This window comes from Patiria miniata, unplaced genomic scaffold, assembly GCF_015706575.1.
Source record: "Patiria miniata isolate m_02_andy unplaced genomic scaffold, ASM1570657v1 HiC_scaffold_10, whole genome shotgun sequence".
NCBI lineage: Eukaryota > Metazoa > Echinodermata > Asteroidea > Valvatida > Asterinidae > Patiria > Patiria miniata.
Genome location: NW_024037048.1, coordinates 4,053,593 through 4,197,771, shown reverse-complemented (window position 1 = coordinate 4,197,771; position 144,179 = coordinate 4,053,593). Strand labels below are relative to the sequence as shown.

At 41.0% G+C, this 144,179-nt stretch overlaps 6 protein-coding genes across 6 annotated transcripts; 5 read left to right on the top strand and 1 right to left on the bottom strand.

Annotated features, from left to right (window-relative positions):
* Positions 1 to 2,240: 2,240 nt before the first annotated feature.
* On the bottom strand, positions 2,241 to 8,881 carry LOC119735820 (mannosyl-oligosaccharide glucosidase-like). The gene is made up of 4 exons (XM_038209760.1): positions 8,166 to 8,881; positions 7,318 to 7,435; positions 5,203 to 5,347; positions 2,241 to 4,580 (listed from the first exon to the last, which is right to left on the bottom strand). Exons 1-4 carry the CDS (start codon positions 8,851 to 8,853, stop codon positions 2,661 to 2,663), a joined length of 2,871 nt encoding a protein of 956 aa, XP_038065688.1. The 5' UTR covers positions 8,854 to 8,881; the 3' UTR covers positions 2,241 to 2,660.
* A 1,690-nt stretch (positions 8,882 to 10,571) lies between these two features.
* On the top strand, positions 10,572 to 20,044 carry LOC119735809. Its single transcript, XM_038209752.1, has 10 exons — positions 10,572 to 10,720; positions 11,740 to 12,018; positions 13,900 to 14,178; positions 14,331 to 14,639; positions 14,997 to 15,313; positions 15,576 to 16,171; positions 16,403 to 16,528; positions 16,703 to 16,861; positions 17,028 to 18,488; positions 18,824 to 20,044. Exons 1-10 carry the CDS (start codon positions 10,671 to 10,673, stop codon positions 19,217 to 19,219), a joined length of 3,972 nt encoding a protein of 1,323 aa, XP_038065680.1. The 5' UTR covers positions 10,572 to 10,670; the 3' UTR covers positions 19,220 to 20,044.
* Positions 20,045 to 28,123: 8,079 nt separating this feature from the next.
* Positions 28,124 to 31,807, top strand: LOC119735799. The gene is made up of 2 exons (XM_038209741.1): positions 28,124 to 29,238; positions 29,570 to 31,807. The coding sequence occupies exons 1-2, from the start codon at positions 28,171 to 28,173 to the stop codon at positions 29,963 to 29,965; spliced, it is 1,464 nt and encodes a 487-aa protein (XP_038065669.1). The 5' UTR covers positions 28,124 to 28,170; the 3' UTR covers positions 29,966 to 31,807.
* An 8,285-nt stretch (positions 31,808 to 40,092) lies between these two features.
* LOC119735790 (monocarboxylate transporter 11-like) lies at positions 40,093 to 55,037 on the top strand. The gene is made up of 5 exons (XM_038209728.1): positions 40,093 to 40,177; positions 41,991 to 42,171; positions 51,767 to 51,907; positions 52,331 to 53,170; positions 53,535 to 55,037. The coding sequence occupies exons 1-5, from the start codon at positions 40,157 to 40,159 to the stop codon at positions 53,654 to 53,656; spliced, it is 1,305 nt and encodes a 434-aa protein (XP_038065656.1). The 5' UTR covers positions 40,093 to 40,156; the 3' UTR covers positions 53,657 to 55,037.
* Positions 55,038 to 57,160: 2,123 nt separating this feature from the next.
* On the top strand, positions 57,161 to 68,173 carry LOC119735784. The gene is made up of 3 exons (XM_038209715.1): positions 57,161 to 57,572; positions 60,929 to 61,031; positions 61,155 to 68,173. Exon 3 carries the CDS (start codon positions 61,216 to 61,218, stop codon positions 64,969 to 64,971), a length of 3,756 nt encoding a protein of 1,251 aa, XP_038065643.1. The 5' UTR covers positions 57,161 to 57,572; positions 60,929 to 61,031; positions 61,155 to 61,215; the 3' UTR covers positions 64,972 to 68,173.
* An 11,664-nt stretch (positions 68,174 to 79,837) lies between these two features.
* LOC119735776 (adhesion G protein-coupled receptor L1-like) lies at positions 79,838 to 142,878 on the top strand. Its single transcript, XM_038209704.1, has 28 exons — positions 79,838 to 80,223; positions 95,257 to 95,293; positions 96,672 to 96,838; positions 97,346 to 97,465; positions 99,709 to 99,877; positions 102,164 to 102,301; positions 103,891 to 104,072; positions 105,116 to 105,253; positions 107,472 to 107,616; positions 108,685 to 108,759; positions 111,032 to 111,366; positions 112,179 to 112,451; positions 112,885 to 112,953; positions 114,144 to 114,261; positions 114,641 to 114,787; positions 115,899 to 116,089; positions 119,642 to 119,688; positions 121,075 to 121,195; positions 122,552 to 122,652; positions 123,437 to 123,542; positions 126,845 to 126,998; positions 127,631 to 127,697; positions 129,964 to 130,030; positions 131,801 to 131,889; positions 132,901 to 133,021; positions 134,392 to 134,433; positions 136,024 to 136,098; positions 142,183 to 142,878. Exons 1-28 carry the CDS (start codon positions 80,161 to 80,163, stop codon positions 142,264 to 142,266), a joined length of 3,441 nt encoding a protein of 1,146 aa, XP_038065632.1. The 5' UTR covers positions 79,838 to 80,160; the 3' UTR covers positions 142,267 to 142,878.
* Positions 142,879 to 144,179: the final 1,301 nt, after the last annotated feature.

The following is a 144,179-nucleotide window of genomic DNA, read 5'->3' as shown; positions in this document are numbered from 1 at the left end:
GGGGAGACTTATCCCCCATCGATTGACGCCCACAATGGCAACCGATGAAAACTGGTGTGCAAATGAATAGATGTTTTCATTGGATGACGTCAGCCCGCCCGCACCTATGCACTAAAAATTTGGCAAGTAACACAATTGAAAGAAAAAAACCAACACATGTACAATACACACACTCACACTTTTCTTTACCTTTAGGGAAACATGATTCAATTGCCGTATTTTATTTCAATACATGCATTTTAGCCCAGTGAAATATTAACCAATTCAGATTTATTAGAGAATTTGCATGGCACACTAGAACACACTAGACGACGATCTTTGCATCTTGTACAATGTATAGTGACTTTTACCACTGGTTCTTCTCAGCATCAAACTTCTCCAAACTCCTCACAATCAAGTCACATTGCTAGCGGTACAGACATACATTAGATAATTACACAATTTTCTTTGTTGTAACTTTACATTGTAAGACATGATGTCGCGCTTTGTTTACATGTGCACTTTGCTATGGACGAGAGCCAGTCGTTCCCACTTGCCTCCCATACTAGGAAAGCGCACTTGTAAACAAAGCGTGACGTCGTGCATTATGTCTTAGGTCAATTGAGCCATTGAATGCAATCTTCGTCAATTTATAATTTATTGTTAACGTTTATACAAACTGAATGATGACATGCTGTATATAATGAGAAAAAGTTTTAAGAAAACCTAAATGCCCTTTTATTTCTGGTCTAATAAGCAAAAAACCCACAGTACACCAAATTATTAATTAAACCACGAAAGAAAGAAAAGATGATGTGTTTACTACATACCTGAATGTATTTAATAACTGACCTAGATATAAATTAGGATATGTTACATTACTGGGCATACATGTATGTATTGCAGCTGAACCCAAGACATGAAAAGAAATTGACAACTTTCTCGGTTGCAAATACGAACTTCTGAGTATTACACGGTATTCACAAATAACTAAGACAGTTTACCCATTCCTATTAGTCAAGAGCAACGGTTGATAAAAAAACTGACCTGTTTTAAACCCTTTTTTCCGGTGTCGAATGAAATTTGGACCCATATGAAATAGTCCTTTTACTCTTATTGGTTGAACCCTCAAAACATGACCAGTCACTCTCCTAATTACCTTCACTTTGGCATGTGCCATACTGCCATTAAGTCCGAATTTCATAGTCCTAAATTCACACTAAACCGGAACAGCTGCATTCTGCGCCACATCATGCAGTATGAGCGCGCCAATCTCCATATAAGGAGATTTTTTAGTACTACTTGCGCGAGGCACATACCATAAACATAGCTAGAGGGGCGTTTAAAAAACATAAAGTAAAACTGTTGAACAAAATCGTTTGAAATTTATTAAACTTGACTTCTTTTGACTTTTTGACCAAAAGGTATTTATGAATGGGAATAAATATGTGCTTGGCTGGTATTAAACAAGTACGTTTAAAACCGGCTTGGGTGTGTCCAGGCTCCTAGCCGGTTTTAAAAGTACTTGTTTAAAACCGGCCAAGCACATACTCATTCCCTTATGCAAACTGTGTTTTGTTAATTCGTAAACAAATCATGTGTAATATCTGGAAAGTTTGATGATCAAAACTACTGAAACAGGACCTGGTGAAAAAACAAACATACGAAAAACAACCTGACACCACTTCAGTGGTTGTGTACCGTGTACCAAGTCTATGGAGAGTCAAGAAAATTTTGGAAGTTAGAAATGTTTCTCAGCCCCAGTTTCATGTCTTATCATCATTTTTTGCAATGACTGACCTTCATCGAGATGAAACATAAAGAAAAAAAGTGGCGTCAGGTTGCAACATTCTTTCCTAAACATACTGTCGTTTTTCCACACTCGTAACTCCAACATAGTTGCCACTGTATATTTACAATGTGCATACATGTATGACATAAATAACAAAACCAAAAATATCCCAAATTGTCATTTTTCTTAACCAACAACTCAAAGACAACAAGAGCAATATGTACACCTCTTTTCCCGTAAATCACACCTTTTACTTTTCAATACAGGGCGAGTCAAAAAAAGCGAAACCTAAATGTTGGGACTATTGGTTTAGTGAAGTGTCTGCATGTAGCACTTTCAAAATCTAGGATATGGAAGCCCAATTCATAAGCTTTCTTTTAGTACAAGAATCATTCAAATCACTCATGTACTTTTAAAGTTAAGGAGTTTTAAACATACATGTAACCACCGTTTTAAAGTTCTGTCCACCGATCACAAAAAAGGTGTGCGTTCTTTCAGCAAAACGAAAACAATTCACACACATCCCTATAAGATTTGTTTTCGTTTTGCTGAAAGAACACTTCACTACACCGAAAGCTCGGGAGTAATTTTCCGGTGAGCACTGTAATAATTTTATACTTCTTGTCAGACATACAGACATACACACAGAAGGAATACGCTATCGCAATATTCCCCTCTGGCTTACAGCCAGGGGATAAAAAGTGACACAAAATGACTCTCCCTCCATAAGTCTTAAGGCCAGTTCATACTTGGCATCTAAAAACATTCATAACGAAATTTGACAGAGATAAAGTACATGTACATGTTTTTGTATGTTCAACTAAATTGCAAATCTGCGGTGCGAATGCTTGCCAGAATGTCACGAAAAGAATGAACTGGCCGCCATTGCCTAGTATTTTTCTGACATCATGAGCACCACTAGAGCAGACCATCCAGTGAACGGATGAGACCCCTGGCCTTTGCCAGTGCTGTCGTTATAGTTCTCCCAGATGTAGCCAGACCTTTCGTACTCCTTGATGATGTTACTGACCAGATTCTGTCTCAGTTCTGTGTACAGCTCTTCGGCTGTGTCTTGATAGGGGCCAGGCGTGTTAGAGTAATGATGCAGGGAGCGCACGGCCAGGAAATTCATGTTTATCCATATGGCGCCACGCCAATATGGCGGATCATGCTCCGTCTTGTACTTCATATAAATAGGGTCCGATTTTGAAAGTGAGCGCAGACCATACTTGGTCCACAGCAGTTTGGGGTCTTTCAGGTCTGTCAGTATGTTACCCAGTTTGCTGGAATCCGGCTCAAGAATCTGAAGCAGGAAGGGGAAGAGGCTGATGTAGCCGAAGGCATCAACGTATTGCTCTTTAGGCCCACTCTGCCCTGTGATGACCCGTACCATTGGCAGTTTGGGAGGGGGCGGGAGTCTCCTTTGACCTGGCTTAGGAGTGGGAGGGGGTGGGACTGGGGGACGTTTCAACATGACAGCAGAAGTGTGGCTTCCATAGTCGCTGTACATTTTCCCCTTTGGGGACCAGTGAAGCTTGTCCAGCATTCGGTTGTCCTTGAGGAGTCTGTAAGTGGCTTCGTAGGCTTGGGATGGGACCTTGATTGCATGGGCAATGTCCACCATGACACCAGAGGCAAGGGTCATCCAGCAACGCAAGTCCACGTGGAATTCAGAGTCAGTGGGGTGCGAGGCCCTGGGGTAGTCGTCCAGTCCTGATGTCAGTGTCTTGGGGTTCAGTTCTTTGTCAGTCATTGCATCACGGCCTCGCCATCGATACGTTGAAGGCCTTGGACCCGACTGTGTGGTGTTGAACCAGTGGTACCAAGCTTCCAGCCGGGGAAACACATGCTGCAGGTACTCCAAGAAGTCGCCGTTCTTGCTGGAGGTCGTATCCCTCAAGATAGACTGAAGTGGCAGGAACAATGTCGGCGGGTTGGCGTTCTCATTATTCTGGACGACAAACTCTTCCGGCACTTTGCTGCGGGCTTCGCTGCCCAGGATCTGCTCGCGGGGAATCCAGCCCTCTGTATTCATCAGGTCCAGCCAATGGCCAATTATTTCTTTACTCAAGGTCGGGTCCCATTTACTGATGAGAAGGTTGTGGAATCCCTCGTCCCAGAGGAATCCACGCGGGAAGAAAGAGCGGGAAGGCACTGCCGTCAGGAGTGGGGCATTCCAGTACTGGACAGGTTCCGGTGTGTGTTTGGATCTCACGGTACTCTGCCCGTAGAAGTAGCCGATTCCGCCAAGCATGTTACTCAGAGCAGCTTTGGAAAAACTGATCTCCTTCTTCTTGTATCCTTTCTCCTTCAGTCCAAACTTGTCTTCAAAGGCTTGGCCAAATGCATCTTTGTGCTGTCTCAGCTGCTGTGTGAATACGTCCCCAGACAGTGGCTCGCTGCGCTGGGTGTGGCTGGCCGACTCAAAAATGACCTCCATCTCAAACGGCAGGGAGAGAGTCACCTGGTGGGCCATGAAGTTTGGCTGGTAGTCCGTGATCCCCCTGAGCGCCAGGATGTTCCCGGCCAGGCCGGCCATGAACTTGTTGCCTGGGTATGGGTACCGTTTGAGACTCTGCATAACCACTTCCTTGCTGAGGTGGATACTTGGGCTGTAGGTGCTGACGTAGTGGAAGGCCGTGACGTTGGGCAGTGGAGGAAACCTGAGGGAGAAGCTGCCCAGTTCCTCTGTTGCGCCGCGGATTTCTAAGAGTTGGTTCCCCTTGACCACAGGCTGCAGCACGCCATTATTGTGATCCAGAGCCGTATAGAAAATGAGACTGACAATGGTCTTGTTGGAAGCTTTGTTCTGTGTAGTAAACACAAAATTGAGATTGATAGTTTCAACATCCTTATGAATAAATAAAACATTATTTAAGCAATCACTTGTAACATTTTTTTTTTTACTTAAAGCCACTACTGAATACTTCTGAATTTCACTTACTTCTGAATTTCATACACGAGGCATGCTGGCAAAATGAGACGGAAGTGGGCAAAGGTCAAAATGAAGGTTTGCAAGTATTAGGAAAGAGAATAAAATTCTCCTAATACAATTCTGTTTGTTGCACTTCAATCAATCTGGAAAACAGGTTTAGAGGCATTTTTGGGTTGGGTTTATCCGTGGCAAATTGAAGAGAAACACTCAAGGGAATCATAGAAAAGAAATTGGGTTGAAAGAGTTTTCTCAGTGTGAGTAAAATGTTTTTTTCCCCCCAGGTTTTTCTTAACTACACAAAAACAAATGTCCACACTAGGTATATAACGTAAATGTGCATCATATGATGCGTGCGTCTAGAATACGCAGTGTCCCATTAAAGATGCACGTGTTGTTTGCAACGTATGCAACTTTGGGCTTGTGTCAGCCTCTGACATGAGCACAAGCCTGATCACTTCAAAAGAATGAGAGATCTGTTTGTTATTGCAGAGCGTACCCTTGCTTTCCCGCTGATGCGCGCCGTCCAGTCCCCACCGTGGCTCCCTCCAGGCTGCTTGACAAACTCCGTCTTCAGGGTGAAATTCTTGTCCACCATCTCTTGAACTCCAAAGTTGACTCCGTCATGCTCCAGCCATCCATACCTGCAGCAAAAAGCCAATCATCAGAAGAATTATTGAGTTGATCCTCCGTCAAACGAGTGAGCCATGGATGCACTTGGTGTTCACATTAGCGGATCCGGGGGGGGGGGGGGGGGGGGGGGGGGACATAAATAAATTAAAACATTGCATACATGTATCTCCCTCGCAAGCCATCAACTACACATACCTTTTAGTTTTAATATTACAATGTGGAAATAGTGCACGATACTATATAAATACTCAACTTAATTATGACCTTCCTCCATGATTCAAACCGTTTGTAATTTTATGGTAACACTCAACATTTTCATTTCAAATGACACCTTCACGTTTTATTGCATTATGATTTAAACCAGCCTTCGCCTGTGTACTACAGTAACCTTTTCACTACGTTTTCCAAATGCGACTGCCTCACAAAAAGCCAATTTAACAGACCAATGGCAACATTTACAGACAGTTTCCACGGTACATAATTATCATGTGCGTAAATCGATGGGGGACAGGGGACCCCCCCCCCACACACACACACATTTTGAGGCGGGGGGCATTGTTTGGTCCCCCCCCGACGTTTTCTTCCCCGAATAAAAATATTGTAGCCTACAATAATGATTCTATTGCTCAGAATACATGTAGCTGATTCAATTACTCCAAACTCAAAACTTTACAAGATGATCTTTTGCTCAAATTGGTTTTAGTGGTCAGAAATTGCCTCAGATCACACCACAGAAATTGCTTTTCTATAACTGCATGTCTCCCCAACTATATCCCCCATTTACATTTAACTCCCCACATTTTCATCCCCAACACTACGCCCTACCCGATCTATGATCGGGTAAATCAGCTTGTATACTATAATCCCCTTCCCCTTTTTGAGAAAAAAAAATTTCTCGAGCCTACCACCCCCCCATCCCCTCCCCGGCAAAGGTAAACTCTCGTGTCTGTCAGCAAATATGCCACAAGGAATAGTGCCACCTACTGTCCGCCACCTAAAGCCAGATGATGTCCTGCTCCACCCCCCTCCCCTTTTTATTTTCAACACAATTTACAGTCAACACAATTCTGGCTACCTTCCAGCATGAAGGTCTGTAGGCAAATTGATTGTCACACACCTCATTCAAAAGAAACATGATTAACTGCAGAAAGTATACAACGGTTTTAGGAAACAGGGGGTTGATCAGGAAGTTAAAAGGCAAGTGACATCTTCATGGCAGTGCTTAGTTGTGGACTGTGATTTGACTTGCTACTGTACTTTTCTAGTCGATGTTTTTAGCGTTCCTGCAGCCTCCAAAGAAATGGCACTGTGCTGAAAACCAATGGCACATTCGTGAAAGTGTTCAAACTTTCAGAATTCAAGGGGCCTCAAGTCCCTTTCAACTGGGTTCTTCTCTCTGCAACCCCAGAAAAAGTGGGGGAAAAAATCCTCCCAAAGACCCTGGTGGACTTGGAAGTATCTGTGACAGTATTTTCGATTTTCAAAACAAGCAAAATATAGCAGCTAACTTCTGATATACAGCCAAACTGATTCGCAAGAGTCATTTCAACAGTATTTATCAAGTACGATAGCCTATTTCTTGCCGAAACCTCATATTTGTCAACACTCCGGGATGTGCAACGGAGTGTATTGTAGAACAACAGGCTGTGCACAGCGGCCAATTCAAGATCAACACACGGTCTGCCTCCACAGACTTCACAGACTTTGTGTGTGTGTACAAATGACATGAGTCGAGGCACGCTTGACGTTTTAACCTCGCAGCCGTGCCTGTGTATATAAACAGCCAGTGCATGTTAACACGGCCTCTGACGTGAACTTGTTAATAAGGGCTGTTATGCCCCAACTAGAACTATGGTCCCAACTTAAACTGGAACTATTCCGACTTCAGTAGGGACAGACCCAATTAAAGTTGGGACTGTCCCAAGTAAAGTTGGGACCTATGGTCTAGTTGGGGTGTAACAAGGCTAAGTTAGTCCCCCACCTTGCCAACTGATCTCCTTGTTCGCATGTGTGGCGAACCGGTAACTGCCTCTCTTTGCCAAACTGGGTGAACCACATCAAGCCAGTCACCAGGGAATGTGGACTCCTCGTTTTCATTCCTGTGATGGTAAAAAATGAAGGATTAATTTCATCAAAAAAAAAAAGAAACACAAAATGTAGAGGGCTGAAGCTCTGGAAACACTACACTAGTTAATAATGCTATGGAGTATATCTATGTGATTCCTTATCATTGTGGTAAAAATATAGTTTAGGACCCCAGTGTCTCTTCAGTTCTAAAAGGGTTTTTCGTTGTTCCAAAATGAATTGTGCAACTCTGAAGCAAATCGTCTTTAGCCCTAGGTAGTTTTCAAGACTATTGGGATGCCGCAGCAGTTTCAAATACTATCGTTGCGGCATTGTAAAAACACAATGCGAATGTATGTCAGATTTACGACTGCCCATCCCATCAGATCGCTTCGGTAGCTCGTTGGTAAAGTGCTTTGAGACCATTTGTATAAAGCGCTATATAAGCACATTATTATTTACTAGTTACTAATTAAGTCACTGTGACAAGGTACACATATTTAGATTTTTCGATTTCGCCCAAAATAAAACCCAATGGCAAAAATAAATAAACTCCTTTAACTAAAGCCAGGAAAACCCAAATACAGCCTTAAACTTAAAAAAAGAAGAAGATGATTTTTAACAATTTTTTTCGACTCTTTTGTTCAGAATCCTGCTCTTTCTGAAGTTGAGCATGTCACCATATTAAATCGAACAAAAAAAATTTGCCTTCCAAATAAGTATAAAAATAAAAGCTCATCAACTGATCTGTGATAATGATCGTACCGAAATACACTCCCGGCCGATAGGTTCCCCAAAACCTCCGCGGTGACTTCACAGCGCTGCCGGCATCATCTTCAATCACTCGCGGCGCATCCAACTTGGTGGACACCTGCTTAGCCAAGACATCCTTGTACCACAGGTAACCGATGGGTAGGAAACACAGTACAACGAGCAAAGCGAATGTCTTGAAGCCGACGGGGAATGTTCTCTTGGTTGTCGAGGTGCGTACTCTTTCGCCACGTACACCATTCTGCATGGTACCGTCACAGTCATCGCAATCCCCGTTGCCGTTTTTGCTGCTCGCGCCGTTGTTGTCCACCGAGTTGTTCCGTCTTGCTTTGGAACTCCTCTGTTTCAGCGAAGACTTGGCCATGACGTCGAGTGGTTGGTGGGAGGACGAACCGTCACCTTGGACGGGTTCTACCCCACCATGTTGCTGCCCATCGCCGCCATCATCGCCGCCATCATCCCCATCAACGACCGCCGGCTCATTTCCTGAAACAGCACCGACGACAAATTCATCGTCATTATGCGCATCATCGACCGTAGAACGTGGTGACCTGTACCTCCCGAGGTCACTTTCACCGGCTCCGACGTCATCGTTTGCCTCCGTCTCCTCTTGGTTTGATTGGACGCTCTCAACCGGAGGAGCGGTTTCATTTTCATTCATTAATTCCGCCATTATTATCATGCTGATGCTCTGATACAGAATGTGCACGCTTGCAAATATGCGGGTACGAGTCAACTCGTACCTTGGGCAACTCGTACCTTGGACAACTCGTACCTTGGACAACTCGTACCTTGGACATCTCGTACCTTGGACAACTCGTACCTTGGACGACTCGTACCTTCAATTAAGACGACTCGTACCATCAGAATAAAAAGTAGAGTACGTGCGTGACATGACTCCGAAACGATTCGATTCTTTTCAAGTCAAAGTTAATTTTTATCCCACAGAACCACATTCAATATCTAATGGCTTTGCCAGGCAGCGTGATTTTCCGCGTTGGGCCTGCCGCAGGCATGGCAGGGCAACGAAATTGACTGCCGGGCCGGCCTCCGAGGGCGCGAGCAGCGGTCGGTCGTGCGCGGTACCGATACCGGTGACTCGGAAGCAGCCGGCCTGCGCGGCGCGCGCGGCATTGCCATTCTGTTTTTAATGGAATTACATGTACATGGCGCAAGAACCGTGTAACTTTGCACGGATGGCTACCGTAGGTTGACCGCAAACGACCGCGTGGGCCTGTGCATGCCGCGCACACAGTGCGTGTAACCTGCCGCGGCCGGCTTCGCGCTAAATAAATTCCTCTTTTGGGGGGAAAGAGAGCCCATACCAAAAAGAGATTCGCCTTTATTTTAATAAGCAGTCCACTTTCAATGAGTTACGGTCCACTTTATTCAGCCTCGGATCATTATCCTGACTGACGGTACGACTTGACTTACGCGTGATGGTACGAGTCGTCTTAACTGAAGGTACGACTTGCCGAAGGTACGAGTTGTCCAAGGTACGACTCGGTATAATGACGTCGAGTTGAAGGTACGAGTTGTCCAAGGTACGAGTTGCCCAAGGTACGAGATGACCTGTTACCGGTATTTGCAACGTGTCGTATATATACCGTGCGATGAAATATGGAACGCGACAAATACAAAAATGGACAGGGATTCAGAAATCGAATATTAAACAACTTTTCGAGACCCAACCAGTTTTACTAGTAAAATATTCGCACTACAACCCTTGAATTTTTGTGCATGATTAAGTTTTGAAGAATAAATACCATATTAATTTAAAACTGTAGGACAAAAAAACAGGAAACGAAGTCATTTATAAAGAGAAATACGTCGTTTTGAAGACACCGTACTAAAGGTTTAGCTCATATCTGCGAGAAACTATAGAGGGCGCTGTGGAAACTTGTGGAAGTTCAAAAGTGGGTTCATTTCTGCACTGAAATTACGCTTTGTTATTTTATAAAATGAATTTTTTTTGCCAGAGTAGTGTTCCATGTTTCTAAATTGCTAGGTTTAATCTCAATCGACTAAAGAAGGGATTGTATGTCAGTGGTGTTAATTCAACGCTTCTAATTTCCCGTGTGAAAAGGCATCAACAATTGGCAAACTTTTATATTTGCGTGGGGGAACGGATTTTTTTCTGAAGAAAAAGTTATCAAAAAGAAATCAGTCTGAAAAGGCTAGAGTAGGCGCGGCTATACTAACGTGGGAGGGGGGGGGGGAGGGGTATGTGAGGGTGATTCTACCCCGCGGGACCCTGTTGGCACTTGGCCAAAAAAATCCGAAGCGTTGCACACGCTTCAGATCGAAATCCCGGATTTGTTTTTATGACGTCACAATGACGTGCGCGCAAACTTGTAACTGTATCGGCAACTTCTGCCGCGCCTTGGTAACATTACGTTAGTTGGTGTTTGTGTTTCGATCAGTGAACACGGTTTTTTGCTTTGGTGCGTTTTCGGATGCTCGAAAGTGACGATTTGACGGAGAATATAGCGATTCAGGATGTACAACTACGCAAGCGCGTACGCAGCAGCCTTTTCGGAAAGTTACAAGTAAGTAACTTTTAATTAAAAACATACCATCGGACATTTTCTGTTAAAATTATTTTCAACTTGCTCCCAGGTGACCCTGTAGTCAAGGCTATTGTAGCAGCGTTTCTTTAGAAGAAATGGAATCCAGAAAGTCCTTCAATTTCATATTTCATCCTCAACAATTTCTTTATTTTATTATTTGGAAAAAGAAATTCTAAATCACGTTATCGTCAATGTTATTGACCATATCCTCCTTTATTTTGGTATTTTTGTTTTTTCTATTACATCTTGTATCACTTTGTATATTTATGTTCAAAAGATAGTACAATAAATCAGACAGTAAGAGTTTAACCTATTTGCCATTGATGAGATTTTGTATTTTTCTGTTGAGGCAGAATATTGTTAGCACCTAGATTGCCTCATTCCCCTTTTCCAATGTTTGAAGACAATTTTTTGTATTGATGGAATCCAACACAAAGGAACCAAAAACCATACAACGTGATACTAACTCCTGAAAAAGTGGAATATTCCTACGGAATACAAACCGAGCAGTAATATACTGATAAAGGTCGCTTTTTAATTCAAACTAAGCCATCATTGTGGTGGCTCCGAATCTGGAAAACACTAATAATCTATATAATTATGTCTTTGTGAAGTTTCCTGCTTTTGTAACAAGTGGGAAAAACCATTTTCACTGCTGGCACGACAAGTCCCGCCCCTTTTTTTAAATGGATGCCACGCCCCTAAAAGGGTAAATTTGCGATGGCTCCACATCTAAAACATTTTCTCGCATGAATATAAACATCTGTGCCAAGTTTCACGCTTTTATGCAAAAGTGCACAATTCATCGATATTTTGTCACATATCCGCTGGACTATCATAAACCTACCTGTCCCCTTAATTCCAACAAAGTTCATGTTTGAAGCAGGATAAACCTGAATGCATTTCAATAAAAATGTTTCTTGAAAGTGACACAAGGCGACAGACCTTTTGCTGATTATTGCGATGTTTTTATTTTGTTGTTTAATTTGATCATTCAGAAAGGCGTGTGACTCGGATCCCTCGACGGCAGACGGCAAACAGCGCTTCGGCACCTGCGGTCCCTACGGTTCTGCCACCGTCCGAGGACGGTGTTCGCACTCGGCTCATGTCGGGAGCGAGAATCCACGGGGAGGTGACACCCGCCCAAGATCACGGAATGCCGGTCAGCCCATGACTGGCTCCCGGTTGGTGTCCCCAAGTGGATATGTCCATCGCCAGATTGATTCCGCTAAGGATGAGCGGAATCTCAAGCCACCCTTACAAGGCCCCCAAGCTAGGTGAGTCTTATTCAAATCTGAACACCCTTCATTTCCCAATGTGAAAAATAAAAAGAGAACTGTATTACGACCCCCTATTCCAACCAATATTGAAGGAACTAGTGCAGTGCCCGTCTAAAATGTGCATGTTCGGGAAACGCAAATTGCTTTGCCGCTGGTATAGGTTGCATACTCTTGCAGAGTTTTTGAGAACTGCTCGTGCAAACAACGCATGCTATTCAATGGTGTTGTTTTCACAGGTTGAAGGCACACTTACGTCAAAGTTTGTGCCAAGTTTGAAGTTCGACCACCTACAATGGTCGCTCTGTCGACTGCAAAAATAATGTGCCCGTGTAGATTCGGAAACATGGTATGCAGTGCTATTCACCCATCGCCCTGCAATGCACGTGCGTGTGCCCGTCCCTTTTGCATTGTTTGCGTCATATTGAGCACGCGCGCTTTAGCTTAAACATGACGTAAACAATTGAAAAGAACGGCAGTGCGTGCGGGTGTTATGTTCTAAGCTATATACTGCCACGTTTGCCTCAGAAAATACTGCTTTTTGCAGCTTTTTCGAGAACCGCTGGTCCAAACAACTTCAAACTTTGCACTGCACATTCTGTTGTCCCGAAAAATATACCCGCCGATTTTCAACTGCATACGGTGCCCGGTTCTGGAGATAATCGACGGACAGACAGACAGACAGAGATTCCTGGAATTATAGTAAGACTAGTGCAGTGCCCGTCTAAAATGTGCATGTTCGGGAAACGCAAATTGCTTTGCCGCTGGTATAGGTTGCATACTTGCAGAGTTTTTGAGAACTGCTCGTGCAAACAACGCACGCGATTCAATGGTGTTGTTTTCAAAGGTTGAACGCACACTTTTGCGTCAAAGTTTTTGCCAAGTTTGAAGTTCGACCACCTACAATGGTCGCTCAGTCGACTGCAAAAATAATGTGCCCGTGTACATACGAAAACATGGTATGCAGTGCTATTCACCCATTGCCATTAGTATTCACCCGTACTGGACAATGTATCGCCCTGCAATGCACGTGCGCGTGCCCGTCCTTTTTGCATTGTTTGCGTCATATTGAGCACGCGCGCTTTAGCTTAAACATGACGTAAACAATTGAAAAGAACGGCAGTGCGTGCGGGTGTTATGTTCTAAGCTATATACTGCCACGTCCTCAGAAAATACTGCTTTTTTGCAGCTTTTTTGAGAACCGCTGGTCCAAACAACTTCAAACTTTGCACTGCACATTCTGTTGTCCCGAAAAATATACCCACCGATTTTCAACCGCATACGGTGCCCGGTTCTGGAGATAATCGACGGACAGACAGACAGACAGAGATTCCTTGAATTATAGTAAGATACAGAATTACCTCCGCCAAGGAGCTTGTTTTCATCGGCGTTGGTTAGTTTGTTCAGTGGTTGGTTGGCTGGTTAGTTTTTCTGTTATCAAGATAACTCAAATAGTTCTGGACGGATTTTAATGCTTTTTTTTTTAGGGGTGGTCATTGGTACAAGTACAAATCGATTAGATTTTGGAAGTGATGCGGATCTGGTTTTGGATCCAGGAATTTTTTTTTAAGGATTCTTTACCATTGCTGAGATTTATTTTTCTTAGGGGGAGGAAAATATTTAATCTCATACGGACGGAATACAAACCCATCAGTAATATACCGATAAAACCCATCGGTAATATACTGATAAATGTCGCTTTTTAATTTAAACTAACAGTTTTGTCTACTTAATACCACTTGGCTCAAACAAAGTTTATAAAGCAGGATAAATCTGAATGCTTTTCAGTGAAAACATTCCTTCAAAGTGACAGAAACCGACCAACCTTTTGCTGAAAAATTGCGATGTAATTTTTTTGATGTTGTGTAATTGATCATTCAGAAAGGTGTGTGACTCGGATCCCTCGGCGGGAGGCAGCGGGCAGCGCTACGGCAACTGCGGTCCCCGTTCTGCCACCGTCCGAGGACGGTGTCCGCACTCGGCAGGTGTCGAGAGCGGGAATCCACGGGGAGGTGACACCCGCCCAAGATCACGGAATGCCGGTCAGCCCGTCATGACTGGCTCCCAGCGGGTGTCCCCAAGTGGATATGTCCATCGCCAGATTGATTCCGCTAAGGATGAGCGGAATCTCAAGCCACCCTTACAAGGCCCTCAAGCCAGGTGAGTCTTAATCAAATCTGAACCCTCCTCCCCCCTAAAAAAATAATAATACAAGAATAACCAAAGCAGAACGAGAAGCACACCTCATTTCCCAATGTGTTGAACACTGAAGTTTTGCAGGAAACAAACACATATTTATCTCCCGGACGCAGGAGGCTTTCTCCCCTTCGGCGTCTTCGTCAACACAACAAGGTTCGACCTCTGAACATCAACGGTCCCTCGTTGACGTCAGAAGCACGCCCAACCTGCCCCAGTGACTCGGCCCGCAGCTACGCCATGTTCAATGCCTCATCGCAAATCTCCAATACCACCCAGAGATCAGGCGACTCGGTCGTAGCCGGGCAGTCCCGTAAGCTGGCGAACATCACCAGCGACAGGACGAGCTCGAGTCCCCCAGAAGACGACATTGACAGGCCACCGTCTGTCGTCGTAGGACAGGCATTTGTCCCGACAAAATCAAGGTGAATGTCATCATTTTCTATGGGGAAAGTGGCACACGTTTAATGCATGTCAGAATGCATGTCGATGGGCCGAAATCGGACCAGTCATTCAGTGAGGTGGTTCTTGGTTAGATAACTAGTCTTGTCAGCCTCTTTTCGTTTTCATGGAAACTGCTTCTCATTAGACTTGAAGCCTCTCAATAGGAAGGGACAGGAAAACAGGGAAACAAACAGACAGAGGGGTTGGTTGGGTCGTGTCTTATCGATATAAACAACCAACTCAAAGAGCATAGACAGTACAAAGGAATGATTGCCTGTGGGTACCATCCATTACCGGTATACAACATGACCGCCACCTATATAACTTTCTTTCCTAAGGCCCAAGCGAACGTGGAAAACGAGACTTCGATCTCTTTTTGCTCCTCGGAGTCGCGGGACCAAGACCACCGTTCAGCCTTTCGTTACATCACAAGGGCAATCGGAAGGTCAAGTCAGTCGACCTAGATCACTCAAAGAAGACCACAGTGACCCAGGTCAAGTCAACCGACCCAGGTCACTCAAAGAAGACCACAGTGACCCAGGTCAAGTCAGTCGACCTAGGTCACTGAAAGAAGACCGCAGTGACCTAGGTCACCAGAGCCGGCACACCAGCGCTCTGCTGAAGAATGGAGAAGCGAAGGGATTTGGAGGAAATGGTAAGTTATATCTATCTGGCAAAATTTATGGTTTGTCTGTAATAACATCATCATCTGGATCATTAACTGTCCAGTTGATTTATGGCAGGTGCATTGCTTGTAATTCATGTCCTTGGACCTGTGAATTTCAAAATGAAAATTAGCCATTGTGAATATGACATCACCCTGAACAATTCTTTGAAATGTTTACAATTAGAAAAAGAAAACATTCCTTTTTAGATAAAAAATGTGTCCTATTGGCCAATTGCTTTATTCTTCCCAGCATTAACTATAAAGATGCATCGTCGGCAATGCAGCACTGCCATGGCAACAAGACCAGCCTCGTACAGCAACCAGCCCCTCCCGATCCCAGGAACACCTCAATTTGACTGGGACCGTCTCCAGTCAAGCTCCCACCCTGCTTCAAGAAGTGACAATCCGATCACATCACAGAAGCAGAAGGAGGTTCCGAGCCTCGTCGCCAACTACGGTGACGGGTCACTCCCAGCTTCAACTCCAAGGGAGTCCTTTCGCAATTCCTCGGTTTGCGACTTGCCTTCATTTCCAATTCAGAAGAAAGGAACAAAGATGCGGGATAAGATATCATCGGATGAGGAAGTAGCAATCCCTAATGCAGATCCTCTGACGTCGATCTCAAGTGGCGATGGCAAGCCTCACGAAGAGGGAAGAGAGAGTGGAGACCATGGTAGTGGTTGGGAATCGATCTCAATTCCAGTGACTCCATCTCCATCTAGTCAATCTGTCTCCTTCACATCCAACATTTCTTCTTCGTCTCAGAATCTTGGATCAGAGACGGATGTTGAAGACTTTATCTACGATGATGATTTTGAAAGCTCATCAGCATCATCTATTAGCAATGTAAGCATTGGCAATGTGGACAAATAGGATGCCTGTCCCATCACAGTATTAACTCGCTACATCTTCATGCAAGTTAAGAATTAAATAGAATAGATATTTTCACGTTGTCTTCTAATTAAGTCATCTCTCTATGTTAAATTTGTAGCCAAACTGATAGTAAGGAAATGTTTTATTGTTCTACAGCGAACATTTAGAAATATTTATAGTATCCCACCTCCCCTTTATCCACAGTCTTCATGGGCAATATCAAGTTCAGAAGCTGATGTGGATGTTGACTCTTTTGATGAGAAGACAATGGCAGATGAAAACAGACAAAGGTCTACAAAATTACCATCGCTTCGTCAGCAGCGACTCGCTGTGAGTATAATAAATATTGTACATCATCCATACTTTGAAAGATCTTCAGAGTTGAGTTTGACCTCTTAATCTTTCATGTTGCTTAACTAACTTCATATAAATCATACGTTGTCTCCATGGTGCATGTTTGAAGCAACCGTTTCAGTTTTAGATTTTTTTGGGTTGGTTTTGCAGCTCAAGATGGCCCCGGCATTTGCTTTTAAAAGTTGTTATCTGGATGACTTAGACGATTGGCTGACGGTTGTGCTGAGTTGTATTGAGCGAAGGGATGCGATGCGACGAATGCAACTTGCTTCCAAATACAAGACACCTCACACAAGAGAGGAGGCTTGGGTGAGTCGATACTCATTACTTTTGCAAAGGGATTTTAAATCTCATGATTTCTTGAAAACTGAGGAAGAGCCGGGTCTGAGTTTATGTCATGAATGGTCAGAATAAACTATTACAAACATTTTGAAATTTTGAAATTTTTAAATGTTCTGTATGTTTTTGCCGACAGGAAATTCAAGCCAACGCCGCAAAAGCCGAAGACATAATGCGTCAATTGAGCCAAATGATCTCATTATCGACGGACGAAGAGGACGAAGAGTGGAGTACTGAAAGTTTGCAATCAGTCTCTCCAGCAAATCCTGTCAAGAAAGACCCAGAAATCGAGGGGGACAGAGGAACATCAAGTACAACATTACAGGCCCTGGAAGACGCTTTGAGTCATAGACAGGTAGCATCTCCAAAAGATTTCGAATCGTCTGCATCCATAACTGCAAAGAAAAATTCCGAAACGACTTTCGAGGAACACAAGGAAGTCGAAAAAGTTGGAAAGAGCGACTCGGATCAAGAAGCGGCAACGCCAGCTAGATGTCCAGAGTCTTCAATTTCAAAGCTCTCTGAGAAGATGTCTACTGAAAGTAAACCATGGGATGTTGTCAACAAGGCATCCCCATGTGCACATCTACCCACAATCTCGAAGAAGTCATCTTCGACTGACGCATCAAGAGCAGCGTCCCATGATCAGAAGGACATCTTAAGTCTCGCAGAGGCCGCTTCTGAAAAAGGCGCAGAATATACTTCACCCATAAATGCAAAAAAATACATAGTGTGTGCCCAAAAAGAAATGGAAGAAACTCCAAGAAAACCCCAGAAGACTGAGAATAGCGACTCAGATCGATCATCTGAAAGTCCAGTGTCTTTACTGTCTAAACTTTCTGATAAGACTCCCACTTCAGCTTCATTAGGAGAAGTTGTCAACAAGGCATCACTTGAAGAAAATTACCATTCGCCACAACTGAAAATCACGAAGAATTCTGATAACACATCAAGCACAGCTAATGCTTCTTCTAAGAACCCTCAAGCAACACAAGGTCCTCAGGAAGGACTACCAGAACTCACAGCCTATCCCACAATCGATTCTAGCGAGTTGGAGTTCATTATGTCTGACAACGGAAAAGAAGTGGCGCTTGGGTCGGGTTCTTGTGGTGGAGTCCTACTGATGCGTCATAAAAGAGACAATACTCTCCTTGCTGTCAAGGTGCTGGTTAAAAACTTCTCTTTCTTGCAGCACGAAGTGGCAGCCATGCATGCGGTGATGAACTGCCCCTACTTTCCCAAATTTGTAGGAGTCATCGACTTCTGCTCTTACGCCCAAGAGCTCGTAGGCGGTGTTGGCAGAAACACGGCTTACGACTTCCGCAAGGCGCTGCACGACGATCTCTTGAACGCGTTAGAGTGGCTACACGTCTGTCGTGATGTCACGAAGGGACTCAAGGCTTTACACGCTGCTGGCTGGCTTCACTGCGACCTACACTGCGGCAATGCTATGGTGTGTCCCAATCCACCAAGCTCTAAGGTGGCTTGGTGTGGCAAGATCATCGACCTGGGAAGCGCCCTGCAGATTTCGAATCCAGGCCCAGTCACGATCCTTGATGATAAGCAACAGAAGAAGCTCTATAAACTTGCCAAGCAGGTACGAACGAAACCAAGAAAATTAACACGCCATCATCTTTCAAACCCAGTCCATTTCTTTTTGACTTGAGTTCGTTGTTGCATCTTTAGTGCTTTCTCCGTACTTTCCAAACTTTTATTACTCGCTGAGATTAAAATTGTCTTAACTTCAATTTTAAAGCCAAAATAATAATTGTGTGCAGCTGACAATGTCCATGCAGCTTCAGCCAATAAAATGTAAAGTGCAAAGAACAAAGATTTATTTAAGTCTGCATTCTAATCAATTGAGCAATGTACTCCTTGCTCAATATAAACGCCTATATGCTAAAGTTTACTTTCTCACACATTCAATTCCAGTGTGCCCCCGAGATTCTTGAAAGCAGAGACACATTCACCGAGAAGTCCGACATCTACAGTCTCGGCAATCTCTTCGTGGATGTAGCCAGTGACGCAAACATCCCCCACGGTCTCCGTCTGCTAGGCGAGTTCTGTATGAGACGAAATTCCGATGCTCGCCCAACACTGGAGGCCATCTCGGGGAAACTAGACGATTTCATCTCGGAGATGGTGCAGGCTGAACAACAGCCTTCCAACCCATCTCCCATTGCTCCTTCCTCATCATCTCCTTCTCCTAATCTTCGTTGCCATCTCATCGCAGAGATGGTGCAGGCTGAGCAGCAGCCTTCTAGCCCGCCTCCTATTCCTCCTTCCCCATCATCGCCTTCTCCTAAAATGCGTTGCCGTCTTTGTTAGTTTATCAAATCCAAAATCGCACAGAAAGAGTAGAGAAGACCGGTCGCGTCCTAATCGGATGTTTTTGACTACGATTACAAAGCAGTACATGGGTAGTGGAAGGCTGGAAGCATTCAAACCGTAGTCTAAAACAACCGATTTGGACGTGGCGTGAGGTCCTTGTGTCACACCAAGGAATTCACAGGCAAATTGTGCCAGGCAAGACAAGGACATAAACAATTGCATTCCCATGAATACTCTGAGGTATCTCTATAAACTGTTTGACAGTTACCGTTCTCCATTCCTCCTAGTGTTACCTTTATCTTACCGTGCATTTAGTTGCCTCTCAGTTACCGATAAGAATTGCTTTGTCTGGCTTGGCCCTAACAGACCAGAGAACTTTATCACGATGCAGCCACTTTGTCTGGTTTCCAGAAGCAAGGCATTGAGAAATCACTGCGGCCACTTGCGTACAAAATAGTCACCAGACAGTGATTTTTTTTCTGCAGATCTGTTTGTTCATTTGGATCAGTTGTAAAGAACATTGAGATAGCTACAACATGATTCAGACAAATAATCACTGCTAATGTTCCAATACGTTCCATTATTGAACCACAGGGTTTGTTGTTCGACTGATCCGAAGCTAGTACTGCCAAAGCTTGCTTTTTCTGTGCGATTTTGGATAACTGTTTATTTTGTTTACTGATATCTGTGAAATGTGGCTTATTCTATGGTCTTAAAAAAACCAAATTTAAAAATCTTGAAAAACAAACCATCAATTCCACATTTGCTTCACGAGCACCGATATTATTATGCAAAATTTTATTTTCGTATCAAAGATTGAAGAAAACAAAACATAAATGCAAATTACTTTTTAATTGTATTTGCAAAAAAAGGAAGAAGTTAACTTTAATTTAAATTTCCTTTTTGCAAGTCCATGGGAATGCAAGAAAATAAGAAAAAGGAATATTAACGTCAAATCGAAACCCATACACACGAACAAACACATTTTATACAGTCCTAAATCCTCCAACTTTAATTTGATTTTTTTTTCACACACCATTATAGGGGGTTGGAGTTAAGACCAGTACTCCGTGTGTTCAAGCGTTAGTTTTTGTGGGTGTCCTAACAACCTCGTTAACATAGCTTTCGAGCTCAAATACGAGGTTGACTTTTGACACCTGCAATTACGTCACGTCTTTCAAGACCGGAGTTCTGGTCTTATTTCCAGTCCAAAAATGACACGTACTGATTTTGTTGCTTCCTTCGATTTCATTTTAATGAATCTTTTCCTATTTGTTTTACTCGTTTCACTTGGAAAACAATACATTTATAGGGATCCCATAATTGTTTTTTACGAGTGAAAGTACAATCTTGATATAACAGTTTGAATAGTTGTAGTAACATCAGTTATTAATACAACCTTTGACCTGAAGTATACATGTAGTCAGTTTGAAGACAAATAATGGAAATACATACACATTGTCATTCATAATTATTACACAAGTTCAAACCTAAATGTAGCTATGATGCAGGTCTTTTTTTTTCACAGCCAAAAAAAAAAAAAAAAAAGTCCTCTGCATTCTTCTTTCCAGCATATGTATTTTGGTTTTATAATAAATGGTGTTGGTCAGTACTATCAGAATATTACTGTTTCCTATCTATATTGGTACTTCCGGGTATTTATTACATTCTTTTATATGACACTATGAAACTCTAGAACGCTGATACCTAGCACAGAATGAAACAATACTATGTGACATGAAGCTGGTTTATTCTGTAAATCAATGGCAAATGAGAATTGACAAATAAATCATGCCAGAACAAAAAATCGTGTTTTCTTGTCTTTTTTTTGAAATTTACTTCAAAAATATAATGTCCTCCATTACCTTACAGCCAAACCACCCTGTCGGGGGGTGGGGGGGGGGGGGGTCTTTGAATATTTTTAAAGCGCGACGTAGACAAATTTGTCCTCTCTTAAATATAAAAATCTTTAAAAAATTATCAACATGTCTGCGTTGTAACTCAATAATTATTATATAATTTGTTATATCGTGTGCTTGGATAATGTAATTTCATTGGTCTATGGCGGCCACGTGTCTGGACAATAAACATGCACGTTAAAGGTTACATCACAGTGATTTAATTTATTTCTCACACAGTAAGTCACAATTATTTATCTTTTTGAGTTATTGGCACGATATAACAAAACCATTGTTGACTGGTGTGATGTGGGATATGCCGTTTTTAATCCCCGGGGTGCATAATTATTGTCATCCTCAGCTTCGCCTCGGGTGCTATGCGCTCCTCGTATCGACGATAAGCGTACGCAGACTGCGCAGACAGTGTGCGGAACCGTCGACAACTTTGCCGATCGTCTGCGAGGTAGTTTACGTCTGTCTCAGTGAGTTGTCGACAACACTTTCGGATGAAATGTTTCCAGATGCTTGCGTTGCGGTTTGAGTCCTGTTTGCGGCGTTTCAACTACTGTTAGGCTTTAAAAACATCATATCCCACATCACACCAGTCAACAAATAATGGATACTTCGATCTTCATCATGAAATAGGCCTAATTTGGTGGACACCTAAGACATCCTTGTACCGCAGGTAACCAATGGGTAGGAAACTCAGTACAACGAGCAAAGCGAGATCTTAAAGCCGACAGGGAATGTTCTCTTGGTTGCTGAGGTGCGTACTCTTTCGCCACGTACACCATTCTGCATGGTACCGTCACAGTCATCGCAATCCCCGTTGCCGTTTTTGCCGCTCGCGCCGTTGTTGTCCGGCCAGTTGTTCCGTCTTGCTTTGGAACTCCTCTGTTTCAGTGAAGTCTTGGCCATGTCGTCGAGTAGAGTTTCATGTTTCTAAATTGTTAGGTTTAATCTCAATCGACTAAAGAATTAGTGTTTGTATGTCAGTGGTGTTTAATTCCACGCTTTTCATTTCCCGTGTGTAAAGGCATCAACAATTGGCAAACTTTTATATTTGCGTTGGGGAACCGATTTTTTTCTGAAAAAAAGAAGAAAAGAAATCGGTCTGAAAAGGCGAAAGTAGGCGCGGCTATACTTACGTGGGAAGGTGGGGGGGGGACCGGGTATGAGAGGGTGATTCTACCCCGCGGGTACCTGTTGGCACTTGGCCAAAAAATCAAGCGCTGCACACGCTTCAGATCGAAATCCCGGATTTGTATTTGTGACGTCACAATGACGTGCGCGCAAACTTTGAACTGTATCGGCAACATCTGCCGCGCCTTGGTAACTTTACGTTAGTTTGTGTTTGTGTTTCGATCAGTGAACACGGTTTTTTGCTTTGGTGCGTTTTCGGATGCTCAATAGTGACGATTTGACGGAGAATATAGCGATTCAGGATGTACAACTACGCAAGCGCGTACGCAGCAGCCTTTTCGGAAAGTTACAAGTAAGTAATTTTTAATTTAAAACATAAAATCGGACATTTTCTGTTAAAATTATTTTCAACTTGCTCCCAGGTGACCCTGTAGTACAGTCAAGGCTATTGTAGCGACGTTTCTTTAGAAGAAATGGAATCCAGAAATTCCTTCAATTTCATATTTCATCCTCAACAATTTCTTTATTTTTTTTGTATTTGGAAAAAAAAATCCAAATCACGTTGTCGTCAATATTATTGACCCATGTCCTCCTTTATTTTGGTATTTTTGTTTTTTTCTATTACATCTTGTATCACTTTGTATATTTTATGTTCAAAAGATCGTACAATAAATCAGGTAGTAAGAGTTTAATCTATTTGCCATTGATGCGGATTTTGTATTTTTCTGTTGAGGCAGAATATTGTAAGCACCTAGATTGACTCATTCCCCTTGCCCTATGTTTGAAGACAATTTTTTGTATTGATGGAATCCAACACAAATGAACAAAAACCTGTACAACGTTATATCAACTCCTGAAAAAGTGGGCATATTCCTACGGAATAATACAAACCCAGCAGTAATTATACTGATAAAGGTCGCTTTTTAATTCAAACTAAGCCATCATATAAACCTACCTGTCCCCTTCATTCCAACAAAGTTCATGTTTGAAGCAGGATAAACCTGAATGCATTTCAATAAAAATGTTTCTTGAAAGTGACACAGACCTTTTGCTGCGACAGACCTTTTGCTGATTATTGCGATGTTATTATTTTGTTGTGAAATTTGATCATTCAGAAAGGCGTGTGACTCGAATCCCATGACGGCAGACGGCAAACAGCGCTACGGCACCTGCGGTCCCTACGGTTCTGCCACCGTCCGAGGACGGTGTCCGCACTCGGCTCGTGTCGGGAGCGGGAATCCACATGGAGGTGACACCCGCCCAAGATCACGGCATGCTGGGCAGCCCATGACTGGCTCCCGGTTGGTGTCCCCAAGTGGATATGTCCATCGCCAGATTGATTCCGCTAAGGATGAGCGGAATCTCAAGCCACCCTTACAAGGCCCTCAAGCTAGGTGAGTCTTATTCAAATCTGAACCCCTTTAAAAAAAGCAGAAAGAGAATCACCCCTCATTTCCCAATGTGAAAAATAAAAAGAGAACTGTATAACGACCCCCCATTCCAATCAATATTGAAGGAATACAGAATTACCTCCGCCGAGGAGCTTGTTTTCATCGGCGTTGGTTAGTTTGTTCAGTGGTTGGTTGGTTGGTTAGTTTTTCTGTTATCAAGATAACTCAAATAGTTCTGGACGGATTTTAATGTTTTTTTGGGGGGGGGGGTGGTCATTGGTACAAGTACAAATCGATTAGATTTTGGAAGTGATCCGGATCTGGTTTTGGATCCAGGAATTTTTTTTTTTAAGGATTCTTTACCATTGCTGAGATTTATTTTTCTTAGGGGGAGGAAAATATTTAATCTCATACGGACGGAATACAAATCCATCAGTAATATACTGATAAAACCCATCGGTAATATACTGATCAATGTCGCTTTTTAATTTAAACTAACAGTTTTGTCTACTTAATACCACTTAGCTCAAACAAAGTTTATGAAGCAGGATAAATCTGAATGCTTTTCAGTGAAAACATTTTTCTTCAAAGTGACAAAAACCGACCAACCTTTTGCTGAAAAATTGCGATGTAATTTTTTGGATGTTGTGTAATTGATCATTCAGAAAGGCGTGTGACTCGGATCCCTCGGCGGGAGGCAGCGGGCAGCGCTACGGCAACTGCGGTCCCCGTTCTGCCACCGTCCGAGGACGGTGTCCGCACTCGGCTGGTGTCGGGAGCGAGAATCCACGGGGAGGTGACACCCGCCCAAGATCACGGAATGCCGGTCAGCCCATGACTGGCTCCCAGCGGGTGTCCCCAAGTGGATATGTCCATCGCCAGATTGATTCCGCTAAGGATGAGCGGAATCTCAAGCCACCCTTACAAGGCCCTCAAGCCAGGTGAGTCTTAATCAAATCTGAACCCCTCCTCCCCCCCCTAAAAAAATACAAGAATAACCAAAGCAGAACGAGAAGCACCCCTCATTTCCCAATGTGTTGAACACTGAAGTTTTGCAGGAAACAAACACATATTTATCTCCCGGACGCAGGAGGCTTTCTCCCCTTCGGCGTCTTCGTCAACACAACAAGGTTCGACCTCTGAACATCAACGGTCCCTCGTTGACGTCAGAAGCACGCCCAACCTGCCCCAGTGACTCGGCCCGCAGCTACGCCATGTTCAATGCCTCATCGCAAATCTCCAATACCACCCAGAGATCAGGCGACTCGGTCGTAGCCGGGCAGTCCCGTAAGCTGGCGAACATCACCAGCGACACGACGAGCTCGAGTCCCCCAGAAGACGACATTGACAGGCCACCGTCTGTCGTCGTAGGACAGGCATTTGTCCCGACAAAATCAAGGTGAATGTCATCATTTTCTATGGGGAAAGTGGCACACGTTTAATGCATGTCAGAATGCATGTCGATGGGCCGAAATCGGACCAGTCATTCAGTGAGGTGGTTCTTGGTTAGATAACTAGTCTTGTCAGCCTCTTTTCGTTTTCATGGAAACTGCTTCTCATTAGACTTGAAGCCTCTCAATAGGAAGGGACAGGAAAACAGGGAAACAAACAGACAGAGGGGTTGGTTGGGTCGTGTCTTATCGATATAAACAACCAACTCAAAGAGCATAGACAGTACAAAGGAATGATTACCTGTGGGTACCATCCATTACCGGTATACAACATGACCGCCACCTATATAACTTTCTTTCCTAAGGCCCAAGCGAACGTGGAAAACGAGACTTCGATCTCTTTTTGCTCCTCGGAGTCGCGGGACCAAGACCACCGTTCAGCCTTTCGTTACATCACAAGGGCAATCGGAAGGTCAAGTCAGTCGACCTAGATCACTCAAAGAAGACCACAGTGACCCAGGTCAAGTCAACCGACCCAGGTCACTCAAAGAAGACCACAGTGACCCAGGTCAGGTCAGTCGACCGAGGTCACTCAAAGAAGACCACAGTGACCCAGGTCAAGTCAACCGACCGAGGTCACTCAAAGAAGACCACAGTGACCCAGGTCAAGTCAGTCGACCTATGCCACTCAAAGAAGACCACAGTGACCCAGGTCAAGTCAACCGACCCAGGTCACTCAAAGAAGACCACAGTGACCCAGGTCAAGTCAACCGACCCAGGTCACTCAAAGAAGACCACAGTGACCCAGGTCAAGTCAGTCGACCGAGGTCACTCAAAGAAGACCACAGTGACCCAGGTCAAGTCAGTCGACCTATGCCACTCAAAGAAGACCACAGTGACCCAGGTCAAGTCAGTCGACCTAGGTCACTGAAAGAAGACCGCAGTGACCTAGGTCACCAGAGCCGGCACACCAGCGCTCTGCTGAAGAATGGAGAAGCGAAGGGATTTGGAGGAAATGGTAAGTTATATCTATCTGGCGAAATTTATGGTTGTTCTGTAATAACTTCATCATCTGGATCATTAACTGTCCAGTTGATTTATGGCAGGTGCATTGCTTGTAATTCATGTCCTTGGACCTGTGAATTTCAAAATGAAAATTAGCCATTGTGAATATGACATCACCCTGAACAATTCTTTGAAATGTTTACAATTAGAAAAAGAAAACATTCCTTTTTAGATAAAACATGTGTCCTATTGGCCAATTGCTTTATTCTTCCCAGCATTAACTATAAAGATGCATCGTCGGCAATGCAGCACTGCCATGGCAACAAGACCAGCCTCGTACAGCAACCAGCCCCTCCCGATCCCAGGAACACCTCAATTTGACTGGGACCGTCTCCAGTCAAGCTCCCACCCTGCTTCAAGAAGTGACAATCCGATCACATCACAGAAGCAGAAGGAGGTTCCGAGCCTCGTCGCCAACTACGGTGACGGGTCACTCCCAGCTTCAACTCCAAGGGAGTCCTTTCGCAATTCCTCGGTTTGCGACTTGCCTTCATTTCCAATTCAGAAGAAAGGAACAAAGATGCGGGATAAGATATCATCGGATGAGGAAGTAGCAATCCCTAATGCAGATCCTCTGACGTCGATCTCAAGTGGCGATGGCAAGCCTCACGAAGAGGGAAGAGAGAGTGGAGACCATGGTAGTGGTTGGGAATCGATCTCAATTCCAGTGACTCCATCTCCATCTAGTCAATCTGTCTCCTTCACATCCAACATTTCTTCTTCGTCTCAGAATCTGGGATCAGAGACGGATGTTGAAGACTTTATCTACGATGATGATTTTGAAAGCTCATCAGCATCATCTATTAGCAATGTAAGCATTGGCAATGTGGACAAATAGGATGCCTGTCCCATCACAGTATTAACTCGCTACATCTTCATGCAAGTTAAGAATTTAATAGAATAGATATTTTCACGTTGTCTTCTAATTAAGTCATCTCTCTATGTTAAATTTGTAGCCAAACTGATAGTAAGGAAATGTTTTATTGTTCTACAGCGAACATTTAGAAATATTTATAGTATCCCACCTCCCCTTTATCCACAGTCTTCATGGGCAATATCAAGTTCAGAAGCTGATGTGGATGTTGACTCTTTTGATGAGGAGACAATGGCAGACGAAAACAGACAAAGGTCTACAAAATTACCATCGCTTCGTCAGCAGCGACTCGCTGTGAGTATAATAAATATTGTACATCATCCATACTTTGAAAGATCTTCAGAGTTGAGTTTGACCTCTTAATCTTTCATGATGCTTAACTAACTTCATATAAATCATACGTTGTCTCCATGGTGCATGTTTGAAGCAACCGTTTCAGTTTTAGATTTTTTTGGGTTGGTTTTGCAGCTCAAGATGGCCCCGGCATTTGCTTTTAAAAGTTCTTATCTGGATGACTTAGACGATTGGCTGACGGTTGTGCTGAGTTGTATTGAGCGAAGGGATGCGATGCGACGAATGCAACTTGCTTCCAACTACAAGACACCTCACACAAGAGAGGAGGCTTGGGTGAGTCGATACTCATTACTTTTGCAAAGGGATTTTAAATCTCATGATTTCTTGAAAACTGAGGAAGAGCCGGGTCTGAGTTTATGTCATGAATGGTCAGAATAAACTATTACAAACATTTTGAAATTTTGAAATTTTTAAATGTTCTGTATGTTTTTCCCGACAGGAAATTCAAGCCAACGCCGCAAAAGCCGAAGACATAATGTGTCAATTGAGCCAAATGATCTCATTATCGACGGACGAAGAGGACGAAGAGTGGAGTACTGAAAGTTTGCAATCAGTCTCTCCAGCAAATCCTGTCAAGAAAGACCCAGGAATCAAGGGGGACAGAGGAACATCAAGTACAACATTACAGGCCCTGGAAGACGCTTTGAGTCCTAGACAGGTAGCATCTCCAAAAGATTTCGAATCGTCTGCATCCATAACTGCAAAGAAAAATTCCGAAACGACTTTCGAGGAACACAAGGAAGTCGAAAAAGTTGGAAAGAGCGACTCGGATCAAAATGCGGCAACGCCAGCTAGATGTCCAGAGTCTTCAATTTCAAAGCTCTGTGAGAAGATGTCTACTGAAAGTAAACCATGGGATGTTGTCAACAAGGCACCCCCATGTGCACATCTACCCACAATCTTGAAGAAGTCATCTTCGACTGACGCATCAAGAGCAGCGTCCCATGATCAGAAGGACATCTTAAGTCTCGCAGAGGCCGCTTCTGAAAAAGGCGCAGAATATACTTCACCCATAAATGCAAAGAAATACATAGTGTGTGCCCAAAAAGAAATGGAAGAAACTCCAAGAAAACCCCAGAAGACTGAGAATAGCGACTCAGATCGATCATCTGAAAGTCCAGTGTCTTTACTGTCTAAACTTTCTGATAAGACTCCCACTTCAGCTTCATTAGGAGAAGTTGTCAACAAGGCATCACTTGAAGAAAATTACCATTCGCCACAACTGAAAATCACGAAGAATTCTGCTAACACATCAAGCACAGCTAATGCTTCTTCTAAGAACCCTCAAGCAACACAAGGTCCTCAGGAAGGACTACCAGAACTCACAGCCTATCCCACAATCGATTCTAGCGAGTTGGAGTTCATTATGTCTGACAACGGAAAAGAAGTGGCGCTTGGGTCGGGTTCTTGTGGTGGAGTCCTACTGATGCGTCGTAAAGCAGAAAATACTCTCCTTGCTGTCAAGGTGCTGGTTAAAAACTTCTCTTTCTTGCAGCACGAAGTGGCAGCCATGCATGCGGTGATGAACTGCCCCTACTTTCCCAAATTTGTAGGAGTCATCGACTTCTGCTCTTACGCCCAAGAGCTCGTAGGCGGTGTTGGCAGAAACACGGCTTACGACTTCCGCAAGGCGCTGCACGACGATCTCTTGAACGCGTTAGAGTGGCTACACGTCTGCCGTGATGTCACGAAGGGACTCAAGGCTTTACACGCTGCTGGCTGGCTTCACTGCGACCTACACTGCGGCAATGCTATGGTGTGTCCCAATCCACCAAGCTCTAAGGTGGCTTGGTGTGGCAAGATCATCGACCTGGGAAGCGCCCTGCAGATTTCGAATCCAGGCCCAGTCACGATCCTTGATGATAAGCAACAGAAGAAGCTCTATAAACTTGCCAAGCAGGTACGAACGAAACCAAGAAAATTAACACGCCATTATCTTTCAAACCCAGTCCATTTCTTTTTGACTTGAGTTCCTTGTTGCATCTTTAGTGCTTTCTCCGTTCTTTCCAAACTTTTATTACTCGCTGAGATTAAAATTGTCTTAACTTCAATTTTAAAGCCAAAATAATAATTGTGTGCAGCTGACAATGTCCAGCTTCAGCCAATAAAATGTAGAGTGCAAAGAACAACGATTTATTTAAGTCCGCATTCTAATCAAATGAGCAATGTAATCCTTGCTCAATGTAAACGCCTATAGGCTAAAGTTTACTTTCTCACACATTCAATTCCAGTGTGCCCCCGAGATTCTTGAAAGCAGAGACACATTCACCGAGAAGTCCGATATCTACAGTCTCGGCAATCTCTTCGTGGATGTAGCCAGTGACGCAAACATCCCCCACGGTCTCCGTCTGCTTGGCGAGTTCTGCATGAGACGAAGTTCCGATGCTCGCCCAACACTGGAGGCCATCTCGGGGAAACTAGACGATTTCATCTCGGAGATGATGCAGGCTGAGCAGCAGCCTTCCAGCCCGTCTCCTATTCCCCCTTCCTCATCCTCTCCTTCTCCTAATCTTCGTTGTCATCTCATCGCGGAAATGGTGCAGGCTGAGCAGCAGCTTTCTAGCCCGTCTCCTATTCCTCCTTCCTCATCATCTCCTTCTCCTAAAATGTGTTGTCGTCTTTGTTAGTTTATCAAATCCAAAATCGCACAGAGAGAGTAGAGAAGACCGGCCGCGTCCTAATCGGATGTTTTGACTACGATTACAGAGCAGTACATGAGTAGTGGAAGGCTGGAAGCATGCAAACCGTAGTCTAAAACAACCGATTTGGACGCGGCGTTAGGGCCGTGTGTTACACGAAGGAATTCACAGGCAAATTGTTCCAGGCAAGAAAAGGACAGAAAAAAAATAGCATTCCCATGAATACTCTGAGGTATCTCTATAAACTGTTTGACAGTTAATGTTCTCCATTCCTCCTAGTGTTACATTTATCTTACCATGCATTTATAGTTGCCTCTGAGTTGCCGATGAGAATTGCTTTGTCTGGCTTGGCCCTTACAGACCAGTGAACTTTATCACGGTGCAGCCACTTTGTCTGGTTTCCAGAACAAGACATTGAGAAATCACTGAGGCAACCGTGCGTACAAAAAAGTCACCAGACAGTGATTTTTTTCTGCAGATCTTTGGTCGTTTAGATCAGTTGTAAAGAACATTGAGATAGCTACAAGATGATAAAGACTAATTATCACTGCTATATAAACGCTCCAATACGATGCCGTTTTGTAAAGTAAGTAAGCTTTTAAAATGAATGAAAACATCTGTTTATTGAACTAAAGGTTTGTTGTTCAAGTGATCCGAAGAGAGTACTGCCAAAGTTTACTTTTTCTGTGCGATTTTGGACAACTATTTATTATGTTAACTGATATCTGTGAAATGTAGCTTATTCAAATAATGGTCTTAAAAATACTCATCTAAAAATCTTGAAAAACAAACCATCAATTCAATTTTTGCTTTACGAGCACCGATATAATTATGCGAAATTGTATTTTTGTATCAAAGATGATTGAAAACAAAAGATAAATTCAACTTACTATAAAACAGGTTTTGCAAAAAAAGTTAACAAATTTTAGTTAAATTTCCTTTTCCATGGGAATGCAAGAAAATATGAAAAAGGAATGGTAACGCCAAATCAAAGCAAACCATATAACGAACAAACAAATTTAATTAAATCATATGCTGTCCTGAATCCTCCGATTTAATATGATTTTTCACACACCATTATAGGGGCAAGGGTTAAGACCAGTACTCCGTGTGTTCAATCGTTAGTTTTTGTGGGTGTCCCAACAACCTCGTTAACATAGCTTTCGAGCTCCAATACGAGGTTGACCTTTGACACCCGCAATGACGTCACGTCTTTCAAGTCCGGAGTGCTGGTCTTTTTTCTTCCTTCAATTCTAATTGAATGAGTCTTTTCCTAATTGTTCTCGTTTCACTTGGAACAAAATACAATAGGGATCCCATATTTTTACGAGTGAAAGTACAATCTTGATAAAACAAGATTATAGTTTAATTGTAGATTAATTGCAGTAACATCAATTATTAATACAACTTTCGACCTCAGGTATACAGTCATGTAGTCAGTTTGAAGACAAATAATAGAAATACATACACATTGTCATTCATAATTATGACACAAGTTTAAACCTAAATGTATGATGCAGATCTGTTTTTTTTTTCACAGCAAAAAAAAAAAAAAAAAAAATCTTCTACATTCTTCTTTCCAGCATAGGCCTAATGTATTTTGGTTTTATCATAAATTGTGATGGTCAGTACTATCAGAATAGCACTGATGCCTATAGATATTGGTACTCCCGGGAATTCATCACATTCTTTTATGACAGTATGAGGCTCTAAAACGCTGATACCTAGCACAGAATGAAACAATGCTATGACGCCAAGCTGGTTTATTCTGTAAATCAATGGCACATGAAAATTGACAAATAAAGCATGCCAGAACGAAAAATCGTGTTTTCTTGTCTCTTTTTTTTCAAGTCGTGAAATTAACTTAAAAAAATATGTCCTCCATTACCCTTCACCCAAACCACCCACCCATGCAAACGATGTGGAGGTGGGGGGGGGGGTTTCGAAAAATTTGTCCTCTGTTAAAAAAAATCTTAATAAATTACCAACATGTCTGCGTTGTAACTCGATAATCCCCTATAATGGGTACTTCATTACTTCATCATGAAATATAAATTTATGCTATACATGTATACGCTAGTATACAGAAAAACTGCTTAATTTAGGTTAAAAAAACCTACTGAACAAAAAAAAAAAAAACCGCACTCGTTGTGCGGACGATAGGATAAACCCCTGAAGTATATACCGGTATTGCATATTGCAGGGAAAACCCGCGAAATCAGGTAAGGATTGAAAAACCCATTCCACGTGTTGGCCTAAACTATAGAGTCGAACCAGGTTAAAGAGGTCAAAGACTAGGAAACTGTCGCGGCACCAACTTGACTCAACTCAACCCCCCCCCCCCCCCAAAAAAAAGAAGAAGAAAGAAACAAACCCCACAAAACGCTCATTTCTTCCGTCCGAGATTTACCCGAAGCTATACGCGAAGCGGGTGACAGGGTGGAGCCGCCTTTCCGTTCGCATGTTTTTTGCAGTAATTTCATTTCTTGTCTTTCAATATCGCTATTCCGTGGTCCACTACTACAAAGATAAAAGCAAAAAATTGTACACCTGCCATCAGGATGAATGTTGCCTTGAAGTTTCCAGTCAAATCATAGAGCCAGCCTATATAGTAAAAAGCACAGTATAAGAAAAAGAATAATAGACATCTTGATAGTTATCTTTTATGAACATGTGAAACAGACACGAACCACCTATCACCGTACAGACGGTCAAATAGGAAAAATTATAATACGGGTGCAAATTTCAACTACTGTTATTAAAATGAAGTCTGGAAACAAATTTATAGATTCAATTTAGAATAAATTATTGGGATAAAATCCTTCTACTTTTTATGCATTTGAAACAAGTAGCTCATGCACTAAATATTAATCAATCGTTTCACAATGCAGTGCGCCACCAAGAGTTTGCCACGGAGAGTCCATTTTTCAAGTTTACCGTCGGTCGTCAAAACACGACCCACTTTTGAGGACATGTAATAGGAATCTTACCCGAAACGGAACCACTCATGACATCGCTCGGTATGATTGAAATGTTACATTCTAACTGAAGAAGAAATTCTAAACTTCATATCAGTGAAAAAAATCGCCGTCCGATGCCGAAACCTCAGTACTGGTTACTGTCAAAGCTGACCTTCAAGTCTGGAAGAAATCGTTCGAAAACTTCCCCAAATTTATGTATTTATCCCAATTTCTAGGAATTTATCCCAGTTGTTATTTCACGAGTAGTTGAAACACTTTATATCATCTCAGTATATTCCGAATTTCAGCTTAATCTGTTGTTGCGGACGCTAGTGTGGCAACGTGAACCATCTCCATGGAAAATTTCGAAGACGATCAAAAAAATAATTTGCCGAACCCATTGTTATTTCAGCAAAGAGCCGTAGGCGCTACGGCTGACCGATTTCGGCCAAGCACACAATGATGACGGTCTTATTAGCATATTCATTAGCGTCACTCGGCGTGACATAGCGTGGGTCTCGGTATCGACCGATGGAAGCCGGCAAAAAGGGTGATATTTGTTAATTAACAACTCGTGGAGGAGGCTTTTATCCAATTGTTTACTGCACACCGTAATGGATAGGAACCCCATTAATATTCGCGAGGCTTGAAAAGATTGATAGATATTGCGCACGCCAGTGTTACAATTTTCAAAATTGCACGAAGCGAGGCCTATTTTTCCAATTCCAACGAAAAGTAATGAACATATCACAACGACTTTTAGCACAAACTTGGATCATTATAGGGGAAACTAGAAGAGACTATGTCCTCATTTCATTACACATTTATTTAAATGTAGTCACTTTGTTTTGCATGTGAAAGGTGTTCGTGTGTAATAAAATTGGTCTCCCTCTCCCCACTAATTTACCAGCACAAGATAATGCCGCCAAAAAATGCAAGTTTCGATTTTATGGAGCTCGTACGTTTATAGTCATGGCTTTGAAAGTTTTCAATCAATTCAATTTTTTACAGGTAATAAATCAACAGCTTGACAAAACAGATAAAAAAAATATTCCCACATAAATATTTGCTTAAATATGGTCGCTGATTTGTCCGGGCGTGCTTTTTCTGGGACACACTGCGCGCTGCCTAATTATATCAGGCAAAACAGGTGCTCGCGCAAAACCGCTACACTACAAAACCTGTTTGAAGCAATTAAACACTTTTCTAAACAGTACTTTCTTGCTATCAGTTTGTTATCATGTTTAAATGTTAACAGTGTTTAGAGTATTCATGAATAGCGATTAGCATTTTAACACATTGGCGTAACATCGTTGGCAGGGGTAAGAGGGTATTCACCCCAATATTCTCACTTGTGCTCGTAGGTGTGCCTTTTGAACGTCCAGCGGGCATCGGCAATGAAGAGCGCCACTTATTTGTCAGATAGTGCCCATAATCGTCTGCTTTGAACAGCGCCCCCGTAGAAAGATGGTGTCAAGCCCCCACCCAGCAACCAGCCCTCCCCTTTCCCCCAGCCCTCCAAGGCCCTCAGCCCCCCACCCCCGCCACCGCTCACATCTCCAAGCTTCACCCCACCCCCACCCAGCCCCTTTAACCCCCACCACCCTCACCCACCCCAATCAAAATGACTTTGCTACGCAAATGGAACATCGATGTTTATAGGAAACATGTTTACAGAGTGATTCCGAGATTGTGTTTAAATTAGCACATTCTTTTTAGTGTACTAGATTCCCAAGACGTTGTGATTGCGGTTTGTGAGTAAAGGTGATTAGTTGTGATAACGCCCTCTTGCGGCTGGTAATGGCGTAATAATTATTATGTAGCCCTAAACAATCCCATGTCCAACAACAACGCGCACGGATCCCAGAGAGAAGGATGGACGACTGTTCTGAGCTCTAGTACAAAATGCACCGAACGGATTTACTTAATTGGTTGGATGCGTGATATGGGCCGTGATACCCCTTGGCATGTTAATCGCCAACACCTGGCGCCCTACATGAAATCTCGTTAAAACCCGTCAGATCTCGCGACGGTTTTTCGAGCTCTTTGCGTAAGAAAGGTCACTTTACAAAAGCCACAATTTTGATTTGGGAACGGCACATAATTTCAATTCAGTGATTATAGTTGACCTAAGGCTGTAAGAAGGCGAACATACGTAATTTTCAAGATAGGAATATATATTTCATCATTTCGAAAGACTTTTATTTCGACACTTGGACATCGCAAATGCTCCCTGTGCGCCATTTTGAACAGAAATAGAGAGAAGCAAACGCCATCTGAAACGGAAAAATTTAGAAAACTTTAAGCAAAACTACTCCTTGGAAAAGATATACTTGAAACACAAGTGTTAAAAAAACCCAAATACTACAGGATATAACAGATGGTATTGTATATTTTTGTCGTCATAGATGAAGTATTTACCCGTAGGAAAAAGTCAAATGTGACACCTTTTGCGATGAATTGTTTTTTTTTCACATCGCATTTGTCTTTATTGATTCAAAATGCCGTTTTTCCCAGTTGGTGAAGCTGTTTTTAAAATTTTTATTTAGATTTTGTGTGTGTACGAAAACAAGTGTTTGTTGGAGTTCAGCGCTTTGAAGTTTCTTGTGTGGTTATTCATATATGTTTTCATAAATATTTTTATTCCCCGCTTATTTTTTTACTAAGATTCACACTGAGAACATCGTTTACCCAAATCTCGTTTTAATTAGGCTTTCATCAAAATGTTTTCGCTTGATGTGGTCCAGAACCGAAAAAACCCCAAATGCGACATTTCATAGTTCATTTTAAAGCTAAAGATATGAACATTTAAAAGCCGCCGCGCGCAGTGAAGCTGAGCTGGCTGGGTCTTTGTTGACACTTTTCCCACCTGTACGGGCCGTTATCACGGATCTTAACCAAGAGTTTGGCATCCTTCTTTCTAGTATAAGATCCGTGTTTAAAGGCTGTCAATTATATCACGGATCCTACTCACAAGGATTAACGACTCGGCCCAACTCCTGGTTAGACGCGTGATAACGGCCTGTACTGGTGGCAAATACCATGAATACTTTCCAACAAAGACCAGTCCAGCGGATATGTGAAAAAATTGTGCACTTTTGCATAAAAGCATGAAACTTGGCACAGATGTTTATATTCATGCAAGAAAATGTTTTAGATGTGGAGCCATCGCAAAGTTACCCTTTTAGGGGCGTGGCATCCATTGAAAAAAGGGGGCGGGACTTGTCGTGCCTGCAGTGAAAACGGTTGTTCCCACTTGTCACAAAAGCAGGAAACTTCACAAAGACAAAATTATATAGATTATAAGTGTTTTCCAGATTCGGACCCGCCACAAAAGTACCTTTTGGGGGGCGTGGCAGCCATTAAAAAAAAAAAGGGGGGGGGTAATTATTATGCCCACATTGGAAAAAATTGTGCCCATATTTCATGAAAAATTAAACGTCCCACAGACAATTATATTCATTAAAGCAAAAAAAATCCACGTGGAGCCATCTCGAACACACTCTTTTAGGGTCGTGGCAACCATATTAGAAAACAAAGGGGGGGGGGCGGGGTTTTCGTTATGCCCACCATGGTAATATTGTTCCCACATTCATAGAGAAATGGAACTTTGCACAGACATTGACATTCATGAGGAAAACAATTCAAGACGTGAAGCCATCCCGAACACATCCTTTTAGGGGCGTGGCAGCCATATTTAAAAAAGGGGGCGGGGTTTTCATTATGCCCACCATAGGAAAAAAATGTGCCCACATCTCATAAACGAATGAAGCTAATTCCCACAGACATTAATATTCACGAGAAAAAAAATCAGACGTGGAGCCATCGCAAACACACCCTTTTAGGGGCGTGGCTGCCAAAGTAGAATGGGGGGGGGTAGTCATAATGCCCCTATAAAAAAAGTTGTGCCTACCTTTCATAAACGGATGAAACTCCACACGGACAATACATTCATGAAAATCTTTCTTATTTCGAATGTGAAGCCATCACAAACTTACCCTTTTAGAGGCGCGGCATCCACTTTCAAAATGGGGGGGGGGGTACTCAATATGCTCACCGTGGAAAATTTTGACCGCTTTTCATATGATAAAATCCACCTCAGATAGCTCTTCTAATGTGTTGGAGTCGGGCCGCCTTTATAATTGGAAGTGACTGTTGGCAAACCCTTTTTTTTCTTACGCTATGCATTCTTGCCTCATCTATATTAACCCAGTTACTGGTTCTGTCGTCTAGAATTATTGTTAACCTCTCAACTGCAGCAATTTCTGAATTGGGGTATAAACTGGGGGGGGGGGGGGGGGGGGTACCTCAGTTAGTCTTGGAAAGACTAGTGTTACTTCTTCAAATACATTGTGTTTCCCATGCCTTTTTTTGTGACAGACCCAAAGGCATATGCAGTGTCGCGCCTGTATAAAGTATAAAATGTAGTCAGGGCTACTGATTTTTGTAATGGATTTGGTTGGGGTAAAAAAAAACCCACACTCATCAGAGCTTGATATACCATTTCTAAGTGAACGGAGGGGTTGTATGGTGGGGGTGCACAGATTCATTGAATGTGAAGTCATAGTGGACGTGACCACCACGGTGAGGAGAGTACATCGTGTTGTGACCCAACCTGCTGTCAATGCGGCACAACGGGTAGGGGGTAGGCGGATTTTGCAACACCCCCCCCCCCACACCCCCCCCCCCCCACACACACAGTTGTGTTTTACTATACTCTCGAGGACAATGCTTTGTCTTTTCCTTTGTCCCAGTAATATAACACTCTCCCATAGACTAAGCACACAAACGCACGACCGAGGACCGATTTCAACAAAAGATGAACTCTCGAGGACAACAAAGAATCTGTTGTTGTCCCTTTGTCTGTCTGTCCTCGGGGTGTATATAGTGCACGTACACCCACACCAGGAGAAAAAGAGAACAGATAACGAAAAAAAAAGAAGAATGGAATGAAAGTCAATATTTTACTTCACATTTAACGTATACCGGTACATGTATTGAAGACTATTGAAATGGCCAGGAAATGTGATTGTTTTAAACAGCGTCCCAAGCGTCATATGACACCCCACCCCCTCCCCCCACCCCAATAAAAAAGGATTTCCTTGGCCCTTAAATGTTAAATGTTATAGTTTAGGGCTGCCATTGTGTGCTGTGTATTTATAATTATGAAATCACTCTGGAATTTAGATGTGCATGATAATATAGGTGCATGTACACACGTTGAACCCTATAACTGGTTAGCCTACCGGTAATTACCCATGCTCTTTGGTGTAAGTCATTGTATGACCAAATAATGTCATATAGGTTATGGGTCAATCAACATTATAAGAAATCAACAACCAAATATAAAAATTGCAATTGTGGGCACAGTGAGTAGGCCCCTCACGCCTCTAAAAGGATGAGTTTGCTGTGGCTCCACATCTGAATTTATTTTCTTTCACCATTGAAGTTTTGTGAAGTTTACTCATTTATGAAAGGTAGGCACAAATTTCAATGGTGGGCAAATGATTAGTAGCACCCCCAATTTTTTTAATATATGCCCCGCCTCTAAAAGGGTAAGTTTGTGATGGCTTCACATTCGAAAAAAGAAAGATTCTCATAAATATATTGTCTGTGTGGAGTTTAATCCGTTTATGAAAGGTAGGTTCAACTTTTTTATAGGGGCATCATGACTATACCCCCACATTTTACTGTGGCTGCAACGCCCCTAAAAGGGTGTGTTTGCGATGGCTCCACGTCTGAATTTTTTTCTCGTGAATATTAATGTCAGTGGGAATTAGCTTCATTTGGTTATGAGATGTGGGCAAATTTTTCCCATGGTGGGCATAATGAAAACCCCGCCCCTTTTTTAAATATGGCTGCCACGCCCCTAAAACGGTGTGTTCGTGTTGGCTCCACATCTTGATTTTTTTTCTCATGAATGTCAATGTCTGTGGAAAGTTCCATTTCTCTGTGAAAGTGGGAACAATATTTCCATGGTGGGCATAATGAAAACCCCGCCCCCCCCTTTTTTCCTATTATGGTTGCCACGACCCTAAAAGGGTACGTTCGAGATGGCTCCACATCTGGATTTTTTTTCTTCTCATGAATATAAACGTCTGTGGGACGTTTTATTCGTTCATGAAATATGGACACAAATTTTCCCAAGTTGGCATCGTAATTATCCCCCCCCCCTTATTTTTAAATGGCTGACACGCCCCCTAAAAAGGTACTTTTGTGGCGGCTCCGAATCTGGAAAACACTTATTATCTATACAATTATGTCTTTGTGACGTTTCCTGCTTTTGTGACAAATGGGAACAACCGTTTTCACTGAGGGCACGACAAGTCCCGCCCCTTTTTTAAATGGATGCCACGCCCCCTAAAAGGTAAATTTGCGATGGCACCACATCTAAAACATTTTCTTGCATGAAATTGAACATCTGTGCAAAGTTTCACGCTTTCATGCACAATTCATCGATATTTTGTCACATATCCGCGCGGTATCTTTCAGATTTGCAAGGCTCTGCGCCCGATCTGGCATCAAAGTCTGTCAAGCCAGCGAATTATATTTTTGAATATTCATGAGTCAACGTTTGTGGTCTTTATTATTGAATTCTGATAGGTGATAACTACATAACCATGGTAATGCCGAGCACAATATCTTTAGCTTTAAGATGAACAATGAAATGTCACTTTTGTTTCATCGGTTCGGCATCACATCTCTCTAAAACTTCTTAATAAAAGCCTAATTAAAACGAAATTTGGGTAAACAGTGTTCTCCTCGAAATTTGACGTGTATTTCCAGGGTTAATACTTCATCTATGACGACAAACACTGCACAATTCCATCTGTTATATCCTGAAGTATTTATTTTTAAAATAATTTTGGAACAATTATATCTTAAATAAGGAGTAGTTTTGCTTACAGTTTTATGAATATTTCCGTTTCAGATGTCGTGCGAAAACCCAACACAATGGCACACCTGGAAAATTCGCGATTACAAGCCACCTTGTATTAATGCCCGTTTTTACGCGACTAGACAAGTCCGCTCAGTGCATTTTGTACTAGAGCTCAGACAGTCGTTTATCCTGGTGTCTAGGATCCGTAATTATATCGAACGTTTGGCACGCTAATAAAACGTAGTAATTTCCAGGTAAAAGCCTCGCTCCAACGGTGGGTTGTCGTATCGGCTTGCAGACCGCCACATCGCTGTTCTTACACAGAAACAAGGACGCTCAATGAAGATGCCATGTACTGGGGTAAGTTGTGTAAAATGGGACCAAGTTTTCAATTTTAGGCATTGGGACAAAGGTAGCCTAATTGCCTCCGTGTGTATATTTGCCTGGCCTACAAAAATGTGTTTAGCGAGTTAACACAATTCTAAACAATTTCTCGCTATCACCTCATGCTAACAATGTTTAGCATGTAAACGTGGTTACAAACTGATAGCAAGAAAGTGTTTAGAAATGTGTTTACTCGCTAAACTGATTTTTTTTGGTAGGCCAGGCAATTATCGACACTAAGGCAATTAGGCTACCTTCATCCCCATGCCTAAAATCGAAACTTGGTCCCATGGTCAATTTGAACTCTCTTGGAAAATTATTCATAACTCTGTCAAAAATATTGGACGTTTGATGTCTCGTTTAAAAGTGGAAAGGCGTATCTTTCAAACGGTACCTTAATTATTTATGTTAATTGGCTACACATTCTTTGTCTGGCATTCCCTTATGTTTTGTTTGCATTTTTTATGCAAGCTGTAGAGTGAATTCCCTCCTTTTCCTTTTAACGGTCCTAAGTATGCGACCAGTATTTTACATATCTGAATTCAAATTCGTTTCTGTGGTATGCATATTTAGATTCGTATTTACCTGTTTAAAGGAAGCAAAGGCACAATTTGTTTTTGATATTATTTTGTTTTTCATGTTATAACGTTGATCCTACCTTTGTTTCTACAAACGTTTGTTAAATTTTTATTTGGAAATGGTTGAAATATCTCAAACAGAAATAGAGAGAAACAAACAGCTCAAGATTGTTCAACCCACGCACTCACGATGAAGATGCAAGTACAACAAAAACATATTGTGGGTTAATATTTTTGGGGCCTTTGATTGTGTGGGTTACACAATTACCAAGATGTTGCATGGTTTCGTAACTGGGGGTATTTAAGTGATGCAGTATGCGTAGCGGACGAGGCGAAGCCCCGTTTACCATAATTACTCATAATTACTCTACTATGTCAAGTAGACCTTGACATATGTCACTAGGACCAGATGTCGTACCACTCTGTGTGTATAGTTTGCCCATGGATCCCCATGGCAGAAGTATATTTAAAATGGATGATATGTAACCATAAACCGTGAGGCTATTAGGTGTTAATATTATCATATTTAAAAAATTGAGGTTATTTTCACCATTTTATGATAAAGCAATTGAAGACTCGATGTCGAAGGTATAATTCATGTCAGGCCTAAACAAAAACCCTGTAATATTACATGAAACTACGAAGTTGGTCCGATCTGGAGATACAGCTGAATAACAAAAATAAAACATGGTAAGGCAAAAAAAAAAAAATAAGTCGGTCTCTGGTCAGCGCGCGCGTCGATTTTAATCATGCGCGTCAGTCTTTTTTCTTCTTCTAAAATGTTCCGCGGTAGCTCTAACAGCGCCCTCTATTGCCGCACCTCCTCAAATTTGTTTACCAAAGAGCACCAAGGAATGGGAAATTGCACCAAGGCAAATGATCGAAAGCACCAAGGCAAATTATGGAGGACAACAATGTACATGAGGACACCAAAAAACCCCAAAATAGTACCCCAACTTGTCTGTACAATCCAAGCTTGAAGAAAAAAAAAAAGCCAAAAAAAAAAAAAAAACCGCGTCCCTGCGTCAATTCCAGAACTTTGGTCTGACCAGAGACCGAATTTTTTTTTTTTTGGTTTAACAGAAAAATTATATTTGCTCCAAAGAATTTTTGAAAGCTTCCAAATAGTTTCCTTGATGTTTTTAAAATTAATATCAGCGTAATATTGCTTGGAACACTAAAGTATTTTTTCCACATTTGTTTTTCTCCAGAAAATAGGTCGTGGCTACGGATGGGTTGTAACCGTCTTAGGTTTTCTAATCGGCGCTATTGAGCTTGGAACTTTCAAAAGTTTCGGCGTCTTTATTTTGCCGATTCGCGAATCGTTGGATTGCTCAATTTCCTCCTTGGGGACTGCAATGGCTGCGTCGCACACGACGTGCTATGTTCTAGGTAAGTGACACTTGTCATGCAATAGGTATCAGTTACTTATACTCAAACTCCAATAAACATTTAATTTAGAGACACACTCTTGGAAAAAAATGGTCCGGTTAACTTATTCTTTATGATGGGACTTGCGGTTTTGCCTAAGTCAATTGAGCGTGATCGGCTGACTGATAAGGTTTACGCACAAAACCCTCGGCCAGTGAGGAGTTGCATAAAAACTGGCCAAACCACTTTTTGCGAAAGTGTGCCGGTAATGGAGCCTGCCGGTAATGCTGAGCCTGCATACTGCCAAATTTACCAATGGCATCCCTACATTTTCTCGTGCAAATAGGACCCATTTTTGGACCCTAATTTTATAAAATCTGCTCTTAGATAATAGCCCAAAAGCTAGGGAGATGATCCTCTGCTATATTCGCACGATTCCACCGATTTTGAAACTAGACGGTCTCGTTTTTTACAAAAAAATTGTGGGGTCACTTTCTATGCAAATGACTCGCGTAGAAATCTTTGAAACCCTAATCAAAATTATTGCTCCCGCTGTCGGTCTTATTGCGCCATTCTGATATATCGTCTGTCTAGCCCCCCCCCCCACCTGCCCCCCCCCCACCGCACCGAAAAATAATAGTAACTAAATACTGTTTAAAAATGTGCTCGTTTATTTAGAAATTCATGAAGCATAATATCCAAACTGATTGGATGTTTCCAAAGTGTCTTTCCCATTTGCAAAACTTCTTTTTAAAAGCCCATTCATTAGAGACACACTCTTGGAAAAATGGTCCGGTTAACTTATTCTTTATGATGGGACTTGCAGTTTTGCCTAAGTCAATTGAGCGTGTCGGCTGACTGATAAGGTTTACGCACAAAACCCTCGCCCAGTGAGGAGTTGCATAGAAAGCTGGCCGAACCACTTTTTTGCGAAAGTGTGCCGGTAATGAAGTAGTCAGACACCCAAATTGTGTGTAAGTAATGTGCCACAGCTTCAAGTTTAATTTAAGAAAATTCAGCGGAATACCAAAACGTAGGGCAAACCGGAAGCATTAGGCGGTACTCCTGACCACCGTAATCATCAATTATTCTCAGACAACACACAAAACCACACAGTGAGAGTTGATTTGACTTTTCTGGCATAGATTTTTTGAGCCGCTAATTTATTTCTCCTCGGTCAATGTTTAACTGTATTAAATGTCCGTAAATACGTTAACAAGCTATAACCTAACAATAATTACCTATTTGCTAAAAGATATTTGCCTTAGAAACATTTTAAACAAGCTAAAAACGGGGCACGCTTGCCCCAAATCCTTGCCATGCTTGGCATCACTGGGCCCAAAACCTTGGCACGCTTGCCAACCATTCACTAGCCCCACCAGAACAAGTGGATGCTAGCCAAAGTGTTTTGTCACATGACTTAAGTATTTGTCACGTGTCTTTAGTATTTATATGCCTTTATTACTCAAGAAGTTATTTGTAGTTAAAGCACACCGATTTGGTCCACCGCTCGTAGATACGGTTGGCATGCCCCATCAGTACAAATGGGTGCTTGGCGTACTTTTTTACAAAGATTAAACACAACTTGTTAAATGTTTAACGTCCAAATTCAAAGGTTTTACTTAAGAACTATTCACCCAACCTGTTTATTTTAGTTTGAATTGAGGCACTGCCCGTCGCTCCCAGCCAACTTCGCCAAACGCGCAACGCGCGCCCCATAGGACGACAGGCAGTACCCTCACACCCTTACCCCGAAGAGTAGAACCCCAAAAGAGAAGGAGTGAATGAAACAAATACTAGCGCCAGGGTAATACTGGAGTTGTGTATAACTATTACCAACTGAGGATAGAGTGCGAACTGCTACCATTTTTTTTTTAAAGAGTTAATGTTGCAAAAATCATTAAGGCTGTAACCTCATCGGCATGCTTGCCACAAATCTTTGGCACTCTTCCTTAACCACACAAGCTGCCTCTTTGAAATTGCTGTAAAATGCAAACTAAACATGCATAATAATAATACACATTACAAAGTTCGGTATTATAATCATTTCGCCACAACTTGCTCATTGGATAACGTTGTCAAAAGAGGTAAAACTAATCACAAATATTGATTAGATACTTTTTATATACATATATATTCCTCCAACCAATCCTGACCGATATAGATTCAATTGATACAGGGGGGGGGGGGGGGTGTTAGTGGCTACCTTCTAAGCTGGCCTACAAAGTGGCAAAACCCTTCGTGGACAAAAAGAGGACGAATGTACAGTTTTCCCGTGGGTAGATCTAATCTAAATCAGTAAGGGAAAATATCCCCAACATATCAACCTCCTATTGTGAGTATCACCAACGTGAACTAAACAAATGAGCTATTATTGCTCCTAAAAAAAGGCGAAAAGCCAGTACGAAACCCATCCTGGTGGAAAGGATCGAAAAATTCCCTTCCGGCCCCCAAATAGGCGACCAAGTTTTCTTTAAAGATTTTTTTTTTTTTTTTAAACTTTTTAATTGTTTATGTTATCTTCCAAAAGTACAGTTATAACTTAAAATCCCCTTAAAACAATGAACTTGTTGAAGTAGCTGTTATTATTAAATGTAAACAGTCAATGTATAGCTATATAGTTAATCATTTAAACTGTTACCTGAAGATGAGTATTCCGTGTTTAATTTAAAAGAAAATACAGTTCAAAATAGCCAGGACTATGTACAACCTACAACCCAATGACATCAAGAGCATGAATGCAATTTAGAAAATTCCAAGTTGTAATTTACTAAGCAATATTCATTTCATGTCAAGAAATGTTTCTAACCAGCTTTATCTGTTCCTTGTTTTTGAAGCCGATTTTTAAAAATATTTGTTGTGTGTGTGAAAAATCAGAACCAGTAGGAGGCTTAAGTACGGTGCATCCACGTTAACATGACAATGGGAAATATTATTACACTTACATGTACATATGAATAGTACAATTAGGCTACAAAAGATCTGGGTCAAGCACGTAAATGCGCAACGTGCGGTTAAATGTATGTGTCTACAGATCATAATTTAGCGTACACTTTATGTTGTGTTATCCTCCTCAATGCCATTATGCTTTTATATCGCGTCAACTTAATTGAAATGGATGACCATAGAATTTAATAGGTCATGGTCAAAAAAAGATTCTTATTAAAGTGTGCCGCTTTCTGTTGACAGCTATTTTCCTGTTGACAGTTATTTTCCTGATATTTGCCTTTAGGCAACAGTTTATAATCTGGACGCCAAACTGGCCGAATTGCTGGACGATCAGTACCCACCGAACTTGTCCAACCGACAAGATGTCCAACCTTGGAAGACCTCTATGTTGCAAATCTGAAGAGCATTCGATGGTACGAGTCCCGGTCCCAAACCAATTTGTAGCGTGTGCTGTCCTCTGGCATCCTGCAACAGAAAATACTCGAAGCAGCAGCTATCCATTGCAAACATATCTATCTTTTAAATGTATTCATTTATTTTTTTGTTTATTTGTTCATTAAGGTTGTTTGTTTGTTGGGATGTTGGGGTGTTTGTTTTATTTGTTTTGTCAGGGTGTTTGTTATCATTATTATCAATATAATCTACAGGATCCCGCAAATGGGCGACAGGTTTTTTTATATTTTTTTTAAATTTATTTATTTGGCAAGTCACATCTGGATTTTGGCAACACGCCCTGTTGGGGTGACAAATTGGTGTCACCCTATTGTTAGAACGACCCTTAGAACAAGGAATTTTCGTGTTGCAAACCATCTAGCTCGAGAAATTCACCAAATTTCGTGAAGAAAAGATAAGAGGTAAACTTGGGTTAGGTGATATTTTATGTTTGTGCACAAGTCTATGGGAAAGTTTCGCTATTATAACATTACATTAGTAGAAATTATAACTATTTAATTATTAACGTTTGTAGTATTTCATTATAATTTTTAAATGTTTGTAATCCCTATGGCTTCACAAGTTGGCCTAGGTGACAGAAAAGGATGTCAAGCTCAAACAGGAGAGAAACTATACCTCGAATGGTCCCCCGGACCAGATGTGATAATGAGCGTCGAGAATAATTGTCCGGTCTAGGGAACCAGACTACACGCTGCACCGTACAGACGTACATGATGTACGACTAGAATAGACTCGGCGGTGAGAAACTGATGAAAAGAGACTAAACACGTACAAGTTTAACGATGCTTTCGAGTTTATTTTCCTGATTGACGTCAGTCAGCATCGCATATGGAATTCCTGAACCCAGCGTGCTAACAGATAAGGACACATAGAATACTACGACGTAAAAATTAGCTTCTCCAACAAGTTAAAACTATTGAAATTATTGGTCAGAAATGTTTTCGTTCGGTTGTGAGCACATGTGTACTCAGGACTCCCTCCGTAACGTAGGGAGGAAAGGGAGTTCACCAGGGCTAGCTTAGGGCCCTACCGCTGGCTGCGCTGAATTGCGTTAAAATTAAAATCATGGAAACGGTGAACAAAATCTTCACACGATATTGCACAGACACAGTACAACAAACAAACGGGCCCAAAACAAATGCTGTTTGATTGGAAAATTCTCACCTTGAATTCCATCATGCATGGCATGTTTGAGCATGATGTCCAAGCCAGTGTATCACGCGGGAAACCTCGAGAGAGGGTCGTGAAGAACACAGATCCAGCATTCACACTGCAGGCCGACACGTTGCCGCGTCCAAGCATGCCGAGAACACCAGACACCAGCACCGGGGCGGATTGAAAGCTGGGCGGGGATGCGCCGCCCGGACTCGGCAGGAACGCACCGTCATGACCGTTGATTTGGCGCCTGGACTTCGGTGTCCGTAAACTTATTACGGGCCAAGATTCAAGTAGGACTACACAAGCTTCAATCATGGACGGCTGACATAATCCAGTGGTGATTCAGCATTTCAAAAAGTACAAGTAGGCCTAGGCCTAAAACGCTGTTAGAATTCATGTTCTGGAAACCTTGGACGGCTGTGAAAAATCACATGAAATGTCCACAAACGGGCGGATCGCTTGGGCTGACGGTTTGACGAGGCAGCTTGTAAAAACTGTATGGTCGTACTCGTAGGATGTACGTAAACGCCGTCTCCAAAACCTTAAACGATCACTAAAGTCAGCTGCATAACATTTGCAAATAATAAGTTCACCAACTGAAGTTCAAATGTGAACAAAAAATCTATGGAATGTAAGCGAACAAACGCATATTCCAGGAGAAATTTATTTTTGATGTAGCGGTCTCAAAAAGCTACGCCGAACTGGCCTTTCATTCACGGCGTGCACGTAGTGCGTCTGTGCGCGCGCGTGGACTTATCACATTTGTATCAATATTTATATCTCCCTTGGAAGTTACATCAACTTCTGCCTATGAACAGCGTTTTTGGCTTCATGCCAGCAATGGATGGCCAGCTGCAATTTGGGCAATCGATGTGTTTAATAATTCCACACCATAGCAACCATCCGCTGATTAACAGAGAGTTTGAAACTCAGCCGGCCGTGTGTTCGTGGAGAATAATGTATTTTATCTTTCAGTGATAAAATGAATGAATAATGCTATCTCCAGGCTATACGTGTTCCGATAGTGATACCAAGATTACCGGAATACCAAAAAAGGTAGGGCAAACCGGAAACATAGACATAACCCAAACTCAAAAAGGAATCAGTGATAACAATAACCACTACATGTATATGGATAAGTGATACACAAGACCATTATCCACATAAACCAACAACAAAGAACGCAACACTGACGCAACAATGACTCAGTGATAGCAATAACAACAATACAGATAGTGATACCTTTGACCTATCCACACAAAATGCATCAATGTTCTCTACTCAATAGGAATCGCTCCAGTAAAACCATAGACCATAAAGGTGAACAAATTAGTTGAAGTTATTCCAGAAAACATTCTATTTGTTACACATTTATGTTTACAATAAGGATAAACTCCAAAGGTATGGAATGGAATGGGCCGTGTGGCACATCACGGCGCTATATTGTTACAATACAAAATTGCATCTAGCCCATAAAACTTAAGAGGTATATTTACAAGCGAAATGTCCCATTTAATATGGAAGTTAGCTAATCCCATATCTAAACAAGATTGGGTGTTCGACTTCCTATTTGGCACGAAAAAAAAACACCTTCTGAGGAGGAGGGAAATTATTTTCAAACTAACCTTGCATGTTTGTCTTTTGAAGCCGCGACATAAAATTTGACAAACACAGCTATTAATACGTATTCCTGCCTACGGATTGGCCTAGCATTTTGGCGGCAGCCCACTAACGATGATTGGCTGCCTACAATCCCAACGCTGATTGGCTGCCTAGAATCCCAACTGCTGCTGTATTAGTCTGGTTCCCAGAGCTGACAATTATTCCAGACGCTCACGTCTAAATTGTAGGTCAGGCAGCCTCCGTGGCTAGGCTTAAGATAATACATGACGACATTGACGGCCCTCTTTCAAAACTCGGCTTCGCTTCCGAACTCGCTTTATCGTTTGTAGCTTTTAATGTTCCGATCAAATTTTTAAATAAATCACTTGCTTCAACAAATCATACAGTTATGATAATACAGTTTGATATTTCTGTAAGAAAACATTGACTAATGTTGACCTGGAATCTTCAGTTAGGCACCCAATTAATAACACTGTTAGCAGGTGGAGCCGAATGGAGACTACGCCGAGTTCTGGAAAATCCCGGTAACGGCAGCAAAAAAATCGCCCCTCGTTTACGATCCGAGTATACTTGATGTACAAAATCGTCGTTGAATTTCAAGTTTTCTAAATGAAAGCAATGAATTTTAATTATCAACTATTTTTTTAAAAAGTTTTTGATAAGAAATTAGTATTAATAAAACCTATATTGACTCGGAAATACTCGGGCGCTATCCGATTGTCGACAAAACGAATTTGGCAAACTTGGGACATTTTCGGAAAAAGGAGGAATGCCTCCCGTTTTAGTCACGTGACGTATAAGTTGTAATACAATGTATTACCGAAGGCTACTTGACCTAAGATTCATCAGGAATAGCATTGTCTGCGAACCAGACTACTGCTGTGTAACTTGGCGAGATATTCATATTACGTCCGCAATCTTGAGATATAAGACGGCAAGCATGGAAATTTGCACACGGCACCAAACCAATTTTTCCGTTTAGTATATTTGATTTTATCATTAACGTGATAAAATGTCTGAATTGATTGCCGTGGGCTATGTTTTTTTCATTTCGAAACAGTGTGCTTTACAGACATAGATTAAATCCATTCGTATCATGAATAATGAAGCCTAAAAAAAGTTTGTCGTGATTTCAATACCAAGACCAAGCAAACCTAGCCGAGTACTACTGATAGCCTGCCTCACAAAATGTGTATTACCCAGAGGTGGCAGCAAGTCATTTTTTGCAAGTCCAAGTCAAGTCACAAGTCATTGTTTGCAAGTCCAAGTCAAGTCACAAGTCATTAGGTCCAGTCACAAGTCAAGTCACAAGTCATTAGGTCCAGTTGCAAGTCAAGTCACAAGTCATTTGGTCTAAAAACAAGTCAAGTCACAAGTATCTTTGTCCAAGAACACGTCAAGTTGCACATTATTTTGTCCAGCTGTAATAAGCTAAAAGAATTAACCTGGCGTGAACTTACGAGTTATTGTGAACATGCCTCCTTAATTCCCCTTTTTCAATGTGTTGCAATTACTATTCTTGTAGTTTATCACATATCTGTCGGATATTAGCCCTTTGTATACTTTAATAAATTTACTTTACATTGTAGAAATAAATGTTGAGATGACCGTGAAAAAAAGACTTCCTCACTCGATTACATGTAGTATACTAACACTTTATTGTTCAATTTTCATGTATACTAAACGCCTACCAATGGGTTAGGCTATCCGGTATTTTACATGCAATTGACAAAGGCCTGCTTTCTTTTCATGAAAGGTTCCTTTCAAAGTTTGTTCAACCAATACATTAAGCAAGAGACAATTGGTCATTGAAAACTGTAGTTTGTTGTGACAGTCTTATTGAAAACTTTTGAAACTAGTGGGAACTATTCATTTTACTGGATTCAGTCACTGAGGTCTATTTTCTGGAATGAAAAAGCTAATTAAAAGTATAATTGCTTAATTAAAGTGCATTGGGTCGCTCGAGTAGCGTCTGACTTGGGTTGGTAACAAGTTATTTTTTGCAATCCCAAGTCAAGTCACAAGTCATTGTTTGCAAGTCCAAGTCAAGTCACAAGTCAAAGCTGGTATTTACAAGTCAAGTCACAAGTCACAAAAATAGCGACTCGAGTCCGACTCGAGTCCAAGTCACATGACTCGAGTCAGCAACTCTGGTATTACCTAGGAAAATGTGGCCACTTTATACACCTCGGCGATTCCGTAAATTCGGATTTACATTTCAGACAGTTCTATTGATCTTCTGTTGGTAGTGTGAATGCGATGCATTACTAATATGTGACATCTGCTGAAAAGAAAACAATTACAGGCCAAACTAGTACGTGTACTACCATCTTTACGATCGTGTGAAATCATGTGGTCGGCATGGGCGTCGCCAGGATATTTTCCGGGGGGGGGGGAAGCACATTTTCCCTTCAAATTCCTTAATAAAACTACCAAGTTTTTACGAAATACCTTACTAGGATGTTGGTAAATGACAGTCAAAAGCATCCTGTAAAGTTATGGCACCTGGTGTGAAGTCATTTTCAAGAAAATTGTATTTTTGTTTACGTTTCCAGCGGTGGTCGGCCGACCAACGTTGGAAAAACCTAACTATTTTGCAACTACTGCTCCAAATTTACCATTTTTTATTCAGTTCAAATTTTGTTTGCTATTGGTTACATATTCATGAACGGGTGCAGGCCAGCTAGACTTGTTCCCTTACCGTACAATTTTCCGGCATCTGGAAATTGATCCATTTTATCTTTAGTGGAGTCAGGGAACCAGACTACTTGAACATTATTGTTTTTCTTGGTTTTTCCAGCATTTTCGAACAAAAAACTTAAAACATATCAGTGTAACAAAATTTGATCTATTATACTCCCCCTTCAAATAGTTCATTTCTGAAAATTAAAGCAAAAGCCAATGATGTACATTCCCTTTAACTTTTTCAACATATTCTCAATTAATCATTTTTCCGAGCGTGAGAAGGGGAACATTTGTCCTACCCCCCCCCATCCAATTAACAGAAATATCGCTTCACACCTCTCTTTCCCCCTTTTTTCTTTTTGTTTTCCTTTTTTCCCTTTTCCAGGGGAGGGGAAGCGCCACCCCCTTCCCCGCCCCCTGTCTCCCCACACCCCCTCGCGACGCCCATGGTGGTCGGACGTACAAAAAGAGCTGGAATTCACGGAATTGCCCACTTGTTAACCGAGTAGGAGTGTAATTCCGTCATTATTAAATAACTGTGTTCTAAGGAAGCTAAGCTAATTATAGATAATGGAGCAAGTTAGCATAATACTAAATGGCATGATGACTTGTAGTTATGACGTGCATAATATCCGTGTTAATTTTTTCTCAAGGTGTTCCATAAAGTTCAGTTCGATTTTAGGTTCGACCCTATAAAAAAATCCCGTATCCAGTGAATTTTACACATGAATTTGTTTATCGTTATCAGTTCCGCTGGTGAACATCTTGACTGAAAGGTATGGCTCACGAAGACTCGTCATGCTGGGAGGAGTCATCATGTTTCTTGCGTTCCTTGGAATATCGCTGGCGACTAACATTGCTGTATTTTCACTTCTCATAATGATATGGGGTAAGCGAACTCGCCACAACTTTTTTTCAAGTTAGCCTTTCAGATGCATTGACAAGCTTTCATACGACATGACGGTTAACTCTTTATACCCAGGGCATGGCATTGTCCCATACAATTGGTAAAATTGACATAAAGCCTCTCCAATTGAACTAATGTAATTACTAATATTAATCCTATCATGACTGAGATATTTTGGGTCTTCTCGGGTCCAGTTGGTACTTTCCTCCTCATCCTCATTTCTATATGCAACGACCGATTTTCTTAAAATTTGGCAGGAATGTGGCATGTTTTTTTCCCTTTGTTCTACAAGAATACGTCATTTGGTTGCACTTCAGTGACAACATGATGACGCTTCGCTGTATTTTTTTTACTGGGTGCAAAATTTTAAATGCTACTTTTCGATCAAACTTTTTTCTTCCACAGGAATGGGTGTTTCCCTTGCCTACGTCCCTCCCATTGCCGCAGTGATCAAGTATTTTCCAAACAATGCGGCTCTACCTATCAGTATCACTGCCACAGGATGTGCCTTTGGGATGATGATTTATCCCCCGTTGACAGAAGCCTTGATCGAGATATATGGATGGCGTGGCACCATACTCATATTTGCAGCTTTTAATGCAAATATTTGCGTTTTTGGAGCCTTGATCAAGCCGCCGCCACCGCTACCGCTGTATGAAGCCCTTGTCACTCCACGTCAAGAGATGATACCAGCGCATTCACTATCTGGTGACAGTAAACTGAACAATTTGATCAACGTCTTTAAGAAAGCTGCGAAGGGTTTCAATAACATTATATCCTTGGATGTATTACTACTGGAACCAATGTTCACCATATATGCTTTTGCGTGTTTTTTACTTGGCATCATGTATAGCGCCTGGATGATTTACCTCGTTCCTCATGCAGTGGTCAGGGGTATTGGGAACCAGCGAGCTTCTCTTCTATCTACGGCAGCTGGAGTTGGTACCCTCGTTGGCAGGATCGTATACGGACCAATATTGCACCGTGGATACATCACACCGGTTCAAATGTTCATACTTCTTGCTTGTGGCAATATTGGAGCATTTGTGCTTGATCCAATCGCTTTAGATAACTATCCAGGACTGGTTGGGTTATCTTCCATCAATGGCCTTTGTCTCGGAGTGATGGCCGGTATGTTCATACTTGTGTCCCAGCAAGTCTTGGAGGGTGAAATAGGCGACAGGGCGTGGGGTATATTGTGTGTCACCTTTGCGATTGGGGAATTAGCTGGAGGAGCTTTGGCAGGTACAATTATGACGTTTTTATTTTTCCATGAGTTTTTGTTAATTTAGATGAAAAATACTATTATACTTTATGCGTCAAGATGGAGTGCGAGGGCAATTAATGGTTTGGTATCACTTGGAAACGCACGGTTGTTTCATTGTTACATGTAAAATAACAAAGAACAATCACGAAGGTGCATGCAACGCTAAAGGTCTATTATGAAAACACCACACACATATGTTTAGCTTGTGTCATCACTGCAAACACTATCCTATAAAATTGTTGAATTATACGTTGAACAAAAAATTCAGTCAAACTGTTTAGTGCATTTGTATATTTAATACATTTTGTGAGCTTTTCCCTTTTTTTCTCTTCTTTCCCCCAGGTTTCATATATGATGCCACCGGAAGTTACGAGTTGTCATTTTTGTTTCTTGGAGGTTTATCAGCCGTGATCGTCGCGTCCCTCGCAGTTGAACGCTTACTGGATCGCTGCTGTGGAAAATAATTTATTTCACTACTTTGTGCGTAGATTGATATGATCAGTCCATGATTGTTTGTAATAAGCACTCCTCGTGCCTGCCGAACTGATTTCAAATCAAGACTGCATTGAAAGACTGCAAAGAATGCATTTAAAATTTGTCACGAAGTTCTCAGCGTCCGTCAACCCTCTTTTGATTTGATATTAAGGAATCGACAAAGCGTTAAGCCTTCTTTTGAATTAGCTGCAGAGGAGTTGACGGTGACGTGCAAGTTGTATCATAAGTAAATAGCTTTAAAAAACATGATGCAGCAAGTCTGTTTCATAAAGGTTTTTAATGTGAAATGCATGGGCTACATTCATGGGTAAAAACAACCGCAATGTCGTTTGATTTTAAGGTATGTCGTTTGATTTTAAGGCTGCAGACGCCAAAATAGTAAAAGGCAGTTTTTAAGTTAAAGTCAAACCCGCATTTTAGGTCGATGTATGTGATACACTTGTCTTTTGTTTTCCTCAAAAAGTTAACCTGAGTATTGTGTGTACTTTTGTATCATGCATGCAGAATGTCAGCATGAAATGTACAACAGTTACTTCGGCGTTTCCTACTGTAAATGAAAACAGTCCTTGCGTCCATTTGCTTTGTCTTCTGCGGGAATGAGAACAAATGTTAGGAATACCATGCTGGCTGGAGACTTGTTTAGCGACCGTTCAATATTTTGAGCCGGGGAAGAAATTCATGCAGAGAAGCCCAAAAATGCCGCATTAGAAGTGGTGCACAGGCTAAGCGAACGATTTCAGTTTTTTTTTCCATTCATATTTAACTAAGTAAGAGTAAAAAAAAAATGAGTGGACTAATTTAACACGTAATCAAGATTTCAGCTGCGGCAATAAAATGAATACATAATTGGAACACATAATGTAGACTTGAAGTTAAGTCCGACGTTAAAATGGCTTTAGACATTTGGTTCAGTTTTATGAACGAAATGCACCTTAATTTTGTCAAAGTAATGTTCAGCCTATTGCTATTGCTAAGGGTATTTCAAAAGCCCTTTTTAATGTTAAAACAAAATTGTCCATATGCATGACCGAATGGTGGCCTGATCAGGCAAAAGCTTATAAAATTTCAGATCCTTATAGTGGTTCAGACTAGATATTCACCCACAACCACTGCATTGGACTTGTCGGCACACACCAGCCGTTAGGTACATTAGACATGTGCGGAATTGCTACTGCAAATTCAGACACAAAAGGGCTCCAGATGGTCAAATATAAGGTGTCTGTAGACAAAGGGTGTTCATTGGCCGGGGTGTAAATTGATAGGGTGTAAATTGACCGGGCGTTAGGGCAGAAACCAACAAAGTTGTAAGAAAACGTACAAGAAAGATTAGTGTATATGCCTGGTCCAGCTCCTCAGAATATTACGTGTAAAGGTATCACTAAGGAGACACGTTATCGTAATTTCTTTGCACGATGGGAGACATCGGTCATTAGGGAGACATTTTCATGTCTCCCTAATGTCATATGCACAGCCCCCCTTTAGAGGCACAATTTGATTGTCGCAATTATTTGTTGCTCGTGGTCTAATTAGTAAACATACCGAATTCGTGGAAAAAAGACAAGGGAATATTGGGTTAGGGCACATTTAAGTTTGAAAAATTGTGTGCACAAGTCTATAGGGATGTCTCCCAAATGTCCAATCCAGGGTAATTATTATTATTATAATTATACGTGTAATGGTACCATTAAGGAGACACGTTATCGTAATTTCTTCGCACGATGGGAGACATCGGTCATCAGGGAAACATTTTCATGTCTCCCTAATGTCACAGCCCCCCTTTAGAGGCAAAATGTTGCTGTCATTTTTAAAATAAAAGAAAAAGTAAAATTAACATCAATATATAGGATCATGAAAGCATCAAAGTGAAAACCGATCACAACTGCCGGCTTGAAAGGTTAATGTGGGACAATACTATGGCTCTTTTTTAAATGATTACAAAATGGTTAACAGATGGGTTGTTTCTGTTTCGGTTGCAGGCCCGGATTACCCAAATAGGCCCAGAAGGCACTGTGCCAATAGGGCCTACGAAAAATTCGGGGCCTATAAACAATTTGGGCGCCTACGAAAACACCGCGGTGTGCCATAAAACACATAAATAGGCCTACCACACACATAGTGTGTATTTGCCAGCAATTGGGGACCCCTATTGTCCCTCTTTTGTTTGTACTTTTTAGAAAGACCTCCCATCATGTTTTACACGATCGCCAAATTGGGGACCTTCGGGAATTGGAGACCCTATTGTCCTCTATTGTTCAACGTCCCCTATTGAATGTGGAACAAACTCTCACACACTGAGATTTGTTTATGGTGCAAATCGAAAATTTTCTATTGCTCCTCTTATCTTTTCCTTTGTTTATACTCTTACTTTTTTGCAACAACTCTCATTGGTTTTGTACACGTTTTCTAATCGAGGTCGTTCTCGATTTGGTTCGTGTCCTCAATTCATCGATGATGTTGCACGTGTGTGTCCTCGATTTACACCATAAACACGCACACCCACACATACACAGAGAAACGTTTTTAAAAAGGTTTAGGGTCTCTTAACCATTATTGCTTCGTCCTCCGGATGGGGCGTAAATTAAGTCGTAGGTCCCGTGTGCTGTGTAATGCAATGCACGTCGCTAAGAGAAGGGGTTTGCCCCGGTGTTTCTGGCCTCCTGTTAAACTTCCACGCGGAGTATTTAGGAGAAGAACCAACCAAGAACGAAGAATACAGATTGTTAATATTTCTGGCCACTGACAGAAACACGTCCGCCTGACACTACCTTCGCGTCATCAAAAACTCGTCTATATAGTGCCCGCCGATATGCAGCCAACAAGTACATGTAACCTGTTTTAGTTGAGTGCCCTGCTGCGGAATACTCCCTGAAAGCCACTTCAACTTGTATCTCGAACTAGGCCTACTGGTGGGCTTGGCCTGTATTTGACCATCCCATAAACTGGTTCGTCTCGGATTCGCCTAATTTAGGTAAACAGACGATATTAATTGTCCTCTCAACAAAATTAATAACGAATTAGGAAGATGGGTTGAATAATTAAGAAAGATCATGATCGTGTAGAATTTATAGTGGAATGCACTTTTTCTGCGAGTTATGTGAACCCACGCTTTAATCTTGTGGGTTCCAATCCACGAAATACGCGGTCACAATCGAAAACACAAAAAAATTGGACAGAAAAAGTGACGCCTGGTTGCGCTCAAGAGCAAAGCGGCATAGCAATTTGTTTTTTACTGGAAAGTAAAGATTACGACCTCTAGGACAATTTTCTTTTCAATTTTACCAGAGATAGTCGTATCTTTTATTTTATATTCCCCCCAAAACATTTTTAAAATAAATAACCAACTCAGGCTAAACCGTTGGCCAATCCCCGGGCCCAGATTTCAATGTAGCCCTCCCCCGTCTCTTTTTGCGAAATAGGCCCACAAATGGGTTTTTTTGTGTGAACGAATCTACAGAGTTGGAAGCCACAAATGTTCGATCTCCAGAAATATTTCTACAATCGGTCCCAAGGATAGGACCTCTTATTCAAAATTACCTGTGGGATAACAAAACATTAAAGAGCCCATGCGCAGGAATTTACAGGTTTTTGGGAGTTTGCACCCTGTATTGGCCAACATTTTAATTCCGCCCCCTGGTTCTGAGAACTGCAATAACTGAAATCTGTCTCTTTGGAGACACCGTACAATGACTCTCTGGCGGGAAACTATTGAGGGCGTTTGTAATAATAACAACGAAAGTTCATGAAGTTTGTTCAACTTTGTTGGGCTATTTGTTAAATCATGGAGCTATAGTTATTCCCTGACTGTGAAGCCACTCTTGTTAAGTTGTTCTTCCCGATGTTTGCATTCTTTTCAGGACCATAATAAACAATGTATTTGGAGCACGGGTAAGATACTAGTATAAATATGATGGGTTTAAAAAAAAATAGTATTAGGGCCTAGCTTGAGTAACTCCAGCTGACATGTTCCATATTATTCATTCACATGTGAATGAATATGGAACATGTCAGCTGGAGTTACTCAAGCTAATTAGGGCCTATTATTAATTTGACTGTACTCTGTAGACTGTAGTCTGTACTGCAGTCGTTTTCCTAGTTCCGGATTTTTCCTTGTTCCGGATCGCTTCAAATAAAAACCTAGCCCCACAAATGTGGCCAATTTACTGGACTACCTCCGTAAACATAGGCCACACATCCACCATGTACAAAAACATGTCGAACTTTGTCAAATTTTGATTTTCACATTTCCCTAGGGCTTAATTTGTAGGTTGTTTTTGCTTAAGTTAAGAAGCATAAGCACCCTCTTTATAATAGGCCAATCAGAAAGTGCTGCCTTTTTCAGATGTCTATTTTTCGTGAAATTTCCAGATTCGTTTGCACACGTTTGAAATTTCATGAAAATTAGACATCCGGAAAAGGCAGCACTTTCTGATTAGCCTATAAAGAGGGTGAGTATGCTTCTCAAGCAAACAAAACTACAAACTAAGCCTAAATCATGAAAATCAAAATTTGACAAAGTTCGACATGTTTTTGTACATGGTGGAAGTGTGGCCTATGTTTACGGAGGTAGTCCAGTAAATTGGCCACATTTATTGGGCTAATAAAAACCTAGCCTACCTCTTTTGTTATAGTCTCCAATATTTTTTTTGTGACGAAGTGCACTTTGAAAAGGAAAATGAAACCTTCTTGATACACAAAGATCTTTAGGATAAAATCTTTAGAAAAGGAATTTTGGCGAGATTTCTGACTCTCCTTGACATGTTTGGACTGTTTGAAGAAAATCAAGGGAGCTGCAAATCGACGATAAATGTTCTCCTCGGTACATCACTTGCACTGTGCGATTTCGAATATTTTGTTCATACACTAGTGTGATTATAAAAGAAATGTGCACATAATCAATTTTGGGCGATAGTGAAGTATAGGGCCCCTGTTTTGTTTTGATCAAATTCCAGTATGTATCATGGTTGACTTAATTATTTGAACAGAAAGTATGATGTGTACAATGCTTTCCCTCTTGAACTTGGATGATGAAATCACCACTGAGCATAAGCTTCCTGGCTTTGGGTGACATATCTTCGGCTGTGTTTCATTTTTGGGTAGTATTCATGACTAACTACAGACTCTATGCACAAGTTAGTACCCTGGTTGCAAATGGAGAGTAGCGAGAAACCACTGGGAGCAACATTTGAACGCAGTGCCTACGGCGCCTGACTCATGTGAAGATGTTATGGGCTGTGTGCGCAAACGAGAGAGGGCGCTTTCTGACCACTTGTGAGAGCCCAGTGAGAGGACGGTACACTGTACACATCGGGTGCGCACTGGTATGCGCACGTACATGTATAGCAAAGTACACAGGGCTACTTTTAATCTGAATATGTACAAACACATCTCGTCTCTTCGCGTGAGCTTCAGGCACCATCAGCAGGTTTGGTTATGAATGAAACGGAACTTTAGTGCAAGATCAGATCTTGATCATTTGCCTCAATTTACAAAATTAAAAAGGCATCCTAAAGCCATCCAACCTAATGGCATGCTAAAGCAATGCCATGAAATCTAACAATAGAATGACAGCTAAAATCGTTGGTTTGAGTGATTATCCACAAATTCATGAATTTAATCTCAAATTACTAAAATTTGAAAATTGGCATACACCCCATACACCCTAGTCCGAAATTTGGGACTCTCAATACTGTGTATGAGAGTCCCAAAACTTAAGACAGTAAAAACATGCAACACAATTATATGAACATAGACTGGCACACCAAACAACCAGTCCAAAGGGGTCTTTAATGCATCAATCAATTGTGTCAAAAGAAGCATCTTGTACCCAGTCGCTATTTCTACACATGTCCACAGTTATGCCACCAGACTACTGAAAGGTAAATCTTCTCAAAAAGTTGGACATGTGTCAGTCTAGTCTTGGACTTCAAATTAAAATCACTTGGTTTCACACTCGGGTGCAAAATGTTGAAGAAAAGTCTCCTTTCAATTAATACCTCAAATCACGGTGAAACACTGAGAACCTATTGGAGAATTTTGTAGGCTAAAGAGTGAGTTAAGTTGACCTGATGTTGTTTTGCATGTTTTTTACATACAGGGTCCCAGTCTGCATACACTACATTATGTATTTAATCCCAAATTGTAAAAAATATGAATATTGGCATACACCGCATAAACCCATCTACTGCCTTATCGTTAACAAACAATGTACATTTGTAGCCTACAATTCTTGCACTGTGTTGTGCAATACTCCTTCAAAACCTTAGTGCATTATTGTGTACAGAACCATTTCAAAGTCCAAATTATATTTCATATTGTGTAGTTTATGATATAAATACTGCATGACAAATTATAGGGTGTTTCAGCATTTTACCGCCAGCTGGCTTGGAACATTGTAAGAGCTTCATTGTACATGTACATGTAGTCTCATTGTAGAATTGTGATCATTTTTTTCTCCAATGTTATGGTGAGATTTTGAACAAGTTTTTCTGTAGGCCAGGTAATGTTGTACTGTGCGCCAAGTGTATGTTTCGAATTGCATTTAAAGGTTGGCACCACCCCGGAATTGCCTATTTTTAACTTTTAATTTTACATTGTTAACTTACTGTATTTCAAAAAGTCAAAGATAATCCACTGTTTAACCACATATTATGAATAACACCTATAGAGAAATGATGAGGAGTCCTTTTAGTGCACACCTGATGCAGCAGCTATTTTATGAATTTTCTTAGCATAATTTCAGCAGCAAATGAGCTTTAATGATGGCATTTATACCAGAACCACACATCAATCAATATTATCAAATAATGGCTAAAATTTAATTCAATTATTTGCGGTGTTTTATGGATTCCCCTATGGCTAATCAAAACATCTTTAACCCTAACCTCACCTAAAGCTACAAAAATACTACTGAGTAGTAACCTGTAGTATGCATTTCTTTCCGTACAAGTGTGCACAACACATGTAGTATTCTGTAGTATTTGGTCCTTGACCCCAAAGAGCGGCCCTTAGGACGTTAGGGTTAAAAGCCTCAATTTAACAAACATTACCACGAGCTACCAATTACTTGTTTGATACAGAGTAGGTGAAAAGAACACAATTTCTTTTAATGTACTTGGAGTACACTGAGAAGCTGTGAGTTTATGTAGTGTCATTGTATCTACATGTAGGAGAGATATGCATTGAGTGTTGTCCTTGCGACTTTGCTTTATCAGGATCCGCTTATTTTGTCACCTTTCATTCAGGGTCGTCAACAAAAAGTGAAATCTCACATATAAGAGCAGTGGAGTGATGAAGCAAAAGTTTTGGAGAAATTTCCCACTTGTATGAAATCCACCGACATTCAAGGTAAGAATTCAGTTTACAAGTCAACTAAAACGTACCACTGTTGTACAAGACAAGTGTGGGTAGTACCGCTAGTGATGCAGCGGTTGTGGTACATGAGTGTTTCTCGATTTGTCTTATTTTCAGTGGTGTAAGTTGCGGGCTTCTTGAGATTGTTGCAGACCACGTCTGCTCAGCATCTGATAGCATGGCAGAAGGTGGTCACGAATTAGACGAAGATCTAACTGAGGTCCAGTTAGCTGTTGTGAGTGTGAGGTACGACTGCGGTACATCAGTCCGAGGGGAGTTCTCTCAAGATTCGAAGGGTACTGTCCCTGCAGAAGATGGAAATGATGATCTAGGAGATGTGGTAGAAAAGACCTTTGAAGGAAGTAGCGACAACACGATGGATGAGCTTGATCTGGATGATTGCGTCGAGGATGGTGGTGAAGATGAATGTGGTGTTGATGAGGAGGAGAAAGATTATGTAGATGATGGTTATAATGAAGACTTTATTGAAATAAACACATTCCAAAATGACGAAGTAAAATTGAAAAGGGACAATGCAGAAAGAGTGAAAAAGAGAACGAAAAAGAAGAAACATCGAAGTGAAAGAGGTGCCCAGAACCAGTTTCTGAGTTCAATAGCGATGCATAGTGATACTGCCCCTCAAGTTGTACAGTTAGAAGTGAGTAGGCCCTGCCCTGTCCCATCATTAGTAGAGCTGTGCCTCCAAAAAGGTGTTCGAAGGGTTGTAGTTTCTGACTTGACACAACCCTGCCAAATTGCCCCAGGCATAAGGGCCCTCTTGAAAGCACACAATAATCAATACAAATTGGAGCAAGTCCAGTTGAAGTGGGTATTAGAAGCCCTGAAGCATGCTGAGGTATATGTCAAACACCACACGTTGCAATTCATGAACAAACACGGGAAAAAATCAGAGTTCTTTGTAAGGGACTGTCGTTCATTGTGTTCTTGTGATGCAGACGTCCGAGTAGATGCTTGGGAATTGAATGATGAAACTAAGAGCAATGCTTGTATAGCTGTCTTTGCTGCAGGCTATGATTACAGTGATTGGCCAATCATTGCACTGGCGCATTGCATTAACATTCTGCTTCCTACCTACCTATCTGAAGATGGAACAAACAACACCAAGACATCCATCATTAGAGTCAAGCGATTCCTTAACAAGCACTCCTCAACGTTAGTAACCCATTGTTTTAATACTGCCTTAGCGTATGTCTGGTGGTGTAGAGGAAAGGTCGATAAGGCTAAGAGAGCCTTGTTGGACATTTCTGACCACATACCATCGGGTAATGAAGTGAGATTGCAGCCCGAGCCGAAGAAAAATTTCAGATCCCATACTCTGTTTGACCAGCAGAAAGCTCTTTGTCATAACGAAATAGGCAGGATGTTTTCTCAGTTTGATGACCCTGATGCAGCTGTGCAGTTCTTCCGACATGCAGTTGAGGTAATCAATGAAGGCTCTTCAGTGGCTCGTGACAGGTTGGTCTTACAGTCATGTGCCCTGAGTGCTGCAGCTTACGACCAAGGTCAAATGGATCAGTCTCATGCCAACAAGGCTGCTGCATTCTGGGATCATGTGACAGATGATCCAATTTGCGATGAAGGTCTGCTTCAGGCTGCTGTAGAATCATTCATACGTTGTCATGCAGGATTCTCAGTTTGCGAAACAAACGCATCCCTGCCCCTTGGTGGGAAGTACGAATCTTGGTTATGGGAAGCTAACTCTCGGATCAAGAAGGCAGTTGGTAAGGGGCCACAGCTGTATCTTCATCAGTCGTTGGTTCTTGCTATGTTGGGTGAGAACAAATTGGCAGAAAAAGCATATCAAGACTACGTGGAACAGTACGTTCACAAGACTGATATCTTCATAGACCAGGACGCTGGTCCGATGCCAGGCAGTGGGGCATGTGCGGCGTCCAGCACGCTTAAGTACCAGCCGTGGTGGGTGCTTCTGGAATGGATGGCTACCAAAGCAAATTTGGATGATTCAAGGTTTCCTAGGCCCATTCAAATGTTGCCAATCATTTGGCGTAGAATATTAAGGCACGAATCCTACACAGAGTGCGTGGAGAAAAATGTCTGTGAAGTTCAGGGGCAGCCACTCAACCTTCACCTGACACACGATGGTTATCTGACTGGTGCATTCATGCACAATCTTCCTCCTTGGAAGGCTGTCTTGCTGAATCCCTATACTGGGAACATCTGTGTTCCAGACCAACATCGTCAACATGAATTACAGGAGTGGGGCAAGGAAGAATTATGCGCGCCCTGTTCCGAATTCGGTCTTAACTATTCCATTCCCATTCCGATTCTGTTGTACCATGACGCTGCGAATGAAACCGTGGTTACATTGATGAATGTGGCCAGTAACGCAAATTTCAGACAAAAATTAATTGCATTTAATGTTGGCGATGGAACGTGTCCAAGGATTGCCAACATAGCCTCTACATTGATCTACTCAAAAGGGAGAGTGACAGTCAAGCTTAATCTTCGGCAGTTGGTTCTGGAGGCAAGACGCAAGAACATCCTACAGCAAGTGAAAGACCTGACTCCAAGTGTTGACATAAATGCTTTGCAAGACGTTGTTGATGTTCTTGATTTCTGTTGTCGGAGGGGCCTGCAGATCAACTTTGCACTCGCGAAAGAAATGATAGGTGGCAAAAAGAAAGAATTTATGGAGACTGTTCAACAGCAGATGGGCGTGAAAGTAAATGGTGGTACGTCAAAGGTCAAGGGTGGTCCAAAAAAGGAGAGTGCGAATTCAGGTCAAACGCCACGTCATCAGGCCCTTCAGCTTCAAAAGATTTTGTATGTTGGCGAGTCAACGGTCGTTTTGTGTTTGTACACTGGCGCGAATCCACCGGAAGCAGAACATGATTGTCCCTTAAATCAGGACACCCTCGTTTTCCTGGACTGCAGCAGTCCCGAGGCCTTTAGGAATCCAGTGATACATTGTCCTCACTTGCCCCATTTAGAATGGGAATTGCCAGCCCAACACAACTGCTGGACGTCGAAGTTATGTAAGCAGAATGTCATTTTCTTCTATGCTAACAGCGAAGCTATAGTAATATTCGACGAATTTGGAAGCATCATTCACAAGGAAAAGATTCACCGGTGTCGATACAACTACAGGGCTTGTTCGGGATGTACTCTTCTTGGTTGTGAACCGGGGCTAAGACCAGAGCAGACATCCTTGAGGGTATTGGATGCTAAGAGCATGCAAAAGCTTTCAGAGCCACTCAAAGAGGTTGACGACTTCATAGTGGAGCAAAATATGGTGTTCGTCTCTCGGTTGTCCAATGTTTTTGTTTTGGACCCCGTTTCCTTGAAACCTCTTGTTGTACAGAAGCCGACCAAAACAGGCGTTACCCCAGAAGCTAGATCTGACGGCATTTTAATCCAGGGGGAAGCTCGTTCTCTGCGCGTCCTGGCCACTGATATTTTCTCTAAGCCATCGCCTACGAATTGTAACCAGCGAATTGCATGTACAAGGCTGATCTTGGGAGTGGCAAATCATGTTTTGATTCTCGAGAGGCAGAGATCGGTAAACAACTTACCAGGTGATGCTTCGTTTCCAATTGAAGTAGTGGTGGATATTATAGTGCCCGGGGTACCCACAGAAGCTCTTTATATCAGCCACGGGGTGGGTTTCGTTGTCTCAGCATCCATCTTTGACACAAATTATAACCCATTTCATCGAGAAAACCTCTACTGGTTTGACAGGGCCGGTGTTATCATGGGTATCCATCCAATGATTGGTGAAGGTCCGCACAGCTTCACAGCTATCCCTCTCTACACAGACAGAGAGAAGGCTTGCAAGATGGATGCAGCAGGAGTGATGGTAAGAAGGGAAAGACGTTGGCATTTGTTTTTCGCAGATGGATTCGGGGCTCTTTGCTGCATTCGTTTCGATGTTGAGGATCCCGCTTTGTTTTAGCAGCCCACATACACATTAATGATTTGTCTGTCTCTAGAAGTTATCATAAATTTTCTCCATGCGACTTTGTTTGCACGAAATGGAAAGAAAACAAATGCAATACCATTTCTAATAGAAGTGTTGGGTCTGCTGACGAACTTAGTTGGGTAACAGTCTAACAGAAAACAGCACTACGTACATTGTCAATGATGAATAGTTTGTGAGGAATTCATTACTTGATGTCAGTTTGATTGTCACTCGAATTATGGCCATCAGTGGGTTTATCATATCGGCATTTGTGATGCCACATGCTTTCGTTTTCACACCCACACACACTCTTAATTTGTACAGCTTCATATATTTGCTTCTGTTGGTTCTTGGATGATTCTTGTTGTCTGTCCGGGTCGTGCATGGCCGTCACATGACATTTTGAGCATTCACTACAGTTCGCCCAGTCTGGATTCGGGCAGGTTTTCTTCATGCGCCCAGGATTCAGGCGCGCAAAACACATGCCTTTCTTATGGCAAACTTCAGATTTTGCCTTTGAATTCAGTGCGTTGAATTTTTTAAAGTCAAGCACACAGTGATTTGACCCTTTTCCACAAACATGGTGCCTGGACTGCTCTTAAGCAGTAGTTACGGATTTTCTTTCGTTTCCTTTACTGTCGCTGCAAAGACCCTCCTTGCCATGGTTGCTCCTCTGGTTTCGGATTTGGCCACTTGGACTTGTGTCTTGCCCTCTTCATTTCTTTTCTGGTATCTAAGGTCAGCAAAGCGGGGATCATTTTCATTCTTGGAAATTTAGCGAACAATCTTCTCAAAATCCTCCAGTGTGGGTGATCGTTCCTTATTTTCCCTCAGTTTCCCCGCATGCTTGATCCATTTATTGCTGTTAGAGGGTTGTGGGTAGTTTTCAAGCCAAAACCTTTAAGAATTCGGGCCTGTCTTGTCTCCTGCTGCAATTCGGAGAACATCGGTACGTGACGGAGAACATTGGTACGCGAGGCCGATTCAATTTACTTTTCATTGTGGTCTCAGCAGCTGCAGGAATACGGTCTGGAGGCTTCAACGACAACAGCGTGTGTTACCATAGCCGCAATATTTGGTGAAATTTGTGAGCATACATCGGATAACTTCTGTTCATACAGCATCTCGTGTACAGCCTTCGCTGCCTGTAGCTCCACATTTTTCTCGATCTCTTGCTGCTTTCTATTCTGGTTTGCTCTTCTTGTCGCCGTTTTAAACGCTGTATTTCTTCTTCAGCTTCTTGGAGTTGAAGTTGTCTTTGGAGGGTACGCCAGTGCGTTCCTCAAGCTTGTTTTATTCACTTAGGGAAGCAGATCTGGCTGCGAGCTCCGCTTCCTTTGCTTGATTTCTACAGAGCAGCATGGACAGTTTACACTCTTGTTTTCATTGAGGCCATGCTTATATCGGATCGTCCATGAGATGTCAGATGTGGGCTGTTTGTTGCAAAATAGTGCCACTGGCCGAAACACTGTCTTCTGGATGAACTTCCTCTGCATCGGTGGTCAGTCCTACACGGTACACGGTCGCAATCTCAATGCTTTAAAAATCAAGTACGTGTAATTCAAATCCAGATTCACGGAAGAGATGAATTAACCATGGGAGTAGAAACCAACAAGGAAGCGAGATAGACAACGTCTTGCTCATATTAAAACCCCCTCTATCGATGAAAAGTCTATGCGTGGGAGGGGCTTATTGTAATACATGTACAGAGTCTATGCGTAGTAACTTACGCTGCTACATGCTCATTTACCCGACAACAAAATGTCGATTCTGGGCATGAAACACACGCCGAATTTTGATATTTTTAATCACCGTTTTTTTCGTCCTTGCATGGTTACCAATTTAGAGTGTTTTTGCTGCTTCGTAATGCATCATTACAAACTATGTGATCTTATGTAAAGTGCAGTATAAATATATTATTTTGACAAGGTCGTATTCTTTAAGGTAATATTTTCAGTATTTTGTGTGACGACAGAAATGCTTGATAAGCAACCACGTAGTGTGTAGTTTATGGAACAATTCAACACAATAGCGATACAAGATACATACTTTGTAACAGGGGTGTATTGTTAATTATAGCCTAAAACGATTTCAAGAGTAGTTGAACCTTTCATATTCCATTCTTCTTAACACTGGTATTGGGGAATGAAATGTGTATATATTTGGATGTAAAATAAAGTTCACCTTCCACCTATACACAATGTACACTTGACATGGAATTCGTAGTTTTGAAATAAACAATATTCGTCAATTGAGTTTTGGTTCGAGATCTCGGGCATTGCCAATTCAGCAATTGAATGGATTTAAGATAGCTATATGTGTATTTTTATGCTGCCATGTTGGAAATCATTGCCCGTTCTGTAAGGGTCTGTGCAGATGAAGCACCGACAATCAGCCTTGTAAGCCTATGCGCATTGAATTCGTTTGCACAATTTAGTGGCGTCATAGCCCCCCAAAATATACGGGAAACCTGCAGTGTACACGGTAAACTTGCGTACATTAGTCAAACCAATACAAAGTTAGATTGACTGGAACATTGTCACGTACAATATGTCAACGTGTGTGTGTTCGTCACAATCTTTGTTTAATCAAACCTGGGGTGGTTTGCACAATAGTGACCATTGTCGGATTTCTGGCTAAGCCAACATCCTCCCATAAAGACTTCAGCCGTAGTAGGTAATTACGGAAGACAATGCCAGTCCGTTGAAATGGTTATAATTAGTACCCTCCACTGATGGAAGCACTTAAACCTCTACGAACAACGGAACACTGTCGTTTTTATCTGTAGGCCTGATGGGTCATGTAGATTGTAAGAAATTCCGTCAAACTTAAACCATAGGCCTGTAATGACCAGAAGAAGAAAACACATACATTAAATGATAATGTCAGTCGTGACTTTTAAATTAATTGAAATAATTTGCCAACTCAAAATGTATGTAGTTGATATGGCCGTATCACGTATATTGCCAGACATTTTGTCAAATGTAGCCTAGATTATTCCGATGGATAAGTAATTTATAAGATACCTGTACGTGTGGCATACAGTAATAATTGGTGACACAGATGTAAAATTGCTAGCTCTGCTATGCCTAGCATTTGTAGCGGTGGATTGTGATATTTACATTTTGTCCGTAATGCTGCAATTAAAATATCGAAATATGATAATTTGATAAATGAAATAAACTGTAGTCCAGAATTTTACGAGTGCATTATCTAATAACATTTTCCATCCACGCCGACATGTAACTCTGCGTGGCGTCCAAAAAGCGTGAGGGGCGTGACTTAAAGAGGTTGTGGAATGCTCGAAGACATTTCCGTTATTTTTTGGGTATATGTAGCCTAAGGTGTGATGAAATAAAAACGACTATTGTTTCTGTCATGAAATGAGTACAAAGGGTACTTTTGAGAGCTATTTTTCAGGTCCTGTTTCGACCCGAACGTGCAATTTGTGTAAAAGTCGTCGTTGCGGGCAGCAAACAAAACACAGTAAATCGTGACGTAATAAACAGGACTCGTTTATGCTACTCTGCATCGGGAGTCCTGTTTATTACGTCACGATTTACTGTGTTTTGTTTGCTGCCCGCAACGACGACTTTTACACAAATTGCACGTTCGGGTCGAAACAGGCGTGACAGGACTTGAAAAACAGCTCTCAAAAGTACCTTTTGTACTCATTTTATGACAGAAACAATAGTCGTTTTTATTTCATCACAGCTTAGGCTACATATACCCGAAAAATGACGGAAATGTCTTCGAGCATTCCACAACCTCTTTAAGGTTATTAATAAGGTTGCGTTCGAGTCAACCTCGTTCCAAAGGTGTCGAGCAGTACGCTCACACCAGTACCTGCTCTCTCACCCTGGTATTGGATTATTTGCATCCATATCCAAAATTATTGGATGCGTACGCAAATTAGGAACAGTCTGGTGCCTGCCTGTGCTGTACATCAGCGTTTGTTTTTGTATGTGATGTCTGAGAAAAACACAGAATCAATTCGTCGTGGCGTGAATTACGAAAACACGAGTTTTTTTCAGAGCTAAAATGTTACAATCTTATCCAGCCAATAAGCAGTATCACACTCCATATAAATATGAGCATATTGGAAAGGAAGGGATTATTTTTGAGAAAGTGTGTACGTAATAATTACAATGAATGTGAATAAAAACGTAATACACGTTGAAAATAACAACCCCAAGTACGCGCTAGAAATCCATTACCTGCTGATTGCGCTATCGAATCAGGATACAGGAAGCTCCCATCCCAGTGCTTGTTATTGGAAACGAGGTTGAAAATAAAGTTAGCTCTGGTGACGAGGTTGCATTCAAGTAGATGGAATACGAAAAAAGTACAATACTGAGAGATTTATGATACAAACACTTCTTAAGTATTAACGGTATTCGATATTTAACAGTTGTTGACTGCTGTGATGTGGGATATGACGTTTTGAACAACCGAGGGGTGCTATGCGACCTCTGTCTTGAATACTGTATTTTCATTGGCCTGGAACGATCACGTGTTAAGTTTATAAAAATTCATGGCACACTCCCTGTGCACAGGGAGTGTGCTATGACATTGTACGCACGGCACGTACGCTGTGAAACGCTTGTATCGTTGGTACCCCCGTTTTTTATGCCCCGCGGCGAAGCCGAAGGGGCATACTGTTTCCGCCTTGTCCTTCCGTGGGTGGGTGGGTGGGTGGGTGGGTGTGTGGGTGTGTGTGGGTGGGTGGGTGTGTGGGTGTGTGTGTCCGGATAAATCGTGTCAGCGCGATAACTTGAGAAATACTTAACATATGAACTTCAAATTTGGTTTGTGGATTGTTCTTGGTAATCCTAAGAAGCCTATTGCATTTGGGGCCGAAAGGTCAAGGGTCAAGTTCACAGTGGCTAAAACAATAGAAATCTTGTCAGCGCGATAACTTGAGAAATACTTAACATATGAACTTCAAATTTGGTTTGTGGATTGTTCTTGGTAATCCTAAGAAGCCTATTGCATTTGGGGCCAAAAGGTCAAGGGTCAAGTTCACAGTGGCTAAAACAATAGAAATCTTGTCAGCGCGATAACTTGAGAAATACTTAACATATGAACTTCAAATTTGGTTTGTGGATTGTTCTTGGTAATCCTAAGAAGCCTATTGCATTTGGGGCCGAAAGGTCAAGGGTCAAGTTCACAGTGGCTAAAACAAAAGAAATTTTGTCAGCGCGATAACTTGAGAAATACTTTACATATGAACTTCAAATTTGGTTTGTGTATTGTTCTTGGTAATCCTAAGAAGCCTATTGCATTTGGGGCCGAAAGGTCAAGGGTCAAGGTCACAGTGGCTGAAACAATAGAAATTTTGTCAGCGTGATAACTTGAGATATACTTTACATATGAACTACAAATTTGGTTTGTGGATTGTCCTTGGCAGTCCTAAGAAGCCTATTGCATTTGGGGCCGAAAGGTCAAGGGTCAAGGTCACAGTGGCTAAAACAATAGAAATCTTGTATTTATTCTGAGATCATAGGGATTAGGGATTAATTCATATAAAACCTACAGAAGACACTAATGCTGTCAATTAATGAACGTTCCATGTGACCAAGGTACATGTAAGTTGATGTTAAAAGAGTGGTGTTATGTCATGGGAACAGTCACGGTTGCGGGGCATTTGTGTTTGTAAACACACCTGACTTGTTTCATCATGTTTTCACACCATGAGTGGGAGCAGCGAACTAGCAGATGATAAGTTGTTACGAGCACGTGACATGCATGTGAGTTGACGTTCGATTGTCATGATTGTTGTGTTTACTTCCGTTTGTTTTGTGATTTTTACATCACAATCAAAAGAATCCAAGACAGAGAAATAACAATATTGGATATACATGATAATTTAGAGCATAATTATATTCCATTTCCAGCGGTTATCCATTCTGGTTGCAATAAATAAAACTAATTCCATTTTACCAGCGGAGCAGTCGACAGAGTTCCTTGTTTGTTTACATTTTTAAAGTCCCTCTGTGTGACAACCTTTGACTTTAATTTTCCCTGCCAGTGTCGGGCAAAAACACATCAGCAGCGTTCGATTAGCCTCATTCGTGGCTTCATTGAGTGTAAACCCCGTGTTTTCACGTGGAAGCTGCTCGAACACTCCCAGAGATGAATAGCGCCCGCATGAAAATGGTTAAGTCGGAATTTAAAAAACGAACAAACAGAGAAAAATATGCGTCATAAGACGACCGTCGAAAACTGGAGACAGCCTGACACTGATATAATTCTACACGGCGACGACATTTAGAGAAACGCATGCGCATGGCGGATTACGCACCGGATGTTTTAGGGTTGAATTCAATATTTTATGTGCGAATGTCTTGCGAACGTTATGCAGTCCTTATCAATATTATCTATAGATAATTATATGGATATGTGTAATTACCGTTCGCCCGTATCCTTCACATGACGTAGATTAGTTATTGTTCTGCACTTATAAAGGCGCTGTAGTGCAATAATATTCTTGGTCAATCACTGAGATAACGGCATTCCTTCGTTCGTCCATTGACGACGACTAATTTCTTTGATATCTCATTGTATATATCATTCCGCATGACGCACGACTTCTCCCCACGTACATGGCGCAATACCTTGCAATAACGCTTGTATCATTTCTGTATCAAAAGAGATTAGTCGTCACCAGCAGCATTTGGTAGAGCAATGAGAAGCAGTTGATGATGTACATGTATCTCTTACCGTCTTTACAGCAAGGGCGGATCCGAGGGGCGGGGGGGGGGGGGGGGGACGGGGCCATGCCCCCTTAAGAAAAAACAGTCCAACTTTTCTTTTTTAAGTGACGTCGCAAAAAACCCCACCACCATCTTTTGCTCGCATAAAAATTGGTTAAAGTGGTCAGAAATTGCCTCAGATAGCACCACAGAGCATCTAAATTGCATTTTTTTAAAGCGGGCCCCGAACTCCACGTCTATTTTTGGACCAATTTTTTTTTTTTTTTGGGGTGGGGAATATTTTTTTGGCCCCCCCTAAAAATTGTGTTGTGGAGCCGCCCTTGCTTTACAGACATTTCAAATTGAACATTTTTCACACTATGTAATCTTTTACTGTTCTCTCGATTGCTGCTGTGCAAAAGTGTCTAGTGTACATATTTTTATATGCGTATATCTGTGTGGTTTCATGCTAGGAGTGGACAGCGCGCAAAATGTACCAGTCCAAGATTGCACTATGCGGCTCGAGTCAAGTCTACGTGATGAGTAATTTTAGCGCAATATCATGAGCAACGGAACGATAAGGTCGATGTATTGAGGGGAAAGTTACAGACAATTACAACGAATTGCGAAGATTGCATCAAAGAACCTTTGCTAGCCTGCTTTAACTACCCATACGGACAACTATTCCCTCTTATTCACAACAGGTTGAAGGACGGCGGTTTGCGATACGTTTACCATGGCAACCGAGGCTAGTAGAGAGGATGATTATGCATAGTCGGGATATTGATGGGGCGGGTCACCATGTACGTACTAATTGCGGGTCTGCAATTATCAATGCGCTGCAAGCGCAGACAAAAATAAGCCCAAGGATTTTCCCCTTCCATTCGGAGTTTGTGTGTGAACACCATTCTTTCAAGTCAATTTTCAATGCAACATTTAGTTCTATTCGAAAAAAAAATGTATGGGAAAAAGGAAAACACAGAAAACGAAACAATAAAAAACAAACAATTAATTAATAGCCATAATAAGCCTATACTGAAAAGGCACTTTAGACTAGCTCAAAAGCAATCGGTGAAGGCAAATAAACAAAGTACTCTTGTATTGCTATACTTTTCTTACTAAAACAAGGTAAACACATACCCTCAAACTTTCAAAAAAAAATTAAATAGAAATTATAAAAAAGAACACAAAAGCCAAAACTCACTCAAACGAAAACAATGTAAACAAGAAGCCTATTTATAAAAGAGCTGGATATATTATGTTTTCATCTTACAGCCAGTGAGCGGGGCGGACACCCCCCCCCCCCGATCTCCAAAATAACACTGCCGATTGTAAAATTTGGTATTCATGCTTAGCCGATATGCAAGTTTAAGCTCAGTCGGAAAAAAAAAGAATTTTGTTTTTATGATCATTAATATTCCACACCTCCGTTTGCGAAAGAGTTCATGACCCAAAGACGCCGATGTGGCATCATGCAGTTTTACGATCGGCAGGTCTCAAAGGCCAAGAAACCACTAACAAATATTGCTTGAGCTGTTAAACTCTGGTTTATATAATCATTAATCCAAAGTACATGCAACGAACTCATGATAGGGCTGTCCCGAATACACCGTCGCATGCTCGATCATCAACCGAATATTCCAAGATTTTTTTGTCGGTTTAAATATTCGAAAGCAGAAAAAAAAATAAGCACATATTTTAGAAACCATATTGGATTTCAAAGAGGAAAATGGAAATAGAAGGGAAATGTTCAAAATGGATTCACTTGCCATTAAAATCCATGTTTGTGCACTATGTTACTGTAATTGTTGTAGGGCCTAGTACACACGTATATAAGTTATATATGCTGAAATTATTTCTTTGTTCTTATATAATTGACAATTGGATGCTCATGGTTTGATAAATAGACGCTATTGTTGATTGGGAAAATTGGGTGAACGTACTTGTAAAAAATCTTGAAATTTATCACGTATGCTTTCTGGACGGAGTGGCTAAAACATACGATGTGAAAATCCATTAATATCTTTAACCAATGTGAATAGTGCTGTCAATGTGAAGCGGCATTCCGTCTGCGCTACCAATCTAAAATGCTGCTATAGCACATTCATTTTTTTCGACCGTTGTAGAAACAAGTGCCAGTGCAGAATGAGCTCTGGTCGTCATGCATGAAGAAAAAGGACTTGTCTGCTATAAAATTAGTATCCAACTGAAAAGTAACAGTTCTGGGGGAAGAATCGAAAACTGTTGGGGAAAAAAAGTGGACATCTTGATGCGATACGATCCGAGAACCTTCTTACTGAGAGCCCTGTGCTTTTCCACTGCGCCATTGGGTGTTGCTTGGTTAGCCCTGTGAATTTGTGTACTATACAGGGTGGTTCCCCCCTTCGAAACCCCCCCCCCAAAAAAAAACCCCAAACAAACCCCAAAACAAAAAACGGAACGGCATACTTCCATTACCTTGTGACTCAAACCACCTGCACCAATCGATGGAGAACCATTTAGAAGAATTATGATACCAAAATATCCCAATTCGGTCCAGTGGTTTTTGACGCAGAGCCTATTTTTTTGAAGGATTCTCCTTGCATGTGAGGTATTATCAGATAACAATCCTTCTATCAATTACAATGCAAGTCAAATTCCCGGGCGCGGTTTAGTAATTTATCGGGACAAAAATGACCCCAACTTGTTTCACAAACTAGGCTGTAGAACAGAAACTACTGGAACGAATCCGGCGATATTGGTTTCATTTTTTTTCTAAAAAGATTCTCCATGTATTGTTATATGTGGTACACAATGTAAAGAACTGAGCCTACTTAAAAAAAACCCCTAAAATGTGACCTAGTAATTTGCTATCTTCACTGGCTCCAAACCTGTGGTATGCTTGTCATTTTTTTTCCAACTGTAACTTGACATAATGCAAACTGACGGTTAAAAATTGAAGTTATTTTAACCCTAACATCTATGAATCCCTGAAAATCCACACCCCTGTTTTGGAGAATTTTGGCGGATTCAGGATACCTCCACATTGAAAACTGGGGAATATTGATGGATTGAGGATTGTAAGCCTAGCGGTACTGCAGGATTTTGATGGATTCAGGATATACCTCCATATTGAGCAGTCACCAACACTTTTGGCGTGACATAATTGGTGAATTTTAGCGAATTCGGGTTAATGAGCGACGTAGGGACAATTGTGGCTCATTTCAATACATTGTGATTTAATGAGGGGAACACGTTCTGTGAAACAATTTAATTTATTGCCTTTTCATGCAGTTTTATTGCATAATTTTACTTGCGTAGTCTCTACACGTCTAATCCCTTTTCTTTGTATCGCGCTGCAATTCGCGCTTGATTTATCAGAAATAATTTTCTTAGCCGGATGGTTATATATAATAAATATATATAAAAGAACAAAATGGAGGCAGGAGAAGCGCTATGGGAATTAAACGTTCTCCTGTATGCGTTTCCAAGGAAACGACCTCCGTTGTTGATAGCAACAGGTGAATCCCTAAACAACGATTACTAAAGGCGTTTGGTTGCTAAGGTAACCAGTGAGATGCCATGCAGAAGTATGACAAAAGATCTCTTTTGACTTAACCGAGCGTGGCATACTCAACCCAGTTCGCCTTTGTTTGTGTTACCTTCTTTTGCCAATTCACCGTTGTATGAGAACATTGTATGCTACCAATGCAGTTTTCAGGCCTTCGGAAGAAAAAACAAACATCATGCTGAAAACTTAAGCATCACGCATTTGGCGAATCGAATTGTTTTTCTTTGGTTTTTTTTTTGTCGTTCTGCCGCGTTTGACTTTAATCACCGGATGCCTTCGCGAATCGAATACCGATCAATATAAATCTCACGCCGTCTATCAAATCTATTTTCCTCGGCTCCGACGCCATGTTTGTCTCAACCTTCCAGCCCATTCCTATGGACTGTATATACATGAATGATTGATAGTCCAGTGGCTATGTGTTGTTTGTACTCTTGAACTGTGCATTTTCTTCCATACAAAAAAAATGTATGCAGAGGTAAAATGCTATATAAAAATACTTTTAGATGTGGAGCCATAAGAATTGAACTTGTTTTCTACTTTTAAAAGCCCATATTTTATCAAATACGCTGTATACCCTTATTTGGAGTTGTGCATTTTCATATAAATGATGAATGTTGACTTTGTGTTGTGCTTATACTAGTGCATATCAAAGAGCCAGACTACTATATCCAGCAGTGAAATAACAATGTACACAAACTTTATACTTTTGTTGGTAAGAAATCGGCAACAGAATTTGAAAATAACAGCAGTGTGCACAAAAACCCCCCTTACATTTTTTTAAAGTATGAAACTGTGCATGTTTAACTAAATTCCTAGTCAATTTTCAATAACTAGGAAAACCAGTCAATATTTTGACTAAGTTGTTTTAAGAGTGTACTATATCCAGCAGTTAAATAACGATGTACACAAAGTTTACACTTTTTTGGGTAAGAAATCGGCAACAGAATTTGAAAATTACATTAGTGTGCACAATAGTCCCCCCCCCTCATATTTTTTAAAATGGCTGCCACGCCTTTGAAAGGCTGAGTTCATTTGCCATGCATGGCATTCACGTCTGGAAAAAATGTTTCTGTGAAGTTTCGTGCTTTTCACGTATATGCTGGACTAGACTGGTGAAAGTTGTATCACCTTATCGAGACCACTGTCTCTGTATTAAGAGAGCATCATGTTTTGTGAAAAACCCGCAGGCAGAGAAGCAATTTTTAAGCTATCTATTTCAACAATACATTTTATGCGACTACCATGGAAAATAACTGCAAAATTGTTTGGACGCACTAGAATGGTTATAATGGTTTAGTCACGACAAATATGAGGAAAATTAAGTGTTGTCACTTATTAAATTATTTCTTTGTACGTTTCTGGTCATTCCTGTATGTATACTGATTTAGTATCTCGTCGGCACATTTTCAAATTTCAACGGAATTAAAAAAGGTGGTGTTAGTCATAAAAAGCTTCATTTCGAATAAAAGATCTCTTCTTTCTCCGATCCCGGAATTTTGCCAAGTTGAGCTGATGACCATGCTTTGTTTGGTTTAAATTTTCCTTGGGGTGGTTATTATTGAAATGAATAAACCGAAACTCTTTGAAAAGATTTCAATTTATAAATCATGAAACATGATATTTCATTTTATGCACAAACACCTACATCTTAGACTTAGGTGTTTGAGCATAAATGAAATATCATGTTTCATGATTAATACATTGAAATCTTTTCAAAGATTTTCAGTCAAAATGTAAACCAAACAAAGCATTGTCATCAGCTCAACATGGCAAAATTCCGGTATCAGAGAAAGAAAAGATCGCTATTTATTTAACCCATTATTTCTGGATTACCTTTTTTAATACCCACTGCATATTCTTAATTTAGTCAGCCTTCAGCTGATAGAAGATGTATTGATTGGTAGCTAATGAGCGTGCAGTCAATAACGGCTTTCAAATGGAATGATAGGCTTGAATATCAAGGCTATTCCAATTGTGTGGCAAAAGCTTGGTCCTGTGTCATTAAAAATACTGGAGTTCCAAATACAGGGCGAGTCAATTTCAAAGTGACCGAATTTGAAAAATATTTTAAAACTATTTGGCTTGTTCTATTTCACTAAAAAAAGTTATGTCTATTTCAAGAAAAACAAGATCGCAAAACTCGGCTGTCCACCACTGATAATTTACCGTTCTACGAACTGATGAATATCCATTGAGTACAATGAATATGGACGTTTTCCCACCTCGATGAATGAACGACAACTTGCACAGGAAAACATTCAAAAATCGCAATCAATATATCAGAACAATAAAGATGGGGGTGCGGGTTAGAATCCTGCCTGTAACTTGTGCATTTTGATGATGCACATGGTGTCTGAAGCGAAATCTTTGTTTCCATTCAACGCCTTCACAACTAACTGAAACGTCGCAAGTCAAAGCCGTATTGCAGGTCAGGCTTCCAGAAGGGTGCAGACCAGTACAGAGGCACCCAGTTGCCTGCTCCGGCCAAATCGCGATTTGTGTACTGTCGGTTTTCTCTTGATAGAGAGGTTTGTGGCCCCTGTACCTAAGGTTTTGTAGAAATAAAGGCTCCCTGCTTGGACCTAAAAATCGCTCTATTTTGCAATGGAGTGGAGGGATCAATTTTCAAAATGGCGATGGGCTTCAAGACTGCGTTTAGGAGTGATCATCTTTGGAGAGAAAAATCACCCCAAACATTGGCAGAAAGTGAAAGAGGGTAAACTAAATTTCATTTTGATATATGGCTTGATCACCTGTGAGACTTTTGAGTGTTTGTCCCGAATTTGTGAGGGGGGGGGGGGGTATCATTGGTTTCTATGATAATTTATTTACAGGTGTGCACCCAGGAAATAAAAGGCAAATCGCCTTCACGGGTCAAGGGTCATGCAGATCAGGTTGTGACGTTTAGGTCGATGTTCCCAAGAAAAAAAAACTTGCCTCTGAAGTTAAAAAAAAAATTAAGATCAAAGATGACCAAAATGTTAAATAATGACTTAACTTTACATTTAAGTAACATTGTTCACTTTTTGTATAAAGGAATGCCCTGAAAACTTCGGCTTCGCAAGATTTTGCCAATAATCAAATTAAGGTAAACATTTACCATGGTAACCAAAACATTTCATTGGCATATTTCAGTGTGAATGTGACGTAGTAGCTTAAATCCAACACTTTTTAATAGTAACTATTATGTCCATAATCCGATATCAAATCGGAATATTCAAAATAGAGCATGTAGGATTATTGTATGAGGCATTTATGAATTCATATGATTCTATTTTTCAATTTCACAATCCCATCTCCGTTGGCCCCTGAAGGGAGTTTCACTGTCTTAAATGCAAAGATACTGAATCCTTTTTCCCACCACCTAAATTCTCGGCCAGTGTTGATAAAAAATTGTAATATTAATACAAAATATGCAAAGTACCGGCCCAAACCTTCCATTTATTAAATACAAACCTTAATTGTATTTTGCTTCAGCTGCACATTGTGCCGTCATTCGATTATACCGTGTTGTGTGTTTTTTGAGTGGGTATTTTTCCGCTTAATTATTTACTACCTCGACTATATATTACAAATAATAAACCTCCATTTAGGCCTATCGGCGGCACATTAATGGAAATCGGACCTATTAACAGCCTATTTTTAATGGCAATGGTATACAGCAAATCGTAACATTTATAACTTCACTATGTTTATCGTGGTTAACTCTAGGATTTGTTCAGTTTATATTTCATTGTAAATAAAAAAATATGCAGTATTTCTAATGGAAACTTTCAAACGTGATCCGTCTTTTATAACCTGCTGTTCATCTTTAGGAATAGGCTAAGTTGAAGATGCACAACCCATACTCTGTTTTTCTACTAACGAATTGCTCGTTTGTTTTAACGGAATATCTACTTTATTCTGATTTTGGGCGTCTTAACCCTCTGAAAAAGGGCTTTTATTTTTCACACAAATGAACCCGCCCTACGAGAGCCGAATAATAGTCAATAGCAGCCAATTATTAGGTTTTTTTTATGAAGAAATAATTAAATATCTAAACGTCGGTGGATTTTTCAGTTCGATGTGTTATTCATATGTGAATAACGTTTATATTTCTATAGGAAAATAGCAATTGAAATATATATATATACTTTTAGAGGTGAAACTCATCTATTTTTGGAGGTGAAACTCGGAAATGGCAGGGGGATACATCTTTAAGGCCATTTGTTCAGTAAGTATTCATTGTGTAAATTCAACAAACGCTTATGTCAAATCTTGCCATTACAGACAAAATGCGATAATAAAAGAAATCCATTTTCAAATTTGTCCACAGCAAGGCAGTTATTACTTTGCATTAAAGTCTTCTTTTTCTGCTCAAATGGAAACCACATATTAAATATATCGAATTGATTTCCGTTCTACGAAAGGAAATGTTTACTTCGGTTGTTCAAGTGTGAACGCCTTCTATTTGGATAGTCAAGAACATACCCTGTGTGACGCGACGCACGCTCGGGTAGAACACGGGCTCTGATTGGCCCACTCACGCCGCAGCGCGTTCGGAGGTTGGACCAATAGGAATCGTCCACCTTATGATTCTGCCGCTGTCAACAGGTGAATGCGGGTAGTGCAGTCGTCGCCGCGACATGCTGGTAATTGCACCGCGCCCTGCAGACAAACCTGCTGACACAAGCGGACACCATCTCGGACGACATTAACGCCTGTCAAGTGCCACCGGCGGCGAAATAAACGAAGGATGATTGCCTAGCGCCGGACGCTGTCAAAGAATCACCGAAAACACTTCCAAATTAGCGTGTAAATTAACTCCTGCTGCTATTTTGAACACAAAGTTCGACACCCAAGAGAGTTTCAGAACGAAAGGATCTCCGAATCGCCACCGAGGCGAGGTTGTTTTGTCCACTTGCTCCGAAGGAAAACACCAGCGGGGATAACGAAATGACGCGTCGCGTCAAACCCACGACCACAGCAGCAAGGCACGCTTCGGAAATCATCCTGATGGTGAGTTTTCTCTAAAAAGCAAACACACCAATTTTCCCGGTAACTCATTCTTATTTATCTGCAAATGTTCGCGTATTCCTTTCGTATAAAATGTATATAGCGATGGAATGAAGATGGGGCTAATTTTTATTGAAGACTCGAATCTTTCGCTGTAGAATTAGTTGCCTCTTTTTGAGAAGAGAATAAATTACAGTTTTTGAAAATCTCACTCAAAAAGAACAAACTTTTTAATGAAAAAAACCCCAACAACTGTGGGTATATCTAAGTAGTTGTCGACTGCATGGAAATAAACAAAATGTCGCTAAAAATGTAGTAGGCCAATGCTTGGATTTTACGTCTACATGGTTGTATTCTCCGCTCAGCAAAGACACAAATTCAGGGGAAAAAGGGGCAATGATTTTGCTGAATGCTTTTCTTGTTCTTTGCAACATCGTTCACTCCACAGCATTGTATTAGAATGTAAAGTTTGGCTGTAAATATATAGAAAACGTCGTGCCGTCGTAGCCTCAAGTTTGGGCAAGGCTTGGTATAATGTATGGGGTCGACCATAGAATCATCATCAGGGGCGGATCTAGCTTTCAAGAATACGGGGGTTGGTATGAAGGTTAGGGGGCCGGGGGATTTGAGTAAAGGCGTGCCTTGCTAGTGTGGTCCGGGGCCTACCCCTGGATTTTTTTTGTAATCTTCGATGCTTTCCCGTGCATTCTAATGCAATTTGAGAAACAAAGTAGGAATTGTATCATTCCATTTATTATTTTTGGCCCCATTTTGTTTCATAACATTAGTCAGCGGCTAAATGGGCAGGGGGGGGGGGGGGGTGCGATCCCCCCAATCCGCTACTGATTATTCAAATGTCTTCTTTCTGTCCGTTAAAACAACTTCATTGTATATGGCGTTAATTGGTTGGTTTGAGTAGAATCCTTTGGTCGAACAAAATAAAAAAGGTCTTATATTTTTTTCTAATACCCTTAAATCCTGCACTGTAAAAATATAGTGTCTTATTTCTATTTTCGCGTTTCACCCCAACAAATGTGATTTTATTCCTTTTTCCCCCTGACGATGCAAGTTTTATTCACGTTTGATAAGACATCAAACAAAAAATTGGCTTTCTGATATGGAATAATTACTCTGCAAATTTGGAATTTTTCGCGGCCCGACAATAGCTCAGTTCTCGCAGAGTAGACGCCAATAATCCCAAACGTCAAGTTCGCATTATCTCTTCGCTTGGATTTGTTTGTTGGAATTTGTGTTGTATCGAGTTGTATCGAGTCATAAATAAGTTAAAAGGGTGAATTTTACTATGGATTATTGGTGTGAGAAAAAAAACCGCATGGACTTTCCCGATTTCTAGCAGATTTACGGTGGCATTTAAACTCATCGACCGAAGGACAAGGTCTGAGAAATTGGTCATTAATGTGTGGTATTTATTTTCCATAATTTTCTCTCCGAAGCTCATGCGTTATAGCGATATTAACCAGCTAATTATGTGAACTGTATACAAAACAATACAGTCAATCGAACAAGTGCAAGAAACAGTGGACGAATTAAATACTAGCCAATAAAAATTGAATGCATAAAAAAGGCGGACAGGCAACGTGTTACAAACAATAAGTTTATTACAGATTGTGATTCGACTGATTTGAACGATGGACGATGCGGGTTATAGCACACGCGTCAACTCTGATGATGAATTTCTCAAATACGTCATTCAATTATGAACATCAAACATGCACAGACGGGTTAATGGCGGGTTATTGGCAGGTATTATGATCCAACTCTTTTGTCTCCCCAATTTGAATTCCAGCGTCGTTAATAATCGCGCAGGAAATTAACACATGACATCCAATTTGGCTTTTTGTATGGCATGATGGTTTCGCCGTAAGTTTATTGTCCGAGTCAGTGGACTGGCTTCAACGATGTGCCGTACAAGCGTGGCGGACGTTGGTGACCGGAAGAGAACTTTGCTCCCCAAAAATTGAATCGTTCAATCAGTACAGTTTTTAAATGATGATTCTCAGGGATTTCATGCTGCATGGGATACGAAATGTTTAATCAACCCCGACTACAGGGCGAGTCAAAAAGTGACCGAGCTTAATAGAAAAAAAATGTGGCTCGCAATGAAAATAACATATAGAATATTAAAAAGTATACTATTCACGTAATTTGTACACTTTATTCACAAGTTATTATTATTTTTTTTACAGAAATACCACAACATTTTAGCTGTCCACCACTGATCATTTACCGATAGGCTAAGCGTTGTCAAAAGTAAAGCTATGGTGGTTTTCCTACCACCATGAATGAACGAAAACTGGCAAAATCACCAATCTCATTTCAGAAAAAGACAGGATTTGTTCCTCATATTCAAAACGCCAAATCTGACAATGAAAATTACGTTTCAGTCTTGACTTAAATTATTAAAAAAAAGTATCGCGTTTGTATTTGAATGCCTGTGTGTAATCTCTGGTTCTCACTATGATAGTTTCAAAGCATTAGGCATTCAATGGACAGCTGTCAAAATGGCTTCTTTCAGTAAATCATACATAACTTCTAATGAATCAATTTTAGTAATTCTTTTTCTCACATGAGTGGAAGAACATGCTCATTAAATACATGTTTCATTGGTGTATCAAATTTAATTATAAAGGGCAAATCATTAATCCAGTCACTTTCTTTTTGACTTACCCTGTATATAGTTTTTGGAAATGCACATTCTTTGACACACAATTATCGATGTGGAGTTCAAATTCAAGACATAACTTCTTGAAAATAGCAACAGGAACAAAAACAATATACTACAATCATTTACCGTCACTTATTCTGCTTATTTTTCAACGTCGCTCATGCCTTTCATGATTAATTATCACAGATGTTCAATGTAAAGTGTTTGAAGTGAATGTCCTTTTTTCACGGATAAAATTGTTTACCATAGAACCCTATCGTTTTCTTCGTTTGATGTTCAGTAATCACGAGTTCGTACATTGACTATTTTCTCATTTTATTTAAAAAAAGAAGACATGTTGTAGTAAATATCCGAATAAATACTTGGGTAAGTGCTACAAATTAAAGGAAGGGAAAACTCTCTAATTTCCAAGAAAAAAACTAAGGATTTGACGATTTAGAGTTAGAATCACTCTGATTTCAGATTGAAATACTTTTCAAAAATAATCAATTCCGTCTAAACTCGTGAGAACCTCGAACAGTTCGACGGAATGAAATTCACTCTAAATCGTCATGCAGTTCAATTGGATTTAGCGAGTTTAACTCGATTCGAGTGAAATTTCATTTTTTTTTAAATTCGAGTCGAGTGAATTTTTTCAGAGTATACTTTTGAAAAGAATCTAGGGGTGAAAATGAATCCTTAGATTCACAACTTCTCTATCAAGGTACAAGGTCTGGTACCCAGACTCGTCATGATATTGGAATAATTTGGCGTCCAGTACAGAAATATTTATCAGTCATGGGCCTTATTCACGAGAAGGACATTATATAGGCGCGGTTTTAGAGCCAATATTGCTAGCAGGGTGGATCCAGAATCAGGTATACATGCAGAAATGTAGACCGGTTATTTTCTCCGGACACTTAGGCCTCCGAAAATCAAGGGGGGGGATCCATATTTTCAATAGGGAGCGCTAATAAAATCCTACATCAGGCACACTATATTAGCTAAAAGTGTACAAATGCACCCTTCTCACGACAATTTATTTAGGGGGAGGCCGTTCGCATGTACGTCACATTCTAAAATTTTGCTAGTGCATTTTTTTAGGGATTTTTTTTTTTTTTGGGGGGGGAGGCTAAAGCCCCCCCCCCCCCGTAGAGCCTCCACTGCGGCCATATTGGATTGCGAGTGAGGTAGAATCTTTATTTTTGGAACTTGTGTAGAGAAATGAAAGCAATGACGTTACAAATATTATTAATACCGGTCTGCTCTGATGAATAATTTAACACTTGTGTTTAAACATACATGTACTCTATAATGTTTTAAGCCACATTAAAAAAAAAATGAAAGTAGCTATAGTGAATCAATAGTCTGGTACCATCCCATTCGACAGTTCACAATTTATTAAATACATGTACATTCAGGGAACACTACAAAAATGGCCAACTCGCGCATAAGGCCCATTGCTAGTTTGCATTGCGTCATCGTGAAAAACATTCGCCTGAAATCTTGACGGGTTGTAATTATCTCGTCATTAAACGTGATCTGAAAAAAACCCCAAAGAAACCAGACGAAAAAGACATTTACCACTGACTTCAAGATGAAATACCAGTAATATATACACCAACGACTGCCCGACTGTACCGGGAACAACTTGTTGCCAATATACAAAAAAACCCGGCCGCCATTTTGTTTCTAACCCGAACTACCTCTTGTATACAACAACAATGACCACTACCATCCACTGGGACTTGTTGCTTGGAAATTGCCCTCCACAATAAAAAATCGATACTTTTTCCCCTTCGTGATTTTGTTTCCAGGCGGACAATGATTCAACACGCGCCAGCAGAACGGATATTGAGTTCGCACATTGTCCTCGGTCCTGGCCCAGCCATATTTAATTATGTACATGTATCTGTAATAAAGATGATACGAGACTTGGGTCATCTCGCGGAAGTCGCCAGCGTTGACTGCAGGAGTCGAGGAGGCAGTGAATATTGAAGGCTTGCATGCAACATGCACCGGCCGTTGACTCGTCTCGTTTTTTTTTTTTTTTTTTTACACCTCAATAGGTTCTTTTTTTCTTCTTCATATAAATTGTGGCGCCATATTATGGCGCCACACAAAGAGTTTTTGGCTGATGTCATGCCTATATTTTGATACATTTTTTCCCCGCAAATCGTTAAAAGGGACACTGTGTCCTGGAATACTTCCAAGTGTAGTTCGCTGTTTCATGCTCCACCATTGGGCATGCAGAGCCTCGATCTGGCAACTTTACACAATAAAAATATCCATTTCATTGATCTTAACCCTGACACGGGAATCACTGAATCGGCTATATTTATTGTGTACAGTTGCCAGATCGAGGCTCTGCATGCCCATGGCGGAAGTGTGAAAAGAGCGAATTATGTGACACACACAACGTGTATCGTACATTGACTGAAAACGACAGGAAAAACGTTTAACGATGTCAACAACCGGTGTTTTCCGTCCTTTCTCCAGAACGGTAAAACATTAGGTTGGTTTCCTTTCAACCAGACGTTTGAAATAATGATTAGCAAACAATCCAAAACATGCATTTGTTGGGAATTTCAGGACTTAGTGGCCCTTTAATGCAAATAAAATATTTCGCTATATAGAATCTTTTATTTGATTCCATGCAATATTAATGCACACAAAAATAAGATAATTTACTTCATTACGTTCACACAAATAATTTTCATATTTCATTTCTAAATCATAAACCTGGAAGATTTTGTTAAAAAAATCCGAGAACATTCCGTTCACACCTGACGGATGTCTATTATTGTAAGTGACTATCCATGTTGGCCTGCTAGTATACCGGGCGAGTCAAATAAAGCGGAGCCCCAAACCAAAGAAATACATTTCAATATAAACAAAAATATGTAGCACCAAAATTAATTAGGCCTATATTACTTGGAAGCCCATTTATTAAACTACTTTTAAGTGAGAAAATTATTTCAATTGCTCTACACATTAACATTTTATCACTATTTAAACGAAGCAACCCTAAAATCAGTTTCGTCCAAAAAAGCAATTTATTGTGTGTTCTGACTGTTTGGAACAACAAAGAAAATGACACAGAATAATGGTTTCAGCAACAGACTGTACAAACACATAAGTTTACAACCTTGCTTTGGCTAAGAATAGGATTTATAAAATTCTTCTTTTTTTTAAATTATTTTAAAGACGGGCCTTCAACTTTGTTGAATATTTTAAAACTTTTAAACAGGTTTTTATCGCTGGTGATGTTAAAGACAGTTGCAAAAGCATTTCTTGCAATCGCACTTTTGGACGAAACAGATTTTAGGGTAATTTCGTTTAAATGGTGATATGATTTGAACGGATTGAGCAATTGAAGTAATTTTTTCATCTACAAGTAGTTTATTAAATTGGCTTACCAGTCATAATTATTTTTGGTGCTGCATATTTTTTAAAATATGAAATATATATTTTTTTTGGACTCACCCTGTAGTAGCGGATTGTTATTTTCCAAAAGGGTTTTGCTGGGATGTTCAAGCCAACACACGTAACAAGACTAAAAACCTGAAACTGAAACAAGATTTGCGATAATGATTTGAGTGATGACGTTACTCAGGGAACTAAAGGAAATTTGGGATATTCCCATTATTTAAATAACATTGGTCGGTCAGGGTGGAAGGGGGGGGGGGGGCATTAGCTAGCAACCTCAAGCACCCCTTGGCTCCCCCCTTGATGTAGTATCATGCATAGACAGTATTTGCCGCTCGTCTCGGATCCGGAAAGCCACAAGATGGACCGACCGCAGATTTTTCACAAAAAGCACCCACTAAGGTATACGATTCAGAACATACGCAATATGGACATGGTTGGGGTGAGGATTTTTTGCTTAGGCCTATACATTCATTTTATTTTTTAAATACAGGACAAGAACAAAATAACAAAAAACATGAGTAGTAAAAGTGGTAAGGTATCGATAACCAAACGATATTGATTTATCGATACAAAGGTATCGATGTAATCGATTATAAAACAAACCATCAAGTCATGATTTACTAGGAACCATATTCTTCTTGGCAAATTCCAACACCATATGGGAAACTGCACACACATATTCCTGACATGATTCTTGAGGTGTGCCAACCAAATGTAAAAGACTGTCAGTTTAGGGGTACTGTGCCCATCCTGACGGATTCCAACAAAACATGCCGTTGGGGTTTAATGGTTGAGTTCTTTTAGGGTTAAGGTGTCTAGAATCTTAGTCCTCTGCTTTGCATGCAAAATGCATGTAATTGCCTGCGGAAATTGTTTCTCTCAGTTCCGCAAGGTACGGGAGCGCCTTATCCAATTTTACCTGCACAAGGTGCCGACTTTGATGACCAACGTTTCCATGAATGTTTTCCCAGCGGACAAATATTGGATCTAGAGCCCCAATAAAGTGCCAATCAAACGGACAATTTCCCCCATTGTCTTACCTGTAAATTTACACTACCTGTGTGTCAATAATTGCGAAACGTGATCGAATAAGAACGAAATGTTGCAAGAACAAATATCATACCAAGTCTAATATAATTGATGGTTCCGGTCGCAATCACAATATTTCAGACAATTAACGATAAGGTCTTCGTACATTGACGTATAACAGTCGGGATAATTTTTAACGATTTTTTTTCCTGGATGTATATTATTTTGGAGACTTAATTATCCATTATCCTCCAATTTTGCCCATTCAAAATGTCTGCGCCTGCAACTTATCTTCGCTTTGCCCACGAAGTGACAAAAACCTCAAAATTTGACAAAAGTTCATTCTGAGATAATCGCATTTGAAGTTATTCATTTTTTTCAAAGGACATTTTCGACCATTTTGCAGTAACATAATTCGGAATTGTTTACATTGTCCGATAGGATATGATTTGCTCTTTGTTAGTTCATAGTTGTTTGTTAAAAATAGTTCGTAATTAAACAGTAATTCATTAATACAACTTTTTTGCACTTCGTGAGAACATCAGAACTTTGGCTCCCATATTTTGCCAATTACTTTGTACACAGTTTTTGTCACTTCGTGGGATCATGAATCTTTTTTTCGACGCAACAAACTTGTTACTTTTGCGCGTCACGACAGTTGAGCGCGCGCGCGTCTGTTCTTTTTCAACATCGTTCGCGCGCGCGTGTATGCTTCCATCCTGCCGCGTATAGACCATTGTATAATTTCTGGCCCTGCTCACGAGGTGACTGTTTGTCACTTCGTGAGAACATTTTACACTTTTTTACACTTTGTGAAAATGAAAATCACCGATTTCAGGCTTTTTGTCAATTGTTTGTTTACAATAATTAAGAAAGTAAACAATATTTTGCCTTGAAACTTGGTCAAATTGTTCCTTGAGACAACTATAATAAAATGGCTAGTAGAACTCAAAATCGAATAATTATCGATTTTGGAGGTTTTTGTCACTTCGTGAGCAAAGCGACGTTATGATTAAAAAAGTATATAGGCCTACCCAAAGCAACTGACACGATTTCAGAGGTCCTTATTATGGAGAATGGTCCTCAATGGTACTGATAATAAACACCACGGCGAGATAGTTCTTATTTGCCGTGGCCTTCCTTCACACTCTTGACACACAGCGGGAAAAAACACCCCCAACAGAATTTGAAAAATTCGACCGAAGTGTTCGTACTCCCTTGCATTAGCTATGATATATGCTTTTACGCATGCACGCATAAAATTTGAATATTAGCTCTGGGTGTTGGCTTCAGAAGCGTATTACGGAAGAACATTAATAAATGCCTTGGAGAGTTGATGGCTTCTGATTGGTCGAGACTCGATCACGTGGGGTGTATTAACGGTGATAAAGACCGGTTAGACGCGTGATAACGGTCTGTACTGGTGGCAAATACCATGAATACTTTTCAACAAAGACCACTGCCTGCGGTGGCTTTCAGATTTGCAAGGCTCTTCGCCCGATCTGGCCTCGAAGTCTGTCAAGCCAGCGAATTATATTTTTGAATATTCATGACCTACGTTTTTGGTCTTTATTATTGAATTCTGATAAGTGATAACTACATAACCATGGTAACGCCGAGCTTAATATCTTTAGCTTTAAGATGAACAATGAAATGTCGCTTTTGTTTCATCGGTACGGCATCCTATCTCTCTAAAACTTTTTTAAAAGCCTTATTAAAAACGAAATTTGGTAAACGGGTAAACACTTCATCTATGACGACAAAAACTGCACAATACCATCTGTTATATCCTGAAGTATTTATTTTTAAAATAATTTGGAACAATTATATCTTAAATAACAAGTAGTTTTACTTACAGTCTTATGAATATTTCCGTTTTAGATGTCGTGCAAAACCCAACACAATGGCACATCTGGAAAATTCGCGATTACGCGCCAACGGGTATTAATGCCCGTTATCACGCGTCTAACCAATTAAGGCAAGTCCACTGAGTGCATTTTGCACTAGAGCTCAGAACAGTCGTTTATCCTGGTGTCTAGGATCCGTGTGTTAACGGTCCCTATAAAATGGATGGAGGCTCGTTAAGGACAAAGTCGGCTGTTAAGCAGCGCTATGAAATTGGGCCCGGCTTGGCGAAGAAATGGCCCCTGAACCAGCATTGATCCAGCATCATCTTCGCACAATTTCTTAGCACAAAATGAAAGCAATGTTGGCCTATATATACGCCTACATTGGATGGAAGACCAGCATCAGTTACAGAGTGAAGTACGCATTTTATGGGTTCGAAAATAACACTTTCAAGCTTATTGTTACCGGGGAAATTATAATAAATTGTATTTTATTTGAGCTGATCACCCATTATATAAATAAAAAGAGAAGTACAAGTCTCGTTGTGCATCCCCCGCGAATGGAGGATTACGTTCGCGCATGAATGATTACGTCCAAATGAAATTGCGGGGATTATTGTCATTTTCCAAATTACACCGCGGGAAAAACCCTTCCCCTCCGCAAAAAATTGGCCATTACAGCATTTCAGGCAAACAGCTTTGTAACTATTAGTATTTTGTTTCAACAAAAGAACAAAACACATTACCGCCAAATTGGACACGAAATAGACAACAGCATCCCCCGCACCCCCCCCCCCAATACAAATAATAGATGAAAAATAAATATAGTACATAAGTGACGCCTGGGTGACTTTTCCCACGAACTGTGCATGATTGCGATCACCAGTTGCTTAAAGCTGTCTGAAAATTGCTGGGGTTGCCATGACAACTGATGACGCTTTCATATATTTGTAATCGTGCTCGCTTGGCCTGGGGCCATGATGCGCGCCATTATGCACGGCTGTTTTTTCTTTGCTGATTATCGCATCTCATAATATCGGGAATGATTTAGTATTGATAGGGCTCATTATGGTATGAAAAAGTAACAGGGGTGGGTGTGTGTGGGTGTGTGTGTGTGTGTGTGGGGGGGGGGTCACACCTCCCATTAGTCAGTTTTGTCGGCAAAATCATGGTGCTGTCGGCAAAACAGAAAATGAAGAATGGAGAAGGAAGGGGAAAGGAAGATGGAAGAATGAGGGCGAATGTAAATGATAAACACCACTGCTGGGGGGGGGGGGGGGGGGGACGTTCCCCCGTGCCCCCTTCATATAGTCACGCCACTGCTTCAGTGAATTTGAAGTAAAGCAACTCTCGATTTTGCGACTATTTTTGTCTTCCAGTAGTGTGAAGAACTTGAGACGATAATTTCATTATTTTGGCAATTTTTTTCCCCAATTCTGTTTCAGATTAATGGAAATTGGGGCATTTTTGAACGATAATTATAACCTTTGAAGTATGATATTTCCTTTGCGACTAGGGTCTTAATTTAGGCCTGGCCCAACCTCGTCCCCAGGGTGTCGAGCAGTACGCGCCCACCACTACCTGCTCTCTCACCCTGGTATTCGATCATTTGCATGTGCAAGATTTTTGCACACGTATGCAAATGAGGAACAGTCTGGTGCCTGGATATGCGTTACACATTAGCGTTTGTTTTTGTATGCGGTGTCTGGGGTAAAAACAGAGTCAATTCGTAGCAGCGCGAGCACGGCGTGAGTTACGAAAACACGATTTTTGAAATCAAACTGTTACGATCTTATCGAGACAACATGCAGTATCATATTTCATATTAATATGAGCAAATTGGAAAGGAAATTAGTATTTTCGAGAAGGCGTGGACGAATGATCGCGAAAACACGTACTGCACGTTGTGAATATATGGCACCAAGTACACGATAAAAATCCATTACTAGCCAATTGCGGTATCCAATCAGGATACAGGAAGAAAGTTTCCTATCCAGGGTTTGGAAACGCGGTTGGAAATAAAGTAAGCACTGGGGACGAGGTTGGGCCTGGCCTTGCTTCAATCGATGGCATTGACATTACATTATAATGTGCATGCTAGCTGTGTGCACATTTACAGATAATTAATTATCAGAGGCGTAGTAAGGTCATGGGGGGGGGGGGGGGTACCAGTTTCCAATGGGGGCGCTGTTAACCGGATACGATCATGCGCACTGTCGGATCGTTTTTCAGGCCGACGGTCGCGCGAAATTCCAAAAAGGGCACCCGTAAACGGCCGCTGGTAAAAAAAAAGCCCTTGTTTTTTTTTTTTTTTTTTAAAGGGCACTTGTTTAAAAACAAGGCACTCTTATAAAATATTGGGGGGGGGGGGTAAACGCTGGTGAAAAAAGGGCCATTTGAATAGAAAAGCGCACTGCATGCAGTCTTTACAAATATCCCCTCGTATATGGAGTTGATTTAAAAAAACTAAAACACTGTTTCTGAAACCAATAGTCCCCTAGTTATTGCATACACGTACTCAAAGTCATGTGACATGAACATCACGATTTTAACCGGATTATAACACGCTATTGGCGCACGCTTATGTACGTACGTACGCACGTCTGTACCACACTACGAGGCACGATATTTCTGTACCGTAAATGTGGAAGGGCGACCTCTTTTGAATTTTCCCAGGGCGGAAACGAGTAACTAGACTTCTAGACGCACATCTGTTGCATGGTACTGGTTATGGCATGTAATAAAGTGCGCATATTACTATACACCACCGTGCCACGTGGTCGTGCCGGGGAATTTTAAACGTGCAGCACTTTTCCTGTACTGCTGGTGTATGTTGTAGAGTTGTACTTCCTTGTTCTATCATCATGTTCGTACGTTGTATGCAGAAACGGGACAGAGAGCGTTCTGGGCGATGCAGTGATTATGAGAGAGATCGAGGGCCGGCCGCGGCTAATGTGAAAGTATCCACGTAACAAAATAAAAGGTGATTTGTAGAGTTCAGAAACTAGAATGGAGGAACACAATGGGAACAAACTGATTCACCCCGCACAAATTCATACTATTACTAGGACTTCCCAACCCAACAGTCATGACATGATGACAGTCACCAAGTACCTTGTTGATTAGTCCACGATTATCCCCATAAATGTGGCTAAAATACTGGGCTTCCTCCATATATTTTTTTGAGGATTTGTGTGAGTAAAAGTTGCCTAGGCTATGCCTATGAGGAAATCAAAATCGGGACTTTTTCTACTTTATTCCCAGGAAAAAATAATAGCTTAAAGGTGATGACCCCTGACCTTCAAAGTTCAATGACTCCATACTCGAAAATGATGTTTAAAATATGATCTTTTGCTCAAAGAAATTGGTTTCAGTGGTCAGAAATTGCCTCGGATCGCACAGCAGAGCGGCTTGAGTCCAAAAATTTTCGGGGGCCTTAAAGTCAAGTTAAACGGGCCCTGAACAATGCTGAACGCCATGCCGTTAAGGCTTCATGCTTCAAGTTCACACTCGCAGTAGTGCTGATCAAGGTCCCCCCCCCCACTTTTGAGAAGCAATTGATGCCCTTGGGGTGGGGGGGGGGGGGGCAGGGTTTAACACTTAATCGAAAAGAAAAACAAAGAAAAGGGCACCCACTACGAATGAGTTTCAGCACCCCCCCCCCCTTTTTGCATTTGTAACGGCCGGCCGGCACCAGCAGTGCTTTTTGGCCCCCCACTGTAACGGTCCGAAGATCATTACCAGGTTCGGATGGAAGGGGGAAAAGGATTAATTGTTCCTTGCAGACTCTGGACTACATCTTGATTGATTTATTTACAAGTATCTACATGACGAGACAGAAGCATGGCCAACATGGCCAACATGGCCGAAGGCATGCACAAGAGAGACAATCTATAAATAGTTTACCCACAATGCACCTCTCAGTATACAATGTATGGTGAACTCAATACGACAATGTAGTGACATGGAATGTCCTGCTACACCACTTGCAAAACTATTCCGCCACCACTGGTGGCAAGCATCTTCCTATATCATTGTCAAGTGGAAAAAACAGTCCTGACAGTTAGATTTCCTCACACGCAGGTTGTAAAATTTTCTGTGTATCCAGAAATTTTTCAATTCCTGCTCCAATTTTCATCTAATTTCTGAATTACAGGTCCTATGCAAATGGCAATTCGTGGAAAAACTCACGTGAGTGCCTATAACATGCAGACCTGTGCAATTTTGGCTCATAAAATGTAGCGGATGCAAAAGTGACAAATTGAATGCCTTGATGACCTTCCGAAACATGGCAGTGTATATACCTCCATGTTTACGGATTTAAGTTAGTATTAGCTAATGGTGGGGTAGCCCAACTATAAATGGAGCCCATATACATGCCCCTTCATTTCCCAGGCCCCACATCTCTGTGACAATGTGTAGAATAGTATTGTTTCAAGCCGTACATTGAAGACTGTTCTGCAAGTTTATTTAAAAAAATTTATTCAAACTGATATTATTAATTCATAATGATAATGTACAATTCTCTAGAAGATTTTTGAATGCTTATGGACACGATGGAGCAGTCTAATACACTCTCAGTGTTAAGGTTGTAACTTTCCGGCTTCTTCTTCTCGGTCACTATATCCGTCCAGTGCAGGACGCAAGATCGATCTAGCCTGGGGGTTGAACCCTTCCAGATCTTCATGAGTACCGGTACAGGGTTATGGCAGGTGGGGCAGACCAGCAGGTGTTCCATTGTCTGTTCCTTCCCATAGTCGCACACAGTTTATCCGTTCCTCATTATATCCCCATTTCTGCATAAGAACTTTGTATCGTCCAGTTCCTGTCCTGAGGTGATTTAGACATGTCCAGATGGGCCATGCCTCACTCGAACCAGATGGTAGAGATTCATTGGGACTGAAGGGAAGCTTGTGTGGCATTGCCTGAAGATGATTGGACCACAGGGCCTTCGTTCGGTTATGAGCGCTGCCATCAAGGGGTTCCACAGAGTGGAGGAAGCTGTGTCTTGATTTAAGTCTCTTTTTGGCTGGTTCATGCTCAAAGAGAGGATGGAGACTGGGTCATTGTCTTGTTTGTATTTCTCCTTCTGTGATGCGACCACTCGTCTGATGTGTTTAGGAGCGATGCCACACACACCTTTCCGGCTGCTACCCAAGTTTAAATCTTGCAAAACCTCCTTGTTGATTTTGATTTTTTTAAGGAGCCGGTAGGGACATGATTATAAGGCAAACTGGGACCTTGAGTGCAGAAAAACATGTGAAACAAAATCAGGTCAACTTTACTCACCCTTTAGCCGACAAAAGTCTCCATAATTTTCAAGATGCAAAGAAAAGGTACTCAGTATTTCACCAGCCAAGTTTGTGGTCTCATTTCAATTTTTTAAAGGAGAACTTTCTTCAACAATTTGCACCCAATGCAAAGCGATTTCGAAACGACCGACTTTGGCTTCGTCTCCGGCTTAAGGAGATTTTAGGCCCCCAACTTCTGGAACTCCAGCTACATTTTGGTGCCTGCTTCAGGAACATTCAATCGGTTGATATGAAGCCAAAAGTTGGAATGGTTTTGTTTAGTTTGCCTCTCAGTGATTCAGAAGTCGGAGGCAAAACCGAAGCCGATTGACCATTCAGTAGTCTGGTGGCATGGCTATGGAGAGAATGTGTAGAAATAGAGACTAGGTACCAGATGTTTCTTTTGACACAGTTGATTGATGCGGTACTAAAGTGGTGTTGGACTGGTTGTTTCAGGCGCCAGTCTATTTTCTTGTTCTGCATGTTTTCACTGTTAAGTTGTGTGACTCTCATAAGCAGTGTTGAGAGTCCCAAATTTTCAGACTGGGATTAATAGGATGTTCAACTATAATCTTTATCAAGGTTTCAGGAAAGATGTAATTATCAATTTTTCAATTTGTTTTCAATTTTCAATTTAATTATTTTTTTATTAACTAGAGTGAAACAGATTTTTGTGGGTATTGTACGAAGAAAGAACTTATTAAGAAGGAAAAAGAAATTAATGATACATGTTTGAGTGCAATAATGTCTTCCCCTTTTGTCTTTGTCCAAGGTCGGGCTGATTGGAGCACTGGTCTGGAGTATTCATGGTGAGTGCCGATGTCAAAGTGAACATCGTGTTGCACAGAAAGGAATACTTAGTATTATTATTTATATCAGGCTTCCAAGTGGTAACAATAAATTGGCGTATTGTATGCTTTTGGAAAAAAATACCCGGATGACTACAAGATTGTTTTTGATATTGCAGTCATCGGGGCATTTTAACACATTTTGCTGGCTCCCATTCAAGTCAAGAGCGTAGAAACTCACAGTTGTGACAACTGAGCGTAGCGCGGGGTGTGGTCGCACTCCCACTTGCACGTGCACATTATGTAAACTACACACGGGTTAAGCACCCACTTTCTGTCAACAACAAAATTGCAACTCCGAGCTGCACGAGATTTCCATTTGTTAATATGTCGGCGAGCGAAGCATATTTGCCATAGTGACCGTTTTAGCCGATTTTCAACTAACTTTGACAGATTTTTTGTTAAAAAAACGAATTTGACAGAAAATTTGACAGAATGGATTTTTGGGCAGATTTCTGGCAAAATTCTTCAAAAAATGGTTATTTGAAAGAAAAACAGCAAATTTGCAACAAAAATGGTATATTTGTTCACAAAAGCTTAAATCTTTTCAAACACCCTTGCAAAATAGGACAGGTTGTCTGGTCTAGGTACTGAGGTTCACTTTTTTGCCTGAAATTTACGCAATTTCATATTATGTTTATGTGGCTATAGATTGTTTATAATGTAATTTGAACATTAATTAACCCTAACCCCCTAGGCCCTTGTTGCTTACAACCATCCTCAATCCTCCAAAATCCTCCAAAATTTTCCAAAATTTTGCAACTCCGCCTAAATTTTTCAAAATAGTCAGACAGTCCTGCCTCAAAATGCATTCATCCTCAATCCTCCAAAATCCTCCTCATCCCAAAACTTTGCACTCGTGTTTAAATGAAGGATAACCAACGCCAAATCCTTCAAAATCATCAGACAGTCCTGCCTCAAAATGCATTCATCCTCAATCCTCCAAAATCCTCTTGTGCTTCAATCACCATTCACCCTCAATCCTCCAAAATCCTCATGTGCTTCAATCACCATTCATCCTCAATCCTCCAGAATCCTCATTTGATTCAATCACCATTCATCCTCAATCCTCTAGAATCCTCCAAAACCGCCAGGAGGATTTTGGAGGAGTGAGGTGGGTTAGGGTTAAGGCAATATTACAACATCTGCATGTGATTTAAAGTGTTCATACTGTATTTCGAGTAATTCTGGGGAATCTGACAGATATTTGAAGTGCATTTAGCAGAATTTAGTCATGACCTTACGGTCACCCTGATGTTTGCCCTGATAATTATTTTCTATTGGAGCGAAAGAGAAAATGGATTTTTTATTGAGACTTGTGCTTTATTTGTTCAATCAGGCAAAAGTTGTTCCGGCAAAGACGAATGCAAGCCTGAGATAAGTTGTCACAGTGTGCGCTGGTCCTGCAATGGAACTGACACAGATTCCCCTACGGCAGCACCTACTCAGGACCCTCTCAACACCAGGTGTTGCGTTCACCTGGGCACCTGTGGGGGTGATGTAGAGGTATGGCTGCCCTTTGCTCTTACACACTGCCCACCCGTGGGCTGAGGGTGAAATAACAGGGGTAGAGTGCAGTATCTTGACACCACTGGTTTCACCATATGTAAAGTTGTCGAAAAGGTCAAAATTAATTTGGGATTAAGGAACATTTCCACTTTTCCTGACTCTTCCATAGTGTTTGTACGCAACTACCTAAACTGCACGAGGATTGTTTCCAAATTATAGTTGGACAATTGATATGTACTGACCATTTGCTAGTGGTGGGATTAATGCTAAAGAACACAACTGGAGTATTGTACTATGAGTGCATTTGTTTCTGAGTGCCTGTGTCAGCTCGAAAGTGGCTGTGCTTGGCCAGTTTTGTATCGAGTCTTCTTATGTCTAATTCCACTCTCTGGCAGAGGTCCTGTATAGAGATGCGGGACTTCATTACTGGATTTTGACTTCAATAATGACACTGCTCATCGTTTTTTTTTTTTTCATTTAAATAAAAAATGATACTCTCTTTAGGTGGCCGGTTGGATCAACGTGCGCAACTCCAGCATTGAGCTGGATGGCGTCCCTTACTCGGCACAATGGCTGGACACGTTCGTCACTGAGGGAAATGCAACTCAGCCAGCGATCATCAAGGTAAGCAAGAAGATGCCATCTGGTGATGGTTAGAGCATCCTAAGCAACATGTTGAGGGTTTAACTCTGGTTATTGGAAACTTCTTTTTTAGAGCAACACCCATTTCTGACCTGCGCTAGTGTCATACAAAACCAAATCATTTCTAAAGAGGCGAATTCATGGCCCTGCGTAACAGTTAGCAGAAAATCTGTGCTTACAATAGCAGAACTTTGTGCTAACCGTAAGGCGAAGTAAAAAAAACAACATGTTTCTTGTCCCCGCCCACTTCCTTTTTGGAGGCCGCCTAGATTTTTTAATTATTTGTTATTTTTGAAAAATGCAGTAAAAAAAACCCAGAAAAAGTCCACAAATTCATCGGAAAATAAATACTTGTGAAATATGTGAGTCGAAGTTTCAGTATACCGATAAACTCTGTCGGTCACTTTGTATACCACATAAATCGACGCGCGATCGCTAAACACGTCTTCGTGAGAGTCTATACCCCTGCGAGCATGGCGAGTTCACCCACTTGAGTATTTCTATTGATAGTTTTAGACTACAGTTGTTTAAAATTTTTACCGGAATCTGTCTGCACGTACTGTATACGGTAAATGCTGACTTCGAAGCCAGAATGCGACCGGTATGAGACTAGCTCACACTGGAGTATGTGTTTAAAGAATTCGCTCGCGCGGCTGATGTTTTCTGTCACTCAGTGTACTAATTCCATGCATTCATCAACAAGAAATTAAAGCCCGAATCTTCGTTTTGTTTTGTTTGATCACAATGGTTTTCGTTTGCATTTCCACACGAACCAAAATTAAAGTTATAAAACCGTGGTATGCACGGACAGTACTTGATGGCAAGACGACACTTGGTGATCTTTTCGCAGCATTTGTGAGTGGGGAGTTTGACGAAGGTCTTTGAACAGTGGAAACACCAACGGTTGCAGGAAATTTTAAAATGGCGGCCATCTTGAAAAAAAAAAAAAAATAAAAAATCCCTATTCCTGCTTTTTTTCAAACCCCCGGACGAGAAACATTTTTTTTTTATTCAGCCTAAGCACTGTTTCATGGCTTGGATGTGTCAGTAGTCACGCGAAAATTGAGATTTCCATTGTTATGTCTGCTTCCAATGCATGCTTTGCTTTAGGCCTCCAGGCCCAAGTCTATCATACTCCATCAATATTTTCAAACCAAGCCTGAAGGACCAAGTCCACCAAATCCACCAAACGTGGGGGGGGGGGGGGGGGGATGTATTTTGATGGAGTTGGGGAGGTAAGGGTTAGGCAAATTTTTCCTCTGAGGTAAGCGTGCCTTTGCTGTTCTTACGTGCCTTTGCTGTTCTTATAGACGGACCGGAGGCTCTGATAGCAAAAAATTGTGTGCTTAAGCAGTACCATGACTTTGGGCTGAGGAACAAGTTCTTGAAACGTCTGATGATTCAATCAGTTTGGAGTAACTCAAACGACGGCCTGTTGCAGTCACTCAGGACGTCGGTAGAATATATTCAATGGAAAATGAAGTTCACTGGTCTGAAACCAAAATCTAATTGGGTTAACTAGAGCCATTTCTGATATTATGGTCTGGTTCGTCTCTCGCACACCAGTCTGGAATAAGGAAGTCACTTCACATTGTCAGGGTCTCTTCAGTTAAACATTTACTGATCTGTAACAGGGCTAGTTCCTCAAAAACGTTAAGAGATCAAGAGAATTTTCACTAGACAAAATGCAAAGGGAAAAAAGACATCTGCACTGGTGGAATTGGAAAACTAATTTTCAAAGGTTGCAATGTAGTGATTTCCTCTTTGATTTTTTTGATTTCCTCTGCGATTTTTAAATTAAATGGCAACGTGGACAAGTTGTTCAGAAAGATGAAAATTTGACTCTGTCAAATGGGAGTTTATAAATGAAGCATTTAAAATATGCTAGTATCATCAGTAGTATGACATACCATGTGTCAAGTTTGTGGATAGAGACTAAAGCACTTAAATGACTAGACTCGGTCACATGGGAGAGTGCGTACATGTTTGTATATCCAGCCTAGTATGGTGTCTGCAGATGTCTCCCAAATTAACTCTTTAACACTTATATTACACTGAATTACATGGTAAGTACGACTTAATGAATTGTATGAATTGTAGGCCACACAGCGACAAGGCAGTTTTCGGGCAGTAACAGGTAGGGCAATTTGGGGCAGTACAAGAACTAAAAAGGTTATTTATAGGTATTTAAAGTGTTAACCCCTTTGTGTGCTCCCTCGAACCAGTCTACTTACGCGGGATCCTGGAGCACCTTGAAGCAAGCCGGCTACAAGTTTCCCTCCCAGATGTTTGTAGCCGAGCCCACCAACAGCTGCACGGTGGACGGGGACCCCAAGTGGCCGGAGTGGTACCAAGTCACTGTCAACGTCATCAACGGTGTCGACACTGATGGCAGTAGGTTGACCAATAAGGGCCGCCGCACGCTATACGTTGTAATAATAATAATGTAGTGCTTGTATACGAAATGTGAAAAGCTTTATACCAAAAGTTTCAAAGCGCTTCGCAATAATTACCCCTGTTCATCAGGCCATGAGACCAGTTTTTGCAGCGGCTCGAGATCAGAGCATTCTGGTCTCTACCTTCACAGGTACCCATTTATACTCCTGGGTGGAGAGAGGCAATTGTAGTAAAGTGTCTTGCCCAAGAACAGAAAGGAACCATGTTCCCCATCAGGGTATGAACCCATGTACCACGGCAAGTGAGTCGAACCCGTAACCATTGGACCACAGCAATCCCACTAATATCCTATTGCGATCCTGACTAGCAACTGATTGCCATTGGGTCGCAGCATGCTGCACACCCTACGCACCACGACGTGCACTTTGCTTTTCGCTGTACGCTAACAATACCTCTCAAATTACTGATTGGCGATTCGAGTCGTAAACTATTTGACTGTTTAATCTTCACAACTGAGTTGGCATTGAGTCCACGACACAGAAAATTGCAATCGTGATTCACCACATGCCGTGACTTCCGACTGAAAAATCTGTCGGATCGCTGTCGAAGCATACAGTGTACGGTGGCCTTAACCATTTACAAGACAAGAAATCCGGCGATACCGGAAGTGGGGGGTGAGGTTGCAAGAGGAAATGCTTTTTTTTTTTCCCTGCTCAATTTCCTTTTATTCACCCACCAGAGATGTTATCAAAGTTGAATCAAATCAATTAGTACTGACACTAGATGATGGCCTCTGATGCAACTTATTTTTAAAAAAAGGGTGCTTTTGTACCCTTATTAAGAAAAATGTAAAATTTTAGTTTCACCCCCAAAATGAATGAGATAAAATCAAATAAATAACAGGCCCATGTTTAGTTTATGGAACGGTTACTTTACAAATTTGGTATTAATTGTGGCCTGACAATAATCAACTTTTAATCAATCTTATCAATCAAATTTCTGTTGTTTTGCTTTATTGGCGCAATGACATCTCACTATCAAAGCATATTTTCATCAAGTTGAGATGCCCAAATAGAACAACAGCAGGTTTTTTTTCGTTTAAAGGGAATGTACAACATTTGCTTTTGTTGTAATTCTCAGAAAAGGATGGATTTCGGGGGTTGGTATTTTATAGCAAATATTGTTACACTGACTTGTTTGACGTTTTGGGTTCATAGATGCTGGAAAAACCAAGAAAACATGAAGAATCATGTTCTTGTAGTCTGGTTCTCTGACCCCGCTTAAGATGAAATGGAGCAATTTATAGATGTTGGGGAATTGTAAGGTCGGGGAATCAGACTAGCTGGCTTGTACCCTTTCACAGGTGTGTGATCCATTGCAAAGAAAATGTGGACTAAACGAAATATGATAAATTGGGAGCCGTATTTGAAAACAGCCAGTTTTGTCCAATGCTGGTCGGCTGACCAGCGTTGGAAATTTCTATAAAAATACCACTTTTCTTGAAAATGTGAGCACACCAGGTGCCGTGTTTTTACAGGATGTTGTATATTCCCTTTAAATAAAACATTCATAAATACCTAAGACAGTTTACGCATTCCTATTGGTTGAGAGCCCGTCACGTGGCCGGTCTTAAACGGATGATAAAGACATGGCTAGCTGGTCTTAAACACTTTTCCAGTGTCACAATAAAATGTGGACTCCTAAGAATCCAGTGCCTCTTATCGTTTCATTGGTTGAACGCTCACAATCCTCGCGTAGGCATGCGCAACACTACCAGGGAGTCAGAATTTTAAAGTTCTAAATTCAAAACGCAACGCGCCAGGTGCGTTCTGCGCGACATCGCGCAGAACATGATACGCGCGAGTCAATCTCCATAAAAGGGTTGTTTACATCTTACTCGCCAGCTGAACACTCCATTATTTTGCAAGAGGGATGTTTCAAAAAGCATAAAGTGAATTTGTTGAACAAAATCAGGATGTTTTGAACGAATTATATGATTTTTTCTTACCGAAAAGGTATTTATGAATGGGAATAAATATGTGCTCTGTCGGTATTTATCACTCTGTTTAAGACCACTTAGAGTATGGGTGCTGATAATTACCCTCGGGTAATTATCAGCACCCAGACTCTAAGTGGTCTTAAACAGAGTGATAAAAACCTCCGAAGCACACATTTATTCCCTTATTCAAATTGAAAAAAATCCCCCGAAAACGTTGAAAAGCATGGGCAGTGAAATTGTTCTCTTACGTCTGGAATTTATGGAATGATTTTCTTGGTCTTTAGCTTTAGAGATTGAGGGTGAGACGCCCAAGGACTGCTTGTGTGACGTGGAGTGGGACTGTCTGGACAGCGCCTGCTGGGTGGAAACGCAGAACACATCAGAGGCTGGTGCCAGCCTGTCCAAAACCAATTCTACACTGGGTAGGTACACTGAGTATAAACAACTTTGAAACGATTGTCAGTTTTTTACATGAAGGAATTTTTGTTTTTTTCCCGATATCCTTACATTTTATGTTGTTATACCACAGTAATAGATTGTGAATTTTTATTGGTCCATCATCGATCACATGTCATGGGCCTTATTCACGAGTTGGCCATTTTTGTCGAGTTCCCTGAATGCATTTCATTAATCGTGTTATCCTATTCTTATTAGGAACTCCTACTCTTCCCTTCTTTTGTTCCTCTAACTTTTGTACTTTTTCCCAACATTTCCCATACGGTTTGTACATGAAATCCTATTCTTATTAGGAACTCCTACTCTTCCCTTCTTTTGTTCCTCTAACTTTTGTACTTTTTCCCAACATTTCCCATACGGTTTGTACATGAAATCCTCCCGAGGACTTTGCTCAGGTCCTCGGAGTTATTGTTATCACTAATCCTCCATTGTCCCAAGTCCTCAGTCGTAAAGGATAGCAAGATTTTTTTCTGTGTACAAACACATTGCCAATGTATTCGTGCTCTAAAGTTTTGTTTTGACAAATTGACGAATCTGTTCAGTAATATCAAATCTCCTTCATTTAATGTACCTTTATGAAAATGTTGACACAGTGGGGGTATTTACATGTAATAACTGAGCTTTTACATCAGTTATATATTTTTCAATTTTTGGGGAGAAATGGAGACGAAATCGCGATTTGAAAAAAAAATCAGCAATCTGCACAAACAATTTTCTCAAAGTTTGGTTCTGGTGCTGTCTGGGCAGTCAAAACGTTAATGAAATCTTTTGTATTATTATTGACCATCTGTGGCCCAGCTCTCATTAAACCTTCACACACACAAGACCAAAGACTCAAAGAACAATCAATGGCAACTAATTTTGTGGTTTTTCCTTTGGCAGAATTTGATAGCTCCCTTTATTGAAAAGAAAGGCCTCTTTTTTTGCAATATACGCAAACGATTTCAGTGCGTCATGACGTTTGCAGAGCAAAATGAAACGTTCATTTACTGATTGTGCATTGTACATGTAGTCTTGGGCATATCGGCTTTAATAATGCACCTACAATGTATATAGAATACAAACGCAGATATGCAAATAGCAATACAAAAGCCGTAAAAAAATTCCAGTTTTCCATAGGTTTGTGCACAAACATGGATGGGGCCAGCAGATATCACTTTGTACATCGAGTCAGCGCTCTAGTAATTTAATATTGCTCGTGTTTTGCCCAACTGATCTTTACAAACATCAAATTCCCAATCTTGAGTGCCTTTTGACTTGTTCATTTTTTGAAGAGTGTTCATCTTCAAATATTAATGTTCATTATCATTGCAAGTTTTGTGTCCCATATATAATTATGAAATAAAACAGAAATGTGCAATCCAAATTGCAGATGTGTGTTTTGTGATAAAACAACTTTTTCTTATGTACTTCTGGTCAAGCGCAGTAGATTTGTGCCTGTAATTCATGAATCCAACAGACTGCTTTCCATGATCGTGGATAGTAAAACATTCTAAGGTTTGACAAGAAAAGACATTTTAGAAAATTGTATGACATTTTCTTTCATTATACCCAGAGGACAAAGTGGCAAAGTTTTGTCGAAGCAGCGATAACGTTACCATTGCTAACTACACCGCCTCCTCGTACTTTGCCCTTGGTTTTGGGCCGGATCAGACTGCAATTGACTCCTTCAACTTCAACACCAGCGTGGAGGGCGGTTGGGGCCCTGACCTGGACGACACAAACATGTGGATTCAGGTAGGTCTACATCTCTGGCTTTGAGACTCAATCATTTACAGGGTTTTCAGAAATAAAGATTGAAATTTGTAAAGTTTTAGAAAGAAAGAATTTGTTTCCCTATGTGAGATTGGAATTAAGCATGACAATGTTGTAAGTTCCAAACTTTTCACTTTAAAAACCTGGGTTCACATCTCACCTGGGCTGATAAAACCATTGGGTTTTCAGTTCCTGCCTGAAAACTGGTTTTCCAGGGAATGTTGTTTCAGGGTTTTCTTACCAACTCTTAAAGTGCAAAAGTCTTAGGTTTCTCTTGCTTGCAAGCTGCAAAGGCCTGTGTACCTCCACAAAACCCTTGGTTCCAGACCAAGATAGTTTTCTAACATAAACAACAGAATACAGAACAAAAGAAATTGTTTCTTTTAAACACAGTAGCTTGGTCTGAGAACAAAGGGCAAAACAAATAAAACACAACTTGAAAAGCCAGATTTTGACACACAAAGAATACCTAACAATAGTTTTTTCATTTGCATCTTCTGCAGCTGGAATGCCATAGAAATTATTATCATTTTAATATTTTATTTTATTAAAACTTTCACGGCCAAAAGACCGAATTGCTGTTTAATTTACACACATTAAATATCGTTATATATTAAAATTACAGAGAATTACACCGTGTGAAAAACACATCAGAAAGGTAAATCACAACAAATTACACACTAAGTAATAAAAAAAATTAAAGTCATTCCAATAAAAAAATTACAAACAAATGTTAATAACAATAAATATATTTATATACATGTGTATAGGTACATGATAAAATAATATTTACCACAAAGCATTGTAGGGGAGGAACAAGAGAAAGTATCCCAAACTCTTAGGTCTCGTTCAACTGACATCATTTCCCACAGACCATCCACGTGCATCGGCAATTAGAGCGCCAACTTACCTAACGCGTATCGGCTATGTCGTATTTCGAACACATTTGTATGGACAATTGTTTGCATGAGATTTCAATTTTTGTACCTGACTTCTATGAATGTATTTGGATCTTCTTCACACAGGTGGAACTGACCGAGGACACCATTATATCTGGAATAATGACCCAGGGTGTAGCTGTGAACCCGGAACGTCGAGTCGATGAGTTTATGGTTGAGTACGAAGCATCAGACTCGAGCACACAAATCTTTGGCAGCAATATGGTAAACCTTCAATAAAGTCAAAATTGATCTTGAACCGAAACTCCTTATGCATCTTTAATTGGAGCCTGTCTGAGGCTTGTGCAGTATTGGATTATGTGAAGCAGAGGGCACCCCACCCCCCATTGAGTTACCAGAATTAGGCCCCCCCCCAAAAAAGTCTCCGGTTTCTGGTATGCGCGCGCGTCGCCGTAGCCATGCGCGTCGGCAAAAAGAAAAAGTTTTTTTTCAATGAAAGATGATGTCTAAAAACCGCCAAACTCACTGGTTTGACTGGAATCCTGCTGCTGCACAATTTTAACGTGTTTTTAGATATGGGTTATGGTCTAGAATAAGCTTTATGTGGCCTCTCTGGACTCCCATATATTTGCACTAAGTTTAGTCGGGCACCATTTGCAGTCATCAGCCAACATTTTAAGCAAAAAAATCAGGTAAAAAAAAAAAAAAAGCCGCGTCGCCGCACCACTTTTTGGGCAAGCTCCATACCAGAAACCGGAGACTTTTTTTTTTGGCCTTACGGGAATTCCATCCAAAAAAACCCTCCTTGTGAATTTTGAAAGATCTTAGAGAATTCAGGTATTAGAAACGGCTGATGATGATGGGGAATGGGAAGATGATTGGCAGTAGAGAATGCATGAATATTGTTATTGACCCACAGCAATTATAAAATTAATAATTGATTGAATTGAGAGTTATTTGGTTACATTTTTCATTTGATAAATCGATTATCAATTTGTTAGAAAGAAGGCTTCTTTTCGGAAGGTCCCAGAGCATGCCCCAAAAGATTTTGTCTGGCCAAAAAACCTCAACATAATCCACATGCGACAGTATTTCAAAAGAATATAGGATAGGAATACATGTAAAATAATTGTTTCTTTTAATACTACAGTTGACGCATGTTAAGGCCCTGTCACACTGTCTTCGATCTAATATGCGCTCTCACTGCGTCCTTGAAAAATAGCTGGGGTGCAAAAACAACTACTAGATCGCAGCAACAACTACATAGGTCGCTAGATGGGCGCCAGAGGGTCTTAATGGTCTCCGATGAGCGCCAAGGTCTTTGAACATGCTCAAAACAATCGCAACACCTCTGCGCCCTTGCCAGGACGCCGTAATGACGCATCTCGGGCGCTGTGCGAGCGTGAATCGTGCGACATTGAAGTGGCATTGAGGCAGCCTATAGGCGCAAGGCAGTCGATGTAGTCTCCATGAGAAAGTAGAGTGACTGCGATGAACTTGTAGAATAATTTTGAAACTGGACTGTGTAATGACCGTTTTGTCTTGGTATTTATACAGCACAAGTGATGTCACATGAGCGTATTTTGGTCGAGCAGAGCAGAGCGTAGTGTGAGCACAGTGACAGCGCAGCGGCAGCGACTAGATCGAGTAATTGAGCTTGACAGGGGCGCATAGAGAGCGAGTTGAGCGCATCGTAAGCGCGGGAAGGGCACAGTATGAGCGTAGCTTGAGCTTCTTTGAGACAGAAAGTTGTCATTTTCTTGCGTCCTCGCTGCAATTGTTAAATTTATGAAATATTTTTGGTCGCCGTAAGGTCTCCTATGAGATCGCATATAATGTGACAGGCCCTTTTACAAAAATTTGGTTATAGCAAACAAAAATCCTAGTCCCGACCGTGCATGCATGAGCACAATGAATCGCACCGGCACTCCACTTAATTCAAAATTCAGATACAGTTGAGCGTTGCTATACTGCACACTGTTTCACCAAACATTCGGCTATACCGAACATCGTTGTTGGCCTCGGATTTTTGTGTACAATTTACAAAGCATACCGAACGTTTTTGTTGGAAAATTTTAACAGAAGAGCGACAAGTTGCTATTACGGTATTTTCCCAAGGAATAGACGGAGAAAGCCACCCATTGTTGCAGGAAGTAACCTCAAAAACTGTGAGATCACATAATTCAATAGTGCATGGTGAAGTTCTGAAGGGCGCTTTTTGTTGAAAGTGAGTACCGGAGCACCGGCAGCTTAAATTGCTATACCGAACAATCGTAATTGCGAACAATTCTGTGGATCCTGTGATGTTCGTTATTGTGGCGTTTCACTGTACATGTATAACATATGTTTTGGCTAGGTCCGGCCAAGTTTGTACTTGCGGAAGTTAACTGACTGTAAAATGGAGTATGAAAGATGATATGGTTTTAATGATCCTGTGTTCCTCGTTAATGTTCTAATTGTGCCACCCTGTTTTCCAATGCAGCTCTTCAAAGCCGGAGCCAGACTGGACACCAAAATGATCAATAGTTTCCCGACGCCCATCAAAGCCAACCGAGTGAAGCTGCTCATCTCCAAACCCTGCGATCCCTATTATGTCGGACTGCGTTTCGCACTCCTTGGGTGCCTTGGTAGGAGAAGCTTATCTCTCAGTGTTTTGTCTTTGTTCAAACTTTGTTTTGCCATTCCAGTCTTTTTTTTTCTCTTTTTTCTCTTTTCCTGTTTCCCTCCGCCAAAGCATACAGGTACGCATGATGTATAAAGGCAGCGTCTATCATTTGTAATTTGTGCATTTTGTTCGTTTGAAGCAACAAAAGTGCTCAAAATCTAAAGAAGGGTGCTGAACAACTAACCTGATGAAGGTTCAGCTCAGTGAATGCTGTATATTCCGAGAAAACAATATTCTGGGATCTGGATTTCAAATCAAAAGTTGCTGAGTCATGTTTTAAATTGGGCCTGAATTCAGCGTCCGAGACACCTTCTCACTGAGCCGATTGCAGCTACGTGATGTTTGAAACCGATGTGTGTATCGTGGCAATGCTTGCGCGCGCTGCCATTACTATCTTTAAACCAAGTATGCTTTTCAACAATAATTATGTCAGGCACTTTTTGGATGGCTGCAAATGATGGACTGTACATTTAAGTCAGAAACAGACTCTCAGTTAAATGTTAAAATATAGATATCGCCCTTCAAAATAAAGATTTAATTTTTTTAAACTTACTTTACATGTGGTGGGGCTCATATCAAAACAGATATATATTGGGTGCTTGAGTTTTTTGGTTTTACATGTTTAAGAATAATTACTGTCTGAAGCTTATTCATTGTATACTATTAGATATCTTATTTGCGTGTGCGGAACTCGGAACTATGTAGTGCAACTGTCCCCTTTGTTTCCTGATCTTTGTACTGTTGTGTTTATTAGTGTATTTTATTGTTGATTTTTATCTGAATCAAATCAAATTGGGATGACATAGAGCTGCTACAAACATCCCCGGTACCGGTCGGTTTTGTCATTGAAAAAACTCATTTCAGAAAATTGAAAATCAAGGATTCCGCAAAATTTGCTAAACGTGCATTACAATACTAAACCTTGCGTGTGTTCATTTTACACCAACTTTTGCATGTTTACCAACTCTTTCCCCAACTTTAGCATTGCTCTTGATTTTAAAAAAATGACATCGTCATTGCATTTATCCAGTTTGTGATACGAACGGTGATTGCACTGAATCTGCTGGCGGGGTTTGTGAACCACAGAAATTCTGTACATACCAAGGTAAGATGATCAGGTTATAGCCCTGGCAGCGAATCTTTTTTCCCCCTAACAACCTCCCTTTCCCATCTTCTGATTGGTCCATTACATGCATATCTAATGACTTGCTCTCCACAACACAAACCCAAGATAGGCTTTACATCTTGTGAGAAATGTTCCTTTATCACTTAAGGTATTTAAAAGGTAAAAAGTGAAAAACGCTCACTGAGATTTGAACTCGGATCACCTGATTAGAATTAGTCAGGACTATACTTCCAACCAGTCCACGAATCAGCTGCTAATCATTGGTGATTTAACCATTATTCCTTGTTTTTATTCTCTAAAGCCCAGGACATCATGAATATGCATAACGCAGACAGAGTGCCCTCTTTTGATATTGTCCGATCTTGTTTGGGAGAAAAAAAATCGCGCCCTGGCCATGGCTCCTAAATACTAGATTGCCTTCGTAAACCGGGCGTCACTGCCACCTGGTGAAAAAAAAAAAGCTGAAGAAAAAGTGTGTTCTGTGAATTCTTCAACTTAATTAATGTTTAGCAAGCAAACTAGTTGACTTAGTTCCGGCAGTTTCCATGGTCTTTCCAGACCGAATTTCCTTTGACACTAGACGTTTGGGAATGCCTGAATGTAGTTTTCTGCTTTAAGTTACCAGATATTTGGATCAGTGTTGTATCTCAGTCAAGGGATTACACGAGGCAAAGTAAATTGTTACAAAGGATTGTAGTATCGAACGCATTGTAAATGCTGTGGATAAATGGGGATCATGTAGGCCTCTATAAAGTGTTGATTATGATCTTTGCTGACATTTATAATAATTGTATGCATTGCAGTTCTTCCAAGCTCATATTAAACAAATTTTCTTTTGGGAAAAAGCTTAAACTTACGTATTAAAGATTAATAACGAACTTCTTGTGTTCTTCGAAATAGTTTTACAATATAAGGTAAAAGGTGAAGTTGATTTTGGTAACGCAAAAGCCTAAAAGTTCCACTTGGATTCACAACACCATCCAGCTTTTCTAACTTGTTCTCAGTTGTGTGAAGGCATAACCACGGTACATGTACATGTACTAGTATTGCCACTAGTAATAATTATGTCAATTAATTAATCACCGCTGTTTTGAGGACCAAAGTAGGTTTGTGTACATGCCTGTGCTTTAGCTCGTATAAAACGCCCTCTTGTGGGCAAATTGTATCCAGTCTCACCAAAATACACATGGGGCGCGGCCCAATGCTGCTGGGCGTGGTAAACAACTTGTATGCAAACCCTGCGTACTGTGTAGTTGAATTGCAAAATCACACTTTGTGTTCAGTGAACCCACCAGGGAATATATCCCCCCGCCCCCATTATGAGTCTAGTTTATGGCTTCGCTCTTTAGGAGTCGAGTTTATGGCTTCGCTCTTTCGAAACCACCGTCAATGGAAAATTTTAAGTCTAAATGATGTTTTCATGACAGTGTTAATATAAGGTTTAACCTACTTCTTATGGGAAGAATGATGTTTATCTTGGACTGTTTGTGTTCAGTAGTGCCTCTCGTCCAACAAATTGGAGGCCTTGGATTTGGTGGATTTTCACGTAACTGCCAACATTACATTGAATTTAACCCACGAAGATGTAAAATGATTTATTTTCCCATCCCTTTGGGTGAATCTTATTGCATATTATTGAATATTTAGTGTATAAGAGCAGTTTTTAAGAATAATGCAGCTGATTTTTTTTTTTAATTCGCCGAGCTTATGAATAGTGCATTTTACGATACAGCCCTATGAAACTAGCGTATACACCTAATGTCCCGCATGTAGCCTGTGGAACAGCGGTGTAATGATGAAATTTCTCAGCTTTGTAATTACGAGATAATGACGTGTGTATCTTGCTTCTTGTAATGCTAACATGGATCAGTGCCTCGAACCATGTTCTTTTAAAAAAAAAAGTATAGGTCAATTCATTCTGTACGCAAATGTAAACAGGAAGTAGTGAGCATCCCAATGAAACCACAATTTCATGAAATTTACTTTGCTTTCTCTTCAAGTATTAACTGACCTTGATTTTAAGTTCGTTTTGAGGTTTGACGTCGTCAAGATTTGGCAGTGTCAGACTTGCTTTTACTAGCCTTGTTTCTGTGTTACGTGCACTCTTCAGACCCCACAACGTTAATGCCAACCACCAATGGGCCCACAACCGGGCCAATAACCACCCCAGTGGATTCCCAAACCACTGGGACAACAGCCATGGGGAAGGTAACAAGTGACATGCCAACCCCCGTTACTCCCAATCCTGCAGAGGCCACCACGACCGTCGTGGGGTCGACGACTGCTGCCGGTGACACCACTACAGTGCCAGCAGGTCAGACCACAGCAGTGCCAGCAAGTGAGACCACAGCAGTGCCAGCAAGTGAGACCACAGCTGACCAAGCGATAACACCTGGGGATTCACAGACCACCTCAGCAGCGACCCCTGTCCCGCCCACAAAGGGTCGAGACCCCACTACAGCTGTGCCGGGCATGACCACCACTCCTCAACCCGTCCAGACTGCTACTGAACAGACTAGTGGTACACCTCCAGCATCACTCATTGAGGACAGAGTCGCGGAAGCGACACAGGGGCTTCCCCCTAAAGTAGGACATTTTATTTGTTACTTTCTCTGCATTTATAAATGTGTCTGGTGATGGCAAAGCATGTTCCTAGAAAGTTAAAAACAAATTGGCGAGAGAAGAACAACGAAGGGCTCTTCGGTTTAGAGATGAGAGGAAAATCCTGGAACTCTATTCCGGATAAAACCCATTGAATCAGGCAGGGACTAAAATCACATGTCAATCTGCATGGGATTTGAACCCAGTTCACAGAGGTGAAAACACCACTGGGCCAGACTGACTCCCACTATGACATATTGACTGATTTTGTAGTTGGTTGCCACTCAAGCAAGCAGCTACTTTTGTGTTAATATAGGTTCAGTCCATTATGGGCTCTGTGCACAAGTACCCCTTCAATGGCCAGAAAAGGAGAGTTTGGGGAGACCTAGACTGGTTCCCAGTCCAAACGCTGCGTATTTCGAATGAAATTATAAGGGGGCAGGGATTAGTCTGGGAGACCATCGCAAGTTAAATTCGAACGTATTCACGCGCCAACGATGCCTAACGCTCACGTGCGAAGACGCTATGGCTTAACTTTGTGCACATTCAGGATAAATAAGTCGTGCATACTTCGCCCGTGAAGCGGTAGAGTACAAATCCCGTCCAAGGGGCTCTCAAAAGTGGTAAAAATGCGCCCTATTCTGTTGGCGCATGGAGCTCATATTCTTTGTTGGCGCATGGAGCTCATATTCTCAACAAGTCAGCCAGACAATATGCTTTGTTTGCAGCTATGCATCCAATCAGTCTAACGTATGTGTGCATGGCATTAAGCTAGTCTCCCATCTGTTTGAGTATAGGTCAAGACGGTGGTTGAAGATCTCATCCTTATTGGCGGCACAATAGACGGCGATGCTGGGCCAGACCCGTCAGCGTATCCTAAGGAGAACGTGACTGGGAGCGCCGTCCAGGCTGGCCTGAATGTCATCCGTAACATCACCGTGGATGCCAACACCACGAAGAACAACGATCTGCAAGTGGACATTGTCAAGAGTGCCTGGAACTTTCTGGTTGCCGTTGCCGGCTCCAACGCATTTGTCGAGAACGGCAACATTGACGAGAATCTTTTGAGTGTGAGACAAAGCTGCCTTCTTAACTTGCATCCCCCCTCCCCCTCCCCCTCCCCCTCCCCCTCCCCCTCCCCCCTCCCCCCCCTCCCCCTCCCCCTCCTCCCCCTCCCCCTCCCCCTCCCCCCCCCCTCCCCCTCCCCCTCCCCCTCCCCCTCCCCCTCCCCCTCCCCCCTCCCCCCTCCCCCCTCCCCCCTCCCCCCTCCCCCCCACAAAAAGAGAAAATGAAACGCTGACAACCAAAAATCTGCATGCTTTTGCAAGCATCATCACATGTGCCTTGAAATAAGCCTGAGGTTAGCGTAATCATTGTGTTCCAGTTAGCGCTACTTTCCTGCTGATAAAATGCAAAGCAATTTCATGTAATTCATCCCTTTTTCTCATTTATTGGAAGGGATGCTCAAAATCTCATCTTTTTGGCTTTTGGATGTAAATTCAGGAGTACATGGATGTGTCAAGTCTCATCCTGGATGAAGACCGCAAAGAGGCCTGGAAGCAAGTTCAGGAGGTGAGGCGTTCTTCAGATTTTGCCTTCATTCACCTATTATTTTGATTTTCAGCTGCGGGTTAACAAGTCATCATGTTTCTCCGTTAGTTGGTTGGTTAGTAACAGATGTCATCAACAGCCTTCCATGGCTATAAATCACCTTGTCCCTCAGGCTCAGGTATATATCAACTCACTTTAATGGGTCTCCACTGACCGCCTACCAATTTATGCAGTCCTAGAAAATTGGGTCACTAGGGTCGAAAACCTGATGTTTGTACTGATGATGAAAACACTACTCCTTCCAGAAGTCACATGGCACAATCACCTCGCACATGCATGCACACAAATGCGTTGGCCCGCAGCTTCCCAGATCATTTTGAGCTTGTTTTTCCTTTAAAAATAGACTCGACGCAGACATTGTACTGTGGGGGCCTACTCAGGAGTGGTAGTGTCTGGAACTCATTGTGTGTGCGGTGATTTGTGTTTGCCTTTGATGAACGTTGAGCAAAGCTATAGGTCTCTCTCACATGACGCCATTGCCTACAGACCGGCCACGTGTATCGGCATTTTGAGCGTCCACTTGCATAACACTTGCGTAACGTGCATTGGCTGCGTCGTATTTCGATCACATTTCAAGCAACAAGCGCGCGTGTTTGGAACATTTTCAACCCTGTGCAATGCGTGCTTTATTGCTTAAAATACAAAATACGCAATAGAAGTTTTCCTACAGAGATGGTCGTCTTTGAGAGAGACCACAAATTTTAATAACCAACACTGTGGTGAGCAAAGATTCGTTGCTGCGGTGTTGTAGTGCTCCTACACCTACTCATGCTTCATTTTTCAGAGTTCATTTTTTTCGTACTTGTAGTCGTACTTGTGAGAATATACTCATACTTGTACGCCCAAGATTTTTTTTGTATCTAAACTCGTACTTATGGCAAAGGACTCATATGCGTACGTGTAAGAGGTTCATGCAGGAAAAGAAGTAATTTTCTACTGTTTGGGGTACAAGCAACACTATTTGATTGAATGTGCACACAGTTGGAAAGTTTCAGCCAACTTTTGCCCGAATACTTAAATTCTTCCACATCGAAATTCAGAGTGCACAGGCTAAATGATATATATCACCATATTTTTCGTAAACCTGTTGGACATCGGGAAAGAAGAGACTTGACCGCAAACTGTGAATCAGTTTTTTGTCTTCATTTCAGGAGAGCATTGCGGGGCCTCTGGGCATTGTCACCTCGGTGGAAGAACTAGCTCAGGGAGTCGCTGAATCTGCAGCTGAGCCATTCAACTTGCGCATCGAAGTTGACAAGCCCAACATTGGTAAATGTCTGATTTTTGTGGAAATTTTTTTGGGCTCAAGTTTTCGGCGCTTTGGGGCACTGTAGACTTAGGAAAAGTTGACTGGTTTTGTGATTTGTTTCTTTGGAAGGGATAGATACTATTAATGTTTTTCCAAAGTTGTTGTAGCTCAGTCCATCACAAGACCAGTCAAAAGTGAGGGAGGATAAACATGAACAATAACAAAGCAATGTGTTTGTCACAGTTCATAGAATAGAACCCGACTTAAGTTGGGACTGAATAAATTGTGATTTACTTCTGTTCTTGAGGCCAGCTTTGTGATGGACTCGACTAGCTAGCTACCACACTGCCAACTGGAAAGCAGATGAACGTATTTGCTTGTTTTTTCTTTTTTGTACAGTGGGACTTATTAGCGGATCAGCAAAGGAGCAATTTCAGGAGAAAGGTTACGTGCACAACTTCTCTAGCGAAAATCCCAAGGATTGGACTGAGGTCACTATCTCCAAAGAAGCTTTCCTAAATGACCGAAATGTGAAGAACTTGCCTGGTAAGATATGCCCCTCCGGACAACAACAGTCTTTCTCTACTTACAGTTGCAGACAATTCTGAATAATTGCAGTGTAAGCGAGTAAGATTGTTTGTGTATGCGCTTCATGATATCCTGTTATCAACTATAATGTGCTGGTAGGTTAGCAAAGTGCGGACTTGTGCTTTCAGGCAGAGTGATGAAACTTTGTTTCAGAATGTAATTAACAAGACGGGAATATGCCAGGGATATGGAGGGTATTAAAATATCAAACTGGACATTTGAGTATGCACACTTCTAATGCAGAAAGTGAATGAGGTGAGGCCAAAAAAGTCTCCGGTTTCTGGTATGGAGCTTGCCACAAAAGCGGTGCGGCGACGCATGTTTTTTCGCCCCAACTTTTCACTTCTTCAAATGTCGGCTGATGTTGCAGATGACGCTTTGATCCCCTTTAAATTCTCAAAAATATACTTCAAAGTGGAGCTTGGGGTGAACTCAGTAAGGCCACAAGGCTTGAGAATTCTGCACCCACTTACGATCTCGACCGACACGAACATTCTTCGGGAAATTTGGATAGTCTAGACGAAAATCAGAGAAAACGGTAGTAATGTTAGACCGCACAGCGACATCGATATCCTGCACGAGCTGCTAGGCAGGTCATTAGTCTGCTCCCTTACATATTGCGCTAATTAAAAAGCGTTTACAGGTTCCAGATACACGACCATTGCTCCTTCTGGCTTCCAGACACACAATTACACAATTACAACACCGTCTGCAAATGGTGCCCTACTAAATTTAGTGCAAAATATATGGGAGCCCAGAGAGGCCATATAAAGCTTAAACTCGATCGTAACCCCATTTAAATCATGTTGAAATTGTGCAGCAGCAGGATTCCATTCAAACCAGTGAGTTTGGCAGTTTTGAGACATCATCTTATATCGAAAAAAAAAAACCTTTTTAGTTTTGCAGACGCGCATGGCTATGACGACGCACGCGCGCATACCAGGAAACGGAGAATTTATTTGGGCCTAATGTCCTTATGACTTCACACAGTTGCGGAAAATTTATGTCCTTTTATCATTGATTTGCATTAATGTGAAAATAATAAATTCATTGGCTTGGATTTCTGCAGTCAACGACTCGCTGGTGGTTGTGGTCCTGAAGTTCTCCAGCATAGCAGATGTTTTAGACAAAAACGACGTACAGGATAAGACACCCCCGAATGGGAAGACCAAGAGAGTGGGTAGTGACATCTTGTCCATCAGTGTGGTCAGCGACGGGACCATCTCGATGCCTGTGTCCTTCAGACTCGGGCATGAAGAGGTACGTCCAAAATGTGGGGTCGTAATCTCGTCATATTGTCTGATGGATCCATAAAGCTATATTAACTTACTACAGCGCTGTCTTGTGTACAAGGTGATGCCTGCTGGGCGCATCCGTGTTTGTGCACAAACCTGTGGAGAACTTGAAATTTTGTACGTATTTTGTACGTGTATTTGCATATCTGCGTTTGTATTCCATACCGATGCGTCATCAAAGCCGATACGCCCAAAACCGAAATGCACGATCTATGCAAACAGCGCAACGCGTGTGTAATTGCTGCTGCCCTGATTAACCGGTTTTCCCCAATACATGCAATAAATACTGCATCGTGAGCAATACCAGTGACCCCTCTAGCCTGCACGCATGCGCCCTGTCTATTTTGGGGGTCATCTTATTGATCGATTGTATGATGCAGTAAATTCTATTTACCACGCGCGATACTGTACATGCATTATATATGTTCACATATGTACACTTATATAGCAGTGATACGTTATACAAATTATGCACATCGAAGACGGACAATCGTGGAGCTTAGTCCACCAAACAATGAACTTAAGTGCAGTGATTTGTGAACACGGTAAATTCAATCATCCGTGCGCTTCAATTTTGCCCTTTCATTGCAAGCATTAGCATTCCCAGCGATATAAAAAAACTTGCCAAACTTCCAAACCGACCATTTCTGTTTGGTTCGGTTCGGTTCGGGTTTGGTTTGGACGGCCATGTTCGCTATTTTTAGTTCGGTTTGGCGGTTCGGTTGCAGCACTACATTAATGAAGCCCATACAGTAAAAATATATTTCATGAAAACTTAGAATTACTCTTTGCCTCTCATTTTCCTTCATCTTCATTCTCAGTACGGCCATATCCTTAGATCATGTTTGGATTTTTGGAATTGTAGAATCTCCAGAGATGCCAACCCTCCCGATTTCACCGGGAGGCTCCCGGAAAATCAACTAAACTCCCGACCGTACGGGCACTTAAGATATCCTCCCGGATTTGCAATATTAATGCGCCTTTTTCTTTTTTATCGGCATTTTTGCAGTGGCGTAACAATTATAACGTTGCTTTCTGCGCACGCGCTGCCGTTCAATGCATATAGCATGCATACCGTACCAAGCCCGCCTGAAGCACTCGGGCTTGAAACCCGTATACTACACGGCTAGCTGCAGCGTGCCTGCATACTTCCGTAGTAAGCCTGGTTGTGAGAATTTAGTAACAATCACACACACCAAGCATATCGCACAACAGTGCACGTGCATGTTATTGTTAAATTCTCATTACATGCCGTACGAAGTATATATGTGATCGTTGTATTATGCGCGTCAATCATAATGGTCTATGCCTGTATGTTCTATATTAGGTCATTGACGTCATGAGCCGTTGCGATTTCACACATTTCTATAGGCTGGTTATTTTAACCCTTGAACCCATTGTCTTATAGACTTCATTCAAGTCTGGAGCACATTTCTGCTGTCGAAAGGTTTGGTTGAATGCGGTACAGCACTTTTGCCGAATGGAAATTAATTTTAGTGGACCTAGTTTATTTTAGGGTGGATTGTGAATCAAGACTGACCCAAGCTTACATTGAAGCAAGTTGAGGCACGGAAACTTGTGGCAAAACCGTGTAGTCCTGTCGTTTGTGTGTTGTGTTTACTTTGGTTTCTTATTGTTTCTACACTTTTTCTTTCATATTTAATTGTAATTGTGTATATACATGTAAATTGCCGAATAAAGTATTACTATAATTACTGGTATCATTACCGTATGCATGGTGCACGGTGATTACAATGTACATGTACATGTGGTACACACAAGTCAAAAGACCGGCGGAAACACCAATTTGCGACTTGACTGTACGTCTATTTGTTGCCGCGCTGTGTGATACCATGGAGCTACTGGCGATACATTGTCATATGAAAATCCGACTCCTGTGAAAATCGGACTCCTTTTCCCTATTGGTTAATCCCTCTCATGTGACCAGTCGCTGTCCTAATTATCATACGTACGCATGCGCACTACTATCAACGAGTCCACATTTTTGGAGTCGGATATTTACGCTAACAACTGTCATATCTATTTCGTGAAAAAAAGATTCGCTTTGCGTTCGGTGTGTAAACGTAATATTTGGTCATGAGTTATGTACATGTGCGTTGTTTTGCAGTGCATTATGCATGCGCTATTCAACTCTGTTCAACGTGCAACATGACGGAGACTACCGTGAAAGCAAAAAAAAAACGTCAAAAAAATGGTCCCAGAAATTTAAACCCGAGTACAGTAGTCGTGAGTGGCCGTGCATATAAAAGTAAAAGAAGGCATTGTATCATGCATTCTGCACAGTATGTCGTGTATGTAGCATTGATATATCAGCATTGAATATTGAGGTCGCGATGATGTCCGACGGCATGTCGGAAGTAAAAAACATGTGGATTACGCGAATGCTCGGTCTGGTACGACTACGAGTTCGTTGTGCACTTACTTCACCAAAGTCAGTGAAGATGATGACATCACAAGGGCGGAACTGCACTTTTCAAGTGTTTTTTTCAAAAAGTGTTAACTTTTTTAAGTAATATTATTATTATTAATTAAAATTTAAATTTAATTTAAATTTAGTCACTAAGTAATTTTACAATTCTATAGAAGTAGTAATGTACATTCTCCTTCAAAGTTCAAGACACACCCTCTCTCTATATAATTGCTCATTGCGTGCTGTACTTTACAAATCCTCCCTGACAACAGGATTCAAAAGTTGGCATCTCTGGATTCTCCCCACCCCCTCCCCATTTTAAATGTTATATTTATGACAAAAGGCATGCCAGGAAATCTTGAGTGTTAAGTCTTCTTTTATTTTATATTCTTTTGGTGACTTACGAGGGTAATTGATAAGTTCGTGGCCTATTGGTAGAAGTAGATGAGCTATACAGTTTTGACTGATATTTTGTGCTGTTCAACTTGTTGAGTGATTTACACAGAATCTTTGAAGTTATTAACTTTTCTTGTTTTTCTGTTACAGATAAGTAAACCTTGACAGTCACCTGTTCCTGAGAATTAAACCTTGAAAATGGCAAAATGGCAAAATTTGATCGACGAAAAAATTGAATGCATGAACTAAAAAAACGGCAACAGTGTCTCTTGAAAGATTGTGATCAGGTCCAAGGAGCTTTGGGACCCAACGAGCTGACACTTTGGACATTCAGACACGATGGCATTTCTTTGTTTTATTGTCAAGGTTTGATTCTCGGGAATTGGAGATTGTCAAGGTTTAATGTATCTGTAACAGAAAAACAAGACAAGATAATAACTTCAAACTTTTAGTGTAATCATTCATCAAGTTGAACTGCACACAATATCAGTCAAAGTGTATAGCTTATCTCCTTCTACATGTACCTTAGGTCACAAATTTATCAGTTTTTCCTTGTTTCAATGGTAACGACACTCACTGGATCATGCAGTTTGACATTAGGGCCATGCATGCAACATTTAGGTTTTAAAGTTCACTTGTGACTGTGTATATATCCTTCAATTAACCCATGCCTTATTCTGTCTTTTGTAGCGTAAACCTTTGGAAAACCAAGTGTGTAACTTCTGGAAACCACATAAGTATGCTTACAAATTCTTTTAACTTTGCAGTTAACATTTTAAAAGGCACTATGTATTTGTGCATGTTATTATTATTATGATTATTATTTTTTTATTTCTGGTAATGAAACCAAGGGTTCCTCAAAAGCACTCTAGGCACTGTAGCTCGCAAGCCTGAAAAAAAAAAACCCTGTAGACAGGAGACAATGAGAAGAAATTACAGTTTTAGAGGTGGGAGGAAGACTCCAGAAGAATATTCAGGGGAAAACCCACGGAATCAGGCAGGGACTGAAAACCCAATCCACATGTTGGCCCAGGCGGGATGCGAACCCGGGTCACAGCAGTGGAAAGTGAGGAAAGAAACCGCCACGCCAACCCGACTCCCCAAATGTGAGGTCCCTTGTAAAAAATTGAAATGTCGTTCAGGGATTTCCATCCTTCAATTGCAGGATCTGAGAGTTTTTTTGTCTTTAAAGTGGTTTTACCCTTGCTCTAAAACATTTTGGATTTTTCTCCAAACAACTTTTCAATTTGTATGTTTTATGTAAATAAAAAAAAACTCCTGTTTTGCATTTTGGACGCTTTCAACCTTCTAAACATATGCCTTTTTATTTGTTTTTGTGCCTATCCGGTTCATTAGTAAAAACGTCATACACGCGCGCCCACCATTGGTGACTAGCGCACATTGGCTACAAACGCTCGAGTTGCGTTAACTTCCAGTTCCACTCATGCAGAAAGTGCTGGAGGTGACGTCACACTAACGAACCGGATTACGCAAAAAGATAATTGTTATCAGGCTATAAATGATTTTCAAATTTGTAAAGTAAATATTCCCCAAGTAAAAGTGGGTTGATTTCTTTGCTCAGTGTGTTATTCAAAAGTGAATAACTTTTGTTTTGCTAGAAAATTAGCAAATTTAAAATCATCTTTTTTTTGGAGAGAAACTAAAAAAAATAGTGCGGATAATTTGTCTGGCACTACTTGCTTGTCTTGTGTACCTCAAGTTTTCGGCATAAATGTCGCATCTTATTTATATCTCAGTTATCCAATTGTTTGAAACTTGGATGTGGATGGGCATGTTAATTTTTTCTGACATCGAGTTTGCATTATTTAAGGCTGATTATTTGTAAGCCAATTGGCTGTTAACCCTGTAATTAACTGTTTAAGGGCTAAAAAGATGGAGAGTGTTATGCACGCACAGATATTAAGAAAAGACCAATTGAAATGTTGGCGAGTGGCCAAGACAATTGACTTGTTTGTTATTTTTGGCTGAACTCTGAGATAATATTTATTTGTTTCTTACACAATCGCCCTTTTCACACGTACTTCAAAACTTGTATCTCTTTATTCAGAACATCACTAACAAGGCAACCATTGGTCCTATTTTTTTCACTCTTCTATTTGCAGCAAAATCATCGGAGAGTGGTCAAAAGAGGGTTGTGTAACTTCAGACGAGAAGGTTCAATCCACCAAGTGTACCTGCAGTCACATGACCAACTATGCAGTGCTGATGTGGCTGGGTGAAGAGGTGGGAACATAAATCCTCATTGATCTCCCCGAGCTCTGCAACTAATTCAATTTTTTTTCTCAAAACAAATTTTCAATTTGATGGTTTTTGGTAAAAAAAACCACCACCAACATCTTTTTTTTATGTTGGGTTTCTCCTACCCTCTCATAAAGCTTGTGTTTTCTTGGTGCAACTCTTATGCACAGAAAGTTCTGCCGTATTGCGAGCTTCAAATAATTTGACAGTTGTAAATTTATTATTCCATGACTAAACTTAGGCTTTTTTTTTTTTGATTCTAGAAAAATTATTATTATAAGTTTTTTTAACATTAATTTTACAATGATGCAATTGCCATTTTCTGACTCTATATTTGTGCTGACTGTGTCAGCACTAAATCTTCTGTTACAAGGCTTGGCCTTGGGCACTTTGCAGGGAGGCGGCTTTGCAGGCGAGTTGGCTTCGCAGGCGAGTTGCAGATGCTCCTGTTTGGGCTTTTTAGCATTGAGTTTCAATAGATATTCTTCACTTATCGTTGGTTGAAATTAACCTGCAATGTTGATTTCACGTAACGTTATGCAATGGCGTAAGCCCACTTGCGTCACAATGTATTGCGCAAGTTGCACAACTTTCCATGTTGCCCAGCATTTCAGTTATGACAATTTCACGAAAGTTTCATAGTGCTTAAGTCCGTGACTTGTGCAACAATTTATGGCGTATTAGCGCAACAATTTATGGCGTAACTTGCCCAACAGTTTAGGTGGCATAAGTTAGGTGACGCTAATTACCTATTTTGCCAGCTATCCAGCTGTCATGATCGTTGTGGAGCCTGTTATTGTACTACTTATCACTTGAAGTTGATACAAGACACTCACAGCTTGTGTTTGAAGTAAATGAATTGCTGTTTTACTTGGGACAGAGTTTTCAGAGTTGCAGCACGATTCCGAAGATAGTCGGACAAAATTAATTTCAAAATGGTGGGCTGAGGTGATTCAACGACTTTTTCATGAATAAACAAAATCATACAGAAATAGTACTCCTACTTTTCTGAGCAAGGTTATGTGGGTTTTTTTCAAGGTCAATCAAGTATTTACTGGGTTTTCCATGTCAACAAACTGTCAAGTTGACCTACTGAAAATGCACTTATTTTATGGTATTGTCCATAGCTAAATTTTGTACAGAGTTGAGGGAGAATACCACAACCGTTGTTCTTTATGTCGAAACAGCCAACTGACTGATTTTGTGGTATTCTTTCACACTGTAGTGCAAAATGACATGTGCGACCTCACAGCAAGAGGTTAAAAAGTAATTCATGTACCCCCATGTGACAATTTAAGTGATTCAAAATGAATAATGCATAAGTTTATTTCCTTTGGATAGCCACCTCCCGCGGATGGAGCACTTGATATCATCACCAAAGTGGGTCTTCTGGTGTCCATTTCTGCTCTTGCCTTGGCAGTGGGACTCTTGCTCTTCCTGAGGTCAGTACAGTATTATTTTATCTGTGTCCCCTAAAGTGGCGCAGCCTCATACGTGGCGCACTTTGATTTTTCGCCTCTCATGTCTATCTAGAGCAAAAGTTTTACCTCCAATTTCACAGTAAGTGAAATTTCATCATGCTCCAAATGTTCTTGTTCATAAATCTTGAGTTTACCTACCTGATACAAAGTTAACAGAAAATCTCTATAGTGTGCTTTCCCGATTCTATCTTGAAGTGCACCAATGAACCCTTTTTGAATAATAAAATGTCTGACACGCTTAGAGTTTGCAGGTATGTGAGTGGATATAATAATGGTTTATCAGAATTTTTCAGCTTTAAAGAAATTTTCAAATGGTAGCTTGGGGTTTCCGAGATTTGTTCAAGTGCACCATGTTAGGAAACACTCGGCCTGTGGTGTTCCTTATTTCCAGACGCCACTGTTTTTGAATTTTGGACTTACTTTCATGACACCACAATTGTTGACAAAGACTCCACAGCAAGCATTATAACGGTAAACGAACCAGTATGTAACTGAATGAATTTGAATTTTTTGTCAACAAAGAGGTTTGGCAACACTGCATGAGGAAAGCCGAGGGAACCCCACTATATTAGCCTTGGTCCACGGTGGGATGCGGATTTTGTTCCCCTCCATATGCAGCCGGACCCTGGCTTGCACAGTGTTGAATTTCTGTTCATCCACACATATTTGTCCTTTTTTCCCAAGGTACTTTCACACAACGGTGTTGATACTGAATTTCTGTTGATGATTTTTTGTTGATCCACAGGTCATCCCTGAACTCGGAGCGCATCGTCATCCACATGCATCTGATGAGTGTTACCTTGGTGGCGCTGATTCTCTTTCTAGTCGCTGTTGACAAGACAGAAAATAAGGTAAGTGCAACTGGGTCATGCAAAATAGTCTTACGGACCTTTTCAAAACTTTGTTTTTTTCCTTACTCTAGACTAGACTACTTATACTACTACTTATTCTACTACTGCAGTAGCCGATTTCACGAAACTACCACAATTTATTGCGCAAGTTGCGCAACATTTCACGCTGTGCAACATTTGAGTTATGACAATTTCATAACAGTTTCACATTGCGTATTTATAAACATTGCCCTTTGCTGAAGAAAATTGCATTGCTGAAGAGTGACAATTTTTGATTTTTTTTCTCACGATGTACGCTCTTGGGTGAGCTGTCCAAATGCTAAAAGAAAAGTGAAATTATTTGAATAATTTTTTTGTGCACCAAGGCCCCACTTTTTAAAGTCATGACCCCGCCCATAAAAGGGTCAGAAAAAAAATGGCACCAAGTGGGTTTGAACTTCTTGAGGTATCGATTAGTGATCCTGAGAGTTTCAAAGAATTGTACCTGAAATTGCATATGGGAGGTCATTTTTGATCGTAAGTCATCTGATTATCAGGTGGATGGTTTTAGATAAATAAAACCAAAAGTCCGTGAATTATGAGATTCTGCAACAGTGTCTGAGGGTTCCACTCCACCAAAATGCATGCTCATAGAAAACAACACAAAATCGAACCCAAAAAGCTGCCTGGTGATCACTTAGGAGCAAGATGGCAATGTGTTTTTTATTGAGAAATTAAAGATGACGACCTCTGTGACAATTTTTTTGATCAATTTTACCATAGGTAGCCATGTCCATTGTGTTGTTTATATTCTCCTCCCCCAAACCTCCCCTAAAATGGTTGCCAATCTCTGGGTCCATGTCTAAATGTAAAACACCCCCTCCCCTGACCCACAAGTTGGAGGTTTTTCCCGAACAAAATCTCCCAAGTTGGAGCCACAAGTCACAAGTGCGTTTCTCCACAAGTGCTTTTCTCTCTAGTTTTACAATCAGTCCAAATTATAGGCCACAAAGACCTCTTAGTCAAAGTTATCTGTGGGATTACAAAATAATAATGAGTTCGCGAACAGGAAACACCCTGAGGAATTCAAATATTTGATCAAACTAGTATGTCATATATGTCCACATTTTTGCCTGACCCTGTTACATCTGACATGCATGATTTTGTAATTCTGGATGTACTTCTTAGTGCTTTCTTTCTAAATAGAGTGAGTATGTAAAGCAAATTACTATACCTCATACATATTCATGATCGAGAGCCGAACTCTCACTGGTCAATTCACCATCACGTGCCAGATGTTATTTTTGCTGTTCACCAAGCGCGCGCGCGAGGATTCACACACAGGGTAAATACGCATGCATAGTAGACTGTCGCACGGGTTACTACTACGCATGCACTTTACAAAGCAATCGTGGAACTGTCGCACGGGTGTAGCACGAACGCACGAACATCGCCCAAATGAGCTACTCGAAGAGATGGTTGCACGGCACGTTATTTTCCCAAGCTCAATGATACCAAACTAGGGAATATTTATGGACAATAAAGATGCCTCATGTATTTACAGCTGCACTGTATTGTAAACGAACAGAACTAGTGAAGTTGAGCAATACGATTCTTTTGGTGAACTGGACAAGTTTTTCAAAAAAAAATTGTTTGAGGTGCATACTGCAATGAAAAAAACAAAACAAATCGACGCTGAATATGTATGAGGTATAGTAAAACAAATATAACATGGTTTATTTCAGGTGGACAGTCGATATTCGCTCCCCTCGGTATTGGAAGTTGACAAACTGTTGGTCAACTTCCAATACCGAGGGGAGCAAATATCGACTGTCCACCCTCAAACCATGTTATATTTGTATACTACCCTGCCTGTCCAACTAATCCAAAAATAGTTTAAAGTCATTTTTAAAGAGGGAATAAATATATGTTTGGCCAGTTTTATACAAGTACGTTTAAAACCGGCTTGGTGCCTGGATTCTGATAATGGCCTTAGCAGACAGCGAGGAACATTATCGGCAATGAGGCCTCGAGCCGGTTTTAAACTTTCTTGTTTAATACCAGCCAAGCACATATTTATTCCCATTCATAAATACCTTTTGGTCAAAAGCCAAAACAAGTCAAAACTTATGAATTTCCAAGAATTCTGTTCAAGAAGTGTACTTCATGTTTATTGAAACACCCCTGTAGCTATGTTATGGTATTTGCCTCTAGCGAGTAGTGCTAAAAATCTGGCGCAGAATGCCGCAGTGCTAGTGTGGTGTGAATTTAGGGCTCTATGAAATATGAACTCACTGTAGTATTGCGCATACCCAAGTAAAGATTGTGAAAGTTCAACTGATAAAAAGGTAATAGGGACCAGATTTCATAGGAGTCCAAATTTCATGTGACTCTGGGAAAGTGTTTAAAACCAGCCAGCTGGTGATTTATCAACCATTCATAAATACCTCAGACAGTTTAGCTATTCCTATTGGTCGAGAGCCCGTCACGTGGCCGGTTTTAAACGGATGATAAAGACATGGCTAGCTGGTCTTAAACACTTTCCAGTGTCACAATAAAATGTGGACTCCTAAAAATCCAGTGCCTCTTACCGTTTCATTGGTTGAATGTTCACAATCCTCACGTAGGCATGCGCAACACTACAAGCGAGTCAGAATTTTATAGTTCTAAATTCAAAACGCAACGCCCCAGGTGCGTTCTGCGTGACATCGCGCAGAACATGTTACGCGCGCGTCAATCTCCATAAAAGGGTTGTTTACATCTTACTCGCCAGCTGAACACTCCATTATTTTGCTAGAGGGATGTTTCAAAAAGCATGAAGTGAACTTTTGAACAAAATCGGGATTTTTTGAACAAATTATTTGATATTTTTTTACGGATAAGGTATTTATGAATGGGAATAAATATGTGCTCGGTCGGTATTTATCACTCTGTTTAATACCGCTTAGAGTCTGGGTGCTGATAATTACCCTCGCCTCCGGCTCGGGTAATTATCAGCACCCAGACTCTAAGCGGTATTAAACGAGTGATAAAAACCTCCGGAGCACACATTTATTCCCTTATTAAAAACCACCCACATGACGGGCTCTTGACCAAAAGGAATTGGTAAACTGCCTGAGGTACATTTGTATTTATGAATTATAGTTGAAGTACAAATTATGACAAGTTAAGAGGCAACAGGGACAGGAAAAATGTCACACTTTGGACCCATAATGTATGGAATGACCTGTATTCAAATTTCACCCACAAGATACCCAATTAGCATAGGTAACTCACTGACGGCTGATTATGTTTTCTCTTTTGGCTTTTCATATTTGATTCAGCTGGTTTGCCAGTTCATCACCATTGCCCTGCACTTCTTCTACCTGTCCATGTTCAGCTGGATGCTGGTGGAGGGTATTCATCTCTACCGCCAGATCATTGCCGTCTTTGAGAGCGAGAAATCCCGCTTGTGGGTCTACTTTGCCATTGGATGGGGTAGGTCAAGCAGTCCGGGCTGTTGAACAGAATTCAAAAGGACACGATAACAGTTCGGAGAGATTGTTAAAAAACAGTGTAATATAAAATTTAACAAAACTTTAACTTGAAATCTTACTGTTGAATGAATTTTGCAGTGCAAAAATTGTGGTCCTTAAAATTGTGGTCTTACACGGGTGCGTGTAGGGCCGGCCCGCGCGCTGGCCCGCCCGCCTTGTGACTGAGAACTGCAACCGCTCAGTCTCATGTCCAGCAGGAAAGCTCCCTGTTATCACTGTTTTCCGGCATTATTTTCTTGTACTGTAAGTTACAAACCTTTATCATTTTCACGTATTGGAGTGATACAACAAACAATTGTTGACTCCTGTGATGCGGGATGTGGCATTTTTAACCCATTTTTAACGCATATCACCCACGGCTTCGCCTTGGGTGCTATGCGCCCCTCAGGTGTTAAAAACGGCATGTCTCACATCACAGCAGTCGACAATTGTTAAATGGCCCTTTGAGTAGACCGCACAGTGACATCCACTATATATGCACAGATTCCATATATTTGGATAGCATGACAGAATTGGATCAAGTCTCAATGGATGTATCAGTCAATCAATCAATCAATCTCTTTTTTCCCAAAGGAATTCCCATCATTGTGGTTGGAACCACATCTGGAATTTTCTTCGATAAGTACAAAGACCATGATCTGTAAGTATTAAGAACAATACACCAGTTGTTGTTGAATCATGACGCTGGAAGATATGAACATCAATTGCACTGCGAAACTCTGAGCTCAATACGGGCTCAGTTTTTAAGAGAAAACTTAGAAATGTACATGAAATCTTTAAGTCGGAATGAATTATGGTGTATTCAAGATAGTTTGATCATACTGAGTAAGCTCCATTTTGTCTTGAGTTTGGTTAAATTCCCATTAATTAGTATACAAATATAACATAATGAGAGGGTTTATAGTACTAAGCTCCGGTATCCCCAAGGTAATTGAAGTTAACAAGCTAGTTCCCAGTGAGAAGCCGAGGGAACTAGTTTGTCAACTTCCAATATCGAGGGGAGCTAATATCGACTGTCAACCTGAAATAAACCCTGTACCTTATACGTAGTCACCAAAATTATGTCAGTCCTTGCGGCAAAACTTTGCTGTGCGTGGGCCCCCATCTTTTCATAAAGTGCACTACAGTCAGTTGCCGTGTCACGCGTAGCTGGTCGTATTTCTCGTCCACACAAACTGACTGCAACGCGAGGCTAGCAAACGATGGCGGTAAATAAGGCTTCAGAAAATTCGCAACCAAACCACAACAAATCCATATAAACAAAGCTGTTTTAGGTAGTAAAATACCTAATAAGTACATCTATCAAGGTATTTTTTTCTCAAAAAAAGGAATTCGATGCATTTCAAGGACAAATCAACTAAAAAAAATATGTGATGAAATTTCCTTTTTGTCGACCAAATTTTGAGGTAATCAAAGGAAAGAATGAACCTTTATGTACAAGAAATCTCCTGACCATCATGTCGTCAATATCTTAAGAAATCCATTTACACCTGATGTTTCCAGCAACCTCAATTTTTAACAACACGAAAAGATGATCGCCATTTTTCAAGCCAGAAAAGTTATGACCTTGTTACCCCAAATAAAGATGTACGCCCACTGATTGGTCAAGCTTCAGATGACCTGCTTAATATTCATAAGCATTCATTGCATGCAATTCGGGCATGCTTTTCACAATTTTTGTTAGGCCATGATTGCAATTAGCTGAAATCTCACAAAAATCTTCATTTTTCAACCGGCGATTTGGAACAAAAATATAAAAGTCTCCTGCATGTGTTTCACATGTAAATGAAGCGTACACTATCCTTTACCTACTGAAACTTGCCATTTCTTTTGGCCTTTTTTAAAGGGAATGTACAACATTTGCCTTTGCTGTAATTTTCAGAAAAAAATGGATTTGGAGGATAAGTATGTTATAGAAATATTGTTAAACTGACTTGTTTCACGTTTTGGGCCTGTAGATGCTGGAAAAACCAAGAAAACCAATCATGTTCTTGTAGTCTGGTTCCCTGACCCCACTTAAAATGAAACAGAACAATTAATACACTTGGGGAATTGTAAGCTCAGAGGATCAGTCTAGTGGGCTTGTTCCCCTTCACAGGTGTGTAATCAATTGCAAAGAAAAGTCAGAATAACTAAATATGAAAACTTAGTAACAGTTTTTGAAAAAACGCCAGTTTTTCCAACGCTGGTCGGCCGATCAGCGTTGGAAAAATACAGTTTTTCTTAAAAATGTCAGCACACCAGGAGCCATGATTTTAAAGGATGATTTAGACTGTCAGTCCCTAACAATTCAGTAAGGTATTTCGTGATAATTCGATCATTTCATGTTTTGATGTTTGCAAATGTTGTATCTTCCCTTTAAGAATCGAATGTACACCTAAAAACAATCGGCCCTCGCTTGTGTTGCTAAAAAGTATGCTTTTTGTTTCATGCGCCGTAACAACACTTCCAATTGTGTCAAAAAGCAGTTATTTTTGGTATCAGAATAAAGCACACGATTTCAACTTTTCACTCGCGTAGGTTCTCGGGCCATGCGTGCGTGACCCCGGGGCAAGAAACTGAGATCAAACAGAGCTCTGCCCGTGACACGGCCAATGACTGCACTAGTTCAACAATTGGTTCGTAAAGCATATGCATTGTTAACTAGTGCACAGGTAGTCTGTCTACTATGCCTGCGCATTTACCCTTTGCATAAATCCTTGTGTGGGTGCTTGTGGTAAATGAATGGGCCAAAGAGAATTTGGCTCTCAATCATGAATTTGTATGAGGTATAGTTATATTGAATTACTTTGTAAGCCTAAAACACAAGCGTCTGTCTTGCTTATTTAATTACTTGATTGCATTAGCCACGCCTTTTGAATTGTGAATTTACTGTTTAAATGCTGCTATGTTGTTTTGTTTGCTAGGTGTTGGCTGTCTGTGCTTGACGGCAGTATTTGGGCGTTCCTGGGAGGCATGATCCCCATCCTGTTGGTAAGTTGTCTTGATGTGTCTCGCATCATTCCAGAGATATCAATCCTGCTGAGGATGTTAAGAAGTCTGACTAAACTTTATAGAATTGTTATTGTTCATATGAAAAGTGAGACTGAATAACATTGTCAAGGACTCGAGAATCAAGCAACAGAATGACTTGGGACTTCAAGGTAGAGCAGATCATTTGCAGCTATCCAATAAGTAACTGACCAAATTATTGTTGAAAAGCTTACTTGGTTTAAAGATAGTAATGGCACTAAACTCCATGTGAAATTATTCTTTCTGGCATGCTGTCATTTGAAGAAAACAATAAAAGAAGGCCATTTCCAAAGATACGTCAAGCGACGCATTTTTTGAAATTTTCGTTAGTAGTTGGTTTGAAATTGGGCGAATCCATGAATGGGTGTGCGCAAGCATTGACGCGATCCACATGCGCACATGGTTGTTTTATTCGTTGGTTGAGTGCGTGACTCATGACTGAGTCAAAACATGACTCAGCAACTTTTGCATTGAAATCGGGATCCCAGAATATTGTTTTCTCCGAATATACAGCATTCACAGGGCTAAACCTTCATCGGGTTAGTTGTTAAGCACCCGTCTTTAGATTTTGAGCACTTTTGTTGCCTCAAACCAAAAGAAATTTCACAAATGACAAATGATCTAACCTACCTTTAACATGGGACTAAAATAACCAGAACGACTTAATAAAAACTTAGCCTTAGGTTGGAACTTGTTGTACAATACTGGGACAAAATGAGAATTGGACTTGATATGAGTATGATTCTTAGCATGTTTGGGACTTGATTTAAGACTTTATTACAGTAATAACCTGAAACTTGTATGGAGTTAGTTGAATTGACTTCCATTCGACATGTGATTTGACCTAAAGTGACTCGAGAGTTTTCTAATTCACTTGAGACTTTTTTCCTACGGACTTGGAAGTTCATCAATGGGCATGAGACTTAAAAAAATGTGAGGCTTTAAATATTTTGGAACTAATGACTGATACTAGTCAAAACATTGTGAAGAATCTAGCTCCATATGGGAGATATTGTATCGTGCAAGACATTATTACATAGTGAGTCTGGAAATCGATACTATCAGGTACTATTGACCAAAATGACTTGAGACATTTACTTATTTAAAGATACAGTCCATCATTTGTAATTTGTGCATTTTTTTCATTTGAAGCAACAAACATGTTCAAAATCTAAAGAAGAGTGCTGAACAACTAACCTGAGGAACTTTCAGCTCAGCTTCAGCTGTATATTCCGAGAAAAACAGCATTCTAGGATCTCGATTTCAAATCAAAAGTTGCTGCATCATGTTTGGAATGGGGCCTGAATTCAGCGTCCGAGTCACATTTGCACTGAGCTGATTGCAGCTACGCGATGTCGCGCACTGATCCGATGAATTATAGCATTAGAGTCATGTCAACGCTTGCGCGCTTCGCCAAATTAAAAAAACGAACTACTAGCCGAAATTTCCAACGATGCGTCTTTAGAGGCATCATTGGAAAGGCCTTCTTTTCTTGATTTCTTCAAAATGACAGCTTGCCAGAAAGAATAATTTCACAGGGAGTTTAGTCCCCTTACTATATTTCAACCAAGTATGTTTTTCAACAATAATTACGTCAGCTACTTTTTGGATAGCTGCAAATGATGGACTGTAGCTTTAAATAATACTTTCCAAATACAATTTAATAAATTTACCTCCAAAAATTGGTGTGAAGTTTTGAAGAGTCTCTTCCCTCGACTTTTGTTTTTCTAGGTAAACTTGGTCGTGCTGTTCATGGTGTCGCGTATTGTGATGTCAGCTGCCAAGCTGCAACAGGAGAAGCCTGCATTCAACAGTGCCAAGTAAACCCATCTGAGACCTTCCATCCAAACTCCGTCGATGGACAGATATTTACTTGACAAATCAATGTCTTAGTTTATACATTGATACCACTCATGTTATATTTTCGATAAAATTGAATAACCAGATATACTGAAATGTGATGTCAAATATCAGTAAGGGTTTGGACACACAGCTGACGCTGGTTTAAAAGTATACAAATATTGATTGGCTCAGAGTGGAATGGGAGGAATATTATCGAAAGGTAGAATCTGGACTTTTCCATTTCATGAGATGAAGCCAAGTGAAATGGAAAAGTCCAGATTTTACTGAGCAATAATGTTCCTCTCCTTTCGCAATGTAAAGCCACTCAATTTTGTTTTATATAACTGACATGTAGATTTGAGTGCGCTGCATTTTAGTCCTTTAAAATTTCAATCAGTGCCTGAAATGGACACGAACGTTGGCACATCTGTTGTCATCGCTTGTGTGGTTGTCAAGCAGCACAAATCGGGTCACAACCTTCTCCCCAGGTTTTGGTCTGCAGCTCTCTGCTGTTCAAAATGAGTGAGGGTGGACTGTTCAAAAGCCATGGGAACAAGGATGATCCTTACTGTTGAATAGTAAATCCCATTCGCCATGGGCGAATGGGACCTTTTGAGCCCCGGCATGAATGGGAGCAATAATGAATGTCACGTGATGCGAGTATCACCAATCAAATGACAAGGATCTGTATGTCAGAAATGTAACATATTTGCTAAAAAGACCCGAGTCCTTTTAAGCATACATTGACATTTTCAGAATATCGTCATCCATATTCATCCGTACATATTTGAAGCTTAAATCCCAATACACAAATTTATGCTTTGGCAAACTTGTGACACTTGGACAACAAGTCTGCTCCCAAAATGTACTGTACACAGTACAAACGCCTCAATCCACTTTCTCATTTTGTAGAATTCAGTAAAGGAATTGGCTTAGGCTGTTCGTACATGGCATTTTCATCTAAAGTGCTTGTTTTGATGTGTTGACAGGGCCGGTCTGCGTAGTTCCCTGCTCCTTCTGCCTATTCTCGGTATCACCTGGGTGTTTGGGTACTTTGCCCATTACCACGCGGCCCTGCAGTACATGTTTGTGACGCTGAATTCCTTTCAGGTAAAAGCACGAAATTGTTAACGTAGTACAGTAGTCACAAATTTGTGTTGAGATTTTTTGGGTAATTGTTAACAATCCTCAAGGCTTAAACCTTAAAATAGGTTTTTTTTTTAGTTTTAACCTTTTTTTGGCATGGTGCGTGTGTGGGTGGGGATGGATGGGGAGATGTTACCCTAACTTCTCAGTTGTCAAATAACAGATTTTATTGAGATGTGGTATCTACCTAAAGAGATCAATGCTTTGTATATCTGCACAGTTTCAGCCTAATCAGACAAAGAGTGTTGCAGTTACCAACATTTCAAATTCGTGCCACAAGATAAAGTTGGTATATACGTGCTTTTTCAAAATTTTGATTTTCTGTTCCAAACAAAATTTGAAAGGAATGTAATGTCCTGCAACAAATAAATTTGCTTGAAATTAATTGATTACTTGTCGTGGGCTAACTTTCTAGAGCGATGTCTCATTGGAAAGCTCATAACTAATGTCATGCTAGAAAATTATCAATTCAATTTATAAAATTATTTTTCAAGGTGCCACACCCAAAAAGCACGTATACACCAACTTTAACAGCTTACTAAAATGGTACCCTATATTGACATTTCAAGCGAATGATAAATGTGAATTTTAAAAATTTTGCACAACTCATCGGCCCCAGAAGTCATGAAGGCTCAGATTGAAAAAATAAATAAAAGTGATGATATTTGGAAAATATAATAAGGCAGTGGATTTTGCTTTGACCCCCTTCTCACTCTACCTGGCTCTTATATGGTAATTGTTCATTTTGCTTGATGGGCTGTCTGTTCTGTGAGGTAACCTATTTGTGAGTTAAATTTAGAAAACGTTTGGTTGACAGACTTGTTCAGTATGGACTTTATGAACGAACAAGAGATGGCACTTTGTGGCCACTTTCGAGGGTCACATTGCGTGGTTCGCATGCACAAACCCGTAGCGTCTTTGCGTGAGTGACGGGCTAAATTCATTGGCAATGCATTTGAATGTCTCTGCCAGTGGTCTCCCCCAACTCTACCTTTGTAACTCGTTGCACGGAGTCTGTGACAGTCTCTCTTTTACTGTATCACATGAGTCAACGCAACGTTGTATATTGTTATTTACGGGACACTCGGCACAAACAAAAGTGTTTGCATTGGTGAGAAAGAACACTAGACCATTCTAGAGATGGAATTGCCCAAAATCATGTGGTTTAAAATCTGTGTATTTAAGCCACAGAAGTCAAAATGGAAGGTGCAAGTTATCAAAATTAATTCATAAAAGTAAGGCGAACAGAAATTATGTAAATTTAACTCACAAAAACTATTTATTTATTTGAATAATAAAATAATAACACTTTTTTTCTATTTGTTTATTTTCAGGGATTCTTTATGGCTCTGTTCCACTGCTTTATGAGTAGCGAGGTAGGCCAAAATCTGATAACTGCAGATTCCACTCAAAAGTCAGTTTTTTCTTACCCCGCATTTTGTTCATTCCTTTGGATAAATTACCACTCTATTACAGACTCTGTTCGTTGCTGTCTGCATGAATTTCGACAAAATAAGAGGAAATTCAGAAAGTGTCCATTTGTGAGAATTTGGATTGACCTTTTCTTTTTGGGCAAAGTGCCTTCCATTGCTGTGTGTAGCATTTGGTGGCATGGGTGGCTTGTGCGTAAAGCGCTCGCCTCTCACCAAGGTGACCACGGTTCGAATCCTGGCCGTGGATCACATGTGAGTAGAGTTGTGCGTTGGTTCTCTCCTGTGCCACGAGGGTTTTTCTCCGGGCCCTCCGGTTTTCCTCCCTCCGGAAAAAATCAAACACTTTCGATCTCAGGCTGTGCTCCGTGGTCATATATGGGTCGATGTGGCCGGCAGCCATAGGCGCCTTTACGTGCCAGCGGCCCGACCACGTTGTGGCCGCGACCTTCGCAATTCAGCATACCAGCTGCATGTAAGGATGATTAGCCTCCCAAATTATTATTTGGGAGTACATAGATCTCCCATATCTCGAAGAGCCTAGCAAACAGATCAGAGCTGGAGGGCATGGGCCTCGCGAGGAGGGGGAGCGCTTGCCCCTTGCCCCCCCCCCCCCTGGAAAAGCAAAAAAAAAAAAAAAATAGAAAAAAGAAAGAAAAAGAGGCGCGAAGTCATATTGCTGTAATTTCAATGGGTTGAGGGGGGGGGGGAGGGGTGCAAATGTCCCTGCCCACCCACGAAAAATGATAAATCGAGAATATGCTCGAAAAGTACAGGGAAACTGTGAATCCATAAAACCATAGAGTGCGGGGGGTTGGGGCAATCTCTCTATTTCACTCTTGCTGAGGGGGCACTTGTGTAGTTAGTCCATTGCCTGTCCCCATACCTTGAGGTAATGGGCCCAATGTCATGGAACCGTAAAGCCAACGAGGGGGATGGACTTTTGATGTTTTTGAATGATTAAACATTTTTTTTTCAAGTGATTAAAATCAGTGATTGAAATCAAATCAATGATTCAATCGAATGATTCAAATCAAACAACCCTGACCTGGCTGCAATTTTTTTTCCCCAAGCGACATAACCGAATGGGGTGTACGCTATGAGGTTTTGGACTTTACCTCCCTAAAAACATGAGGTAAAAAAATATATAAAGAAAAAAAAGAAATGAATTCGAACCTAATAACATTTGGACTTGATGTCCCTTTTAAAAAAAAATCCTCCAAAGCCGCAAATTAGAAAAGAAAAAAAATTGGAAAAATTTGGATTCGAATTCATACCCTCCGATCTCAAAACCATGCCTTTATCCAGCTGAGCCATCAAAGAGCTTGACAGCAAAGCGTAATTCATGGCATTATATACCTGTAAAATAAAGTATCGTTGAGGGCACTCAACATCCATCCAGCGATGTTGTTGGGAAAAAATAATTCGCGACCTGGCTGCACAATTTACTTATACCCTGAGCTCCAGTCTGGTTTCAGTAGGGTTCCGTGAAGAGTCACGTGACATCTCCTCATTCTCAATTTGTGACCTAAACAGGTGAATAGCGCCCTCAAGCAGAAGATCCGAAAGGTGAAGGAGAGCAGTCTGGGCGGAGCCTCCACTGTGGACTCGGTAAGACCCTCATGTTCCTCCTTGCGTGCTCTCTTTCAATGTTTCTCTTCCTCATCAATTGAAAAACCTTCTTGGATAACAGTTTGCGCTGAAGTTCTAATCAATCCAATCAGATGTCAATCGCAAGTCGATCTTAAGTCAGATCAGGATAACATATGAGTCCTTATCAAAGTTCATTTGAATATGGCTTGGTTACATGTTTAAATTTGGCTCTTCCTTTGTCCAATGTAATCTTTTTTTTCTATATTTTCTTTCTTTCTGGTAATGAAACCAAGGATTCCTCAAAAGTGCCCTAGGCACTGTAGCTCAAAAGCCTGTAGAAAGCTATATAGTGAGGAGACAATGAGAAGAATTACACATGTACAGTTTTAGAGGTGGGAGGAAAACCCCAGAAGAATATTCTGGGGAAACCCACAGAATCAGGTAGGGACTGAAACCCAATCCAAATGTGGTTCGGGCAGGAATCGAATCCTGGCCATAGCAGTGGAAGGGGAGGAAAGTAACCACTGTGCCAACCTGACTCCTAGCTACAAGAGCTGGCATAAAAAACATTCAAAAGCTTACTCGGGTAATGCTTGACTACCCTTGTGGTTACTAAAGTGTAGACATCCTAACCGCTCAGCCACGCAGCTTCCAAGGGTCGACTGGCCGGTGGTAAATCTGATAAAGCAGTCAATGACTTGTATGATGGATTTTTTTATGAAATTGTTTTTTTGTGTTAAAATTTAACATCTCTCCACAAATGGCATACAAAGCTTGTCACTACAAGGACTGCGCATCGGAACTGGTTACCCGTGTACCTGACCGTCAGTGTCAGGAACCAGTTCCAGATTATGGGATTGGGTGCACGTAACCAACTTTACAAATAGTTGCTTAGTGACTTCTCAGACAATGAAAAAGAAAGGTCTTGAATGTCATTCGTGGGGATTTTTTAAAATGAAACCAGGCCCGATGGGAAAACAAAACATATTTCACATTTATGACGCTCACAAAAGTTGTGGTTTACAACGTTAATCTATAAAGGTCACTTTACTCACTTGTATCTTGCTGTATCGACACACCGATGTGGTAGGATTATCGTGCCGACCTTTATGAACAATCTGCACAGTAACTTCCGAGACTTAAATTTTGGGGATGTGTTTCTTTAACGGGTACCCGTTTTGTTTCAGTCAGAGACCCCGTTTCCTAACACTACCTGTTGGCCGTATCATAAGTCCGACGCTTCATAGGTCCGATGCCTCATAAGTCCCAAAAATCAGATTTATAAAGCGTCGGACTTATGAGGCATAAAATCCACCCCATAGGTTCGACGTCTCATATGCCCAACGCCTTATAAATCCGACAATGGACAAATGTTGTTTCAGACTTATGAGGCGTTGGAGCCATGAAGCGTCGGACTTATGCGGCGTTAGACCTATGAGGCGGAACAAATAAATGTTATGCCTCATAAGTCCGATGCCTCATAAGTCCGAAATTTCAGACTTATGAGGCGTCGGACCTATGAGGCGTCGGACTTATGAGCGGACCCCCTACCCGCAAATGCACACCCCTACACTTGACTTAGGCTAGACTTGTGATTAGCCTTTGTGATGTAAAGACTGGACTACAACTCCGGTTTGCGCATACCAAAACAAGATGACCTTGGAGAGAGATCTTTTCATCAAAAATGCTTTGTCTGTGCATCAAGTGTCATGTGTGTGTGTGTTTCCAACAAATATTTCACTTTTTTGGTTTATTATATTACCTTGCATGAATGATTCTCCGTTGATGTGTTTTTTGAAAGGCGTAAAAGGTTCCCACAGGGTCATGTGCTTGGATGTGCTTTAATCTCATGTGTGAAACCTAATTACCTTCCCATCCAACCCAGCTCCATCCTAAATGCCTCTTGAATGCCGAAAAAGCCCCACTCTATGAGGTCATGGCACCTCTGGACACTGGGATTGACTTGTCGTATGATCCGTACGAATAGCTCGGTGAGTCTCCAAACTGAGATCATACCACGACCAAAAAAGAAAGAAAAAGAAAACCAAATGCTTTTGTTTTGTACATTAAATTAAATAATGGTGGTGCACACAACACGTCACTATCTTTTCACGCTTCATTCTGCAAAAGTCACCAGCATTGTCATGCCTTTTTTAGTCTTTAATTTTTCTAGTTGCGTGATTGTATGTGTGCCACCTTGTACCGTACACAAAAAGGCATTTTTTCCCTCCAAATTGCTTCCCATAATCACACCCAAAAAGATCTCCCAATCACAGCATTTCAACTTTAACCCTGCCACTGCCATTGAACACATTCTTGCAGTGTTGTTTAAACCGTCAGAGACATAATGCATGTATGTTGCAACTGTGAAAACCCTCTGCGTGAGGGTAGGTTGTCTGGCAGTGAAAGGGTTGAATTGTTGAAGATTATCAGAAAAAAAACTTGTTTGATTGTGTCTGCATCAGATGCATTTAGCATGGAGCTTTGTCCTTTTGGGAACCCCACCTCTGTGCGCCACTTGCTTTAAAAGCAGAAGATGAAGGGGTTTTAAAAAGAGGACAAAAACACTATCCCATTTGTTGCAAAACATTGTGGGTATTGTCACTCTGTGCATGGTAACGCATTCTTAGCTTTTCATCTTCGACCATGAACAAAATATGACCTTGAAGGGAGGAGCGGGCGGAGGGTGACAGAGCACAAATTTTGCTCTAGGAAAAAAAAAGTACCGCACAATAAGTCAGGCAAGCTAACAAGCACGAAAAAAAAAACCCACCGACAAACACAGCAAGCACGCAGCACTCACTCACCACATCAAACAAGCACCAAATCCAGAAAGCAAGAAAACAAGGCCATCAAGTAAGCAAATCATTTGACCAACTGTCACACTTGAAAAAAATGTAAGCGTGCTCTATAACCAGGTTGTAGTAGAGTCAAGTCCAGTCACAAGTAAATCCTAGGTCAAGTAACAAGTATCATAGATGAACAATAGCAGAGGAATGCCTTTGTCACAATTCGTTTTGAATAACTTGTGACTTGACGAGACTGGATGACTTATAATGGACTTGTGATGGACTTGTGAGGACTTGCAGGGACTTGTGATGGACTTGTGAGGACTTGCAGGGACTTGTGGTGTACTTGTGAGGACTTGCAGGGACTTGTGATGGACTTGTGATGACTTGCAGGGACTTGTGATGGACTTGTGATGACTTGCAGGGACTTGTGATGGACTTGTGAGGACTTGCTGGGATTTGTGGTGTACTTGTGAGGACTTGCAGGGACTTGTGATGGACTTGTTGGGACTTGCAGGGACTTGTACGTGCTGGATTTGTGGGGACTTACAGGGACTTACAGGGACTTACAATGGACTTGTGTTGGACTTGTGATGGACTTGTGATGGACTTGTGATGGACTTGTGATGGACTTGTTCCTGGATGACTGGATGACTTATAATGGACTTGTGATGGACTTGTGATTTGACTTGTGATGGACTTGTGAGGACTTGCAGGGACTTGTGATGGACTTGTGAGGACTTGCAGGGACTTGTGGTGTACTTGTGAGGCCTTGCAGGGACTTGTGATGGACTTGTTGGGACTTGCAGGAACTTGTACGTGCTGGACTTGTGGGGACTTGACGAGACTGGATGACTTATAATGGACTTGTGATGGACTTGTGAGGACTTGTGAAGGACTTGTGATGGACTTGCAGGGACTTGCAGGGACTTGTGATGGACTCGACTACAACACTGCTCTCAAGTAAAAATATCCCCCATGCTGCAAAATAATTAATTTGGTGGAAAAACACAGCTTCCCATAATTGACGATAAATGACAACTACCACATCACCTTCTTTGCCAGTGGGTTGAGTCAGACAGCCAAATCCAGATAGTTTTTACTGCATTTTCTGTTGAATCGAGTCAAAACATGGTGGAGATCAGGCTTCAAACTTGAAGTAACTAGTGGGCTGCTTTCTTTGCGTTTATTCTTTTCTCTGTCTCTGATAACATTTGCATGAATTGAGTATGTGTCACATTTAGCATTTTCAATTCTTGCCTCGGTGAGCTTGTGTGAAGTTGTTCTCTTGTGCTTTTTGATTAAACAAATCGAAAGAATGTGACCAGTTTATCAATTTACTCTTCTAAGCATGATTTTATTTTTAAGCATGATTTTAAGCATGGTTTTACTCTTTTGTCTCTGAACTTAAAAATAAGAAGAAGATACTAGCAGCTTAAAGGTGTTTTAGTCCAGGCCTCTATCCGAGTCCCAAAAAGTGTACTGAATTATGACTTGATACAGTAAGGTTTAAGACTGAGAAAATACACCGTTTGGTGTGTCTTCTAAGTTCTTGGAACCTTGATGTTTGGCAGGAAACTGTGTATTTTGGAAAAGTCTGAAAAAGCCCGAGTATTTTGAAAAAGACTTATAATTGAGTTAAAGTCCAATGTGTGTGAAACACAGTGTTCCCAGTCATTCGGGGGGGGGGGGGGGGGGGGGGAGGGGGGCTGGTAACATCTGTCGATGGGGGCGCTGTTCAAAACCGACGATTATGCACACAAAGGGCCAATATATGGTGCTTTTTAGGGCGATACATGGGCGAAATTCAGAAAAAGGCACCCAAAACGGCAGATGCCACACAAAAGGGCACCACTTACTTTTTTTTGGGCATTTGAATGAAAAAAGGCAGTCTTTATAAAATATTGGGGGGGGGGTTTAAATACCCCCTACTCCCCCCCCCTTGGTTACGCCTATGTAGAATGCAGTAGATGATCCAGAAAATTGCTGTTATGGCTCTGCATGAAAAAGGCACCCAAAACGGCAGATGCCACACAAAAGGGCACCACTTACTTTTTTTAGGGCATTTGAATGGAAAAAGGCAGTCTTTATAAAATATTGGGGGGGTGGGGGTTAAATACCCCCTACCCCCCCCCCCCTTGGTTACGCCTATGTAGAATGCAGTAGATGATCCAGAAAATTGCTGTTATGGCTCTGTGCATGAAATATTGAGGGCAGTACACAGCCCCCACTCAAGAGCTATAGTCTTGATCCAAGACTTGATTGAATTAATTTCATTTCGCATATGCAGCCTCTAGCCAATCCCGGACAAGTGCAGTCAAGCCTCCGTGGTGGGCACAGTGCTATACAAGATGAGTCAAATGCAGTCTCTGGGTACTTTCCACCTAGAGTTCCCAGACTCAAGAAAGTCCGCACATCCCTCACTGGGAATGCTCAGAATGTGTCCAGTGTGCGAACCAAACATCCCAAGGCTTGATTTGACTTATCTTGTTAATGGCGCCCTCTACAGCCAAGGTGGCTCAACCATGCTTGCCAGAGATGGGTATCGGCTGTTATCTGAACAAATTCCCTATCCAATATTCAAATATGCGATCATCAACTGAATATTCAAATCGCTTTTTTTACTGGGGAAAAAAAAGTATGCATGTACACACACGACTTTTAAAAATTTAAATGTAAAATTGCTGTGCTTCATTGTCAGATGCCACTTTTTGTTGAAAGGAACTTTATTTGTCAACGGCGGTTCATTGTCCAATCCTTTTAGCAGGTTAAAGCCATCTACTGTTAGAAAATACTGCAAAACACTCCTATCTTATTTTAACCGGCGCAATTCGCATGCAACTTTTGGCAGGTGTAGCATGCAGCTGCAGCTGGCATGTGTAAACTTGACTGCCGATTTTTGAATATTCGAATATTCGGTCAAACGCCGTTTCGAATAATCGAATTTATTATTTGTAATTTATTCGAATATTGACAGCCCTAAATTAAGTTACAGCCTCTTGAAATTTACTGCAGCCAACATGCTTGTCAAAATCAAAATCTCCACTTGCACAAGCACAAAGCACCGATGCATAATGCAAAATTATTTGAAGTGCCTCCTTCAAGTTCTGTATTTCACAGCTTGGGGACTTAGCTATGCACCATACCAAATATTCCATAATGTATTAATTAAAAATAATAATAATAATTCTCAGAAACTGTAAAAAGAAGTATACATTTATATACCTGAAAATTTACAAGTTCTACAAATGAAGTGTGTTTAATAATTGCTGCAGACAAAATTTATATTGCTATTTTCTCTTTTTTCCCCCAGTCACACAAACCAGCGATGTTTACGAGCGGGATAAGGAAAGTGAAGGTTTGCCCATCTCAAACAGATAACACCAATGACTACTAATGGGACGATTTGACCTTTGACACCTGACCTCTAAAATTATGTATATTCTACAGAGGTCAGAAATTTGATCAATTTTATGGTATAAAAATCTTTATTGAGGAGTACGTGTTTAAAGTGATGTTTTAATTTGTAGTTGTTGCGGAAGTGAAGCAGTTTTGAAAATAAAACGTATGTGGCAAAATAAGTCTAAATGATTTAAAAGACAAAATGAAAAAAAATAACCGGTTAAATGTTCTTGTTTTAAAATCTGTTGTTCTGGATCCACCGTGAAATTGAGTTTCTTGCAGTGAGGTATTTAAAATCAGCGGGGAGGTTTTGGAGAAGTCGGTAGAATTGAGGCAGGCAACAGCATCTTGGGGCTTTAGTGTCTTGAATTGTTTTAACGTCCAAATTAATTCCCCGTTGGGTATGTACCAAACGGCGAGGGAGATGACGATGTGAAGAGGAAAACAATCTTCAGAAATTTGATTGTTTTTTTGTCTGTGAAATTCGCTATTTAAATTTGCTATTTACATTTTGTATATTCAATTCACGGAATGAATGTAGTATCCAGACTTCACTTCAGCGGTTGTGTACAAAGTCTTAAAATTGGACAGGCTTGTCAGTCCCAGATTCATGTCTCTTCAACAGTTTTTGCAATGACTGACCTTTATTGAGATGATATATGAAGAGTAAAGCGGGGTCAGGTTGCAACATTCTTTTTCAATTCTCAATGAATTCTAACCTTTCGGTAGGACCTTCACTGCCAAAATTATAATTACAAAGCGCTAAAATGCTTTGTTTGTGGAATGTCCTCTTCTACAGACTGACCATTTGCTTGTTACATTAGGTAAATATTAGAATGACGACGAGGTCCTAAATTTATTTGTTAACTCTAATTGAATGAACAGTCACGCCCTTATTTTTTGCAAAGCCAGATCTAGAGTCGTGGAAAGCTTGTAAAAGTAGTAGTGATGGCTATTGTAAAAGTGCTTGTTTTTGTCTAAGGAATGTGAGGGCGTAAACAAATGCTAGGCCTAGAATCTACTTGTTGTTGTCTACTTGAAATTGTTTGCATCTCTACCTTTTCCTCGAAAAATATTGATACCTATTATTTAATCAATTTAAAAAGAAAGGAAAAATAACTTTTTTGACCGATATCACACAATAGTTGAACAACTTTTTAATTTATGGAGAAAAAAGGACCTGAACATCGATTTAAATTCTGTTTTTCAATTTAAAAGATGTGGGCGTAGGCCTTATAATCTGAGTAGCACCCTTTGTTCAACCGTACTCCAACGGAGCCGTCTCCGTAACCAACGTCTGATATATCTGAGCATGCAAATTTGATGCGACCCGCGCGCCAGCTAAGCGGAGTTGACTTTAGAAATTGTGACGTCATTTCGATCAGAAAATGTGGACTGATGATTGGTCAATCTGGCCCGATATGGAAGGCGCCCGGCGAATGGTCAGAATCTCGAGGTCAAGACGCAGTCTTGTAATTTGCATAACTAATTAATCTGCTTGCATATCATAGACTCTTGCTGTGCAAGAAGATGTTCCATAGGCCTATGTGTACGGTCAGAACGGAAATATTGCATGATTTGTCTAGACGGCGAAAAAAAATTCCAAACGACACAAATACTCGGTTTTTTTAAATTCAATTTCAAAAGTTGGAGAAAGACTTGGCAACGTAGCACCACATTACCAATGTTGGACTGTCACTTGGTTTGGAAACAACATCGCACATTTTAAAACAAATTATGCAGGTTTAAAATCAAATAATTGTATATCCTTGTTTAAATATGTATAAAATAGTAACATGAAATATCTATTGAAATTTAGATTGACGAATTTATTGTTCATTAATTTATTAAATATATATATTGCACCTTTTGTATATTAATTAGATATACGTCTACACTGGCAATGAA

Excerpts from the sequence above, each read along its gene's own strand:
- LOC119735784 (XM_038209715.1), top strand. The coding sequence starts at position 61,216 with ATGGCAGAAGGTGGTCACGAATTAGACGAAGATCTAACTGAGGTCCAG.
- LOC119735790 (XM_038209728.1), top strand. The coding sequence starts at position 40,157 with ATGAAGATGCCATGTACTGGG. Across the intron at positions 51,908-52,330 it reads ACTTCTCATAATGATATGGG|GAATGGGTGTTTCCCTTGCC; the intron begins GTAAGCGAACTC and ends TTTCTTCCACAG. Across the intron at positions 53,171-53,534 it reads AGCTGGAGGAGCTTTGGCAG|GTTTCATATATGATGCCACC; the intron begins GTACAATTATGA and ends TCTTTCCCCCAG.
- LOC119735809 (XM_038209752.1), top strand. The coding sequence starts at position 10,671 with ATGTACAACTACGCAAGCGCGTACGCAGCAGCCTTTTCGGAAAGTTAC. Across the intron at positions 12,019-13,899 it reads TTACAAGGCCCCCAAGCTAG|AAAGGTGTGTGACTCGGATC; the intron begins GTGAGTCTTATT and ends TTGATCATTCAG. Across the intron at positions 15,314-15,575 it reads GAAGGGATTTGGAGGAAATG|CATTAACTATAAAGATGCAT; the intron begins GTAAGTTATATC and ends TATTCTTCCCAG.
- LOC119735776 (XM_038209704.1), top strand. The coding sequence starts at position 80,161 with ATGACGCGTCGCGTCAAACCCACGACCACAGCAGCAAGGCACGCTTCG. Across the intron at positions 96,839-97,345 it reads CCTGTGGGGGTGATGTAGAG|GTGGCCGGTTGGATCAACGT; the intron begins GTATGGCTGCCC and ends TACTCTCTTTAG. Across the intron at positions 119,689-121,074 it reads AACTTCTGGAAACCACATAA|CAAAATCATCGGAGAGTGGT; the intron begins GTATGCTTACAA and ends TTCTATTTGCAG.
- LOC119735820 (XM_038209760.1), bottom strand. The coding sequence starts at position 8,853 with ATGATAATAATGGCGGAATTAATGAATGAAAATGAAACCGCTCCTCCG. Across the intron at positions 5,348-7,317 it reads CAAGGAGATCAGTTGGCAAG|GTATGGATGGCTGGAGCATG; the intron begins GTGGGGGACTAA and ends TTTTTGCTGCAG. Across the intron at positions 4,581-5,202 it reads GCATCAGCGGGAAAGCAAGG|AACAAAGCTTCCAACAAGAC; the intron begins GTACGCTCTGCA and ends TTTACTACACAG.
- LOC119735799 (XM_038209741.1), top strand. The coding sequence starts at position 28,171 with ATGTCTACTGAAAGTAAACCATGGGATGTTGTCAACAAGGCACCCCCA. Across the intron at positions 29,239-29,569 it reads TCTATAAACTTGCCAAGCAG|TGTGCCCCCGAGATTCTTGA; the intron begins GTACGAACGAAA and ends ATTCAATTCCAG.